The sequence below is a fragment of the Buteo buteo genome, chromosome 23 (assembly GCF_964188355.1).
Source record: "Buteo buteo chromosome 23, bButBut1.hap1.1, whole genome shotgun sequence".
In the NCBI taxonomy this organism is placed as follows: domain Eukaryota; kingdom Metazoa; phylum Chordata; class Aves; order Accipitriformes; family Accipitridae; genus Buteo; species Buteo buteo.
The window spans coordinates 4,163,033-4,302,776 of NC_134193.1; the positions used below are offsets into that span (position 1 = coordinate 4,163,033).

Consider the following 139,744-nt stretch of genomic DNA (forward strand, 5'->3'; position numbering starts at 1 on the left):
CACAGGGCCCTCCCACACTGGAGGAATCTGTTCCCCATTAAGTGACTCCAGCAGCGCTCGTTACTGCGGCTGGTGGGGAGAGCAGCCCTGCCAGCTCCAACCTCCCTAATTAGCACCACAAGTGAGGCCAAGCTGGGGAAGGCCAGTGCCTCCATCCCTCCTTGCCAAGGATGCAAATGGTTTGGAGCAGGGCCTCAGCCAGAGCCCCTGGAAAAGCTTCCGAGTGCCGGATGGGGCCCCGGTCCCATCCGTCCCAGGGTGGGCAGCGATGTGCATCCCCCCCCGCAGCCCCCCGCTCCGGGGCTCAGCCTGAGAGGCTGTGCCAGGGCAAAGGAAAAAAGCCCTGATCCACCACCTTGAGTCCTGCCTGCCGTGCATGGGGTGGAGGAAGGCTGCCCATATCATCCTCTTCCCCTCCATGCACTTGCACTGCACCAGGCTCCGACCGCCTTTAGCTCACCACTAAAAATAGGTTTCACGGCTGAGCGGCAGCGCCGGAGGGCAGACAGCCCAGATCCCAAACCAGCCTGTGTCGCCGTGACCAACTGACCCATTTGGCCTCGATTTTTAAGTATTTTTCCCTCCTCGTTCAACTTCAGCCCAGGCAGCAGCCTCGCCAGGACAGCTGAGCCCCCCGAGGGGCAGCAAGACTCCGGCAGCGTGCCGCGGTCCCTTACTTGCATGGCACGGCACGGCACGGCACGGCACGGCACGGATGGTGGTCCTGTGGCTGGGCTGGGAGGTGGCGGGTGGTGGCAGGAGCACCCAGGCCACCCAAATTCGGATGGCTGCCAGCTCACACAGCCTCATGCCAAGCCTGGGCAGCCGGTGCCCACCCCAGCCCTGCAGCCGGGAATTTGCGTCATTTATTTTCTCCTTTAGGGAAGTCGTGTCCCTGGGGCAGATGAAGCAGCTCGTTTTCCCGCTGCAGGGCAGAGCTCCGGGAGGAGCAGGGGACGGTGCTGCAACGGGGCCAGGGTTTGTCCCGTGGCTGCAGGAGCAGGGCAGGGAGCCGATGCCAGGCTGCGGCACACGGGGACCTCGACTTGTTCCCTGGAGCGAAGGACAGGGAGCCCTCTCGCGTTTTCGCTCCCAGCACAAGGACCACAGCAGGAGCACCCTGGGACTGTCACTGAACTGTTCCATGTCCCCAAGGCCAAAGGAGCCCGGCAGCCTCTGTGCCAGCCCTCCTGCCCCGCACCTGCAGCTGGGAGCAGGATGGGGTGGCAGGCGCAGGGACAGGGGACACGGCAGCCGTCCCCTGGGAATGCCCCGCTGAGCACATGACGGGGCAGCCGTCGGTCAGAAATGAAGACAGACCTTTATTTACAGTAACAAACAAAAGGGACAAAAAAAAATAAAATACCGTGACACTTCCCTCCCAGCCTCCCCAAGCCCTTCGACGGGGCGTTTTCCACCCTCACCCAGCCACGAGCCCTGTCCCCAGAGTGGTGGGATGGGGCCAACAACTGCTGGGGGTCATTTGGCACCAACCAAGCCACCCGGCCCCTCCATCCCCTGGGATGCACGGGGGTCGGTAACAGCTCGGTCCGGCTCCGGGCTCTCCCCAGCTGCCTTGGCCCCCGGCTGCAACCCCACTGCAGGGACCGGTGAAGGAAAAGCTTCTTCCCAGCCAGCCAAACAGGGAGGGGAGCAGGCTGTGTGTATTGCACTTGGCTGCCGATCTCAGCACCGAGGAGGGGTGGGGGCTGGCAGGATGAGTCCCACAGCAGGGCACCCTGCAGCCCGGCTAAAGGCTTCGGCATCTCCCGGTGCCCAGTGGGCTCCCGGCGGGGAGCAAGGCTCTGTACTGCACCCAGCCTTGGAGGTGTCCTTGTCGGGGAAGGATGCTCCGTGCCATCTCCGTGTAAACCAGAGCAAGGCACCCGGAGCACCCTCCTGGGGCAGCCCCGGGCGGTGGCAGCAGGACAGGCTGTCCCCAATGCCGGGACCCTGGGGTGGCACCCGTGGGCTCCGTGGGGTGCGGGGTGGGTGCTCCTGCTCTCGGCTCAGGTGGCAGGAGGCTCCCGCGATCCTCGGCGAACTGGCCCGGTGCGGGGAAGAGGTAGAGCGTGACGGGATGCCGGCCGTCCCCGGAGCCCCTACAGCTTCACCCTTCCCCAGGCAGGATCCGAGCCCGGCTCACCAGCTCCGAGGATGAGGTTTGCAATGGGGGAATATTGCTCTTCTCCTTCACCAGGCTCTGTCTTTTGGCATTTTACACCAGCTCAGGGAGCAGCTGGAGCCTCGGCCGCTGCTGGAGAGCCTGGGGGGGGACACCCACTCCTGGTCCCCCCCCAGCGAGTGCGGCCCCTCAGGAGGAGAAGCAGAGCCCGCAGCACTCCATGCAGATCTCCAGGCAGTCGGCGGACTCGCAGCAGGCGTCAATGATGCCGCAGTCCATGTCGCAGGGCAGGTCGCAGTCTGCGCACTCGCCCGAGTTGCAGCAGCAGCAGCAGATGCAGGAGTCCTCGGAGGTGCAGGAGCCGCAAGTGGCACAGTCCAGCACGATGTTGCAGAGGGTCAGGAACTCGCAGAAGAGGCAGGAGAGGATGCAGTGGACGCAGCAGTCTGCGGAGGAACGGCCAGAGAGTGGGCAGGGGGGACAGACCCGGCTGGGTGAGACAGCACCCGACGGATGGATGCTCAGCCCCCGTAAGGGTGGAAATCCTCCCTCGGGAATTAACAGAAGGGATGGGAAGAGGGGCTGGGAGCCAGGCGCTGCTCCAGGGGCCTCCCGCAACACTCCGGGACATGCCCAGACCCCAAGAGAGATCGGTTTTGGAGGACATGAGATGACCCCACTCAGCACCCGCCCTGCAGAAGGCTGCCAGGAAAAGAGCTTGGGGCACCCAGGTCCTGGGGTCCCGGTGGGCTTGAAGGATGCTACATGAGAGACCCCGAGGGATGCGGGGCCAGAGGAGAAAGGTGGCTGGGAAGGGACCCCTCCGGGGAGAGCCGGTACCTTCTTGCGCCTCAATAGGGATGTGGGAAGAGGCCGACTTGGAGCTGCCCTTGCTCTTCTTGCTGCTCTGGCTGTTGATGGAGTGGTGCGACTGCAGCTTTCGGTGAGGCTTCTGGGTGCTGGGGAGGGGGCGGAAGACCCCGTTCCCTGCCTCCCCGTTGGCACCGCCTGGATCCGGCCCCCGCCCAGCACCGTTCTGCAGCAGGTGGGTGCAGGGACTGGGGGGCTGTGGGGCTGCTCGCACCTGGGGCTGGCCTGGCGGGGGGGGAGAACAGTACGTTACCCACCCCGAGCCCTCCCTGCAGCGCTCTGCCAGGGGACAAACACGTGCCCGGTCCCTTGCCACCGCACGGGAACCTGGTCCCCAGATGGAGATGGGGTGGTCTCATGGCTGGGAAGCAGTGATGTTAACAGATGCCTGGTCTGAGAGGGTGGAGATGGAAAAGGAGATGTACGAGAGATGACTGGAGGGAAGGAGATAGAGGCTCCAGAGAGAGGACGGGATGAAAAAAAGCAAGAAATAAAGACTTGTCATGAAGGATGTGCTGCAACTGCCAAAACTCTGGGGTCTCCCGGGGTCCCAGCGCTGCCAGCACAGGCAGGAGGGATGAAACCACCGAGGCCGACCGGAGTGGGTGCAGGGGCACGGCGAGGCACGCTCGCCTCGTGCCGAGGGGGGGAGAGAAAAGCTTGTGGCTGCTTCCAGCTGAGAGCCACCGTCCCATAAGCCCAAGGCACGGCGCTGCCAGACGGAGCTCCTGGCTGTCCCCGTCACCTTCGGTGAAGCCAGAGATGATGAAGCACCACCGGAGAGCTGGACTGCTCATCTCCCCAGGACTGTGTGAATTGGCCACTTAATTAAAGGTCTCCCCAGCCTCTGGCTGAACTTCTCTGCAGGAGGAGGAAAATAACTATCTGCACCTCCCTCCAGCCCTCGCACGCTGCAGCCGTGAGAGAGGCCGGCGTCCCCGCGTCCCGCCGGGATGCTGCCGGAGCCAGCGGCACGGCTCAGCCCTTCGCTCCTGCCCGGCGCCGCGTCCCCACGCTGCCATCCTTCTGCGGTGGGGGAGAGGACTGGGAACCCAGCACAAGGGAGAGGGGTTCAAGCATCCATCCATCCCCCCCCGCCACAGCAACGCCAATCGAAGCCACAAATAAAGTCCCGCCTGATGGTGCTTTGGCCAAACTTTGATTTTCCTCTCCCGTGGCAGTAAACAAGGGATGATTCAGGCGAGAGGCTCGAGGGCAAAGGCACCTCCAGCTGCTGGGGAACAGGAGCTGCTTTCTGCGTGGGGTGGCCGTGGGGTACGGGGAGACCGACAGGGTGGAGGGGGCACAGACGGTCTCTGTCCTGCACCCGCCCTCACCGGCAAGAAAAAAAAATAGATGGAGGTTAAAAAAACACAAGTGCACGGACCCAGCGCCAGGCTCTGCCAGACTGAGCTGGGCTCAGACCGCGGAGGCAGTTTAACCGGGTGCTTGGGTGAAACGCTGCGTCTTTGACTTGTGCTGGGAAAGGAACTTAAAATAACTGGAGCTGAGCGGGAAGGACAGGCTGGAAGCAGGAGGGGTGGGAGAAGGGCAGAAAGGAGAAATGGAAAACAGGTCTTGGATAAAATGGGATGTGTGGCCCCCTCAGAAAAAAACCTCCTGGGGTGTTGGCTACCCATGCACCCTTCTCCATCGCCCTCGACCTGCCTGTGCCCCAGGGTAGGCACCGAGTCACACCGGGGTGCCCCAGAGCCGTGCTGGGCAGGGGCTGAGCCCGCAGGGACCCCCGCGGTGGCCCGGCCTGGCAGTGTCTGACGGCAGCAAATACTCTGCAGCTTTGAGCGCTGGGTTTCTCCGGGGGTTTGCAGCAGCATGCAACGCACTCGCTTTGGCATTCCCCATTTCGTTGCATTCCTCGGATTAAACCATTTGTAAATCAAAATCACGCTCCGGCTCCAGTGAGTGGCAGCGAAAGGCAGCCAGTAATTCCCCCCGCTAAGTTAGGAAAAATAGCTCCTATTTTTTAGGAGAGCCTTTAACTCACAGGAGCCTAAAGCTCTTCTAAAAGAGACATCTTCAACCCGAGGCTTAGGTGGAGCAGTGTATAACACTCCCTAATAACACGGGTGTCAGGGCAGGAGCCGGGGGGGACCAGCCCACCTGATGGCCCCCACGGCATCTGCCCACCAGCATCAGGGTGGGACACCAAGGCTTTGGGGGAAAGCGCCTGCCTTCAGCTCTTCAGTGACCAAAAACCGCCTGGACGTTCACTTTGGGTTTCACACCCGAGACGATACTCCCCGGCACAGCTGCGGTGCTGGCTCAGCTCAGGTTCCCCCATGGCAGCATCACCGGGGCTTAGCAGAGAGATGCCCAGACCGCAGCGGTCCTCGCCCTCCTGTGACCCCCCCCAGCCATCGGCTCTGCCAAAATTCATCTTCCCGAGCCGCTAACAGGGCTTGGACAAACCGGCACATTGTGGCCGCCCGAGCAGAGTCTGCTGCTCTCGCCTGAAACGCAACACCCAGAGCCCCAAACCCGCAATTCCCGCTTTGGTTGCTCCTAAACTGCCAGAAGACTGACTTATTTAAGAACCGTGGTGGGCTTCAACCAGCAGCGCTGACCCTCGAGGGAGCTGATACCGGCACCGCTGGCGAAGAACATGACCCAACACCCGACAGCCCCTTGCTGCCTGGTCCCTCCTGACCTTGCATGTGCCAGACTGGCACAAAAATGCCACCCTCACCCCCTTCACCTTCCCACGGGGGAGCTTAACTGTGCTCCCCAGGTACTGCCGAAGGGAGGAATTTGCCCCTCCCAAGCGGTGGTGACCCCCCCCCAGTAACAGCAGCGGCGGGACACACTGTGAGGAGTGGGCTGCAAAGCAAGGGATGCCGGAGGCGATGCTCCGTAGGGAGCTGAACCCCATTTCCCCGGGGCAGGAGAGGGGAAAGAGGGGGGGTTCCCTGCACCCAGCACCCAGGCAAGCCTGGATGCAGGCGGCCACGTTCCTCCCAGCCTCGGGGCCCGTGGGGTGGCCGTTCCCCGGGGGGGTGGGCTGGGGAGGGGGCTGCGCAGGGCTGCGCCATGCAGGGTGCAGCAGGCTGCAGCGTGACTCAGAGGTGCAGAATGTCTGTGGGCAGCCGGCCCAGCTCCCAGATGCTTTGCAAGGGCTTGAGCTCTGGTTGAGGAAACGTGCGCTCTCCTCGCTCCACGTACACCGTCAGGAGCGCCCGGATTTTGCCGTCCCTCCCCTTCCCACCCTGCCTGCCCGCTCTTCGAAGTTTGCAACCTCGTTCCCACCCTCCCTCTCCCCGTTGGGAAGCATTCATCCACTTTACACCCCTTGGAAGGGAAAGCTGCGCGCTCGCATCCAACAAAAGGGGAATGGCTGTGTGCGTAAGGGGCAGCCTGGGAGCAAAACCCTCGGATCCAGGCTGGGGGCCAGGGAAAGGATGGACGGCATGGCTCCAGGAGAGCCTGGCCCCCGGTCTCCCACATCTGCCAGCTCTGCTCTCCCGCCTTTGCAATGGGAAATGGAGCAAGGGCACCCCGGCCCCCCCGGTTCTGCTCCTACCCCACCCCGGTATTTCTCACGGCGGGGGGACCGGCCGGTCTGCAGCAGCAGAAATGGGGAGGTGCTGCTTGGCTTCACCACTGCCTCCAGCAAAACCAGATCCTCAGTGCAGACAGCCCGTCCCCTGCTCGTTCGGGCTTTGCACCAGCCTCACCCTTGCCCTGGATATGCCAAGGCAAGAGCTCTCTCAACGGGAGGCATCTCCCTTTGCTCCAGCAAACGGCTGTTGCGCTCCCCTCCCGTGGCTGTGATCACGGAGCCCGTTCTGCCAAGGGCTCTCCTCTCTCCCGCTGCGGCTTTGGACGATGCTCCATACAGCAGCCGGCTCCTTTCCCCAGGGGCCGGTCCCTCTTCCCATCCCAGCAGGACCCCAACACGACCGAGAGCTCCTCCAGCTGCCCACCCTCCTCCTCCTCCTCTGCCTCCGGCCGGTCCCAAGGACGAGGGCAGCGAGAGGCATTGCTGTGCTGCTGGATGCTGCCCTTCACTTTCCCCGGCTCCCGGTGACTCACGCTCAGTTAAAGCCTTTTGCTTTGATGTGGGGAAGAGCAGAGTGAGGAGGAGACGGCTTCCCACCACAGCTACCCGCCTTTTTAATGAGCCCTGTTACTGATTAGCTGGCAGCAGCCTGAAGCACGGGCACCTGGAAGTGTCCGGAGCTGCACGTGCTGCTGCGGAGGGAAACACTCACATGTCACAGCTTCGGGAGCGCCTGCGAGCTCGGCCCGGGAGCCCTTCGTCAGGACTTTTCGGGACTCGTCATCTTCCAGGGGTTTCTCCTTCTTCGGCGGCGCAGGGCCGGCAGCGGGGCGGGCGGGCGGCCGGGGCTCTGCCGATGGTGCCGCTGGCGTCTGCCTCGGCGAAGGGCGCGAGGTCTCGCCCGCTTCTGCAAAAAAAACGGCGCTGGAGCCGAGGACCCCGGGGTGCCCCGCGCTGCGGGCAGAGACCCGGGTCACTCAAACCCACAGCAACCCACAGGACATCCCCAGCCGCTGGAAACGGCACCAGTCGGTGCTTTGGAACTCCGATTTCTGGCATGAGCCAAATCCAGCTGCCCCTGTTGGTTTTGCAGCCCAGAGTACACAGTGCGGGGAAGAGCTGGAGCACCGTGAGGGATTTGGGGCTGCTCGGGGTGGGCATCGGGGCTGCATCGCTCTGCAGCCGCTCACCCCGCTGCAACACCAGCAGTTCAGCAGCACCCTCCTCCCAAAAACCCTCCCGAGGTCCCACATTCCTTCTCTAAAAAGCCAGGGCATCTGGTTACACTCAGTGGTTCAAGCTGGATTTTTCATCCCCCCTTCCCATGAAAGGGCCACTGTCTTCCCTGCAGGAGCCGGCTGCCACCTCCCCTCACGTTCCCGCTTGCTCTGGGACAGGAGCAGCCCCCGCAGGACCCCTTCGATGGGGCAAACAAAACCCCAAACAAGAGACGTGTTATTCCCCGTGGGGATAAACCCCAACGCCACACAGCCCCTTTCAGAAACCCAGCGAGGAGAAGGCAGAACCACCTCCCGCAGAGCCAGCACTGCGGGCTGGGGGCCGGCTGCCCCACCACGGCAGGGTGTCTGGGGGGGCTGTGGGGTGTTCGGGGGGGGCTGCATGGTGCTCAGTGCGATGCTACGCTTCCCCACCCACCGCGAGCCCACTCCTCGCCACCCCATCCCTCTCCCTGTCCTTCTCCCCAGCACTCAGAATAGCAACCGCTTGCACAACAGGGGCTGGACCGCACTTTATATAAAACTAAATTATAGCTTGGGCGAAGGGAGGGAGACCAAAGACCCATAATTTCCCTGCCTATAACAAGAGGTCCTACACGCAGGCAGGCAAGGGCGGGTGGGGGGAAGAGAGACCTCGGACACTTCATTATACTCAATATAACAAGAGGTCCTACAAGCAGGAGCCGGGGAGGAAGGCAGGCAGACCTCACACATATAATTATAGGGACTATAACAAGAGGCCCTACAAGGGAGGCGGACGGCCCCATCCGCACCCCAGGGTCAGCAGGAGACTGAACATGCTGCAGAGGGGCTGCAACCAGCCCGGAGCGATGCTCACGCAGCTCCCAGCTCCGCTGCACCCCCACATGCTCATCCGCCTGCCTCAGTTTCCCCACAGGACCATCCCCTCTGCCCTCCCCAGGGTGCTGATCCAGTACTGGAGCTCCTGCGACAGGGGCTTTGCTGGGAAGGAACACTCATCCCGATGCAGACCCCTGCCCGCAGCTCTTGCACGCAAGGTGATTTTGGGGCTCAACCAAGGGAAGTTCAGCAGCTCCAGCTGAATTTTGCGCAGCACCCTTGGCTCCAAATCCCAAGCGGAGCGGGAGTACACGAGTCCCAGAAAGGAGAAAACTCATTCCCATGTCCCTGGAAAGCCCAGGGCAAAACAGAGAAGAGGAGAGAGCAGGCTGACATCTACCTATAGGTGTTTGCACATAGGCGTGGCATATAGGTGAATAATAACCACATGTTGCTGCATCCACGTCCTGTCATGTCCCAACCTGGACTGGCCTGAGTCAGACTTGCAGCGTTTAGTCAGCTCCTGATCTGAAGCCTGTTAAAGCCAGACATGAAAACCCTGATGGTTGAGGAGCTCTGGATGAAGCCCTGAGTCAGAGCCGCCCGGTGCAGAGCACAGAGGGTGCAGCTCCTGCACGGTCCCTGGGAAGGGATCCAAGCCACCGGGCACCAGCATAGCCAGGCAGCTGCTCCAGTTTCTACTATAAGATGCCTGGAATATGCTCAGGGCTTAAAAATCAACAGCCGAGACTTTGGGGTTGCCCAGAGCAGCCCCAGCACCATCAGATCCCTTGCCCTGCTCTCACCCCCAAGGTCAGCAAGTGATTTACACTGGGAAAAAGAGCTGGAAAATCAGGTGCTGCAGCGGGAGAAGGGCTGGCAGCTGCTCTGTGCAGAGGGAGAGAGCTCCAGCCTCTGCCATGGCCGCCCTGCGCCGCTTCCATCACATCCCTCACCCCCTCCGTGCCCGTTCCCAAGGGGCTGAGGACAAGGACGGTCTGTTTAGACCCTGAGCTCCGTGAGAAAGCGACGATACTGGGCTGTACGGCTGGCGAGCGCGCTGGTCCGCCGACTATTGAGACAAGGCTCGTTTTTGCCATGTCCACTTCACACATATAATTACCCTGCACAACAAGAGGTCTCACACACAACCACAGCGATGCAGGGAGGAAGACGGCAATTAAATTAACTCCCGCTGGAACAAGCTGGCCAGAAGAGAGACAAAAATAGACAGGAAAGAAATTGGGGTAAGCTGGTCCTTCCCTGCCTTCTACAGCCTCGCTTCCCTATTGCTGCACGTCCATGGGGAGCGTACGGACAGCGCGGACCCCCAAGCGCACGGCATCCCCTGGGAGCGAGATGGAGAAGGGCTACGTCTGCCCTCGCGGTCGCAGCCTGACCCCGCGGCAGGGCTGGGGGCAGCCGGACACGTGTGGGCTCAGCGCAAACCCTGCAGGCTCCTGCCCCCCAGCTCCCTGCCTGCACTGCTGGTTCGCTGCGTCTGGGCGCTTCCCAGGCACCTTCCGACCCACCGGGAATGCACAGGAAAATGCACGAGCACTGGGCACGCGTGGGTGCGGCGGCTCTCCAATAAGCTTGGCAAAATGCTCCTCTGAACGCTCGCTTTGGGGCTCAAAGCCCCCCCCAAGAGAGAGGTTCCTGCTCCCCAAACCAGACTAAAGAGGGTGAGCGGGGAAAGAGGCATGGGGAGGAGCAGTTCCATCTCCCCCATCACTGGGGTCTAGCAGGGGGTCCCCCGGCAAGGCGATGCCCCCCCAGGGTCCCCTCTCCCTGCTGCCACCAGGGCAGGGACTGGCTTCTTCCCTCCCCTGCTATTACCCCGCTGCCACCAGAACAAGCCCAGGCTTGACCTAAATCTGACGGGTTTAAAACCAACCACCAGCCCGGGCAAAACGCAGATAAAGCCCGAAGGAGAGCCAGCCCTCGGGATGGGACATCCATCCCTTTCCCCACCTGCACCCCAATAGCAGCTGCACCCCCAGCCCCTTCCTGGCCAGGGCAAACGCTCATCAGGTGGTGGAGAAACAGCCTGGGACAAGAGTCCGGGTCTCTGCTCCCCCATTCTGCACCACCTTTTGTAAAACACAAGGGAGAAATGACGGTAACATGACACAGGGAGAGCAATTCACGTTTTGTTTATGGGAACAGAGATAATAAGGTATTTAAAAATAATAAGCCAGGCTTCAATAAATCACGGTGCTGCCGTAAGGTACAAAAGATTAGGAAAGCCGATACACGCGGAACTACTTTCTTTGCCTCCTGGTTGCCAAGCCTGGGCGATGCACACGGGGAGAATAGTCAGAAAACCTGACCCATTTACAAAGTCCAAATCCACCCGTCATAAAAGCCCCAGGACATCAGTGAGCTCCAAAGTCCACCAAGCATCACAGGAGTTGAGAAAAAAGGAGGGAGGAGAGGAAAGATGCAAAGAAGTGGAAAGGTTTCATTGGCTTTAATCGAGTATCTTGTAATACTCCTGCAAAGTCAAATGTACAAAACGTCCCTCCAGGAGCAGCGGCCGCTTTGCACGCCCAGAATCTGCAGGAGCTTCTGGGGCAACCCCCAGTTGTTCTGATTAGGGGAAAAAAGTATTTGTGCTTTGGGTGCGAGGCACGCTTAATTCCTGATGAGCTTGCAGGACTGAGCTAACCCATCCCCAAAAAGCTGGACAAACAAAAGGAAACAGCAGCGTGTCAGCAGCCGGTGAGAGCGCTCGGTTGTGCCGAGCCGGGACGGGGCAGCACAAACAAGAGCCACACCGCAGGCAGCACGGCCACAGCATCTCACGGCTCACCGGGACCTGTGGGTTTCCTGCTCTGCAGCCAGTTGTGGTGCCCAGACCCCCCAGCAGGGAAGGCACAGAGGATGTGGGAAGATGCAAAGCTGGAGCCAGGCTTTTGGGTCAAACCCACTCGGGTTGTCCCACGGCTCCTGCTCAGCTTTCCTGAGCTGTAGCTTAATGCAACAGATGATCTGCCTGGCTGCTTGGGATCTCTGATTTATCTGCCCCTCTTCTAACCAAGTGCCTTTGGCTGAAGAGGAAGAAATCTGGTGGCAGGAGATGGACGGACCCCTCACCAGCGTGGCATGGACCCATCACCGCTGCCCCACACGTGGCTGCGTGCCAGCGACGGGCAGCGCGGGAGAGAAAAATGCTTCCAACACGCTGCAGCTAAAGATGGGCTCGGGCCGGTGAGCTCAGAAGCAAATCCCACCTCTTTAGCAGGCAGCGTGTTTGCATTAGGTGGTGTCAACCTGTTGCAAAAGGGAGGGACAAGGGTCTCGACACGTCTGGATCCACATCTGAGCTCTTCTGGACTCGAAGAGCATCCAAATCTAACACCGTGGGTCGCGAGTCCTGCTGACGTGGAGATGCTCAGGAGAGTCTCCCGTTCCCCTTCTCTCTCCCTTTAATCCCTCAGGAATGGCTGGTCAGGGACGAGATAGTGTAGGACGGAGACAAAAACAGAGACAGTCTAGCGAGGCATTTGCCATTAACAACATGCTACCTTGCAGCAATATTTAGTTTGGGAGCTTTCTAATCTGTTTTATGCAGATAAAATGAGCGTGTAATCTCTCTTGGTTTTCCCGTACATGCTGCTTGGCCCAATCAGGTGCTTGTCTGACCTATTCAAGGGATATTTTAGAGCTTGATTAAGTGGTTTCAAGTGCAGAAGAGACAGCACTGAAGCAAATCCTTCCAATCCCATGAGCCAGGCTGGAGGAGAGGAAAGCAAATTTCTGGTTTGAAAGTTTGCTCAACTGGGAAAAATCCAAATGGCTTATTTACATTCAGTCTGAAATTAATGCACTAAAGCATTTTCAGATTCTATGATATTCAGGGAAAGGAAAAGCAGGGTGAGAGGGGAAGGAGGAGAAATGCCCAGAGCTCCTGAGCACACCCGGGACAGATCCAGCACAGCTTTGCTTCCCTCCCGGAAAGCGTTTGCCCCAGTGTCTCTCTGCTCACCTGGGCAATGCTTTGGATAAACAGTTCAGTCCTGGGACAATGAGGAATCCGGTCAAAAAAAAATTGGTTTCTATGAAAAGTTACTTCCTAAATGCAAAAAAGCAAAACAAAAGCAAAAAAACCCACAAAACCCCAAATAGCTTGCCAACCTGGGAGTTGTTATTATTTGTTATTTATAGCCATTGGGTGGGTAGGAAGAGAGGAATTTTGGGATGGCCAGACAAGCCAGGACCAGTGTCTATCCAGTCCATCTGTGTTTGGCGTTTGACCTCAGCTGAAAGCTCCTTTGGTGACAAAACCCCGACTCCAGGTTTGGGGCGCAGACCCCGTGCCAAGGTGCCCCTACAAATCCCATCACCCAAAGGTCCTTGTTGACCCAACCAGCTCCTGCAAAGGAGGCACAAACCAACCCTCATGGAAGAATTGCTCCTACCCAAGAGCAAGGACACCAGGGTGGTGAGGATAACCCTCGAGAAGGGGTTTCAGGGAAGATAAATAAAATCACTGCAAGAAGCATGCACCTCTGTCACTGCAGCAATGGTGAGGAACTATTCCTTACACACTAAGACTATATTTAACATATATATACTAAGGCAGCATTCGGGGCTACAGCTGCAGGTGTAAGGGAAGAAGCAATCTCCAAGCCTAAACTGGAGAAAAGGGACAACGCGACTTGCCCCAGGACACAAACCCGATCCAGCAGGACCAGGTTTCTCCCTCCAGCTGCCAGGCCAGCCCATCTCCCGGCGTCAGGCCTGGGCTCCACCTAAACCAAAGAGCAACATCTAACACCCCAAATGCACTGTGGGGCCAAGGAGTGGAGAAAAATGATGGGGAAAAACCCAAAGGGTCAAAGACCCCGCCTGGGGTTGAGTCAGCTTTCATTGACTCTGAGGAGCATCGTGCCGGTTCGGCGCTCCCCGGTGCAGGTTATCCCCCGGTACTGGCCAGAAGGATGTAAAACGCCCATGCCATGGGAGCTGGGCATGGAGGAAGGATGTAGGAAGAGATCCTGCCACATCCCGGGTGTCCTTAAGGACAAGCAATTATCCTTGAAGCCTGGAAAGCGGCTAATGTGATGCCTATCAGATCCAAGGAGATTCTGGGAATTACAGAGTAAGGAGCCACACCGCTGTGCTGGGGAAAATTATGGAGAGTCTAATTAAGGACCATGCCAGTACAGTAATTGTGTAACCTTACGGGGTCAAACCAGCACAGGTTCTGCCAGGGAAAATTTGTGTCTTTCTAACCTGCTAAGAGTCCTTAAAAAAAAGTTAATTGAAGAGCAGATAAATGTAAGCTGGTGGACATCATTATTAACAAGAATAATAATTTGCACTTATGCAGCACCTTTCATCCTGAGATCTACCCAGCATACAGTTCTAAACCAGTGCCCATCATGCATTACCTGATCTCCATGTATTTTACTTTAGCATAGCTGCAGCTCTAAGCTGCTGTGAAATGGAACCTTATCACTGCTCGGCCCGGCGGGGAAACCGAGGCACGCAAAAGGGATTTACCCAAAGCAACATCCTACGGCGATGCAGCCCAAAACTTTGCAGTCCTGGTGCTCAACTTCCCGCTGGCGTGCGCTCTCGCTAGGTTGGGTTTTCTTCTAAGCACAGACCCCAAAGCAGCTTCGGAGGAGCTACAGCGTGGCCGGGGCGAGGTGAAAACAAGCTCTTCTGCAAAGGTCAGGGCAGAGCTTGCGGGGCAGCAGCATGCCTGCTCGCTGAAGGAAGGCGGCGAGGCCGGCCAACGATGAAGCCATCCGGGTGGAGCGAGTAATCGCTGCCGGAGCCAGCCCGTCAACCCGCTCCCTCGTTATGCGAAGGCGCAGCCGCTGCGGGGAACGCGCCGCGCTGGCAGCTCAGTCCTGGCACCGAAAGCAGCCGAACCGGGTGAGCACCCTCCTGCCCCGGGCACGGGGGCCGCCCGCAGCGGGGGAAGGAGCCCCCGCGCACCCATGGGGAGCACCCCGAGAGAGGATGGGACTGGGGTGAAAACGCTTCCCGAAGCTACTGCTCGCTCCCTGATTCGCCCCGTCGCAGAGCCGGGGATGCACCGGTGGAAAGACAGCGGGAAAGCACCGGAGCGAGGGGGGAACCTTCCCCCCAAGTCAAACACGATGTCGAACGAGGCTGCCAAAGCCAGGGTGAAGATCAGAGATGGTCAAAAGTGTGCACGCATGCGGTTGCAGTGGGCAAAGCCTGAAAATTGGAATTTGGGGCAAAAAAAAAAAAAAATCCCAATTACCCCATCCCTGCTGCTGCGCGATAGCTCATTTCCAGCAGTACAACCCAACCGTGGGGGGGGGGGGTGTGGGAAGGGGCCACCCGCACCAGGAGGGACCGATGTGGCTCCATCCCACACCAAACCTCGCAGTTCCAGGCGGCTGCCGGTGCCCATCCCGCAAGAGGCTGTGCAGGGCATGGCCTGAGCAAGGCGGAGCTCTGGGAAAAATCAGAAAAACTACAGAAAACGCCCAGAGGACAGCTTGAGTTTCTGCAACTAATAGACTCGAGCAGGCGCTTTCCAAGGAAATTCAATAAGGAGCTGGAGCGGGACCGGGACGCTGGGGCGGCAAGCGGCACAGCCCCGAAGGGCCTGCTTTGTTTTCCTCAAAACCAGAAACATTTGAAAAAAGTCAGAAATCTGTCTTTTTTGTTGTTTTTTTTGAGTTTTGTTGTTGTTCAAAGACAAGGAAAAAAAAAAAGATGCATTTTCATGAGCAGACAAGAAACTTTGAAAGGAAACCAGAAATGAATCTTTTGGTGCAAAAAGTCTTTACATGGGGTAAAAAATAAAATTAATTCTGATTCTTTTAGGGCTTTTTTGGGGGGGGGCTCCTTTGCACTTACAGGATGTCTGCATGCAAATCTGCAACCAGTTGCATTTAAATCGGTGCTAAGACAACCAAAGACCCTTTTTTTTGACCTTGGAGGGGGGTTGCCTTTGTTTCTGCCCCCCCTCCCAGGGCAGGACAGAGTCCCAGTAATGGGTACATGAGTGATGGTGGCACCAACTCCTGCCCAGCCCCCCCTGCCCACAGCCCCACAGTGCTCAGGGCATCCGTGGGTGCTCAGGACCCCGAGTGGGGTGGCAGCACCCTCGTGCAGGCAGGCGAACCCCGGTATTTCGGGTGAGCGGGGCAGAGCCGCTCGGCGTATTGAAGGCTGCAGTGTTGGGGCTGCAGCTTTTCACCTCCTGTTACACCTCGGGCCAAACTCCTTGGGAACAGGCAGAAAGAATTAAAGGAAAAAAATTGTGTGTGTGTGTGTGTGTGTGTCTCATCCCTGCCTGGCTCCAAGCAAAGAGCCGCTGAGCTGCCGGAGCCTGCGGCCAAGCCGGGATGCAGACACGGAGGGGGGACATGGAGTTGGGGACGCAGCGGTGGTCCCATGCAGCAGATGTCCTGCTGGGAAGGGAAAGAAGGGAGGTGGGAATGAGCAGACTCAAACCCGAGGGAAAGGTTTGTCTTCTGGAGATGGATTTGCCTCCAGCATCTTTGCATGGGTTTGCTTCCCGTAAGGAAAGCCCCTCTCCTGCTGTCCCTGTTCCCCCTCCTCTTCCTCCCTGTGAAGGGAAGGAAGGACAAAAATAATCTCATCGGCCAAAGGGCTTTCTGGTTTTCTCCCATTTTCTGTTAATGCCTCAAAAAAAGAATTATACCCACGTACTCCACACAGGCAGACAACTGGCTCTTCTCTCTGAGGCTCCTCTGCAAACTACCTGTGGCTATTTCGAGCGTTTGGTTTGCAATGTGCCCGTCCCTCCCGGGAGGGAAGAGGCTGCGACGGCACCGGGCCCGTCTCCAGAGATGCCAAGGAACAAACTCCGGGAAACAGGCTTCGTCTCAGGCTGGGAAATCAGACCGAGCATGGCAATGCCAACCCGACCCTGCCCACGACGCACTAACTTGGGCCAAACCACTCTGGCACCTCAGTTGCCCCATTTACTTCACAGGCTCGGTGTTACCAAATTAACTGGTCTAATTTGCAAAGCATCGGAAAAGGGAGCCGAGCAAAAATTCCCAGGCTCCGTGGTGCGTGACAGAGCCCCTGGACGCTGCCCAAGCGATAATGGCTCTGCACCGAAACATCACGAGGCCAAACAAGCACGAAAGACAAACCGGACCCTGTCCATTCATTGCTCACCAAAAAAACCAAAAAGAAGTTATGTGAGCAAAGAATTCAAAGCGCAAGGCGTGCACCCAGAAAGCTGCTCTCTGAGAGAGGACAGGGATATTCTCTCGGCATGAAATTTGGCCCCTGGAGCCTGGGCAGATGGAAATTGAGGGTGTCCTGGAGACCCCCTTGACCCCCCTCCAGCTTTGCATGCTGTGAAAAGGGGGGGTCTAAAGGAGACAAATTTGGCCCCCCTCTGTTCGGGTCACCCACTCCAGGTCCACGTTCCCCTCCAGGAGGAGCTGGGGAAGAGGAGGGTGGGTTAGGGGCTAGTTTGGGATGAAGGTGACACCCCACTACCACGGGCCCACCAAATCGGGCACCCACGGATGCCCCCGGGGTCCCAGACGTTGCACACCTCGGCCGGGTCCCACCGCTCCGGCTCAGGACACCAGTCCAACCTGGAGACTGAACCATGCTCTACCTACACGCTGCTCCTGTGCGGCCAGCGGCTGGCAACGCGGAAAAGCTGCGAGGCCGTTTTTTCCGATGCATTTAACAGATTTCTAAACTACTTTTTAAAAAAAAACCCCACATTTGATCTCACAGCAGCTAGTGCACAGCGTTCCTCCTAACCCAGGCCGGTGGCAAGTTCCCGTGCAAAAGCTTTTTTGCACTAGGTCCGCGCGTTAACAGTTCACCGTTTCCCACCTGGAGAGGAAAGCAAATGGAAGGAAATCCAGAGAAATCAGCTCCGCGCAGCCCCTGCAGCTGCCTCGGCCCCGCGACACGGCTGCAGCACAAAGCAGCGAAAGAGTTTAGCTGGGAAGCGGAGCCTGCAGCATCCAGCTGGAAAAGCAGGGGGAAGAGAACAAGAGGATGTATTCTGCGAAATTTGGGCCCAGCTGTGCTCCGGGCCAAAGCCAACAAGGGGAGAGATCCAGCTGTGCTAAGCTCGGTTTCTGTGTATCCCCGTGCCGGGTGCTCCCGCGGCACAGCTCCTGCCTGCTCAGCCCGCTGCCCGGCAGCCGCTTTTGGAGCACGCGGGGAGCTGGTCCCGGGGTGAATTTGGCCCCTTTTGTGTCTGCCCTGATAGCGCACGCCACGGGGTGGTTCACCTCTTGCCATCAGCTTCCCGCTCCGGCATTTTTGCCTCTCGCATCGGGATTTTTAACGCGGTTTCCGCACGTGAACCGAACCTTGGTGGGGACCCACCACCCCGGGACACCAGCGTGGGTCCTCACGGGCCAGGCGGAGCCCGGACAACCGAGGGGCTCAGTTTTGTCCCAGGGAAAAAGTGAGGATTCCCCAAATTTTTCCATCCCCTTCTCCGTGGCCTGCTCCTACCCTAACTGCATCCCACCCGAGAACCCCAAAAAGTCACTGCGGGGTGGGGAAGGAACCCCCCCCAGCCTGAAGGGATTTGCCTCGGGGTATCGCTGTCCCTCGGGGGGGTTTTTAACCCTTTCAGCTCGCACCCTCCCGGCTGCCCTGCGCGCTTGCCCGAAGTTACCGAAACTGCTGCAAAGTTTTGTGCTGCCAACTCCCCCCCCCCCCCCCCCGGCACACGCACCCTGTCAGGGGCACGAACACACACACGGACACACAGACAGACACACGGACACACACTCGGGCCTTGCTGGACACGCACTCAGCCCCCCCACTCCCCCCCCCGAGCCCTGCACACCCCCAGCCACGCACCCCCCACGCCCTGCAACCCCCCCAGCCACGCACACACTCCACCATACACCCCCCCCCGACCCGTCCTTACACGCCCCCCCCCCCAGCCCCCCCCCACCCCCCCAAGCCGTCCTTACACCCCCCCCCACTACCCCCCCCCATACCCACGCACCGTCTCCAGCAAAGCACCCCCCGGCGGGGCACCGTAGACCCCCCCCCCCACCACCACCACCCCCCCCCCCGGTACCTGTCGGCGGGACCGGCTCGGCTCGGGGGGGCTCCGGGCGGCTCGGTCGGTGCTTGCTGGCCTGGGACATCGGAGAAGGGGCACGGCTGCTGCGGCAAGGGGGGGAAAGAGGGCTCACTGCGGGACCCCGGCCCCGCCGTTCACCTGGGGGCCCCGGGGGTCTCCGAGCCTCGGCTCAGCCCCCTGCCCGCCCTCTCCGCCCCCCCCGACCCCCGGCATCCCCCGGCCCCGCCGCCAGCCGAGCGCCGGCAGCGCCCACCGCCGCCTCCCAGCCCCGCCGCTCCGGCGACCTATAATGAGCCGGTCGGGGACGCGGGGTTGGGGTTGGGTTGGGTTTTTGGTTTTTTTTTTTTTTTTTTTAACCCAATTCCTTCCAAAAAAAAAAAAAAAAAAAAAGGCTGCGAGAACAAACAAACAACCACCCGCGTCCCGCCGCGCTCCGCGGAGCTGGAGGGGGAGGAAAAGTTTCTTTTGGGGGATGGAGCAGAGCCGGGGAGGGGAGAGGCGCAGGGCAGGCAGAGGTTGCTTGGCTCCCAGGGCCGGGCTCGAAATTAGGATTTCTCAGCTTTGCTGCGCTTTTCGGCTCAGCGTTGGGTTTCCCTCCTGAAAACTGGGGCGGGGGGAGCAGTGGGGATTAGTGGGGCTGGGAAACTCCCCCCACCCAGCCGTGCTCGGGACCCTCGGGTGGGTGCTCCAGCTTGTCCGCTCTGCGCCCAGGCGAGGAAGGAAAGAGGGTGCTTTTGTTCCTGACTCTGCTCGCACGTCATGGGGAAAGCCTCTGCCTCTCCCACCACTCCCTGCCTCAGTTTCCCCAACTGGTAAATGAGGTTCAGCTCCTTGGGGCGATGCCTGGAGGTGCTGGCGTCGGAGGTGGCAGCGTCGCTGCTGTCATCAGCCCCGAGAGCGATGGCGTGGAGCCGAGGTTTCAAGCGGTATCAGCACGTCCCAAGCGGGCCAACTCAGGGGTCGCTGCGTTTGCTCCGGCGCTGTGTCCCTGCGGGGTCCCCGTGAGGATTCATCCTCGTGCAGAGCATCATGTAGGACCCGGTGGGACATTTTCAAAGTTGTTTTTTTTATAACACCACCGTGTTTTCCTGCATTTAAAAAGCCCAGCATTGCAAAGCGTACAAAAAAGAGGCTGCAATCGCTCCGGAGCTCGGCTGGAGCCACGCTGCCGCCAGCGTGAGCCTGGAGCTGAACCAGCCGGCAGCATGGGGGGCTGCCCCCCCTGCCCTCCCCTGCAGCGTGGGGCTGGGGGGTCACCGTGAACTGGCACTTCCCTCGGCCACCGCTTCCCGGACATGCCGGGGATCTGGGTGACAGCTCACTTTTGCAATCCAGAGCTACGGCTCCGGGTTCCCAGAGCAGGGCTGAACCCATGGGATGGGCCCCGAGTGACTCCCCGTGTCCCGCTTCTTTCCTGCCTGGTGATGCCATAACTCTGCTGCCATCGGGGCCGTCTCCTACGCTGTGGTGCAGCATTTAGCGTGGCGAGAGAGACGTCACCGCTGCGGCCACATGTAAAGGAAACGGGTTGGGAGGGGGAAATGAGGCAGCCTGGGGCACGAAGCAGGACTGGAGGAACCCGACGTGCTCAGGATCCTTCTGAAAGCTCCAGCCTGATGCCAGGAAGATGGAGACGGTCGTGCAAGACCTCAAGAATCGGTCTCTTTTAAAGCCAACTTGTCACTACGGTTTGTGCCTTTTAAATAATCCTTCCAGGAGACACATTCCTGCCTGCACCATACAGCGGCCCTAAAATCCTGCTGCTGGAGCTGTGTCCCCCGGAGAGCCAGCCAGCACCGTCCTGCCCAACCTTGCCGTGCCGGGCGCTGCACATCACAGTCGCTGCTTGGCGGGTTGGGATAATAGGGACGCTGACACCGACAGAACCCTGAGTGCTCCCTGCCACGCACTGGTGGGTGTGTGGGGAGCAGCACAGGGTGCAGCGTGGGGTGCAGCACCGTGCACCCTCCGTCCCGGCCGCAGAGAGCCTTTCCCTGTGCATCGCTGTCACTGAGGGCGAAGCATCAATTGACACCACGACACCCCGTCCCTGGGGGGGGCCACCCCGGCGCAGGTCACCCCACCAGGAGCCAGCGGCTGGATCGTTTCCTTCACCTGACACCGCTGCGCTGGCAGCAGCCCCGGCAGGACCCAGCCAGCTTTCCACAAGGGTTCGTTAAAAGCAGCGTCCAAGCGCGGAGCCGGCCGTGGCGGTGACGGCGAGCGGGGCCGCGGGGTGTGCCGGCATCACCGGCCTCTGAGGCAGTGTCTGTGAGTCACACCGGGAACACGCCAGCCCCACGCGCTGCCGCCGCACATTCCTCCCTGTTTATTACCTGCTCAGACACCCGTGAGCCTGGCCCCACCGAGGCGGACGCACCCTCGCTCCTCCCGGGCAGCCCTGAGGGACGTGGTCCCACTGGGCAAAGGTGCTTCTTGCAAGAAGGACCCAACAGCCCTGGGATTGCCTTGAACCTGGGGAAGAAGAAGGGCGGCTGCCCCGGGTGGGTGATGCTCTGCCTTGGGGAGGACGGAGCCCGGGACGTGGGTACCACGAGCTCGGCTCAGGCCATGAGGCTGCGCAGCCGGGTGGGCATTAGCAGCACTTTGCCTCTGTGCTGACAGCTCGGCCTGATAACCCACAAAAGAAAAAGAATTAAAGAGTACTTGGGAAGCTGAGTCATAGCTTTGGTGGCCCAGGATCTCCCTGCCGTGCAGCCCTGGCTTTGGAGGGGGAAAGGAGCTCCCCAGGGCGGCTGCACGGGCACCCGGGCTGGCAGACACGCGGGCACGGCGGGAGCTGTGCCATGCAGCGAAGTGCTTTGCAGGGTTTTGGGGGCCGGAGAGCAGCAGGGCTTTACCGGCAGCAACACCAGGGCCGTGGTGCTGCCTGCCCCGTGGGCCATCCCGCTGAGTCTCCTGCGTCCTGAGTGGGGACATCCCCGGCCTCAGAGGCGCAGCATTGCTCCCCCTCCAAATGAAAGGGATTACACCGAAGCCAACGGCAGGATCCAACCTCGCAAAACAACTCTGCGCCCTCCTTTCTTTCACCACCCGTGTCCCTTTGCTGTAAGGCAAAATGCTGCCCATGTACCTGCTCCCGGTGCCCCGGGGCTCTGCCCTCTCCCTCCGAGACTGGGCAGGATTCATCCCATCTTGGCACAGCGTGAAGATGGCTGACAGCGGGGCTGCTTTCTGCTGCCTTAACTCCGAGCTTAGCCCTCCTCCGCCGTCCCCCCGCCACCTCCTCGCTGCCTCCCCCCATCGGGGTTTCTCTCCTGCCTCGTCCCACGTTCATTCAGAAGCGGGAGGCGAAATTTGGCAAGTGCAAACGAAGGGCAGCCAGGGCCCATCCTTCCCCGACTTCTCCTTAGCGTGTTGCATCGCAGGGACGGTTTGAGCACATCACCGGCAGCACCCGTCGCCCGCAGCATCTGGTGGGGCGAGCGGCTCAGCTGGCCCCGCTGCTGCTCGCCCATGAAGCACCCTAGAAAAAAAAAAACTGCCACTGCTTTGCATCGGTGTTGCCCGACAGCGATGAACCAGCCTTCAACGCTCTCCCTCGCTGCAGGGCTGCTGGTCCCTGGGCATGGTGGTCCCACGGGAGCTCCAGCCCCATCCCTGTACTGGAAAGCTCCAGGGATGGAGGTGAGCGGGAAGCGAGGTCTCTCGCAGGGGTTACAATTTGCTCAGCGATGCTGAGTACCCAACATGCTGACAAGAGCATTTTCCACAAAAACAAGGATTTTTTTCCCCCAAAGTGTTGTCCTATCTAAAGAAAACTCCCCCCCAGGCAGTTTTAGCAGGGTGCTGGGGTGGGCAGGATGGGGGCTGGGGGCACCCTGCAGTGTACAAGTACAGTCCTGCAGTGATTTCACCTGGATTAATCCTGCAATACACCCGGGACTGCTGCACCCCGAGGAACACTGTGGGAGCTGGCTGTATTTTGGAAAACAAGGCCATTTCTGTAGGTGTGTGACTGCACTGACCCACATTCACAAACCCTGGCATCAGCCACCGCTCCGAGCTCCTCTGCGGCCAAAGTAAATCCATCCGAGTCCTCCCAGCTCCCGGTTGCGTCTCAGGCTCCTCGGCGGGAGCAGGGTCTGTGCCCCATTGCCCCCGGTCTCCTGCTCCCCGTTTACCCCATAGCTCCCCATCATCCGGGCTGGGGGTGGCGCGGAAGAAGGGGGCAGAGATTTAAACCTCCCTGACCTTCCCGACTCTGGAGAGGATTTAGCACTAAAGCCTCGACTTTGCAGTTCAAAGAGGGTTTTGCAACATTCCCGGCATCTATCCCTCGGCGAACCCTTTGCAGTTTCGAAAGAAAAATAAATAAATAAGAGAAAATGTGTGCAATCCGAAAACAAAAAAAAACCACCACCCCAGCACCCAGCCACAGCGTGCGGTTAACCTGCCATGAATGGGACTGTAGATTTCGGCTGTGTCTCAGCACAGAGCCAGGCTGTGCAGACTGAGCCGTGTTTGCTTAGGGTCCAAGCCATAACCCCCTGATCTGTCTAGCATAATTACCAGTCGCTGGGCGCACACAAAATCTCTAAACAAAATAACCTTCTCAAACCCTTCTGTGCGAAGCGGGCGGGGAGGGGGGGAAGGAGAGGCGCTGCCTCGCTGGGTTCGCAGTGAATGACCCCACTGTTTCAGATTTTCTGCTAAAAGATTTTGATGAGTCACGAGCTATTTCTGTAAATAATAAAAAAAAAAAAAAAGGAAATGGACATTTAAAAAAAAAAAAATAAGAGGCCCCATGAACATTCATCTTTTGAAGATGGAAAAATTAAAGACTTCCCCCCTCCCCTCCGCACCACGCTCCGTCCCTGGGGGTGTGTGTGCAAGCGCTGTTATTGGGGGGGGAGGCAGCGGCACATAAAGCAGCCGCGGGAGCATCGTGCGATGAACGTTGGAGCAGCCCCACCGCTGCCACCCACCACAGCCACTCTCAGGGGGATAAATCGCTGGGGACCACGGCTTGGGGGGCTCGCTGGTCCCCCAGTGCTGGGGGGGGGTGGTGAGCGGGCTACGTCCCAGCTGGGCAAGGGACTGAGCATCACCGCGGTCTTTTGCAAAGAAGGAAACTGAGGCACGAAGAAGTGGATTGCTGAGGATTCGGGTGCACCCGGGGATGGGGAGGTGACCCTCAGCAGCAGCATCCCTGACCGGGGCTGGGGGCGGCAGCTCTCCCCGCTGCTGCGTGGGGGGGGTCACGCTGAGCACATTTGTGGGCAGGGGCAGCAAAGCAGATTTGGTTTCGGGGTGGAGATCAGGCGGCCAGATCCTGCCATGGGCAGCGATGCGGTGCGCTCACACTCGCCAAAAAGGTCCCCTTTGTCCTCCCTCCCCGTCCTGCGCTGGGGGGACCTGCAGGCCTGGGGTTGATGTTCCAGATTTCGGCACAGATGGGTACGAACCGAGGCTTTCGGAGAGGCTGGGGTGGCAAAAGTGGGGGCTTACACCCACCAGCGCCTGCTCCCCCATTCCTGGTCTTTTCCTTCCTGGCTACTAAAGCCACAGTTAGTCTTTCCACTGCTTTTTGAGACCCCCCCCCCATGGTGCAGAGGGCTCACAGCCCCGGGCTGCAGCACATCACAGCTTGTGCCCTGCTCCGGACACGATGCGACGCTGATATTAAATCGGCCACGGTCTTTCCGCAGGGAATACAGCGCTGTCTGAGTGGCAAGAGAAAAATAAATCGGTTACAGGCACTTAAAGTATATTCAAGGGCTGTTCTTAACAGGAATTCATCTACACTGGTCCAGCAGCCCCCAGGCAGAGGGTGGGCCAGGACCCCCAGGCGCTGCCCCTCCTGCAGCACCCTCCAGCCCCACGAACAAACCGGAGAAGCAGAATGGGTGCAGAAGGGAGTCTAAAGCAGGGAGCAAACCCGGTCGTGGCCCATTGCAGAGCTGAGGGCTCTGTGTGTGCCCTCTGCCCGCATGGCTTCAGGACCCCTTCTCAGCCCTGGTCCGAGGGGGGGGATACAGCCACATGGACCAGAGACCCCCCTGAGACACCAGCAGCTCGGCGAGGGGAACAGATCTCCGAGTAGGAACACTTTGGCCACATCCCTTCCTGGCCCCAGTTGCAATTCCTTAATGCTTATTTAAAAAAAAAACCCCAAACCCAAACCAACCAAAAGCACTCCCTCCTTTTGTTTGTTGTTTTTAACCATTTGAAAGCCGTGCCGGCTGTGTGCATCCGAGGCAGCGACTTGCCCCCGGCCGGGGGCTCTGCTCCCAGCAGCAAACCTCACGCTGTGCTTCAGGGGTGTGCGAAAATCCCATGGATTTGGGGCAAAGCATCAAACTAGCTGGTATCCTTGTGGGTGCGAGCTCTGGAGCACCCAGGAGGGAAGAGGAGGAAGGGAGTGGGTGCCCCCCGTCACTGTTTTCTGGGTGCGTGGAGTTGCTCCGCACCCAGGAGCTGAGGGAAGAGGGTGGCTGGTCCCAGTCTCTTCCCCCATCCACGTACTGGTTTAGCAATCAAACCAAAAAAGCTTTCATGTCCACAGAAAAAAAAAAAAAAAAAAAAAAGAAAGGAAAAAAGGTTTCTAGTTTAAAAGTTAAAAGCTCTTTCTCCAAGTGTTAAATCAATCAAAGCCACATGCTCCCCCAAGTGATCGACAGCCCGCGCCCAACCGCGAGCCCCCGCGCCCTCCCCGTGGGAGCTGGGGAGCCGCTGGAGGAACGGGGACACCGGTGTCTCCGCACGGCTCCTGCACCCATGGGTGCCGGCTCAGGTCCCCCGGGGCGGGCGGCGAGGGGCTGGCGGGGGCACGTTCAGCGCACCCCCAGGAAGCCACGGGCGAGCTGGCCGCGGTGCAAAGAGCCCTGGAAAAGGGCCACTGGAAAAAAGATTAAGCGAAGTTTGGCTGAGACGGAGCAGCGGAGGGAAAGGGGATATAACAGTCTATTAATATTGGCAGGGTCTAGACACAGATGGGAGCCAGCCATTTCGCTGGGCTGCGAACCGCGGGGCTGCGAGGCGGCTGGGGGCCGCGGTGGCGGCCGAAATCTGCTCCCTGCCCTCTCCCGTCCTCATCCCTGTCCCCTTTGCTGCTGCAGCTCTGGCCAAGACTCATAGCGAGGCTATTCAGGAAAAAAAATAATGCAATGGCCAGAAATCCCTGACGGCGAAGCCCCGATGGCCCGGGAAGTCGATTCCCCGAGGGGAGTGCCAAAACCTTGCTGTTTTGTTTTTAAAGGGCAGATATCAAGGCTGCAAAACCTGGCCCTGCTTTCGGAGCCTCGATGAGCACCAAGTGCTTCCGAATAAACCTCCAGTCCTCCAGCTGTGGGTGCCGGGAAGCCGCCTCCTCGTCGTCCCGGGGAGAACGGGGCTGCCACCGGGGCCGAGCCACGGGCTCGAGGGTGCCGGGTGCCGCGTGTCCGGCTGCCCGGGGGCTCTGCTGCTGGATTAAGAGGCCTCTGAAGAAGGCGGACATGGATGTGTTAAACATGCGGTGGAGGGGCTTCACTGCAGAACTAGTCTTAAAAAAAAAAAAGAAAAAAAAGAAGAAAAAAAAAAAGAAATAGGAGAAAAATTCCCTAAGAGCAGTGGCAAAAACTGTCTTACCTACTAATTATTAACTTAGTAATTGTGATTTTTCATTTGTACAGGCAGATGTCTTACTGCGGTAACTCCAGCAACTCACCTTCTCCCCAGCCTTTAGGAAAACCCTTCCCATCTCAGCAGGGTGGAGCAGGGGCTGTTTGGTGAGGAAGAGGAGGGACACTCCTGTCTGAGGTGCTGTTGCGCTTTTCCAGGGGCCACTGCTGCCTCACGCTATGCCATGCCGTGCCATCCCATCCCACCCCACTCTCCATCCCATCCCATCCCACCCCACTCCATCCCATCCCATCCCATCCCATCCCACTCCATCCCATCGCAGCTGCAGGAGTCCACCAGCACGAGCCGGGTGCTGCGGAGGGCTGGCAGGGCTCTGCCCTGTCATCGGCCCATCCAGGGAAATTCAGGCACTTCCCAGGTTTCTGGGATTCAGGGAGCAGTATGTCAGCACCTGGGGAGGTTGCGGATACTGGATGGGTGCTGCCGGGTCCCCTCTCCGTCCCTCTGCCCCCCTGGGGCTTGGAGGGGATTGAATTTGCAGAAAAAAACAAGCATCTCCTGGCTCCCCATCAACCAATGCAGCTGTATGGTGTTGGCTGGTGCTGACAACAAAACCCCCTGGGTTTGGCAGCTTATGACAACTGTACAGTTCCCAGCACCATGACTGTACGGCTCCCAGCACCACAACCATACGGGTCCCAGCACCGGCGGACGTGGGGGTCCCTGCTGCGGTGCCACCAGCAGCATCAGCAAACACCCCACGGGCAGGATGTGACCCCAAGGCTGACCAGCTCAGCAAACCCACCCAAAATGGGTATTTCAGCCAGTCCCCTGGGTTCAGCTGGTGGTGCTGGAAGGAGTGAGGTGTAGAATTAAGGACCTAAATTACCGGGACTGCTGTAGCCCCCCAGCTAGCCCAATACCGACAGAGCAGAGCAAGTCACTTCTCTCCTCTCTGACGCCCAGGCCGACCATCGCTCCCTCGCTGCTGAGAGCCTACAAGGATTAAAAAGGCAGATATTTTTTTTTTTATCAATAATCATAAGAAAGCAGCCACCACAGCAGCATGATAGGTAATTTATTTTATTGCATTTTATAATGCCATTGTCCATACAGATTACATGCAGCTAGATCTACTGTACAAGGGTTTACCGTCTGCCAAAGCAGACACACGGAAGTTCAGAGTACAAATACACAGCAATGCTATTTCCTTTATACAGCACGAGGGATGCGGCAGCGAAGGCGGCGGCGGGAGAGAAAGGGTCACTTTATACACATCCTCCCTCCCCTCCACCCTCCGGCCCCCTCGGACCTCGTCCCACCTCCCCAGCATCACCTTCCCACCCAGCGCCAAAGAGGATGGAAAAAAAATAAAGGGGAAAAAAAGGAAAAAGTTGTGGCAGGGCTGGCGCTTCCCCGGAGCAGCCAGGGGATGGGGATGCCCCCAACCCAGGCACCCACCTGGGGTCCCCCCAAGGCCATCGCGGGCAGCTCCGGAGAGCGGAGGGTCCCCGAGCCCCTGGCTCTGGCCTGTCCCTACCTTCCCCAACGCTTCCAGGACAAAAACCTAGATCCAGGGAGATCCTCTTGGGCTGGCCGGGTGTGTAAACAAAGCAAAGAAACCCTTTGGTTTAATGCAGGTTCAGCTGCTGCTTTCCCTTCGCCTCCACTGGCCTCCCCAGCAGCCCCCCAGTGCTATCAGCACCCCTTCCCTTCGAGCACCGGTTTCCGACCCCACTGGCTCTACCCATGCTAGCTATTCAGGGGAAAACAAAGAAATCATTGGGGGAAAAAAAAAGGAAAACATGGAAAACTGAGTAATTCCTTCAGTGAGAGATACCAGAAAAATGCCTTTACTTACAGAGAGGTGCCCACACCTTCCCCTCGCAGAACTGCCCCGGGGGGCCAAGAAACAGGAAATTAAAAAAAAAAAAAATCCAGAAGAAAACCAAAAAGAACAATTCATGTTGGTAGGTTTAAACCCAGCATATATATATCTCAATATATACAGACATACAATTCTGCCACACATTGCGTTTGGTCCTTTACCCTTCCTTCTCCCCCCCTCCCTGCCTCCGGCGTGTGTTTGAGGTAAGACATGCAGAATTTTGTAAAATTCAAACCAGCAAAAAATAAACCAGAGGGGTGGGCGCGGGCGAGGCTGGGAAGGGACACGGTACCTGGGTTCAGATGGGACCCTGCAGAGGCGGCCGGGCCGGGCGGGGGGTAAGAGAATGAATTAAATTTACCCCTGAGTATCAAACCGGGCACGTTTCCCGTGAAATCACCCACCGTGATTCCCATTTCAGCAACGGCCGGGGAAGAGGCATCACCTGGAGCCACAGGACGTTCCAAACCTGTGCACGTGTTTAAAGAAAAAAACTCCTTTATATTTATATATTTATTTTTATATATATAATATATATAGAGAGAGTGCTCTTCGGAGCCAGGATGGCGGCTAAAGACCTATAGGAATATATGGCGCGGAGGGGAAGGCGCCAGGTTGTCCTCGCGGGGTCTGGGGGTGATGGCGTATGGGAATTTTGGCTGGACCCGTGGGGATCTGGAGGCACGCAGCTCGCCCTGGCCCTGGGAGGCCTTTTGGGGATGTCTGTACCTCTGGAAAAGCTTAAAAAAAAATAATAAAAATCACACCCCAAGCAGGAACCGCAGTGGGTGCTGGAGGGCTCGCCAATGCCGGGCGGGCTTCGTGCCTGGACCGCCTTGGGTTTTGCTGAACCGTATGTGGAAACCAGGGGGTTGCAGAGCTGCTAAAAAAATTAAATTTGAAGAGCATGAGGAAGGCGAGGGGAAGGGACTCAGGAAGAGCAAATGAAGGGGAGCAGCTACTGAAACGGCAAGGGGGGGGGGTCTGAACCCACGCAGAGCTCACAGCCCCGTGGATGCGGGGAAGGACCTGCCCACAGAACACCCCCAGCCGTGGGTGGGAGCCGGCAGCACCCACCGCCCGCCGGTGCAACGGCTCGCAGCCCTCCCCGCACCCGTGCAAGCTCCCGAGCATCTGCGGTACCAACCGTGCCCGCATGCATCAGCCTGCAAAAACCTCGTTCCCAGTACGAGGCCAGGTCATTCCCTCCCCAGGGATGCTGGGGTGCTCCAGACACGCTGGAGCAGCACGAGGGGTGACACCGGGTGCTGGTGCTGCCCTAAGAGGCACAAATGCTGCTCGCTGGGGGGGATGCAAAGCAAAAACCCAAAAGCCCGATGGAGGCAGGCGATCCCCTGCCGAGGGTGAAGGGCGGCTGAGCAGCAGCGGAGGGGGGGGCCAAGGGGCTGCACCCCAACATCCATCGCATCCATCCCTCCCCGCTCCTCCGCACAAGCAAAGCAGCAATGCGCGACGCCGGCCTCCCTCCAGCAACACCCGCCCGCGGCAGCTGTAAACTTGTTTAAAACAATAACTTAAGAGACTGAAAAAACCAAAAAAATAAAATTTTTTTTTAAGAAAAAAAGAAAAGAAAGCAGGTGGGGAAAATATGCGGCGCCTCCGGCCTCGCAGCTCTTTTGGAGGGATGGGGCTGCACCCACACTGCAAGAGATGGGGGTTTGGTTCGTGTCCCCCCCCCTTCCCCAGCCTGGGCAGGGTCTTTGGTGTCCGGCAGAGCCCGGTGGGAGCCGGTGGCGGTGGGGACGAGCCGGGAGAGGCCGGAGGGCGAAGGGAAGCGGGTGGCCTGGCAAACCTCCTCGCCCTGGTATTTTTGGCAGCAGCGATGGAGCGAGCGAGGCTGCGGCGCGGGGAGAAACACGGGTCGAGTGGAGACACCTAGCGAAGGCCGGCACGGCACCGCACGGCCACCCACGCGTGGGGCTGGGGAGGGCGGGTTTTGCAGGATTTTCTGGGGTTTTAGGGAGGGGAAAGGGCCCCCTCTGCAACACCAGCCAGGGGGGATGCTGGTGACCCCCATTAATAGCCCCGCTGGGCTGTTGCCTTCCCCCCAGCCCGGGCGGCTGCTGCTTCCCGAGGGTCTCGGAATGGCCCGGACGGTGCTGGGGTGGCACAGGGGAACCAGGCTGGGGGGGTTCGGTCAGCCTCACCACTGGCTGCAGGGGGGACCCAGGGATCCCCCCCCCCGAGTCTCTGCAGCCACCTGGGTATCGAGGATGCACCAGGCAGAAAAAAGGATGATCCGAGGTATGTCCCGGGGACACGCCACAGGGCCAACAGCCCCTTGGGGATGTCACAGAGGTGACAAACAAGCACCCCCCTGCCCAGGATCCGCAGCCGTGTGTTGCATTTTTAACCCAAAATGCAGCTCCCGGGGTACCAGCGCCAGGAGCCCGGCATGGGGCCGGGGGCCGTGTGCTGGGGCACCGACGCAGCCCCCACCGCCAACGTCTCAACCCAGGGGACCAGGGACGGGGAGGGACGGAGCGGCGCTCGGGGTTGTTGCGGGAGAGCCCGGAGCTGGGCTCAAAAAATGAGAGCAGCTCCACATCCATCACAGCAAGACTCCCCAGACCCTGCTGCGTGCCAGGACGGCCAGTGCCAGCCCAGCCGTGCCGGGGAAGGTGCTGGTCCCCGAGGAAGGTGCTGGTCCCCGAGGCCAGCACGGGGCACCCGGCAAGCCATGGCTGCCTGCCGGGAGGAGCCTGGCACTGGGTACCCACATCACCACCACCGAAAGAAAGAGCAGGGAGAAGAGGGGTGTTTGGTTGTGTTGTTCTCGTTATTATTAATATTTCTTTTTTTTTTTTTTTTTTTTTTTTTGGCATTAATACCATCTGTTCACCTGAACTACGGACCTTCTGTCTCTAGAAATCTTTTGGTATCTTCCCATCTGGACGCACACGCACACAAAAGGATAATTAAAAGAAAAGATGAAAGCGGGAGCCCCAGCGGCAGCAGGCTCAGCTCGCTGGCCACGGCCAGGTTCAGCCACCACGGGGTTTCACCGGGGTCGGCTTTGCTACCAGCAGGATGGCCGAGCAGCGGCTCGCTGCCGGGCTCTGCCCACGCCAGCTCCTCCGCGGGTGCCCCCCAGGAGAAGGCTCGGCGGTGGTGGATGCTGCCTTCCCCGCGCCATTACCCGTCCTCGGAGACCCCGTCCCGGCTTCGGAGAAGGAACCGGGCGCGCAGGGGAGCGGGAGCCCTTTCCCTGAAGTCGAAGTCGGGCCAGTGGCCGTCCCTGCGTGGGCTGGGAGGGTGTCAGCCGACGTTGAGAAGGGAGCAGGGAGCCGTGTCCTCGCTGCCCGGCGCTGCTGGTGGTCATCGCTGCTGGGTGCCACCAGTCCCCCCACCAGCAGGGACTGGGGGCTCGGGGAGGGCGGCCAACCCGGGGCCGGCTGCTCTGCTCGCCGGGCAGTTTAGCAGCCCGCCGGAGGCGACGAGGCAAAGGGGACACAGTCCCACCGACGCGCCGGTCCTCGTCCTTCCCCAGCCGCCAGAGAACGGTGCGAGCCCGACATCCGAACCATGGCAGAGGACTCGCCCCCGTTTCTGCTGTTTCTTCCCCCGAAAGCTGGGCGGAGGCAGCACGTGGGCAAGGTCCACGGTCCCTCCTAGTGCAAAACCCACCGGGGGACGGAGAGACGACGGTGGGCTCCTGCCATCGCCTTCCCTCCCCGGGGCGGTCGTTGGCGGGGGCTCGAGCATCGCCGGACGGCAGAGCACCGCAGGGGAAGAGGGGACAGAGGTGCCTTCCCTGTGCCCACCGTGCACGGGGAAGGAAGGAGGGACCATTTCGGACAGAAACAACCTACCATCCTCGTTCACCAGTCACTAACCACGGGAGGAGGGGAGAAAAAGTCCAGCTCTTGGGTTTTTGCTTCTCGTGTCGCGGGACGTCCCCCGCGGCAGGGGTCGGTCAGTCACCGGGGCTGCAGCGCGGGGCAGTGGGGAGCGTGAGGGACGCGCCGTCGGCAACAGGTTGTTGCACCAAGGAAACCCTTTTGCTTTGTGGAAGTGCCTTTGAGAAACAGGTTAACGCCGAAGGTCACCTTGGGGAGGTGGGAGCCGTCGCTTGGTCTCCGGCCGGGAGGGTGGGAAGGGTTTGCCCCTCGGTGGGGAGGAGGAAGGGGTCCTTAGGACAAGTCTTCCACCGGCAGCTCCTCCTCCAGGTCCCTGTCGTCGGGAATCGTCACATTCTGGTTGGTGGTGGCCATCAGCGAGACGGGTCTGCTGTCGTCCTCCGCCTCAGCTGGTTCCTCCTTCACGTGCACTGGATGGCTGCAGGGAGGGAAGCCTTCAGCCTCGGGGAGCCGATCCCCCCCGACCGCAACCCCACGAAGCTCTCGGTCCAACCCTCGCGGTCTCACCGGTCCAACCCTCCCCGTCTCACCTAGGGGACAGGAGCCACGGGAGGCAACAAGCACCTCCCGGTGCCCGATGTGCCACCGTCCCTTAGCTCCAAACCCTCCAACAACCCAGTAACACCCACCGGCACCGTCCCTCTCCCCCTCGCCCGCGGCCGGGCTGACCTGTACTGCTGCGGGGACAGGCGCGGGCTGTTGCTGCCGTTGCTGTTGACCTGCTCCACGGTGCTGCTCACGTCGTCGTGGCCCACGTGCAGCATGCCGCTGGCGGAGCTGGTGTTGATCATGGTGGGGCTGTTCAGCAGCGGGAAGCTGCTCTCTGCCAGCGCAGCCTGCAACAGTAAGCGACGGCGGCTCGAGGCACGGAGGACGCGAGACCGGGAACCGTGCAGGCGGGGAAATGTGGCCGCGAGGGAAAACGGGACCACGGAGCGACGAAGGTTTAGTGCCCCCGCATCCCTGCCGGGGACGGGACTGGATCCTTACCTGGTAACTTGCATTAAGTGCTCCGTAACCGAGTCCTGAAATCATGTTTTTGACTAAAGTCGGACTCCTGCAGAAAGAGAGAAAGCAGGACGATGCACGGCTGAGCGCTCCCGGCCCGGGGATGGGGGGGTCTGGGAGCAGAGGTGGGCGCGAGCGCGGCTCCCAGGCTGCGTCCCGCGGGAGAGGAGGACCCACCCTGTCATCTTTGGTGGCCTTCGCTTTTGGTACTCGTGCTCGTCGACGGTCCAGACAGCTCCCTTGACGTTCTCCACGCGCACGAAGCACTTGTGCAGGCTCAGGTTGTGGCGGACGGCGTTCTGCGGGCAGAGCGGGCAGGAGAGCTCAGCGGCGCGGCCCTCGCCCCGCCACCCGGACCCCTCCTCTTCCTCCCGATCCTCCTCCTCGCCCAGCCCCTGTGGGTCCCCGTGGCTCTGGGCTGTCCCGGCCACACTTGGCTCGTCTACGGCCAAATGCTCTGCAAAGCCACCCGGGGATGCTGCAAATGCTCACTCACCCCATCAGCACTGAGAGGGTTTAGGAGTTGAGCCCCCAGGCCACTCGTGGGACACGACCCCCCTTTCGTGGACCTTGGCCGGGTGCCGAGGAAGATGGGGACAGCGTGGGACAAGGGACAAGTCACACCAGCAAGGAGCTGGGAGCAGAGCCACCCTCTCCGCTGCAGCTCGCTCGGCGACGCTCGGCAAAGCTGGCTAATCTTTTCCTTTCTTTTTCTTTCCCCCCACCCCCCCCCGTTTTGGTCCTTTCCCTCCCTTTCTTCTTTACATCGACCATCTTTACATTTCTAAATGTAAAATAAAGAGACACACACGTAGGCAGACAGCACAGCCCCGAGAGATACCAGCTCCCTTTTCCCCTTCCAACTCCCTGCCATTTGCTACTGCCCCTATTTCATTACCAATTTTAATTTGCCTCTAATTAAATCCTGTGTATTTTTCCGACTCACTTGCTAATCCATGAGGGAGGCAGGAGGCTGGAGTGGAATCTCTCCGAGCTATAATTACAAAGGGCCTAATCACGCCGGGGCTCTGCCTTTGAATAAATTTCCTTGCATTAAGGTTCTCAGATTCTCTGCCTTGCAAATGAGAATGACCCCAATTTCAGGAAGTTGGCCTCGGAGGGTTTTTTTTTTTATATTTTTTTTTTTTATTTCGAGTCCTGATTCGTGATGAGAGACTAATTCGTTACGCTAAAACATTAACAGCAATTTAAAAGGTCGAACGGGGGCTGTATAAACAAAGGAGCTGGCCAACACAACAAGGCAAAAGGAGACACAAGGACTGAACCCCCCCGCGCTGGAAAGTGTTAAGAGTTCCCAGAAACTCATCAAATTGCACTGTCCCCCCTTTTGCTTTTTAATTTAAGGACAAAACCAAACAAAGCTGGGCTCCTTCCCTCGTCCTCCATCCCTCCATCCATCCATCCATCCCTCCATCCATCCATCCATCCATCCTCTGGCAGCTGCCCCGTGCCCGCTGCCCACCCCGGTGTCCCCGGCTCTGCCATCGTTCCCGGCGCTGCCGCGATGGCCCTGGCGAGAGCCGGCTCACGCGGTGGTGGGCAGCGGGGACGGGCAGGGTCCTGCTCCTCTCGCTCTTTGGCAGAGCCAGCCCGAAGGGAAAACTTTTCCCAGGAGCTGGTAGCTGGGGAAGGAGGTTTGGGCACAGTCGGTGCTGTTTGATGTGATTTTTTTTGGGGGGGGAACTGGAAACCCCTGGGTCGCACCAGGAACCTGCGGGTGGGCAGCCAGCCCAGCTCCTCGGGCGTAGAGCTGGGTCCCTGGGTCCCAGCCCGGTACCATACCCAAAGGGATACGCTCCATTTGGGACATGCCCTGCCCCGGGGGCAGAAGCATCCCTCATCCTCGAAGCCCATCGCTGGCATCACCCAAAGAGGAGGGTCCGGCTGCACTCAGCACCGCGCAGACAGACATCCCGGGGAGCTGGAAATCCAAAAGGAACCCCAGGCATCGCTGGGCTCCTGGACCAGCAAGGGAGCAGGATGAGCCCCCGACCCCTGCTCTGTTCTCGCAGCATCTCCGCAAATATCCCACTCCCTGCCCGTGCCTGGGGGTCTCAAGTCCGGCCGGGGCTGGGTCCTGCCGCTGCCCTTGAACCCCCGTCCCCTGGCGAGCAAACACAGGACTTCCTCCCCTCGCCAGGGCCGGATCCTGCCCCGCATCCCCCTTCCTCTTTCCTGTGAGCGCAGGGGACTCCTCGTCCAAACAAAGCCCTGATTAAAGGCAAGAAGCGTGGCAAAGCCGAAACCTTTCCTACATGTGGAGATGCAGCCCCAGCCCAGCAGTGCCCACGTCCCCCCTTTCCCCCCACCCCGGTGACAGCCCCGCTGCTTTGAGGCACCGGCGGGTATGTGTTTGCAAAGGTAAAAGTGGAGATAAAATAAATCCTGGCACCGGGCAGGATGTGATTCAGCATCACCGGAGCCTGGGATACCCCCAGTGCTGGGTGTCGGGCAGGGTGCTGGTCCCAGGACATGGAGGAGGTGCCAGGCGAGACCCCCCCGCGATGTGGGAATCCTCCCACTTAGTGTCAGGGGTGGGTCCCCTGCCTCATCTTAATGTGGCTTTTGTATTTCGACAGAGTATTTGTTCAGTGCCAGACTTGGTTGCTCTGTTTGCTTCTCATCTTTGCCTTTTCTAATGATGTTTGCTTTATGCCCCCGGCCCCGCTCCCCATGCCGTGCTGGGGGGTCTCCCCGTGGGCCCCCACGCCGCACCGTGGCTCTGCCCTGCCGTGGGGATGGGGTACCCACCTTGGACCCTGGCACCCCTGCCCCATCCCGGGGGGGCAGCTATGGCAGGAGGTGAGGGAGAAGCCGCAGCAGAAATGGTGGTTTTCTGAAGAGCGGAAATACATTATTTTTTCCTGCGTATCCCCCCTCCTTCAAAAGAAGCCTGGCCTTGGACGCTGAAAGTTGTGAAGGGAATTATTTCCCCCCCAGCTCTTTTTAATCCCCTGCCATCCCTTTTGGTGGTGGAACAGGAAAAAATAAAGAGCAGCCAAAAGGGAACCAGAAGGGCTGGGGGATGCCCCTCTGAGACATCAACTCTGCCCTTGGGTAGCACGGGATACGGGGGAGCCAGAACGAAAAAAACCCAAAACATTTACTCCTTTCAGCTAGTAAGAGGGCAGGAATAAGGCATTTTCACCTGCCATTACCTCCTTCCACAGATGGGGAAACCGAGGCACGGAGCAGGTAAAGTGCTGCCCCGGACAGCCCCTGCTCTGCCCCACGGCGAGACACCATCCTGGGACCAGCGACGGCCACACCAGGCTCTCGGCCCCAAAGTTCCCCATCGCTTCCCACCCTCTCCCCAAACCCGAGGGTGTCCCCCCGGGCCCGGCCGGGGTGCAGCGGTGCAGCCAGCGCTGCTCCCCACGCCGTGCTTGCAGTGCTGCACGCGTGCCGTGAGGGGGACTCCAGACTGATGCAGCGTCACGGCCAGCACCAAAAACCAGCCCGGGGAACCTCTGACCGCTCCTGTCCTTCTCCTTCCCACTGCCATCCTCCCGCTCGGCGCGCGGGGATGCTTGGGAATGGTTGTGCCAAAGCCGAGGGCCACCCGTAGCGCTTTGGAGCCGAAACGCCCGTTATTCACCTCAAAGTTTGCTGCGGAGAAGCAAACCCCTGCTGCAGTCAGCTCTGATCTGCAGCAGCAACACACGGGGGCCCTGGGCTCCAGAATAACCAATTCCTCCTTAACCCTTTCAAAAATGCACTACCTTGCTTGCACCTCGCTTATTCTCATTTTTTTGTTGTTTTTTGTTAGCTTCCTTCTGCCACTTTACTTCTTGCTGCCCTGAGCAAGAGGAAGCTGTGTCTTGGTAAATACATGCAGTAAGAAACAATAAATAAATCTTCCCTGGTTGGGGCAATAACCGCTCCTTCTCACAACCACCCTGTTCCTCTGAGATGCGTTTTTCTCAGTTCTCGATTTCTAAATAACCAAGGGGGGAAGCAGCCTTGGCACCTGAGCGCTGCCCCAAAATTCACACCCATCAGCCCAGGCCAGCGACAAACGGCTCCTCGGTGCCAAAAACTTTCAATACCTGCCCAAACACCACCACGCACCGGGGGCGGCACAGGCACCCACTGGGGGTCTCGCAGCAGAGCCATGGGTGCTCCCACTCGCCGACGGTCTCCGCAGCCACCACCGCTCTCCCTCCATCCCCACGGACCGCAACCCGCATCCCCGGCCACCGTCGAGACCTGGCCGCCGCGTCTCGCAGCCCGGCCGCGGCACCTCGCGTTCACGGCGTGCCACCCGCCCCCGGGTTATCATTAACCTTATTTGCTATTTCGAGTGTCTTGCTCTTTTCTCTGCCCTTCTGCCAGCACCAAGGCTCCGCAGAAAGCCCCAGGTTCCTACACCGTGGCCCTTTGCCGTATCCTACTGCGTGGATGATGTGTCCCCAGAGACCGGGGATGCGTTTTGGGTGGAAAAACGTGGGATTTATCCACAAAACCATTTCCTGCACCATCTCAGAGCTGTGCAATGAACTGGTCATTTACCACAGATGCCCATATAAGTTGGAGCATCTCCCGCAGCAGGTGGGATGGGGTGAGGCCCGGGTGGGATGGGGTGAGCCCCGCGGCGCTGAGCGGGGCTGCTCTCACCTTCCAGGTGGCCGTGTTCCTTCGGAAGTAGGCAAACATCCGCGTGAACCAGTTATAGATTTCGTTCAACGTTAGCTGCCTGTCGGGGGTCTCCAGGATGGCCTGGGAAACCAGAGAGGGGACAAGAGCATCACTCGTGACGCCCCGGTGAGGTTCAACGTCCGTCCCGTGGCGAGGCACGAGAGGCAGAAATGGGGGTTCAGCAGGCACGGGAGCCCCCCCAGGACTGAGAAAGTGGGGGAGAGCGCGGCTTTGCCCGAGATGCCCGGCAAGCAGGTCTCAGGGTGCAGAGCTGAACCCCGCGGGCGCAGGGAGCCACTCACCTGCCGGATGAGCGAGGCGTACGTGAAGGGCGGCCGGACGTCTGCGTTTTTGTAAAACTCGTGATTCTGTGCAAGTTCTGGAGGGGGAACAAGAAACAGGGGGGCGGGGGGTGAAGGGACCCACTTTGGGACCCAGGGTCCGCACGACGGAGGGTGCTGAGCCCCACCCTGGAACTCACCTGAAGATATTGGGGTGCAGAACTTCTCCGAGTTTCTCCTGCGGATGGGCCCCACGTTGTGTAAAGTGGAAGAGCTGATGACGGAGGGGCCCTGCCGCAGGGGGGTGATGGGCGCCGTGGCGGAGGTGGGGGGATGAGGTAAGCCGTCGGGGAACGTGTCAGAAGTGCTCTTGGAGAGGGTGGCACTGGAGACCAGGTTCAGCTGCACGGACAGGCGGAAGGGAGGACGGCCGGTTGGGCACCGGTGTGGGGAAGGCAGGGACCGGGAGAGTCCCCGGCACACCGGCAGCTCGGCAGGGCTGAGCCGGCTCGTGCCGCAAAGTGGGCGGCGAAGGGCTTGCAGGGGGGGACACTTGCTGGGCTTGGCAGGGATGGGATGCAACCATGGGATGGGGATGCAACCATGGGATGGGGATGCAACCCATGGGGTGGGATGCAACCATGGGGTGGGATGCAACCATGGGATGGGATGCAACCAGGGGATGGGATGCAGCCATGGGATGGGATGCAACCCATGGGGTGGGATGCAACCCATGGGGTGGGATGCAACCATGGGATGGGATGCAACCATGGGATGGGATGCAACCCATGGGGTGGGATGCAACCATGGGATGGGATGCAACCCATGGGATGGGATGCAACCCATGGGATGGGATGCAACCATGGGACAGGGATGCAACCCATGGGATGGGATGCAACCATGGGATGGGAATGCAACTGTGGGAGAGGATGCACCCACAGAACGGGATGCAACCACAGGACGGGATGCATCCACTACACGTCCGAGCTGGTGGAGCAGCCCAACACGCCGACACAGGCTGCGTTTCACTCCCACCTGATGCCTTGCACCGGCACAAGGGACCAGGGTACGTGTGCCGGAGCGGAGTCAGGGCATGCCCATCCCGGGGAGCCTGTCCAGCTGGGCTGCGGTGCCCATGCGCGGGGCAGGGAGGGGATGGCAGCCAGCGGCAAGGGGAAAGGGGAGGAGAGGGGGCGGCCGCAGGGACGTACAAGGGCAGGAGGGGGACGCACGCTTACAGGTTGGCTGAAAGGCTTTGGCTCTGAAGGTCTCATGTGAAGATGGGCCATCATTGCTTGGAGACGCTCGCTCTCCTTTGCCAGCTGTGGGAGGCAAGAAGCAGAAGGGAGACGGTCAGGCAGTGCCGGCAGTCACCGTGGAGGTGCCCTGGGCCTGAAGGAGGTGCCCACCAAGCCCCCAGCCCTGGTTCTGGGCAGGGAGCATCCTCCAGCATCCCCGCAGGAGCCACCTCCTCCCCGATGCTGAGCCCTCCCAAGAGCCCCATCAGGGCTGTGGCTCTGCGGGGGGCTGCGGCACCCATCGTGGGGGGGCACGGGGGCCGCCGCTGCTCCGGCTCCGTGTGTGCAGTCAGATGAAAAAAATCTATGGTGAAATGGAGTCACTTCCCATGCCTTCAGGCTGCCATCCACCAGCACGGCTCCATCCTGGCCACACACCGCAGCCCTCGCTCTCCCTCCTGGGTGCTCTTGTCCCCGTGCCCCGGCGCCTGCCGTCCCCATCCCCTTCGCCCTCCTCCAGCCTCTGCTGTCTCCCGCTCACCAGCAGCTCCCTGTCCATCTACCCGTCCCTCCGTCCGTCCATCCATCCGCCCGGATGTGCAACATCGCTTTAATTGTGCACTCCCGCCTGTTTACTCCCCAGAGTGCGGAGAAGGGTGAAATATTCACTGTGGCACCAGGAGAGATTTTGAACCCGGCGGAGGCGATGGGATCTGACACCCGCTCTCTTCCCGTCACCTTCCCTTTCCACCACGACCCCTCAAGCTTGGGGCTCGGCCACATCCCCGCACGCTGCCGGCTCCCCGCTAGCCAAGCCCCCTCCCCGGGCAAGCGCCGGAGCTGGGAGTCGGGCGAGGAAGGAGTTAAAGGCAGGAGCCGGAGCAGAGTTTGCTGCAAGTTTGGAGCAGCTCGGATGCTTTTGCGCTGTCGTGGTGCTCATTAGAGCTGACAGGTCTCCCCTCGTGATGCAGACGCTCTCCACCAGCACAGCGGGAGCTCCGCGCTGAAAACTTTATAATTGGTAGCTCCGGTGGCAGGTTCTCCTCTCTGCACACGCAGCCCTTCAGCTTTTTTTCCCCCCTTCCTTTCCCTCCCCTCTTTAAGCCCCAGTAATTGCTTTCAACCTCTCGCTTTAGCGAGGGCTGGGGAGCAGGATGTGATCGCATGGCTTCGCCCAGGCGGCTTGGCAGCCTCTCCACCCGGGAAGGTTTTGCTGTGTCCCCCCCCCACCCCACAGCCCCCATTATAGTAACTCCAGGCAGAGGGTCTCCCAAGGCTGCCGCACAGCGTGGCCCGCTGCCCCCCGGGGCTGGCGTCCCCTGCCATGATACCCACGGCCGCGCGCAGCGATGGGCACAAACCGCTTTGAGCTCCTGCCAGCCCCTGGCCGAACAGCCGGGCACCCAGGCACCGTCACGCCACCGAGGTCTCGGTGAGCGACCCTCTGACAGAGACCCCTGCCCTGTCCCGCTTCCCTCCTCAACTGCTTTCAAGTCCCAAGATGAAAACCCTCCATTTCCTCCTATTTTTCCCCACTCCCTTCTCTATTAACCGAATTATGCACAACTCATCGGGGAGTCGGAGACACTGGGAAAGGCACTATTTCAAGAACTAGCTTTCCAAAAATAGCACCCTGAAGTTGGGCTCCAAAGACCATCCTCAGCCACTGAAATAAGTGGCCTGATTTCCAAAGAGCCCAGCAGCCCCGTGGCTCTCGCTGCGGCGGCACGGCTGGGCACGACGGCTGGGGCACAGCTCACGTCCCGCCTGTGGGCATGGACCCCACCAGGCAGCACATGCCTTCCAGGTCTGTGGCATCTCCTTGGACCCACAGGGACACTTTGGGCAGGAGGGATGGCTTGTCCCTTCCTCCAGCTCCATCATCATTGTGCAGGGATGCTGGTATCTGATGGGGAACCAGTTTGAGGGTTCCCCAGGTCTTGATCTCCACCAGGATGCGGCCCAGGGCCAGCACTCCCATTTGGGAAGGATGCTTAGAATGAGTCCCTGGGGTGGCTGGTTATCTCACTATGGTCCCCGACCTTGCTAACCCCCTCCTGCAGAGAGCAGCCAAGACACAGCACGCAGAGATGGAAAGGAGACGGCTTTTTAAACCCGTGTCCTTTGAGGCTGAGGCAGCACCCACCTGTATTTCCAGCTGCTGTACCACTTGCATCTGGACTCGACACTGGGCCGTGCTTCGGTCATCAAGTGCATGTTCTGTATTGAGGTGTCTGGGGAGGAGAACACCGGGGGTTATACCCAGACTTGCCCAAAATGTGGCCCCTCTGCTGGGGCCACACCTGGGATCAGCCCCAACCTGAAACCCCCTGTACCGCAGCAAAGCCTGGGGATGCCCTGGGCGCTGCTGCCCAAAGCGTGATGAGCAGAAGGGAAACTGAGGCATGAAGGAGGGCAAGCAAACTGGGCTGTGCCTCCTCCCTGACCCTGGGCTGGAGGGCAGCCGTGGACAACCAGCCCTGCCCATGGCAGCCCCGAGGTGTTCAGGAGCAGTCACTGGTTGATGGAAAGTCCTTGAGAAAGCTGCTGGCAGGAGGTGTCCAGGAGGACCTGAGGAGCAGGTTTCCAGGACAAAGGCGGCATTATGGAGGTTTAGTTACACCCTCTAAGGAAATCCCCGAGGCGGAAGGTGACATTTCCAGGATGCTCCTCATCTTACTGCTTTCGTGCCTTATGTTTATAAGGCACTTTATAAAGCACAAGGACCTTTGGTCCTTGCTGCCCTCCCTCCTTCTCGGGGAGGGGAAGGGCTCCTGGCAGAGGCAAGCAGCCAGTGATGGGGACATCACTTGCTGCAGAGCCACGGACATCCCGGCATCACCTTGTGGGGGTCCTCGCCCCTGGACCCAGCAAAGCGGCAGCCTGGGGACGCATCCAGCCGCGAAGACGCCGCGTGGCCGGGCCAGGTCTTTGCTGGGGTGGGTGCCAACCCGGGGGGGGTCCTCGCCAGAGGAGTGGGACAGGTCGGAGGGGAGACGCAGGGCAAACTGTACCAGGGCCACCCCCGAAACACCCCAAAAGGTGGCATCTGATGCTGGAAAACACACAGGTGTCCCAGGGCTGTGGGCCAATGCTCTCCAGGACCGAGACTGAGATACTTTGCTGAGACATCCCAGGAGAAGGTGCCTCAGGAGTATCCACCCTCGGCCCAGATGCAGAAGACGGCAGAATCTCACCCAGCTGTTTGCAAGAGACTTCCAGCCCCAACTTGTAAAAACAAGTTAGGTAACTGGGACCAGCTGCCAAGCCTGTATGTGAGCAAACCCCGCTGGTGTCTCAGCCCTGCTCTGCAGGGCTTCAGCTGGACCAAGCTGCCTGCTCCTCTCCCCTCATGGCAGAGTGAGGGCACAGCTGTTTCTCCAGGGAAAAAGCTGTCGAGAGCCTACGCTGCACTGAGTGGGAACGAAGAGGTCTCCCACTGACCCTCACAGGCTTTTATAAACCTCTGCTCAAAAGATGCACTGCCCCTTTCCACCCTAACGCTGAGGCTTTCTGAGCTACTCCATGGAGGTGAAGCTCAGAGGAGGCTCGAAGTTGGTGCCCGGACCCAAACCAAATCCATGCTACAGCTGGGCTCAGCCTTTGGGAGCTGGAAGTTTTCCATCTGTCTGTCCCACACCCCGACACTCGCTCACGTTGGCGGGGAGGAGACAGAAACACTTCACTAGTGCTGTTGGGGAGGCTGCCCCTCGGGAAGCTTGCTCCTGCAACACTGCGTGTGCTTGGGGGGGGTCAGGCAGATGCGACGCAGGGCATAGGGACCCTAAAGCCCCGGCCAGCGCAGCAAGGCTCTCCCAGCACCGTGACCCAGCGCCGGCTGTCCCTGGTCAACCCCAGCTCCAGTTTCCAAACCAGAGCTTGCTTATCTGCCCCATGCCATGAACACAAGCCCGGAGGGGTGGGAGGAGATGTCTTATCTTGTTCACCCCGAGTCACAGGCAGAGGAATGAGGATGCAGGAGCCTGACTCATTCACTCAGTGGCCACCAGGCAATGCTGTCCCAGCCTTCCCAGGCTGCCTTCGCACCTCCTCATCCTCCCGTGCAAGGCCTCTGCCCAGCTCCTTCCCTGGGAACGAGGAGGCCAGCGCGGTCTGCGGGATGCTCCCACTAGAGCCAGCCCCAAGTGCGTGGCAGCGGACAGGATCGGTTTGTAAAAACCCAAAATCTCGCTGATGGAGAGCGAAGTAAGCGCCGGTGCATCTCGGCTGCTGCGCCGAGCAGACAGCCGGAGAGGCGGGGGGGAAGGAGCAAGCAAACCCGTCAGTTCCTTCTGATGTCTTTGCTAAAAATCCCGGCTACAAAGAGATCTAATTGCAAATGAACTAATTAAGTAAACCTCTGACGAAGCGTGAAAACAATTTGTTTGACCCTGACGCTAGCAGAGGGCTCTTCGACAGCAGAGTTAATCAGTCAGCGCCGGAGCCCACAAGCGGTGTCAGCGGGCTGCCGCGCCGCCATCTGCTTCCTCCTCTCCTCTCGCCCCCCAGGAGGGGAGCTGCAAACTCCCCTCGCCTGCTGCCTGCGCCTGCCCGCTCCTGCCCGCTGCATTGGGTCTCTTCTTCTTTAGCAGTAATCCCTGGTGTGTTTTTTTTTCTTTTGCATCAGGCCCCCCTGGCTCTGGGCAGACAGACTTTGGGGTCTCTGGACCTATTTCCAGGGTCTCCCCCTCCGCCAGCCCCATGCTGTCCCAGCCTGAGAGCACGGGCTCTCCCCTTCTCTGGGAAAACCTGCCCCAAAAAGGGGAGCACTTACTTGACAAACTGTCCCAAGTCCTCACAGAGGGTTTCGCAGCCGGGCCACTTGCACTCTCCGTGGCCGTAGAGCGGGTGGGAGCCGGGGGTCTCTTCGTGGGAAGAGCTGCAGAAGAGGAAAAGGGACAGTCAGATGGGACAGCTGAGATGCTCCGGCGTTCCCGTGCACAGGGCCAGCCCTCGGGGACCCACGGGAGACCCCACAGCAATGGCCCCCTGTCCTCTGTGGGCACACGGGCACAGCGAACAGCGATAGGACTTATTGGGGCAGAAACCCCCCAACCCTCCCAACCCTGTTGCCAGCCCAGCGGGCGACACATCCTGGCCCCTTCCACCTCTCCGGGGGTAAAAACACAAAGTGCCAGAGCCCGACCCGGCTCTACCTGTCCCTTCTCGGCGTGTGCATGGTGCTCTGTCCATTGGGCAGAGGGTGATGGGAAATGGGAGGCGAGACCTTGGCGGCCGAAAACGAGGTAGAGTTGGAGGTGTTGGTGGTGAGGTCGAGACCTTCTTGCTTAATGCTGTCCTCGACGGGCTGGGTGGCCGTGACCTCCTTCCAGAGCTGCTGGAGGTCCGAGGGACACACAGCTACGGCGCGGGGAGAAAGCGCCCGCCGTCAGCGGCGAGAAGGAGCAGCACCCGCTGGCACCCACGCACCGGGCTGGTTCGGGACCCCACGGGCTCCCTCCCTGCCCGGCTGGCGCAGCTTGGCTCCCTGAAGCTCAGGCAGCCCGGCACGGACCGTGCATTGGGAAATCATCACCCGAAGCTGGGCACAGCCCTCTGTGCCAGCAGCTGGGGAGAAGAGGCTGCCTGACCCCATTGGGAAGCCCAAAACAAGCTGCCCGCAGCACCCGGGAACCCTGCAGAGCTGTCCCCGGAGGGAAGGAGACCCCAGCACCCTCCTGCAGGAGGAAGCCGGGGGCTCAATCCTGCAACACAACCCAGCTCAGACTCCCCCAAGCTGCTCCGGCTGTTAATGCAATCCGGCCCCAAACTTTAGATGGATGCATTAGGAAAAGCAATGCCCCAGCCCCCTCCCCGCAGCCTTCCCTCACCCGGAGCAGGGCGAAGGTGCAGCCGCAGGGTCCCCCAGCACCCTCCCCACCCCAGGCAGGGGTCCTTACCTTGGGGCAGGGTCTGCAGGGGCACGGTGCCCTGTCCCGGCGGGAGGCTCACCAGCCCCTGGCGCTGCAGGTTTAACAGGTGCTGCTGCTGGAGCTGCTGCATCTGCAGGAGCTGCTGCTGGAAGGCCAGCTGCTTGTTCCCTAACGGCTGCCGGGAGACAAAAGGGAGAAATCAAAGCACGTTATTTCCAGCCTCGCAGCAGAAGCCTCGCAAGGGAGGCAGGGGCTTGGCGGCGAGGGATGCCCGCGGCGGCGGGACCGTGGCCGTGCGTGCCTCCGTCCCGCTGCCGGGCCTGCTCGCCTTGCGGCTGAGCCGGACGGAGGCTTTGATCTATCGGAAGAGGAGGGGAAGAAAAGGAAAGGGGAAGGGAAAAATAAAGCACTGAAAAGAGAGGGAGCGAGCAGAGCCGGGGGCTTGCTCAGAGCGGAGACCCAGCTCTGCCTGCAACGTGGGCAAACCCGCAAACCCGAGCCGTGGGGTCCCACGCGGGGAGGCTCAGCCGCAGGGCGAGCTCCCGCAGGCACCGAGCATCGCCGAAGGAAAGGGGGCTCCCAGCACCCAAAAGGCATCCTGGATGCACAGCATCCTCCTTTAAGCAGGGAAACGGTCCCTATTGCCAAAAAATGACCGTTACGAGCCCCTTCTTGTCTACAGGGGAGCGGGTGCCCAGCGCCAGTACCGGTGCCCCCACCCCAGCCAGGAGCATCCCCCAGGTAGGCGACCCTCCCACCCATCCCCAGGAGCCGGCCGCGCTCTGACCGGCACGGCTGGCCCTAAACTAGTTAGGCAGGACAGGTCCCTGGGGAGGCACCAAGAAATCCATGAGAATTAACTGAAGGGGAGAGAATTCAATTAGGGATGGGGACAGGCAGCTGCTAATCTGAGCCGGCCACGAGAGGGGAGCTGCCCCAGGCCTGCCTGGCCTCATTAGCGGGGCAGGCGTCTCCGTAACCCCTTGAACCCCTCTGTTTGCGCAGACGTTATTTGCAGGTTGCGAGGAGCCGGGCTGGCAGGCAGCGCAAGCCGGCTGTGCCGCGTTGACCGGCCGAAGCAGCAGCCCAGCCTTTCCATGGCAGCTCCGTTATCCTGAGCAAGAAAAGTGTCGGGGTCCCTCTCGGCAGAGCGAGCCCCCGCCTCGGCGGAGCACATCGGTCAAGCCCGTGCTAAGGCGCTTCCCCCCGATCTTGCTGCGCTCGTGAGCGGGGGCACTTTGCAGCCCCATTGCTCGGCCGAAAAAGAAGTATTTTCACGTCCGTGTTCTTGCTGATGAGCGCAAAAGCTTTTTTTCGTATCTTCTGGCTGGGTCTGAGCATCGTGGGGATTCAGGCCCCGGTGCACCAGGGCTCCCGTGGACCTGGCACAGCCCCACCTCGCTCTCTCCGCGATCCCTGAGGCTGCATCTCGCTCTCTGCTCAACAAGGAACAGCAAACAGAATCTCCGTGGCAAATCCAGTACACGGCTTAGTTTGGAATCAGCACGTGTTGCTGTACCCGAAGCAGCATCCCCCGGGCCTCGCGGGATACAGGTGGTCCCTTGCAGATGCTGCCGATGCTGTGGTTTTGTGAAACGGAAGGCGAGGATGAGCTCCAGGCACTGCCCTGCAAAATCCCTGCAGTCTGCAATGTAAGGCATGACTGTGAGTCCTGTCTAGGGCACAGAGAGAGTTTAAATTCTGGTTTCATCAGTCTCAGAGGGATGGGCGGACTCCTCCCTGTCCTGTCCCATCCACCTCTTGGCCACAGTAGAATTGTCTCCTCAGAGTCAAGTCCAGATTCTCTTTGGCTTTGCCTCAGTCCTGCATCTCTGGCGCTTGAAGATAAAGGCACAAATCAAAGAAATTTCCACTCCGTGAAGAGAAATCCCTGTGCTCACCCTTGCTCCTGAGCAAGGTGCTGAGCCAGGAGGGCTTCAGGCCATGGGACTGGACGAGACCACGGCCCGTAGGACAACGATGGAGGAAAAAAAAAGCAGGACCAGGCTGTGTGCCCGAGGGTCTTAACAAAGGCAGCGCTGTCCCCCACGGCGTCCCCATCCCCTGCGAGGGAAAGCTCTGCCACCCCGTGGGATGGACACTCATGTCCTTGCCTTGGTTAGAAACGGCAGCTGGGATGGGATGGGATGGGATGGGATGGGATGGGATGGGATGGGATGGGCTTCTCCTCCTCTTCCCGGCTCCGCTGCCACCCTCCCCGGGGGGGCCCGGGGCAAGCCTGGGCTCCGCGCAAACACAGCCTCATTCACGGCACTTCCAGGCTGCGGAGCAGGAGGAAATTGGGAGCAGATGAAGTCATGAGGATCCCCGGGGCACATCGCCTGCGCCTCATATCCCGGCTGGGATCTTCCGACCTGGCCTCACCGGAGCTGGGGCTGGCAGAATCAGACCCCGCTGAGCCCCCGGGGGACCGGGTAGCCCTGACCCACGTGTGGTTCTGGCAGGGACGATGTTGTCCACGTTGAACCTGCACCTTCGCTTGCTTCAAATCCACATGCGCATCCTCCCAGCTTCACCAGACCACGAACGTGGGGACCGGCCTCAGGAATATGAGTCCTGGTGCCCGGCGGACGCGCAAACGCCCGGGCTAAGCCAAAACAAGGACCGCTTCTCTCTGGGGAAGCCAATTTGCCAGTCCCAAGAGAGCAACTGCTGCCCCGCAGAGCCAACAAACTGCCCGGGCTCAAAACCACTGAGCGCGACGGGTGAAGGGGTGCACCCACGTGCAGACCCACCCAACAGCACCCACCAGCCCGGGGGCTCCGAGTCAAGAGTTCGCCCTGGAGAAGATGGGGCGGCGAGAGCCTGACTTTCAGCCCCAGCCTTATCAAAAACCTCACTCCCCGGCCATGTCCCCATGAGCTTTGCTCCTCTCCTCTCCCTCTGCCAAGCCCCAGCTGGGCAAATGCCGGCTGAGTCCCTCCCAGAGGGGACCTCCCAGCACCCACTGGAGGAGCTTGCTCTATGTTAAGGCCGGATCCTGCTTTTGGCCCCCACACCCCCCCCGTCCCAATCCCACCTCCCATCCCAGCGCGGGGGCTCGGGGTCCGGAGCTTCGCCTGCGCTCAGCGTACATTAGACGCAGATGACTGGGTGCAGCTAGCGGGGTAAGAGCCGCCGTCACTTTGATTTATGAGCACATCAGGAGGAGTTTCGGCGTGACACGCGGGACTGACAGGAGCAGTTCATTAAGCTGACACTGAGGTTAGGCAGCCAGCAGCTCCCCCTTGCCACCCCCCTCCCCTGCCCTGCCAGACTCAGGAGAGGGACAAGCACCCCCCGCCCCGGCAGCTTTGGGGGCACACGGAGACCCACTGGTCTCGCCCCCAGGGGATATTGGGGTCTCTGCACCTGGATGCCGCTGGGCTTGGAGAGGCAAAGCGGCTGGAGAAAGAGCGGGACGGCAGACACCGGCTTCGCTGCCTCTTGCCACGAGGACGAGGGGCTGCCTGGAGCCGTCCCAGCCCTGCGCCGCAGCTCCTCGCCTCCCCTGCGCCCGGGATGCTGCCGGGGCTTCACCCTGACACCCTAATGCAGGAAAATGCTCTGGGCTGGGCTGGGCTGCAGCTCAGCCCCATCCCGGACCAGCTGCCTCGCTCGGCCCCTTCCTCGCGGCTCCTCGCAGACCGCGGACACCCCCCACATCCTCTGGGACAGGATGCTGCCGACAGGCGCTTCCGACACGTTTCCATCCTCCGCGGTCCCTCTTTTCCTGCTCTCCCCTTCCCCGCGCCCGCTGGGGGATCTCCAGCTGCGCCGCTCCTCCTGGGGAGATCTGAGCCGCTGCTCCGTGAGATGCTGCTACCTGCTCCCGGCACCTTCCCCGGCGCGGCACAAAGCCGTTCCCACCTGCTGATCCCCCTCCGTGCTCACAGGCGAGCCGCCGACTTACAATTACACCAAGGCGAGTCCTTGAAATCAAGCAGAGGGAAAGCAGAAGGCGCTCGGTTTACAAACCTTGCAGTGGGGCCGTAATTAAATACCACCGTGGATTTCCATGAAGGAACCGACGCTGGCCAAGAGCGGCTCTGCGGCGGCATCCCAGACACGCCAGCTATTCCCCGCGCCGTCGGGGGAAGCAACGGCATCACCGTTCCCAGCAGGCAAGCGCTGCTGCCGAACGCAGGCTTTATTAATAGCAGCTGCCCAAATTCATGGGGTGAAGCCGACTCCACAAAGCCTGGCTGGGGGGTTTGGGGAGGGGAAACACCACGACATCTACTTGCAGGGACACCCTCGCTGTTTTTCCTGGCCATGGGGTGGTGATGCTGCCAGGAGCTGGACACACATCCCTTTAGCAGCATCTAACGCCCCTTCCCCCCTGCCGGCCACTCAGACTTTCTTAGCGGATAAATTTCTCGTCTCCTCTGTACCATTTAATTAAAAGTTAACATGCGCTTTTTAAACCAGGAGCCTGCTAAGCAAGCCCTTTGTTAGAGCTTAATTATATCCCCGTTCGTTGCTGCAATATAACATCGCCACGGCCAAGAGGAAAGTCCTTGAGGAAGCTCAGATTTATGCCTCCCCTGTTCCTGGAGCATGAGCAGCTACTCCAGCTCCTGGAGATGGCTCCGATAAAGCCTGACCCCGCACACGCTGCGTAAATATGCCAACATCCCGCAATGAAAGCCTGGGTCAAAGTCTATTGAAGGCTCGAGTGGGTGCCGGCCCGACCTCGAGCTGCTCGAGCCGCTCTATTTCCCCAGCACCAGCATGTGTTTTGCTGTAGAGTCCCTGCTGCAGCCACCCCAATGCGCAGTCTGGGTTTAAATGCTTTCCTCCTCAAAGGAAAGCTGAATTTTGAAGTGCTGAGAATTGATAAGTGTAAATCAGGGGGTTGGATTTTAGGAGGGGTGATTGCAATGAACAGCCTCAGCACCCCGCTCCCCTGTTTGCTACTGATACTTGGCTGGGGTCAGGGACTGAGCAGCTCAGCTCCATGTCCCTCTGCACTGGGAGCCCAAGGAATGATGCCCGATAGAGAGGGCAGTGATGCCAGACATATATCAGCACCTGCAATGCAAAATATCCCCCCCACGGTACCATGTGCACTGATCTGGGAAGAGAGAGGGGCAAAAATATAGAAGAAAAAGGAAGGGAGCGGTGCTGTCTGCCCGCTGCCGGTCAGGGTCGATCCCCAGCCTCCGTGCGACCGACACATCCCCAAAACCGAGCATTGCTGATACAGCCACAACGCCTCAGAGCGCATTACTATGGGAAAGGACAGCAAAAACTGTTGTGTAAAGGGAGTTATACAAGATTGATGCAATCACACCAGCATAAAACACTTCTCCACCAGGCAACCACCTCCCCAGCAAAGGGCCCACCGCTGCCGACCTGGTCACAGCATCCTCTGCTTTGAGCGTCTCCCATGGGAAAAGCCCTTTGCTGGCATCGCTGCTATTTCACGCAGCGCTTACGTTTTGCAGAACCGCCTTTCCAGGCAGGAAAAGCCCTGGTTTGGGTTCCCACCTGACCAGCCCTGCCTGCCTACTTGCCAGGGTGCTGCCGCGCCAGCTCAATCAGGACTGGGCTGCCCGACACGAGCTGTGCCAAGACCCAGGCAGGGCCAGCACGTCGGGCAAGGGCTGAGCCGAGCCTCCTCTGCCCCCCGCACCGCAAGGAGGATTTGGGGAGCCCTCGCTCTGTGCCGGGGGGGCAGCGACCTGCCCCTCCTGCCGGGGAGGGTCCGGCAGCTCTGCCGGAGCTGCCAGCCCACACCCGCTGACTTCACCGCTCCCCACACCCAGCCCATAGTTTCTAGATGCGCCAACAAGGATGCGGCGCTGAGAACGATGCAGCTCGGGGCACGTGCCAGATCACAGATAGGGAGGAAGAGGAGGAACTCCCAGCGCCTGGACCGGCTGCCCCAGCACCCCCCGGGAGCAGGATGCCCCTGTATCCCATCCTCGCTGGCTCCCAGCCGGCTGCCCTGGGTGCTGGGATTCACGCACACCTTGTTTTGTGCTGGTCCCCCTTTTATTTGCTGCCAGATCTGATGGCCCAGAACCCATCTGCATGAGCTCACCTCTTTGGGTTGCTGCTTTCCGGCTTGCTGCTGTGTCAATAGCTGCAGGTGAAGCTGCTCCTGTTGCTTCTTGTAATATTCCTGCAACTGGGAGGGAGGGAGGGACGGGAGGGGAGAGAGCAGCCCGGATTAGCAGCAGGAACACCTTGTTCACATCTCCCTGCCCAGCACTACCCCATGCCCAGCACCGAGCTTTGCCACAGCCATGCCAGCTTCTGGCACCATGCCGTCAGGGCAGGCTCTTGGCTCCAGGTTAAGATGAAAAGCACCCACCGAAGGAGTCATGGCTGCAGAAAAAACCTTGGCCACACGCTCCTAAGGGCTCTGGATCCCTGCAGCAAGTAAAATCCCCAAACACCTCCAATGCCAAACCTGCCATTCGTTTTAATGCCAACGGGTCGCCCTGGCTTTCTGCCACCGGCTGCTCCGGGAGCCTCCGCCTTGCCTGGCCTCCGGGAGGAGGGTCACAACCCCCGGCTCTAATTCCTGTGCGTCCTGGGGATTTTGCAGCTGTGCTAGGGGGATTTGGGTTTGATGGGGGAATATGAAACACCAGGAGGTGGGTGAGCCCCTTGAGAGAAGCGGGCCTGGGCGCTCTGGCACATAACGCAGTGTTTCAACAGCAGAGAAACCCCTTTTTTGGCGTGGCGGGACCTCAAAACACCCCGGCAAGTGTTGCGAGAGCTGGGGGGCTCTTGGCTGGGAAGGGGCCAGCAGCAGCCACGGTCTGTCCGGTGCGACCCCGTGAGCGCTGGGGGCTCAGACGTGCATCCCCCTTCACGGGCACCACGGGAAAGCGCAGGCAACCCGGCTCCTCGCAGCACCCCAGTCAAAACAGAGGGTTTTGCTGGGCCAGTAAAAGAGAGAAAAACACCCCGGCCCCGCGATGAGCCACCGGAGAGGGTCCCAGTCTGCAGCAGGCAGCATCGGGACCTGCCAGCGTGGACGCCAGCTCTCGCCCTGGCCCCTAAATAAGCTGTTGGTGATGGATTTGCTGCGTGCAGGGGGGCCAGAGGCACGGGGAGGTCAGCGAGACCCGGCGGCCCCCTCCCACCCGGCCCGTACCCCCGTGCAGGGGCGACGGCGGCGGCTCAGGAATGCCCCTTTGGATGCCGGGAAGCCTTTATCAGCTCGAGGCTGACAGCGCTGACAGCAGCAACTTTGCTTTTTCTGTCGGCGAACAGGTTTGGAAAGCCTGGGTGTTTACCCGAAAGCCAATCAAAGCCAGGTCTCTGCAACATGGTCGAGCGCGGCTGCAGGAACATTGGGTCAGGGGTGAGAGGTGTGATGTTTGGTTTTCTTCTGGTGGAGAATGCGAGCTATTCCGGCCTGGGTTGTTTAATTTGCAGTCAAACGTGTTTCTTTATCCGGCTCCAAAGAGGCTTGGAGAAGGACCCACCCAGGGTAGTGTTTACCCTTTGTTCTTTCCCTGGGGCCAACCTTGAATCCTTATCAGCCTGTTTGGAGTAAACAGGTACTGGAGGCAGGAGGAAGGGTGTGGAGGATGCTTGTGGGATTTCTCCTTCTCTCCCTCCCGCCGGCGGGAGGTGTTTACCCAAGCAGACCTGTTTTGTTTCGGAGTTGAGGTTTGGGTTTTTTTTTTTTTTCTTCTCCTCCTTCTTCTTTCCCTCCCCGTTGGTTTTACATTTGACAGAGCACTCCAGAAAAGCTGAGCAGGGCCGTGAGAAGCAAACCCACACGCTCAGGTCTGGAGCTGGACCCGGGCACCTGCCCTAAAGCCCAGGCAGCGGCCATGGGGGCTCTGCTTGGGCTCCGCTGAGCCAAGAGCATCCACCCGGACTCCAGCTCTTCCCAAGAGCCGGACAGCCCCAAACCAGCCCTCACGTGGGAGCTTTCTGGGCTTTGAGACCCCGACTCAGGGCAGCAGCATCCAGCTTTGCCAGCATTGTTAGTACCTGCAGCTCTTTCCAGCCCTTGGCGCTGGACGTACTCAGAATCCCTAAGGAAATATGGGGGGAACGCAGGAGCCTGAGGAGGAAAGGACTCATCTGCCTGCCCCTAACAAGCTCCAGTATTCATGGACACCGGTGAGAAACCACTTGGCCAGATCCAGCCGATGCACAGCCAGCTCAGGACCAGGGTTACCTGTTGCAGCATTATCGCCTGCTGCTGCTGCAGGAGGGCCTGGAGCTGGGGCGGCGAGAGGATCTGCTGCATCTGCTGCGGCGTGATCATCTGCGGGGACATCATGGCCACGGACACCGGGACCTGTGGAAAGGAAGGACATGTCACCACTCCCGATTCCAACCTTGGAAAACCTTCCCCAAATGCCAACAGCCTGCGAGTGCCTCCCACCTCCCAGGCTCTCCTGGAGCAATCTCCGTGCCCCCCATCCCTGCGTCACCTTCGGGTGAAGCCCTCGGCCACCAGTCTGGCCTGGAGTGCCGAGACCACCGCTGGGGATGTGGCGATGGCAGGGAGATACCGTGGCACAGGGGTGAAGCTTCCTAAACCGTGAGCTCCCCCCACCCCGAGGGCAGGATGCTCTCTGCCCACAGGGTCGTCTTTAAATGTGACTTAGCTGGGGGAATTAGGCACTGAGAGGAGCCAGTGGCACAGGGGCAGCCAGCTCCAAACCACAGCTCCCTCCTCTCCTGCGAGCACGGGAAAGGTGCCGGGCACCGCTCCTTCCCTCCGGGTCCCGGAGGGTGCGGGGAGGAGGGAAACACCAAGGGAAGTGGGGAAGATACCGATCACCCAAATAACTTTGCAAAGCAGAGCACGGAGGAAGAGGTTACCAGGTTTTCCATAGACACATCAAAGCTTTACCTCCAGTTGACACCAGTAACTCACATAATTACCATGCCAAGTGGAGGGAGGGCTAAGAAAACCTGCCAACCCCTGCCTTTGGTTATCATAACACGGGTCTACACCCCCGCGGCAAAGAGCCGGGGAAGGTGTCGGTGACGGATCCCAGACCCGTCGGTCCTGCCCAGGTGGAGCAACGCTGCCTTCCCAACCACGGCCATCAAGAGCTGCCTTGTCGCAGCCCTCCGCTGATCCCACCAGCCCGAAGCCCTTCCCGAGGCTCTGGACAGGGTTATGGCTCTGTTGTAACTTAATAACCCTTCCTGGATGTTCCCTTTTCCTAGGAAAGCAGACGACCGCCGCTGGTCTGGAGCAGGGGAGCGGGTCAGGCTGCCTGGCAGCCTCAGGCTCTTTGAGGGGACCCCAGGAGGAGGCGACTCCTTGGCACGGGGGATGCGGCAGAGCCTGAGCCAGGCTCCCGATACAAGCCAAGGACCCAATTTTGATCCAAATTAGACGACTTTTCATCCCCTCACTCCAGGGTCTCGGGACCTGAGAGACCAAGGGACAGCGAAACAAAGCAACCGGCTTCAGAGCACGCGGCAAAGTCCCAACGAAAGCCCCGCTACCTGCCAGCCCCTCCGCCCCAGGACCCCCGGCAATGCCCAGACTCCCCAGTCTGGACCTGCTGCCCACCCTGGGCGCTGCCCCCCCCCGCTCCGACCACCCCGGTGGGACACGGAGCAGGACCGGGACCCCAGGGGCAGCCCCGTGCAGTCCCTCCCGTCTGCGGTGGGCATCCGGCCGGGCTGGAGCGTGCCGACCTTCAAGGGAGATTGCAAAGGCTTATCTGTTTACTCAGGCATTTTGCTGGGGGGGAGGCGTCGCAAGCGGGAGTTTCATTTGTCGCCGGCAATCCCCCCCCATCCCCGCAGCTGCCTTCGTGTCAAGAGTTATTGATTAATTGCTGCGTGTTCACACCCAAGGGCTGCTGCTGGGGTGCCTTCAACCGCACCGGCTCGGCTGGCAGCGGAGGGCTCCGGAGGCTGCACGAGTGCCCCCAGCAAAGAGCCGCAAAGCCCTGCGAGGGCTCCGGCGCCTGCCGGAGAGCCGGGAGAACCCCAAGCTCCCCCCCCCGGCACCAGCACCGGTGAAGAACTGCTGTTTCGGCGGTCAGGTGCTCCCAGACAGCTGTGCAAAGCCCTCGGCAAACATCTGGGAAGGAGGGATGCCGACGGGGATGGCAAGACGAGAGGGAGAGGGGTGCGCGCCCACTCGCTGGGAGCTAAGCATCCTGCTAATTTCCCTTTGCCAATTCATCAGCTGGCAACGTGCTCGGAATGAGAGCCCCTAATTAATTGCTCACCGCATCCCCCATCCGGGCGGCCTCCCCGCCCCCACCGCCGCCGTGCGGCCTCTCGTACACGTTTGCTGGCATTTTCAAATCGGAGGCATCCTAATTACCGGAGAGTTATAACACCTTCCATTTCTCGCCCAGCGGACTGACACCCTGTCAAGAGCAAAGAGAATTGCCAGAGGTTTTGACAACACTAATTGCCCCTATAATCTAAAAACACAAAGGAGAGGCGATTAGTCGAGAGGGCCCCAGCTCTCGATCCGACACGAGGTTTTCACAATGTTACAAGAAAACAAAAGCGACGCTTTTTAGAGTTTGATGGCTGCTAACAAAAGCAGAATTATATTTTCATACAACCTTTGTCTGCATTAAATGGTTTTTTTCTTCCGTGCTTGGATGTGGAGCTGACACGGGGAAATGGTGGCAGCTTCGCGAGGGGGCGAGGTGTGAACGGAGCGAACCGGTGCCGGTTCTTGCGAGGGGCATCCAGGCTTCGCCGCCTCCCCGAACCCTGGCGGATGCTGAAGCCGCACGAAGAATTTCCACCCCCCTGGCGTGGAAAACATCCCCCTCCCGACTAAGGTTTCCAGGGAGGGCAGGAACTTTCTTTAGGAAAAGGGGAAATTCCCATTTACAGTAAGTTTTGCTCCCGCCGTGGCCATTCATCACGCGCGCCGGTGCCGGGCAGGCTGCGGCGCTGCTGCCGGCGGCTGACTCGACCCCGGCACGGGGCAGCAAACCGCGGTGCCGCGGTTCTCGGCCCCGGGGCTCCGGTGACAGCCCCAGCTGCCTCTGTCAGGGATGGTGACAGCTGCTGCCTCAGCAAAACGAGACGGGGATGAAAACGTCCACCCCCGGCCCAACCGAGAGCCCGGCGGTGGCACTCGCCGGCACCTGATCCGCTAACGGGGAGGGGGACGGCACGGCGCGGCCCCCCCGGGACGCCGAGGAGCGGGGTTCAGCCCCTTCACCGGCAGCCACGGCACTCGGCCATCGCGCAAGCTTCCCCGCGGCGGGGGACGAGGCCGGCCTGGCGTCCCCGGAATAACAGGGAACGGGGGCTTTGGGCGACGGTCATCTCAAAAGCTCGGATCCAGGCGGTCACCAGCACAAGGGAGAGCCAAAGGGCGCCGAGCAGAGCGGCGCAGGCCGGGTACGAGGGGTTAGCTGCCCCCAGCTGCCCCCTCTCCATCCCGTCCACCCGGCGGCGAAGTCCCTTCCCGGGTGCCCAGAGCGGTCGGGGACCGTCCCCGCAACCCGGCAAATCCCTAGGGAAGCAGGTCCCAGCAGCCAGCCCCCGCGGCAGCGGCTGGTCCCCAGCCGACGCGTCACGAGCTGGCATCTGCCAGACACCAAGTCAGGAAGGGTTTGACTCACTCCTTGGCTGGCTGCCACTCCGCAAAACTGCTTACTAACAGCTCCGGCTGCCTCCCAGAAAGCCCCGGCGCTGCGGCTCCGACCGGCGAGCGGGATCTCGAGGGGGTGATTTTCCAGGCGGTCCCGGTTGTAATCCCTCCGTGCCAGAGGATGGGGCAGACGCGGATCATCAGGCAGCGGGTGGAAAACGAGACGGGTATTACAGGGGAAACTCGGCGCTCGGCGTAAGCGCAGAACGACTCTGCCAAAGCCGGCTGAGCGAAACAGGATTTGGCCGGGCGTAACTCAGCAGGATGGGGGAGCGATGCTTTTATTTAAATTTTTCTTAGATTTTTTTTTTTTTTTTTTTTTACGGGAAGCGAGTTGCAACTCCCAGCCACGAGGCAGAGCGGGGAAAGCCACGGCCCGACGGCCGGTCTTGGCTCTCAGCGCTGCGGGGCTGCCATCAGAGAGACGGCCGCCCTCCTGACCCCCAAGACAGCTGGCTTGGCACAGCACGGGAACCGGGACAGCCCCCATCAGCCCAGGGCGTGCGAGCAAGCCCGCGGTTTGCTCAGCCTCAAAGCATCCCTGCACCGACCTTCACCTCCCAGCCGCGCCGTCACCCATGCCGGGAGGTTGCCGCAGGAGCCGCCACGTCCCCGGGGAGCCGGGGGCAGCAGGTCACCGCTGCTACGGGAAGGAGCATCTCCGGGTTCACACCTAAAACCACATGTCCGAGCTCCCGTGCCAGGGCAGGCGCAGCCCAGAGCTCGTCCCCCACCCCGTCCCCGCTGACCGGGGGGGCTCTGGGGCCGCCGGGATGAGCAAACCTCTCCCTGTGGTGGGTGCGCGCCAGCTACCTGGGGTGTTCGATGCTTCCCGCAGAGCCCAAGGCGCTGCACATCATCGTCTCTGATCTAATCTCGAGTTTTAACTCCCAATTAGAAACAACAGCAAACATGTTTGCGCTGTTTTTCTTTTTTTTTTTTTTTTTTTTTAAAACACCCTTTTCAAATCCAAAACCAAGAGAAACAAATCAAGGAGGTCGGTGAGGGAGGCTGGGAGCCGGGAACATAAGGGGGGAAACAACCAGCAGCTTTGGGTCTGCTGTTTTTAGGGGCATGGGATGAGCAAATCCTCCCCCAGAGCACCCGCTTCTCACTGCTGCAGCTGGACGAGAGCAAACCTTTCGCTTTGAGTCCAGCCAAAGCGCACGCAGGCAAATCCACGTGTCCCCTCCTGCGCTCAGCATCCCCGGGCGAGCTCCGAGATTCAGCTGGCTCAGACCATCTGCAAGAACTTCAAACGCCCGGGGCCAGGCAGCGATGCCACTCACACCACTGTAACTCCAGCTATGGTTATATATGTCTTGATGGGTGGTACAGGGCCACCCAAACACCATGCCCAGCCTCCACGCCCCCCTCCGCTCCCACCACGCCGTGTCTGGACCTTACCAAGACGGGACAGGGACAACAGACCAAAACCTATCCAGGCTCAGAGCAGAAACCAAACCCAGAGCTGCAAGGGAGCTCCAGCTCCACGTGCCAGGCTGGGTTTTGGGGCTGTGAGGTTATTTTATGAATCCTTTGAAGAGCCTTAGCACCAAAGGATTAATTGCCTTGGGTGGGGGTGGCAGGAGGAGAGCAGCCGCCACCGTAGCTGCGTGGAGGACAACCGGCCTCTGATGTTCAGCTGCACGCAAAGAAAAGGAGGAATCAATCCCCTGCGTGTTCCACCCAACGTGCGTCCTCGTTAGCGACAGCGCGCCCCGCCAGGGAGGCACTAATCACGCATAATTGGGCTGCAAGTCACTAAAAGTTGAAAGGGAGCTGGTTGGGGGATGCTTGGCGGCGGTGGGCTGGCGAGCTTGCTGCCTGGCAGCCCCTTCCTCGGTACGGCCCTGCCGTGGTTTTTGGGGTGAGCTGCTGCCCCTCAGCATCCCCCGGGCAGGATCCCCGGGGGGGCCACGTCTCCTCCACGGGCACGGGGCGCTGGCACGGCTCACCACGGCGATGAAATCGGCGGGGATTGAAGCGACTCCTTTGCCACCCCGTTAATCCAAAACGGCGTCGGTGCCGTCGTGGCGGTGGGGACGGCGGAGCGGGATGGCGGTGGAGGCTCCGGGCTGGCAGAGCTGGGGGCTCTGGGAAGGAGGAGGGGGAATGGTGGAGGGCAGCGGGGATGGACGGCGGTGCTGCAAGTTCAAATGGAAAAATCTAGCGCCACGCAAGCCAAGACGGACGGGCTGCTGTATTTTTTCCTGGAGAGGGAACGCAGAAGGGCTGGTATTGATCTGTCTTCATTACCCATTTCACTCAAGTTTCAAATCAACAAAATACACTTTTCCGCTCCGCTGCCCTCCCCGCCACAGCAGACAAAAGAAAAGCAATTTCCCGCAGTTTGCTCCAAACTCCTCTCCCCTTCCCTCAGCGTCCTTCAGCCCCTCTCCTATTTCAGAAGCTTTTTAACCTCCGCAAGTTGCTCCCGCCAGAGGCTGGGGAGACCCCCGGCCCCCCAAAGAGGGCACCCCGTGATTCAGCAGTGCCTCCAAGACAGAAATGCCCCAGCACCAAAAATACACTGTGCTGCCTTTCTAAACACGCTCCAGCACCTCATACCTCGGACTTTACCAAATACTGGCACCATCTCCCCATGCTGTCAGGACCCCGGGGGGGATCCACCGCTCCCGACCAGCCTCGCGCCGGGGAGGAGAGCCCTGCAGACCATCTGCAGCAAGAGTCCTCAAATGCAACACTTAGTCGGCATCTGCCAAGTTTCTAATAGTTTTAAAGTTGCGAAGAAATAAAACCATTTAAAAATGTTTCAGGGTGGGGTTTTTTGGTTTTGTTTTTTTTTTTTTTTTTGGACGTAGCTGTAATTCAAGTGTCAGCTGTGAGGCTCTCCATGCACACCTCCAGGCATCTGGGGGGAGAGAGGGTTCATACTCCAAAAAAAACCAACCCCAAGATCCCTACTGAGCCCAGCAGCTCCTTGTTTGTTTTTAAGAGCACGCCATTGCCGACTGTCGTTAATATTCCCGCTGGCTTGGCGCCCCGTAAACGTCCCGTCCCCATCAGCAAGGTGGCAGGGAGCTGCTCGCTGCAAACTCAAGTGCACGGTGTCGGCGAGCACGGGGAATTTGCAGCGCTCCTGGGTGTTGGGTGCTGGGCGCGGGGGCTCCTGCTCGCTCTGTCGACGCTGGGACCCTCCTGCTTGCTTCGCCTGGGACTGGGGGCCGGGAGCTGTGGGGAGACCACTGAAACAGCTTCTCCCCCCCGAGCAAAATAACTCAAGCGATGTGGAAATCCAGCCCCCAACCACGGGGGCTAGCGGCGCAGCCGCACATCCACCGGCAAAGCCCGCGGGGGTCCGGGCCGGCACACCGAGGGCACCCCGGTTGCCCAAGGCTGCAACGAACCCCCCGGTCCTGCCGTGCTCCCCCCGTCCTCCCTAGCCAGGGGCTGCTGCAGCCTTTCTCCTCCTCCTCCAGCCGTCCTGGCCAGTCTCATCCACACCACTCTGCCGTTAGATAAACTTCCTTTCAAAGGAGTCTGCTTAATCCTCTATCTCCCCTTGGTCAGATCCCGCTCCAGCTGCCGGCAGGGCTGGTGGGGCCGGTGGGGGGGGGAGGAAGAGGCCGGTCGCTGCTGAGTTATGAGCTATTTCTGACTCACGTCTACAACTTTCACAAGTCCTTTTGCAACACAAAAAGGGAGGAGGGGAGAGGAAGGCAGATCCAGTTCACTCCGGCAAAGCCACCGGCCAGATGGGCAGGGAGGGGAGGCGAGAGAAAGCGGCAGAGAAGGGGGGAATGGGATGTTTAAGCGAGCGGAGAGCGAGCGAAGCGTGTGTGCATCGCGGCCGGGGGAAGCAGTGGAGGGAGGCAGGAGAAGAAGAAGTAGCAGGCAGGAGAGGTGCAGGCAAGAGAAGTGCAGGCAGGAGAAGTGCAGGCAGGAGAAGTGCAGGCAGGAGAAGTGCAGGCAGGGACAAGCACCCACAGAGGGGAGCGAGGTGCCGGTTACCGGAATCTGACTTCACCCTCGCTGCCTTTGTCCTTCGCAGACATTTTCCATGCAGTGACTGCATTTCCTTCCTGCAAGCGCCACTGGAAAAAGCCGCCTGTTTGTGCCGCAGAAGCCCTGACTAATTCCCGTTGCTCCTACCCGGCTGCTACTTCCCAACCTGGTGGGGCAGCCGGGGGGCTTCGGGCTTCCCCGGCCCCACGAGCCCACCCGGTACTGGCAGCACCGGGACGGCACTTGCTGTCGGCCGAGGTTCAGCCGTGCCCCGGCCGTGGGACTCGCCGAGCCGGGAGAGGAGCCGGCGATTGCCCGTCCCAGCCCCGGCTCTTGCCACGCTGCCGTGCTGGCTCAGCCTGGCATAGGCAGGACCTCCAGCTCCGAGAGCGCTTGTGCTAATTACTTTCCTTTGTTAATTAAACCCACGTGGCTCTAATAAGGTAACCTGCTGTTCTCCGATAAATTTAATTAGCCTGAAGGGAGAGCCCCTCTGCACAGCTATTTAAATTGTCACTTTCCATCGCTTGGGCTTTGCTTCTTTCTGCCTCCCCCTCTCTCCAGGTTCACATCCCTCTTCTGCCCCTTTCCTTCGGGGGAGGAGGGCAGCAGGGGTGCAAAGGGGAGGTCCCCCCCTCCCCTACGGGAGCAGGATGCCACCCAAGGGTGCTGCACTCACCCAAAGCCCCATTTTCCTGCCAGTACCACAAAACCCCCACCTAAGCTGGGCTTTTGTCCCATCCCAGCGGCTGTTCCACGCTGGAGGACCTGCCCCGGCTCCAGCCCCAAAGGACTGTCCCTTATCCAGTCCCTGCACCCAGCTCACAGCACCCGGCATCAATCCTGGGGTGCTTGAGGCAGAAAACTCAGCACTTCCCTATCCGAAACGCTGTCCCAAGGTACGGTGGCACATGATGGCCTTCTGTCCCCGGTCTTTGCCCCACCTGGAGCCATCCTTTGCCTTGCATCGCCCTTTCCCACCATGTCAGCACACAATGGAGACCACCACCCCCCTCCCCCCAAAAAAACCCCAACAAATTTCTGGAGGTTTCCAGGGTATTTAACTCTCTGGGGGGTTCCTGGTGTGCTCCAGCCACCCCAAGGACAGAGGCGACGTGTGTTTGCACGTGCGTTTTCCCACAGCATCAGTTTGCAGCCGAGCCCTTCCCGAAAAGGGGGTGATGGGGGCGACACACACACGTCCTCGGGGCTCACCTGCACCGCCGGCTGCTTGCCCTCATTGCTGCTGGGGGAGCTCAGCCCCGTGGCCTGCTGCAGCAGGAACTGGCGTGCCACCTGGAGAGCCTGCAAAAGAGACACAGCAGGGTGGGCAGGAGGAAGGATGCCCTCTTCCTCCTCCCTCCTCCGGGCAACGCTCCCCTTCCAGCTCCCCAGAGCAGCGCCCGGACGCGGGGCCGGCCGGACTGGTTCTCCGCGGGTTCGATCCGTGGGGTGCGAGGGATACACGAGGAGGGCAGCGCTCCCCCACGCTCCCTCCTGCCACACCAGTATGACCAGTACATCCCATTACAGACCACCGCTCTCCAACCCCCCTGGAGCCACAGAGGACCATGAGGACCTGGGGGTCCTCTTCCAAAAACCCCTACCCCATCTTCGGCAAGTCACCAGGTCCAGCATCTTCGTGCCTCCGGCAGGTTTTCACACGGGTTATCCCCAGCCTCGGCACCGGCGGCTCCTGGCCAGGCACAACCAGCACCCGACCGAAGGTCCGGCGGAGGGGCCGGCTCCCTGCTGATTTATTCCACCCTTGCATGGAGCCACCACTACATTTCTGCTGCAGCTGACATCCCTTGTGTCTAAAGCTACCGTGTATATTTAATTTTACATCTGATTGTCACGCTGGAGCACCAAAAAGTCCCAGATTCAGTCAGGCCAAGAGCAGGATTACACCCTAAATTAATAATCCAGGAATGCATCCGCACAGAGTTTATGGTGATGCAGGAGCTTAGCAACTCACCCAAGTGACCAGGATGAAACCTGCTTACTTTTATGGGTGTTTGCCTAGAAAGAGTTATGAGTTTCCTTAACTTGTTTGCAGGGATGAAGGTGGCTGGCTGGGAAGTCACACAACAGGCAAAAAAGGGAGAAACCAAAATAAATTGATAAAAAACACTTGTGGAAACACATGCAGGCACAAGCAACTGTGAGCGAGCCCTGCACAGCAGTGTCAGCAGCTGAAGAAAGCGGGTGAAATTAAGGAAAATCCTGCAAAGAGACAAGAAGGACAGAGGAGCAAGTGCGAGCCGGCAGAAGAGCCGGCCGGTCACCGGCGAGCGTGGCTGAGGGCGAGCGCCGGTGTGTGTGCGAGCCGAGAAAAGGAGCTTCATTCAGGAGCTGGGAGCCAGAAGAGGGAATAAAGCCCTAACGAAAACAACCCTGCGGTACCCGGCTGCTGCTCCAAGACCTGCTTCCTCCTACACTCCTTATTTTTGCTTTTAAATAATTTTTTTTTTTTTTTGGGGGGGGTACATTTCTCAACAACCAAGTCATTGTAGCCCTGCCTGCAGGACAGGTTTGCATTAGGGCCCGGCGTGGGGTCAGAGCCCGGCTCGGCGGTGCCGCCAGCAGCACACGGGTTCCCCCGGCTGTCATCACCCCGGCTGTAAATCACTGCCCCGGCTTCCAGGAGGCAGCCGCATGCCCCGAGAAAGGGCCGCTTGTTAATTCTCTGCATTTCCAGCTATAAAGAAGAAAGCCCCCAGCCCGTGCGCTGCCTCTCCATCCCTCCCTGCCAAATCCGCTTGCAAACCGGAGAGGCATCGCCCACAGCGCGGATGCACCTTAATACATCGCTCTGGTCCACTCGCTATTTATTTAACCTCTGCGAACTAAGGAGCACCCATAGCACCCTTAAACAGTTGCTCAATGGAGCATCCGTGAAGACTCATTACCTGCGTTTTAATCAAAAGGTCCCATTTCGTGCTCCTCTCCGCAGGGGTTGCTCAGGAAGAGCGTAGGGGACAGATTTAGAGCAAAGGATGTCCGAGCTCTGCCACCACTGTTTTTTCTGTGAATAAAAGCCTTCCGACCCGCTCCTTGCACATGGACAGGCGTTAGAAGTGCATTTGCAAAATGAGAGGTAATTTTAAAGTTGCTGCTGAAGCCAGAGGCTTTGTGCAGAGGGTTTAGCAGACAGAGCCTTGCCTATTTTATTCACAAAAATATCATTTCCCAGCAAGGGACCCAAACCCAACAGCTGTGCCCCAGACGCAGCACAGGACACCCTCTGCCCTGCCCGGCTGTGTTTGTCACCATGCACGTGCCCCGAAAAAGTCAAAAGCCCAGGAGTTTCAAAAGCCTCTGGGATCCTAATGTCACCCTCCCACGACGAATTGCCAGGGCTGCACCCCTGGGTGCCCCCAGGAGCAGGCAGAGCCCGCTGCGCCCAGCGCGGGTGCACCCAGAGCTGCCCCAAGCCCACCGCCTCCTCCCGAGCATCCCTGGCCGGCTGCTGGGGCTGCTGAAAAACTGCATGACCACTGACTTGCAAACTCAATTTATCCAAACGATTAAAAAATAAAATCCATGAGGACAAACATGGCAATTCGCTGCTGGGAACCACTGATGGTATGAACCCGTGGTCCAAGTCCCAGAGCCGACGCAGCCCCAGCGTAAGGCACGCTCCTCTGCGGGCATGTTATTTCCCTGTTATTAACAGTAATAGATGTGCATCGGTAATGTGAACACAAAAACCATGTGACAGTTATGACAGCTCAAGGTCTGATATTTTAATTACTTTTTGAAATGAAAACAGTAATTCCAGTTAAAAGCCAAGGGTGGAGGAATTCAATCGACGGCTGCTCAGCACCAGCGTGCAGCAGGTCCAAGGCACCCACCCGAGGATGGGTGCCGGACCACTGGCTGCATCCCGCGTGTGCACACCAGCTGCCCAAGCTTCATCTATTTTTCCACGTGTCCATTTGACAGAGGTTTGCATGGATTTGGTTTCTCCATCTGCACCACGTGAGATTCCTCCGGTGTTCGTAAGGACCATCTCACGGAAGTGATCCGGTAAGGCAGGTCCCTGCCCCAGCCCAACAAAAATCAGTGCAGCAGGTATGGAAAATACAGCAAAGAGGGGAAAAAACTGAAGAGACATAATGCCAGCACCCAGGCAAAGCGCTAGGCAGGATTTCTCCCGCAATGTCTCTTTCTAAACCCAAAAACCGGCTGGCCCGCGGGTGCCACCGAGTCCCCAGTGCCCGGCTGGCTCAGCCCGCGGCTGGCCGCCCACCCCGTGCCGCCTCTCAGGGGGGAATTTAATTCACTCCCTGCTGGCTCTCTCACTTTGTTGTGCTCTGAAGCACGAAATTACAAGATTTACAGGAAAAAAAATGACATGGCCTTACAATTGCACACAGGGGCCTCCCCGCCAGCGCCCCGGAGCTGCCCCCTCCCTCCCTCCCTCCCCACCACCCAGCAGCGATTTCCACTTAAGCCTAAATTCAGCTCAGCCTGCAAACGAAGGATGCTCTGGCTGGCAGCGCCCAGAGTCTGCAAACCTGTTGCGTGGCTGCCCAAGGCAGGCAGAGTCCCAAGAATTGAATTTCGGGATGCAGAGCCCCGCGTTATCTGCGTTTGTTACCCCCACCCCATAGGGCAGGAGGAGCAGCCCAGGTGCTGGGGGGATAAAACCTTTCTGTAGGGATGAAGGTGTCACCCACAACCGCTCCTTAGGGCTGAGGAGACGTGAAAGCAGAAGGAAAAAAGTCTCCCCATAGGAATGGATGGGCTTTCACCTTCTGGCTCTGTGAACCGGAAAAAAAAAAAAGATTTTAAAAAAAAAAAAGTATCCTGCTGCATAGTGTTATTCAAGAGTCATTAGCATGTTACCCGTAATTAGGAACGAATGGGTTGTGTCAAATTCATCATGCTCCTGGATGGCTCCCTTTGATCAGCAAATTATCCCATAAAAAAAGTTTGTAATGTCTCAGACGCTTACATCAAGAGCTGATGCAGTTTGGCTTTGCCCTCCCCAAGAGCAGCAGCAGCAACACGTTTCAGGGCTGAGGAAGAGGATGGTGACACAGACTTTGCTGGGGGTGGCCCACAACTACCCCAGACTGCGCGGGGGCACCTGACACAGCAGGGTTTTGCAGGGAGAAATGAGAGATGCTGGAAGGTGTGTGCTGGGACAGGGAGGGGCTCAATATATAAACCAAGCCTGGGATTAATCCCAGGCACGGCGAAGGCTCTGCCCAGGCAGCACAACCCGTGCCAGGGCCAGCTCCGAGCTGCTCCCGCGGCACCAGAGGTTTCCCTGCCACGGAAGGGGGCTCTCGGGGTACCCAGCCCAGGGGGATGCTCGCCTCTCCCCGGAGACACCGAATCCCTCCTGGAAAAAAACGAGACTGGATCCTCCCCCTGACTTCAGATACAAGCATCTCATCCTCCAGCGGGGAAGCAGCCCGTTACCCCGGCTTCCACTCAACATAATTATCATTAATTCTTCCCCCAAAGGCTTGTGCTCCGGCCAGTGGGACTCCACACCTCCACCCTGTATGTGATGGAGGCATCCCAGGACGGCAGGAGGGCCAGCTTTTTGCCTGCCTTCCCACAGCAAATGCCACGAACTGCCCTTTCTCCCACGGGGAACACCAGGTCCCGTCTGGCCCCAGCGACGGAGGAGCCCGGGGAGAGGAGACAGCAGCTCCCACCCCATTTAGGGTGGCTGACTCGCACTTCAGCCCCTCATCCCTGCCTGGCTGCCTTTTTTTCCTCAAAATCTGCCCAAGCGGAGCCTCTCCGAGGCCTCCCGCTGCCTGGTCAAATTAGGAAGAAATAGGTCAAGAGGTTCAAAAAAAGTTTGCTGAGGATGGAGACATCCATGGGTCTCTCTAAAAGCACAAGCCCCAGCCTCCCAAAAAATCAAATGGAAAATCTTGCCCAGGGTATTTTTAAAACTACCTTATTCTACCAGGTATTTCATTTTACGAGGGTGTACTTTTTAATTATGCTCAGCGGTGCCCGGATGCTCCAGTTGCCGGAGCCAAAAGCAGCGCGCCGGCTGCCTGCCGCGCAGGGGGGAGCGGGTTCACCCGGCCCGCGATGGGAACCGCTGCCCAAAAATAGCCGAGGGATTTTCCACCTGGATGGGATCAAAGCTTTGCATGGGGTTTTAACCTCCAATGAGTGAAAAGCCACCCTAAAAATGATATTAAACCAAGAATTTTGCCAGGAGGGAGGCAGAAAGAGGATCTATAAAGAGAGCCTGTATCTTCCCTTTTCCCTCCGTTCCTTTTGGAGGGTAGGAGGAGGTTGGGAAGGGATGAAAAAATGTTAAAAAAAAATTTTTTTTACACTAACCTCATAAAAATGACATCGTCACATTCCAGAATTAGAGCTATTAAAACAACACACACACACGGATATTTTTAGATGGATATTAACGGTAAATGATGCCATATTGAGAAGCACTTCCACCCAGCCCAGCCCTGGTCTTGCTTAACCAGAACCAAATGGCTCCAAGAGATCAAAATTAACAAAAATGACACAATTCTTCACAGGAGGAAAAAAAAAAAAACCAACAACGTCCTTTTTACAACCGGCTCCGTGCCTCTCTCTCTGCCCCAGCTGTTCTCCCTTTTGCTGCACATGCTAATGCTTCTGGACTTTATTCCTCCACTCTTGACTCTTCAATCCTCGCAGGCGAGGGGTTAAACCCATTTCCACTAATGAAGAACACCAGGAACAAGCTCCTGACAATCCCACCCCATGAAAAAAAAACAAACCAAAAAAAAACCCTCCTGCATTTGTACTCAGTAAAATATGAAATATAAATCAAGGACCCTAATAGAGAGATGAGTTTCACTTAAGTGCTCCGGTCTCATTTTTATCTTAAATACCCTAATAATAGAGGATTACACAATATATTTGAGATGTGATCACATGTTTTATGGAACAGTATCTTTCCTATGGCAGAGAAGTGCCTCTCCTCCCCCATCCACACCCTTCTTTAACTACCAAAAAAGTCCAATTTGCTGCTTGTTTTTAAAAAGTCTTGTTTTTGTTTAATAACTTAACATTTCTTTGACATGTGTCTGCAATACCCTGCAATTTTATTTTTTTTTCATAATAAAAAAACCACCGAACAATGCCTGAGCGCCTGGATTTTCCAGATGGCTCCTTTTCCATGGGATTGCAAGTTGGAAAGAGCTACCGTGCAGCCGCCGGGCTCGGGGACTTTCCCCACGATTCCCCCGGGACATCCCTGCTCCGAGCACCTCCAGGCTTTCACCTCCCACCCCCTGAACCCCAAAAGCTGCAACGACCCCTGAGACCCAGCCCCTCTGCACCCCACAGCTTTCAACCCCAGCTCTGGGATAAGACTTGGAGAGCCGGGAATTTTTTCGCAGGAATTCAACTGGGAGAAACCCAAAGCATCGGAGAGCAGTGCCCGTTCGGCACGCAGCCCTGCACCCCGATACCCCAGCCGGAGCATCCTTCATCCTTCTCCCACCGCAGGGATGCGACACCCCCATCGCCCCACCGTTCCCGCTTCCTGCCCAGCCTTCCGAGGATTACCGGGAAGGGGGTGGGAAGCCCTGGCGTGGCGGGGGGCGCGAGGGGCCAGCCCCCGCATTAAAAACTCATTAATGCGCAAAGGCGGCGGGGCCCTTTGGAGCCCGGTTCGAGGATGTCAGCGCGTTGGAGGTCTCGCCACGTTCCCACAGCAACGGCGGTGGGAGACCCCGGCCGGCGGGCAGCCCTCCCATGCCCCCGGCCGACCTCTCCCCTCCGCCAACCCCGGCACAATGCGGGCGCGCGCTATTCAAGCTTTTCAGCCGAATCCCGCCATTGAAATCCAAGGATTTAACCTGAACGCCAGCCCCTGGGCTGGGGGGAAGAGGGAGGGAGGGAGGGGAGGGGGATGCCCTTTTTCCCCCCATCCCATCCCACTGGGCTCCCCGCTCTCCCTCCAGACTCTCCGGACCGCAGGATGCTCTGAAGTCGCATGGATCGGGGCGGAGAGCCGGACCAGGCGCAGCCGAGGACGGTGACGGAAAGCTGTGCTCCGCGGTGGAGCAGAGCCAGCGCCGCGGCCGGCAGCCCCTGTCCTGGCAAAACCGGGCTGGTACAGCCGGACATCCGTGTCCTCTTGCTCCAGGGACTCCCCAGAGGCCACAAAACAGCTTCAGGGGTTCCCTGAGCACCCTACAATATATACAGCCCCCCTCAAACTCCCACCCAGGACACTCACCTCCAGGCAGCATCCTCTAGAGAGGAGTTTTAACCTGAGAAGTCCCTGCAAACCAACCCCAGGGCTGTCTGGGTTCACCCTTTCAAAAGGGTGAAAGCAGAGAGACTGCGGACACCAAAGAAGGTCAAAACCAGCTCGTTTCACCAAAAGGTGCAAAACCAGCCGAAAACGAGGGCAGAGCACGTGCCCCCGGGGAGCTGCGTCGCCCAAGCAAACCCCTACGGACATGGAGTTTTAAGTCACCGGTGGCCCTTCAAGCTCAGGTTGGGTGGTTGAGCGGTGGGTTTCCACCCCTCCAGGCTTCCTAACATTTCCTGGGGATTTCATAGAGTTAAATAAGGATAAAGATTGAGTGTCAGCATTTCAGGAGCTGCGGCGGAGCCAGGACGGAGGAGCTGTCAGACGGGAATAGCCCAGTGGTCCGAGAGCCTGCCTGCGACAAGGGGCGAATGCTGGATGCTCCCGAGGATGGTGTAAAGCCTTCATAAAGCACCTAATTGTGCAAAACTCTATATATGGGGACATTTATTCCTGACCCCAGCTGGTGCTCAGCCTGTTTCCTGAAGCATGAAGATTGATAGTCCTCGGGATGTTTTTTTTTTTTTTCCTCCCCCCAAGGTGCTGTCACTGCAGATGTCATTTGTTTTTGGAAGTTTACCAAACCCTCTGCCTTAATAATTCCACGTGCCAGCAAGTTTCCCAGGGTAATTACACCGGGAATCCGAAAGAAGAAATGCAAAAGGGTGAAATTAAACATCGGCCGTGCTTTGGGCAGGGCAGGATTTACCAGGTGAGCTCAGGGAGCAGCATCCACGGGGATGAGCCAACAGCAGCAGCGCTCTGCATCGCGAAAGCCCCTTTTTTTCCTTATTTTCCGGAGGAGATAACCCCGTTTTACAACCACGCTGCCCACCCTCCGATTTGCACAGTTTTGGCCGTGCGGGAACAAGCATCTCCTATTCACCCCTGGCTCCGGCTGCCGCTCAGTGAAATTCGGGGCCGCCCTCGGCGTGGGGAGGGGAGCGAGCGGCAGCTCCTTCGGCAGGGGTGACTCGCAGCAGCATTACACGCATGATTACCCTTCAGATCAGGGGAACAGGGGCTTAACTGCGTGAGAAACGGCTGTTATTCAGGTAATGGATTTACAGCACTCACTACTAAAGTATCAGACACAGCAATTTTTTACAGCTTTCACGCTGGAATTTATGGCTCAGGGAGGCGATCTCCATACGAGGCAGGGATCATTGCCTTATTTAGTATCCGAGGAGGAAAATTTATGTTTTTGCCAAAGTTTGTTTTGAAAGGTAACCTGCAGGCACGCACACACGTCCCCCCTCCCCACAGCCGCCCGGGCGTGCGTGTTGCGAGGGGCGATGTGTGCCACGCCGCTCCCGGGCACGGGCCCCCCCGAGGCGCACACGCGTGTGCTCAAGGACAAAACTGTTGCGTGCACGTGTCACGCTCACACGTGTTTTAGGCCGCGTGCGTGACGTTAATCTTTCAGCTGAAGGCACCAGGAGCCCCAGAGAACGGGAGACCACCTCCGGTCACCCACCTGGGTGACCAAATACCGACTAAGAGAAAACTTGCTCCTTATTTTACAGCCAACAGGTCTTCGCTCTCACAGCCCTCCTCCTTTTCCTGCACCGATGGGGTACAGGCAGGACCCCCCCCCCCCAAAACACAGCCATCTCTGGGGCAGCAGGCACCAGCCCACGAGCCGCGCGGACGGACGGGCTCCATCTCCTGTGGGATGTGCACCCCAAAGGACACGCGCCTGCTTTTTGGGGCAGCGCTCGCACCCCAACTTCAACAGCGATGACCAAGCCTAGCGCAACCCACGTCCTCGGCCAGCCCCGGAGACGAGGGGAGGGTAAATTTGGGTATCGCCCCCAAACCAAATCCTCCAAGGACCCGGTTCCACGTTGCCTGGCGTAAGGCAGGAGGAAGCGGGGCGTCCCTCCTACCTGCTGCTGCTGGAAGTGCAGGAGCTCCACGGGGCTCATCTCGCCGTTGGTCTCGCCGCTCGCGGCTCCTTCGCGCCCGCCGCCCCCTCCGCCGCCGCCGCCTGCGCCGCCCCCGCCGCCATCGGGCTGGTTGCTGAGGCTGCTGACCCCGTTTTGGCCGGAGGGAGTGGACCGTATCGTCTCCGAGGCAGATTCAACCATCATGACTTGCTAGCAGGACCTGAAGGGGAGGAGGAGAGAGCAGAGGCTGAGAAAAAAAAAAAAAAAAAAAAGTCTGAAATCCCCGGTTGGCATCCCCATCTCCGCCTGCCCCGCGCCCCGTCCTCGCCCCGCGCCGGCTGCGATCCCCGCGAGGTCTGGCGGTGAGACGCAGGGATGGGATGTCAAACGCCGGCCAGTTTTAGCTGCGTTCCATTTACTCCAAAAAATAAACGTGCAGCAGCGTGAGCTGCCACGAACAGGCTGCCGGCCCTGTACAGCACCGGGGCAAAGCAAGTGCGACCTGCGTCCCTTAGGAAAACACGACGTTTCCAGCTTTCTCCCAGTCTGATGCAAGACACAAAACCCCAGGACCTGGGCGTTTTTCACAGAATCCCCAAATATTTCATTTTCAGACGCTGGAGACAGCAAAGCTGAAGTTTCAGCGAGGCTGCACACCAAGCATGTGGAGCCTGCACCACATATTTCACCGTGAAAATCTCAACAAAGTTGACACTTTTCCACAAAGCGCTTCACCTCCCAGCGAACCAGCACTTCCCAGCAGGAAAAACCACCCGGCAGAAAGTCTGCCGCCAGGTCGAGGAAGCCCAAAGGTACCGCGGAGCTGGGACGCAGCAGAACGAGAGCACGGTGGCACCCCAGAAAACATCACCCAGAAAATCCTCCCTTTCTCACGGATGCCTCCATGCACCCCCCCGTCCTGCTGTACCCCTCGGATGCCCTCGAAGGACCAAGCTGGGCTCTTTGCCCTTCAAGGCAGAACGCAGGGACCACAACGCCCGCCGCATTTTCAGCCCCGCGCGAGCCCCCGGCAGCCGCGGTTTGAAGCTCTTGCACTTCATTTCATGCAATTACAGGCTTGCCTCTCGCAAGGCAACAGCGCAACGCTTTGCCTCTGTGGATGGGTTTTATTCCCGTAAACTCGCCCTCCCCATCACCCCGTTACACCCGGGGCACAAGGGCAGAACTGCCCCCACCTCGCCGCTCCTCCGCGGGCCCCGGCTGCGGGGCTCGTGTTAGCCAAGGGTGCCCGTGGGCGCTGCGGCAAACCCGGGAGCAGAGTTGTGGGGTGCCAGCAGCCTCAACGAGTTGAGGGAAACCATCCGGCACCGGGAGAATCACCGGCTGGAAAAGCTGCTTCCACCCCAACGCGTGGCCGGCTGCACGAGAGCTAGGTGCTACGTGCACCCCTTATCCCCCCCTGGTCTTAAATGCTATTTAAATTAAGGCAGGTGGGCTGGGGGGACACGACTTGCGAGGGGTTACAGGGCTTGGCTTCAGAGCGATGAGCCGAAGAGTCTTTGCTCAACGGGGTTTGATTAGTGGGCAGGTTGTTGGCTGTGAACCTGAGGGTCCCCTTTTCTGGGAGAAACTCCTGGATGCGGGTTGGCACTGGAGGAAACCCAACCACGGTGTCCAGCACCAAACCAACTCAACCACGGCATCCAGCATCAAACCAACCCAACCACGGCGTCCAGCATCAAACCAACCCAACCCCGGCGTCCAGCACCAAACCAACACAACCCCGGCGTCCAGCACCAAACCAACACAACCCCGGCGTCCAGCATCAAACCAACACAACCACGGCGTCCAGCACCAAACCAACACAACCCCGGCGTCCAGCACCAAACCAACACAACCACGGCGTCCAGCACCAAACCAACCCAACCACGGCGTCCAGCATCAAACCAACCCAACCACGGCGTCCAGCACCAAACCAACCCAACCACGGCGTCCAGCATCAAACCAACCCAACCACGGCGTCCAGCACCAAACCAACACAACCACGGCGTCCAGCATCAAACCAACACAACCCCGGCGTCCAGCATCAAACCAACACAACCCCGGCGTCCAGCATCAAACCAACCCAACCACGGCGTCCAGCACCAAACCAACACAACCCCGGCGTCCAGCACCAAACCAACACAACCCCGGCGTCCAGCATCAAACCAACCCAACCACGGCGTCCAGCACCAAACCAACACAACCACGGTGTCCAGCATCAAACCAACACAACCACGGCATCCAGCATCAAACCCTGCCGCTCCAGCCAGCAACCGCCGAGCCCCCTGGGGCCGCATCCAGCCCTGATGCATGCACAGAGCAATAGGGGGCACGAGAAGCCCCACCAGAGCCAAGGGTCTCTCCCTCCTTCCCAACACACGCTCTGCTCCGTGGAAAAGCAGAGGAAACAGTTTTATGTCATTCAATCCAGCTCCTTCCCCATCGGCGGGTGCCGGAGCGGGTTTGGTGTTTGCCCACTGGCACTCGCAGCCCGTTGGCGAGTTTGAAACAGGAAGGGAATAAAGAAAGAGGGACAGGGAAAAGAAATACTGTTTCTCCCTTTTTCTTCTCTATTTTTCCCCCATCTTCCCCCCGCCCCCCCAAAAGACAGAAAGACAAACCGCGAACAACATAATTGCTGAAATGTGGCGTGTAATAATAGCTATTCAGAAGCTGATCATTCATATTAAACAGGGTGAAGCAAGCTTCTCATTTGCATGTTTGAGATTATATGCATTTCAAAAGTCATTTCCGCAGGGTATATGACTGACATTAATTCCCATGTGGAGCTGCCGGCTCCCTCCCGCCATCCTGGCGCTACCAAACCCGCGCAGGGTGACACACCGGTGGCTGCGGGAGAGTTCAAGGTTAACGGGATTACTGGGCTTTGATTTTGTTTGAAGTGCAGGAGCCGGGGTGCTGGGGTGAGAGCGTGGCACGGTCGGAGCAGCTTCCCGGGAAAGGATGGGATGCTCGCCTACGGCCACTGTGTTAGGAGCTAAAAAGCTGGAAGAAAGAAAACACCTTTTGCCTCGAAAACTACATTTGCTCCTCCCCCCACACCCAACATCAAACAAGAGCCTACAGAAATATTAAATTATTGCTGTTCCTTTTCTCATTTTCCTTCTGAAATCTGCCGCCTGCTCCGCGTTTCGACCAGGCGAGCGGCCCCACAGGGAAAGCCAGGCTCTGCCTGTGTCCGGCAGTCACAAGGCATCACCACGGCCAGAAACTCAGCAGGATTCAAAAAGGGATTTGACTTTTATACGGAGAACAAGAATATCCAGAGTTACAACAGGAAGTATTAAAAAAGGAAAAAAAAAAAAAAAAGTTTTTGGAAAGGATATAAAACTTTCCTGGCTTCGGGGCTTAAATTGAAGCTTAACTATTGGGAATTAGGAGGAAATCTCTTCTGGTGGAAGAGCTGTAACCATGGTCTTGCTCTGTCATCCCTGGCCCCTGCCAGAGGCGGGATGCTGGAGCAGATGAACCGGCGCTGGGGTCCAGCCGGGTGATTCCCGCAGCCCGGGACACCAGGCCAGTTGCGTTCCCTCTCCAAGTCTAGTAAAACTCGACTTCCCGTTCGCAAACCCTACTGGGATGCTGGTGTGTCTGGGTTCCCAACACTGCAAGGGAAGTAATAAAAGAAAGTAATAATAATAATGAAAATATTTCCATTCATATAAAAGTTTTACAAAACCTTAAAGAAAAAAAAAAATGAAGCCAGTGTCTGCAACATTATAAAGTCGATTTAAATTAGGAACGAGCGCTTTTCCAGCCAGGACTGATCCGGGATGACTGAAGCCGCGTTGGGAAAAGCAAAACCTGGCTGCGCGACTGGCTGCGAGTGCTGAAGCACACGTGCATCTCCGCACACAGACGGGAGGGCTCTGAAGCATCCCAGCTCCCGCTTTTCATCTATTTTAGTTCAAACGCATCCAATATTTTAGGGATTCTCCATACACTGGTATCCAGAGGGTCTAATCAGGATCAGACCTTCCCCCAGGCATAAAGGCAGCGACCCTGTCCAGACAGTCATCGCAGAAGATACAACACCCAGATAAAGTAGAAAAAGATGGTTTTACTTAAAAGGGGAGGGGAGGAGACCCCTCTAATGGTGATGAGCAACAGAAGCTGCGCAAATGGATTGCTAATTACCATTTCAGACTCAAAATCACTTCACTGAATAAGCACTCTGCCTTTTTTTTCCCCCTTTTACTTAAAGGGGCACCTTTTGCAGGACAAAGAAAAAGGAAACAGAGAATTACAAATGGAGTAAAGAATCCCCCTGCCTTTAGCAGTACCATATGGCAATGAGACTATATTAATTACCGTTGCTTTTTAATTAACAATTGCTTCATCTGAGCAGTAACATTTCCTTGACATCCCCTGACTTGCCGCTAACCTGGAAAGTGCACGTGCCATGCCAAGTCATCAATTCATTTTTATTGACAGCCCCCCCAAACAGGCACAATACCGGCGTTTTCCAATTAACACCTCCACACTCTCCAATTAGCGCAATTAACAGACTGATGGATGCTCAGAGCTTCCCTGCGAGAGAAGGTGCAGATCAGCCGGCCCGGCTGTCGGACACGGCTCCCGCCGCGTGCACGTGTGCCCGACACGCGTGTGCCGTACTGCGCAGCCCGGCATCGCCGCGGAGCCTTTCCGAGCCCCGGCAGAAAGGGGAGGATGAACGCGGAGGCGAGCGAGACGGCGGACTCAAAGCAAAGATTTGCACCAAAGGACACGGGGTCTTTAGGAGCAAGAATAGGAGATGAAGCATTTGCAGAGCGGATTTCTTCCCAAAAGCTCCCGATGAATTTTGGGGCATCCAGACCCACCCAAAACGATGCCGCTTCTCCTCCCGATTCAGCTCCACGGACATGAAAATTTAATAGAGCTTCTCAGCCCCTGGGACCCGCAGATGAAACAGGTACAGCCAAGACCACGAGCTCCTAAGCAATTGCCTGAACGCCTATTTTAGTCGCTTCTCCTATTTTTAAATATCCTCAATACCGTGGTCCTCAGGGGCTCCGTAACTTTGGGCTGTCCTTCGCGGGCTAGTGGCAGGACCGGGGCCACGTAGGGACCCAGCGTCACGGGCACCCCCTCCCCGCTGCCAGCGGGTCCCTGTCCTCGAGCCCCCGTCCCCATCCCCACGCCGGCGGCAGCGGATGCCCCTTAGCCTTGGTTTCCCCAGATGCAAACCCAAAGAGCATCCCCAGCTCAAAACCACCACCCGGGAGGGATGAGGATGAACAGTGGGAACCACTGGTGGGAAAACGCTCCCCAAAACATCTCCATGAGCTGAGCAAGTCTCTGGTGCCGAACCGCGTTTTCCAAGGGACAGCACGGGTGACACCACGCATTTACGAGCGGCCCGCTACCGTGACGCTCCGGAGGCTTTTTCTGCCCTTCCCACCACATCCTGACCCCAAAGCGGTTTTCCAGACCCTTCCTCCCAGCTCCAGCCTCGCCAGGACCTGGAGGGGAGCAGGGGGCTGCCCCGTGGCACGGCGAGAGCTCTCCCTCCAGCAGCAGGAGCCAGCCGTGCCGGCAGCCTCTTCCAGATGATGGAGGAGCACGGAACCGAGCAAATCCCCCAGAGCCGGCAGAAGTTTTGCAGGATGCTCCTCTGCACGGCTGGGAGGAGACGAGGACTCGGGGAGGCTCGATCCCAGGCACCGGATCTGCTCCGAGCTACGGAAAGTTGAGCAACCTGCTCGTCCGGATCCGGCAGCGCCGAGGCTTTAGGAAGTGGCTCGCTAATCTTAAAAGGCTTTGGCTTGAAGAGAAGCAGCAGCCGGGATTGCTCGGAGAGTGGCTTTTTACCCTTTAATTAACACATAAACACATGGAAATGTGGAAAGGGGATTAAAATAAAAGTCTGGGGGAGCTGAAACGAATCTAGAGCATTACTGTAAATTAGAAGAGATTTAAGGAAGCAAGGACTGGCTAAGCCTGGGCACCGCTTTAATGGGATCTCACCTCTGGGCACTTTCATCTCCCACTTTCATCTTGCTCCCAGCAACTTCTTTGGGAAGAACCAACCTCCAGGTGCTCGCCCTCGCCGGCAGGCAGACCTTTCCCCCCTCCAGCTCTCCTCGCCTGCCCGCCACGATGCCATCACCGCCCTGGCCACGCTCACGGGCAGCGGCGAGCGCCGGGCAGCGGCGAGCGTTTGCTGCTCCACAGAAATCAAGCAAGAACGACCACAGAGAGGTTTTTCTCCCCCAAAAGTTGGTTCATCTCACTCGAAGAGCCGGGAGCGCACCTGGAAGCGCGAGCGGCACCGACGGGCGAAGCCCCTGGGACCGTGCCGTGCCGGTCAGCGGGACACGGGCACTATTCCTGCTTGGGTCCTGGCGAGCCCACCCGCCTTCTCCGAAACATGCCTCCCTCGGAGCACCCTTTGCTCTCCGGAGCTCGCACCCACGCAGCAACGAGGACGCTCCGACCGCAGCCAACCCCACGGGAGATCCTCCGCTGGGTGCCCATCCCAGCGAGCCATCCCGCACCGGGATGCGGAGCATCCCTGGAGATGCCGATGGCTGGTTGGCACGTCTTCCATTCCCTGCCAAGCTTCGAGGAAAATAAAATCCCTTCCGACGCGGATGCGGGCTGGCCGGACACGGGCCGGGCCGGTGCCGGATGGCTGGCGAGGCCAGTGCCGGGCACGTGCCGGGCACCCGGGCTGCTGCTCCATCCTGTGCTTCCCTCGTTGCGCTCTTGAAAAGATTAAAAAAAAAAAAAAAAAAAAAAAAAAAAAAAAGAGCCCCACTCCATCTCATTAAGAAAGTAAACACAAGAGCCGTCTAAGTGTCTAATTAAGCTTCTAATTAGTCCCTGCTTGTTACTAATGCAAATTAGATTACGCCGCTTAACTACAGCATGTCCACAACACCCTTGTTAATTGCGGCCTTTTGAAATTAAATTACTCCCTAATTAGCATATCAAAGCCATTGATTCGGAGCCAGGAAAGATGAGGGCAGGAGGAAGCCGAACGCCAAGTTTTGTTAATCAGGGACGTCTAATTAAATAGTGACGTGGTGCACGGGGGCTCCCACCTCGCTGCTCGGGAGCCGCATGTGTGGGCCCAGGGGGACCCCAAGTGGGGCAGCACCCTTGGTGGGGGCCAGCTGGGCGGGTGCTGGTGGTCTGCACCCAGCACGGTTCATCGCTGCCGCACCGGAGCATCCCCACAGGTCGGGGTGCAGGTGCGGTACTCGCATCCCGATGGATGCTCGCTGCAGCCAGCGAGGCTGGGGGGGCAAAACCCGAGCTCCGGGAAGCCCCCGCGGAGCTCCGGCTGCCATCGCCGTGCCAGGATCCGGCCCTGGGAGTAGGGAGGGAGGTTAAAGCAGACTCCAATTTCTCATCCCCCTAAAAAACTTGCTTTCCTTCTGCCTGACGTGTTCTAAATGGGAATTCAAAGGAAAAACATCCCGAAGCGCAGACACAGCCCTGCAGCCCCCTGCGCCCGTGGGGGCAGGGTCTCCGCTCCCCCCCAGAGCATCCCCAAAATCCTTGACAACCCACACGGGACCAGAAGAGGCACCCAAGCGAGGACAGGCAAGGCTGGAAACGGGCAACGGCATCTCTCACCTCTAGGACCCCAAATCCAGCGTGGCACCAAAACCCCTCGCCGCGACGGGACAGCACACGGCACGGGGTGGGATGCCCAAGCTGGCGGCCCTGGCACCGAATCCCCCCTCGCCCAGGGCACCAGACCCACGGAGAAAACACTCCCACATCCCATCTCCCATCCCAGCACCCCACGGGCATCCACAAGTGCGCGGCACAGATCCGTTCTTCGGAGAAAATAAACCCACCTCCCCAGCCCCGAGCGGGGACGCCCTCGGCACTCACTCCATTTAGAGCCGATCTCCCCCAAAACCTCCAGCCCCAAATTCACCACGGGACATAAATAACGGAGGCACCAGGGAAGAGTCTGGATCTAAAAGTAACCAGGTAGATTCACTCCAAGGAGAGTAAAAATGAAACGAACACCTAATTTTTAAGTTATCTGAATAACTTCCTGAATGACCCAGTTCTTTAAATTTTATAACTTTTCCTCTCTCTCTCCTTTTTTTTTTTGTTTAAAGAGGTGGGAAGGGAAAAAAATAAAGGGACGAAGATTGGAAAAGTTTAATAGAGGGAGAAAAAGTCTATTAAAAAAAAAACCACGCAGGCAGCCTGTCTCAGGGGAAGAGTTGAAGTATTAAAGAAAGGAAAATCGCTTCTCCGGCTGCCGAGACAGAGGAGGAGAATAGAGTGGCTTTAAGAGAAGGAGCTGTGCACTTTTAATTGAAAAGAGGGAGATTCAAATGCAATATCCAATATCCCCCATTAAAGAAAGGAAGAAAGACGGACCCTGGCCGCTTTGCTACGCCGAGAAATTGCTAAAGCCCCAACTTTCTTTCTCTCCCCCTGCCTCGGAAGTTATAGGAAAGAGGGATGAGAGAAAGGGGAAAAAAAGGGTCTTTCATACAAGAGGAACTCAAGGGAATGGGGGAGGAGGGTGGGAAAAGAGACCAAGTTTTATTCATTTATTTTATTTTATGAGATGAGTAAAAATAATATATAAAAAAAAAAAGGCAGAGTTTTATAATGTCACAGTGTTTGGAAGCAGCAGCAGAAGGGAGAAGAGAGGGGGGAAAGCAACTAAGAACAGAAGGGCCAGCTCCAACCACCCGCCGTACAAGCCTCTCTCCCAACGAGATTCAATTAATTGATAACAAGAGGCATCAAATTAATTTTTCAAGGATGTTAGATTTTGATGAAGGAAAAAATCTCTCTGATTTTAATCGGGGCGGCGTTTAAAAGGCATAAATGAATATCCCTTTCTAATCATCTGAGGCGCTGAGGAAGCACCAAGCGGTTAACGTGAAAATTCAAATCGTTTAATTAGGGGGGGCCGAGGGGAGGTGGCCGTGGTGGGGGAAGGGGACTTGGGTTTTTCTTTTTAAAGAGCTTTATGAAGAAATTATTTTTAAAATTATTTCTTTCAAGCATCTTTGCTCTCCCCCCCGCCCCGAAACGCACACGCACTTGTAAAAACATCTCAGAGGTTTTTCTTTTGAATAGAGACCATTCCCATCACAATCCAATTAACAAAAATGATAATGAATAGGGTGGGGAAAAAAATTCATAGGGAACAAAAAAAAATACTCCAAACTCCCAGGAAAAAAAAAACCCACCAGGAGGAAGAACGTGTGATTTCCCAACACGTACAGCTCGCTGTCAAGAGCCGCTCTGCACTTCCACATGGGACGGGGTTTTTAAGATACGGGGGATTTTCAGCACAAACACCCCCTCCCTCAAAATCCTATTAAAATAATTAAAAGCACCTCCCATCGCTGGCGCGGCATGGGATGCATCTGCAGCCAAAGCAGAACCCGAGTCCAAAGGCAGCGGCTGCAGGGACCGGCACGGCAGCGTGGACCGTGGTGCACGCCGGCACGCGCGCTCACGTGGACGCACACGCTCGTGCACGTGTGCACGCTCACGGCCCGCGGCCGTCGCACCCGCAGCCCCGGCGAGGCTCTCCGGCATCGCTCCACCGCCCAGCGCCAGCAGCCGGGTCCAGCCCCGCCAGCGGCCGGGACACGGCCGGCATCGCACCAACGTTTTGCGAAGGCTCCTCCGGCATCTCCTTGTAAATCCCGACTCGCGTTTAAACCTCTGCCCACGTGCCCAGCGCCCGCGATTATTTTTTTTACCCCATCGGCAACGCAGGCAACCCGTGGCGCGCATCTCACCCGGCCTTTCCACTCCAGCATCCCACCGGCATCCCACGAGCAAGCGGAGCCCCAAGCCCACCCGGGACACGCGCAACACGCCTTGCACGCGCAACACGCCCCGCACACGCAAAATCACCTCCAGCCCTTTTTGCACGCGGACAGCCCGACCGCCGTCCCGCGCTCGCGGGCGTCCCCGTCGAGGCACCTGCCTACCGCAGGCTGGGGTACCTGAGGAAGAGGAGGGCTCTTCCTCTTGGATAGAGCCGTAAAGGGCATCGCGAGGAAGAGGAGGGCCACGGGGAAGCGATAGAGAAAGGTGCCTGCTGCCCCGCGGCACCAGCACCCGGCAGCCCTGGGAACGGTAAAGGCAGCGCCGGGGCGGAGGAAGGCTCCCAGCAAGGGTGTGTGTAAGGAGGAAGCTCTTAAATAAAAAATCAAAATCACGCTGCAGGAGCTCCCCCCGCCCCATCCCTTCGAGGGAGGCTGCAAAGGGTGAGGGCAGAGCCGGGGAGGAAGAAAATGACCTGGAGCAGGTGAGGGACAAACCGGACCATGACGAGGAGCGATGGCAGGGCCATCGGCGTGAGGGACCCGGCGCTGGGGCGCAAGCTCCCGTGTCAGACCCCGAGCGAAATTTTTCAGCCGAGTTTGCGTGAAGTCAGACTGGAGGTTGCTAAAACGCTCTTCTGGCCTTCAAATAATCCAGAGGGGAGGAATAAAAAGTCACGGTGCCTACTGAACAGGAGGGAGGAACTCAGATGCCGCAAGTTTTCCCAGACTCCGTCATGTTTGTGCAAAAATTCATCCAGAAAACGCTCTATTTAATGCACTCCCTGCTGCACATTGATGCTTTCCACTGCAAATCCCATTTCTATGCAGGAAGAGGCCTGGTTTCCATCCAGAAATTATGCTGCTCACGAGGAGGGAGAAGAAAAAAGGCGGTGGGGGGGAGAACTATCCTTGGGCATTTTCAAACTCCTGGTCTGAAGTCCATTTTTTTGCATCCAAATCAGAGGCAAGCATGACCCGAGGCCGGCTCCATCTCGCAGCCACCGCCAGAGCCTGTCTCGGCACTTTCAAACAACCTTCCTGATTTTATTTCTGCACAGCTCGGCTCCATCTCGCACGGATTCAACATCTCCTGGTTTCCCCGGGCACCCGGCACCCCCGCAGCAGCCTCGGCACCCGCACGGAGCAAACCGCAGCCCCGAAGACAAACACGGCTCCCGACAGCCCTGACATCTCTGCTTAGAGCAGCGACTGGAATAACCCGAGCGATTTTCTCCAGCGCTTTCTTAAAAGCTGGGAAGCGGCATGCTCAGCAAAGAGGCTGGGCTGTCCTGGGGTCTTGCACTGGGAATGGTGACGGGTGGCCACATCACCCGCAGAGGGGATCGCGAAGGTGTATTTAACATTTTGGGTGCTTGAGAAGAGAGCAAGGCTCGGCAGAGAGGCACGGAGCATCCCTCCAGCCGGGGGAAGTGTTACCCCATGCCAAAGCCAAAAGATTGCCAGGGTCCCCCGTGCTCCTTCTCCCTGTGACCTGGATGAGCCACATTCAGCCGCCACGTCCTCTTCCCGGGGAGAGCATCCCCCTCCAGCACCCTTCGCCAGGGAGTCCAGGAGGGTGACGGTTCACCCAGCGCACCCACAGCTGCGGATGCAGCAAGAGCTTTTCCCCTCCGTTCCCGGCGGGATGGCAACGCACCTCCGCGGTTTCAGCATCCCTCTGGACCGCTGCCAGGCCGGCAACACGGGAACGTGATCTGGTCCCACAGCATCACTTCGGTGTCACCCGCGGCATTCCCAGGTCATGCCGATCCATCCAGGCTCCCGAGCCCTGTGCATCCCCAGAGCTCAGCCCTTACCAGACGGCACACCGGGACACAGCATCTTCCCAGATCCGGGCAGCACATCCCCACTTTTTGGATAGGGACAGAGCCATGGAAGGACGAAGTGAATCGAGGTGATCCGTACCTCCCGAATCCCTGCTCATCCCTGGCAGTAGGCATTGCTTCCTCCTGAGAACAGCGAGATCCCCAGACAAGCCCAGCTTCAGGGGGCAATGACACCCAAGAGCAGCACGCGGGTGGCTGCTGATGCTCTGGGCCACAAGCAGCCGTGCTGCAGTAGCCAAGGAAGCCACCGGCACCTTCCCGCTGACATGGGACAGACAGCACCATGCAAATCTGGGGAATTATTACCATTAAGGTGGTGTTAAGATACATCCTCATTGCAAAGCACGCTTGAAAAACTGTGTGTTTTTTCCTCCCTCCACCCCTCTTAAAAATAATCGTCGTTCTTCAAAATATTAGTTTATGATTCACCAGTTGCAAGCTGTAACGCCCCGCACCTCGCCCAGGCCAGCGGCTCCCGGCTGCCAAGTCCCAGGGACCCTCCGAGCACCCGCGGGTGCCGGGGCAGAAAGGGGCTCGAGGTACCCAGTGCCTGGCCGGCTCCCGACGTGCCCCCCTGCCCGGGGAGGACTCACTGGTGGGAACCTCAGCAAGGCACCCCAGCAGCAGCAACCTGCTTTCTTTAGCGGGGAAGAACCCAGAAACCCCCAGCCCACGGCACGGCGGAGCTGCGGGCTCTCGCGTTGGGGTCTCAGGTGAGGGTGCCCACGTGGGAAGCTTTGGCACGAGCCCCACCGCAGCTGCGCCACGGCTCCGGACTCCCCGCCGGCACCATTCCTCCGCAATCAGGTCACATCATCTTTCCGCATCTCCCGCTGAGACAGGGCCACAGACAACCCTCTCCCCGCTGTCCCCAAAGCGCATCTCCCCAGGCGGGAAGCGAGCGCTCCGTGATCACCGGCTGTAGGACACGGAGCCACCGGCTCCGTCACCGGCCACCCCAGGCGGGACACTAACCCAGGGGATGTCCCCCTTCCTCCCCGGACCAAAAATCATCCCATCGTGGTGAGGGAAGGCAACGACACCAGGATATAGCATCGGGCAAGACACGAAGTGGATAAAGTCCAGGTCACCGACTCCCCCAGGGACCCGACCCAGCTCCCTGTCTGGTCCACGAGCCCCCGGTACCTGCCCACGCCGGCAGCCCCGGCCCCGCGCCCCCAGCCAGCCCCAACGCAGACCACGGCTCCTGCCCGCTGCCAGGAATTTTAAAACACCAATTATTGTTTTAAACCTCCGGCTAAAACCAGCGACTCGCCGCTTGTTCCCAGCCCCAGGGCGATTCCCAGAGCATTTGTATCTGCAACAGCGAGGACCAGCGGAGATCTCCGCTGCGGTCGGCAAGGACCAATCCTGCAGTGAAAGGAGATGCACGTCCCCTCTGAGGGCAGAGGACAGGGGTCTGTCCCTCCGTCCCTCTCCCAGGCAGACGGGCACAGCCGCCGTCTCCTCCCGCAGCAGCCCAAACCTACAGCTGGAAATTCAGCGGCACCGACGCTCCCCGCTGCGGCATCCACTGCTCCGGGATGGCAGGGACACAACTGACCAGATGGCACCGACCCTCCCCAAAGCCAGCATCAATCCCCAAACGAGCCCCCTCGCCTCTTCCACTTCATCTCATTGCATTTCCAAATGGACTGGCCTTTTCATCAGAGAGTATTTTAAAACCACCAGCTCTATAACCCAGGGGGAAATCGCTCCAGCACTGCTTTTGCCCAGTCGCGAGACCAGCGATGCCAGTATCGGCACTGGTGCAATACGTGCGTGGTGCGGGAACAAGGTGGCATTTGATCTGCAGATGGGGCTGCTCCGACAGCCCCGAAGTTTGACCCAGATTCAGAGCCGTGGCTCCACTTCCCAGGGAAAATGACATTTGTTCAAGGCTCGAGCCCGCCGGCATCAAGGGAAAGACTTCAAGGGATTTTGAAACAGGCCCTAAAAGTACACTCTGCCACGCTAGGTATAAATAAAAACCTGGTTTAAAAGGGGAAGCATGACTAACCCAAATAGAGCTGTGGTGAGCAGGGAACGACCCCGATCTGCCGGCCGCATTCGGTGAGCCCCGAGCATCCTTCAGGGCAGGCAGAGACACATTAAGAGAAGACGGGCTGGTCCCTGCAGCACCGAACGTCGCTGCCAGGGCGAGCAGAGGAGCCAGGGAAACTCAGACCCAAATTTCAGCACAAATCTTCTGCCTATCGCTACGGCTAAAGAGGGATGAAACGAACCTCGTGTCGTGCCACAGGAGCGGAGCTCGGCCAGAAATCCCTTACCGGGGTTTCTCCAGCACTCTCTGCACCTCCACCCCTCACTGGGATGGATTTTAGGACATTTTCCTTTACTTGTTTCTCTTGAAAGCACATTGACTGGGCATCTCCCCTTTCCAACACGCACAACAAACCCCAGATTTGGGGAGATTTTCCCCAAGACTGCATAGATGCCTCCGCAGGCTGGACAAGCTCCCGAGGGGCACTCGGGGGCTGGCACTCACTCGCCCACCCTGCACACAGCAGCGATGCCCTGATGCCCCCATGTCCCTGCCCCAGCCAGAAACCCTGCACAGAGGGACCAGAAAGTGAAAAAAGCACATCAAGGCCTCCCTGCACCCAGTGCGTGTCAGGAACCTTTTCTGTCACCGCTTGCGATTCCCCCCAACCCTCCCGAGCAATCCCGCGGGACTCCATCAGCCGGGTGCAATGTGGAAAAACACAGCAAGAACCCCCCGCTGATGTAACGCAGGATCTGCCGGAGTTTTGCAGACACTCGAGAAGCCAGTGCTCGATCTTGATCACCCCCCAGGAGGTGACCGAACCCAGCTCCGAGGACAGAGGGGACCCTGCGCCCCAAGCCCCGGCACCCCCCCACGCAGGCAGCTTCGGAGCCTTTCCCAGGGCACTTTGCTCCGCGTGCTTTCGGTGCTTTCACCCCCATCCATCGGGGTCTGCTGCGGAAACCAGTACAGCTCTGACCCCACTCAGGTTTGCAGGGGTGCAGGATCCGGCCCCGTGCACCCCAGCCTGCCCGTTCTTCTCCTTCGCCTGCTTCTCACCTCGCACCTGCACGCAGGAGGAACGGCTCCGCTGTCGAACACAAGCAGCCCCCGACAAACCCAGCACCCCCAGTGCCACGGCGGGTCGGAGGGAGCACGGCACGAGTGCCCCGGACTGCGGGTGCCAAGAGGCTGAGACAAATTGGGAGCGATGGGACCCACAGCAGCACCCTCCTCCTCCTTCCCCCAGCCCCAGATTTATCCGCACAGTGGGGGACAAGCGCCCCTCTTCTTTTCCAAATGAGAAATCACGTCGATTTTGAGGTTTTAATTTATGAACGGCGAACATTCGTGCCAGGCGGAGCGGTCGCAGCCTGGCTCCCCAAACCCCACTCCTGGCAGAGCCGAAGCCGAGCGTGGGGCACGGCAGCGCGAGAAGGACATGGGGAGGGGGAGACCCTCCCCTGCCCATAAACCAAACCACATCCCACAGGGACCCCGCTGCAGAAATGCAGAATAAAAATGCCACCGCTCTGGTTGGGAAGGGACTTCACTGCAGGGCAAGCAGGTTGGGAGTAAAAGGGGAAAGCGTAAATACTTTGGAAACAACCCCAGAGAAGGGCAAAGCTGGAGGTGGCGTTTTACCCCCACCCGAATCCATCTCAGCAAAATAAGGTTTTTTTCGCAGCTAGGCCCGGCACAACACGTTTTCAAAATCCACATTTCCTGCCACAAAAGTTATGGGACACTTTCCCCCCCACCCCGCTTTTATTTTCTCTCCTTCTTCTGTTTTTTAATAAGCCCAATGACACCACATTTGTATTCCAGATCCAAGTTACCCTGCGCTCCAGGGAATTTCCCTCCCACTGTCAGGTCTAGCTGCATCCAGGAGGGATCGGCCGGGTGGGCTTTATACTCTGGAGGAAGGACCCAGCCTGCTGGGTGACGGCCACCCGCTGGGAAAACCTTCTTGGTGGCAAAAAAGCATCTCACTGCCTCCTCCTGCCCCTCCTGGTTGGAAGCCGGGACAGGGATGCGGGGCCACAGGATGCTCAGCAGAGCTGGCCCCTTGCTGGATGCATGGAGCTTCCCTGGGAGAAGGGGGGAGATACCCAAGAAAAAAAAAAAAATCAAAAAAAAATCACAGGTTGTTAAGGGGCATTTTGGTTTTGTTCAAGGGATGGCGATCCCGCGCTGCTTCCACACTGTGCTTAGGAATGGCGAGTTTTGGGGTGCGCTTCTCCAGCCAGAGAAGCTCAAAAGCCAGCGCAGCCCTCGCAAAAGGGCTCCCGGTGCCGCGCAGCTCCGTGGCAAGGCGGCTGCCAGGACACAGCCCAAGAAGTGTCCCCCAGAAGGGACCCGGCACCGTATGGGAAGCCCCAGGCCGCGGGAGAGGGTTTCTCCCTCCCCAGTACAAGGTCTCTGCCCACCACTCCTGCCCAAAGCCTGGTCCAGTTCAGCCAAAAACTCCCGACGCTCAACAAGAAACTTCATCTCTGTCAGTTATGCCTCGCCTGAAGTTGTCCCCGCAGCCCAGGGTGGCTCCTCCGACACCCTCGTGACCACCCCGAGCCCCAAACAGCCCAAACAGGGCCTTTTGCACCTCTCCCCCTGCCCCGGGAGGCAGCCAGACGTCCCCTGCCATCCCGGCCAGGCGTTTCCATCCCCCGGGAGCTGCGGACGAAGCCATCGGGCAAGCCGGGAGCCGAGGCACCCCCGAAGCTCGACGTCCCAGTGGGGTCTGGGGACAGTCCCGCAGCCGGGAGCATCCTCCCAGTAGCCCCCAGAACGGTGCGGCCAAAGGAAAATCACCCACGGCAGAGACCCCACGCCGCCGCGGCCAACCCCACCGACGTGCCGTGATCCCGGCACGTGACGGGTGACACCCAACCGAGCCGTGAGCCCAGCGCGAGCTCCGGCACACGAGCGAGCCACCCCCGGGCCAAAAAACACCGGCAGAAAGTCACTGGGCAAACCCGTTCCCATTAACGGGCCGCGAGGGACAACTTGCAGGCAGGGAACCAAAGCCGAGGGACCACCATCCTTCGCTCACGAGCACAAGTTCTGGCCTTATATTTTGCATTAAGCGACCTACCTCGAGCCTTCCTCCGCTGTCCCTCTTTCCTAAGGTTGAAAATGTCTTTTACCAAGCCCACGACAGCTTCTCCTAACTCGTCCCCTTCCAGATCTCGCTACAGGCGAACAAATAAAGAACAATCCCCGGCTCGCAGATCCACAATCAGCAGGCAAAAAGAAAATCACTCACCTAAAATCTACAGTTTGTGGAATAAACCAAGACTCGGAGGAAGCAAGTGAACGGCCAGAGGGTCTGGGCTCAGGGCTTTGATGGCTCCTGGCCCCCGAGGTGGCTCGGCAGCGCGATGCTCAGCTAGCCCTGCCCAAGCGCTCGCTGCCCCGGACGGCACCGCTGGTGTTTTATGCCTTTATCAGCCACGGCACAGTTAAATCCCACTAGATAAACCCAGCTCCGCCAGAGACCTGGCAAAGGTGTGTTGAAATAAGTTGTTTCAACACCGCCCGCTCCAGGCGAGCGGCTCATCCCGGCCGATGCCGGTCGTGGCCCCGTGTTTAAACGGGAGCATCGGTGCCTGAGCAAAACCCGCTGCGGGGCCGGCATCTCCCCGAGCCTCGGGAGCTGCCGAACAGCCCGCACTACGCACACAGAGCACGTACCCATCACATGGGGGTCTTCCTTCTCCTCCCTGGGGGGCTGTAGCTCCCTGCCAGCCCCACAGCCCAGCCGGGACCAGTCCGGCATTTCCCAGCCCCATCCGCGGTTTCCCGGCTGGCTGGTGCCAGCTCCCCACTGAAGCCGGTCACGTGGAGGTGGTTTGCCATGAGGCAGAATGAACAGCTTCCAAATCACCTCCAAATCGGGGCCCTCCACGGGATTTTTTTCCTCCTCTAGTACCTTAAAAAGGAATTTATTTTTTTTTTCGCACCTTTCCTTGGCTTTGAAAGTCATCTTCCCCCAAAAAGTTTTATTAGCGCACCTTTGACTCCCGATAAACACACCCAGGAGCCCCCAGCAGAGTTGGGACCAGGTGAATTTTCCTCCCACAGCCACCCTCCACTCCTTATTCTGCTAAAAAAGCAGCACATTTTTGCTGCTCATCTAGACCCGGTGACAGCGGCGCAGGAGAAGGCTTTCCACCAGAACGCACCGCAAAACACTTTTTGCCAACTTGCCAGGGCACAAGAACCAGGCGGCAAGTGTCGCCTGGGGCCAGCGAACGCCAACACCAGCTCGCTTTACTCGAGCTAACTGCTCTGCAGAGCAGATTGCAAATACAGGCTTTTTTTTTTTTTCCCTTTAAAAAAAAAAAAAAAAAAAGAAAAAAAAAAAGAGAGAGAGGATCCCGACTCCCCGTGCCAAGTGCTTCGCGCACGCAGGGCTCGTCTGCCTGGGTATCCAGGTACCGTTACAGCCAGCCCCGTGCCCACGTCTGTGCTGCCGGCACAAGGCATCGTAATCCCTTAATGACTTCCCTCCAGCTCCATCCCCAGATCTAATCTCTCCTCCAGCAGGATCTTTATAAAATAAAACGTGGCGGGCGGACGGGTTGCATTTTCCTCCGCAGCATCGCGCTGCCGACCTCCGAAGGGAGCAGCTCTCCTTCTCTGCTGCTTCTGCCTCTTAATTCTTCCCTTTCCCCGATGCCGTTCCACTTGCAAACACGTTTTTGTCACGGGCAGTCTCGTTACCAGCAACATGTTTTATCATAGAGACTTGCCTATGTGATTGCCAAAAGGGGTTTAAATTAGGAAAAGTTCGGAAAAAAACAACTCTCGAGCAGCGTCTTCGCTGTGTTTTATACAACAAACACTTGCAGCGGCGGGGGGGGGGGGGGAAATTAGGAAGTTTTTCAAGCTGTGCCCAGCCCCATCTTGATCTACAAGTTATATTTGACTTTAAAAGGTGCAGCACAGCGAGCAGGGGGAGGGGGAAGGTTTTGCAAGATGATAAAATGGGTGCGAGTCCTTCCCCACGCCGCTCTCCCATCAGTTGGCAGAGGAGCGAGCTTCACCGGCCAAAGCCCCGCGGCTGCTCGGAGGGGCGAGCAGGGCCAGCCCCGCGGGGTCGAAAGCCGGACGGCAACTCACTGCAAAACTGATGTCACGGCCCCTGGGTTTCATTTCAAGCGAGCAGCTACCCCTGCGTCTCTCTCAGGCGCGCCGGGGGTCCCCAGAAGCGGCGCACGGAGGATTTTTACATCTTCCGAGGCAAACACATGGGTTTCCAAGCTCCGAGTGCATTTGCAGTTTTATTTCCCACCTTTTTCCTCCCCTCTCCCGCTAGCACAGAGCTCGTCCCTCCGTGGGGAGGATGCCCACAGCGCATCCCTCCCAGGGCAGGACGGACCCCCCCCCCCCAAGCCGGGTTTGCGAGGTGCCCCCCCACCCCACGTAACCCCCACGGCCGCGCCGGAGGAGCTGGAAATCAAAGAGGACGGGACAGGAAATTTCAAGTTTCCCCTTCCAGAAGTGGCAGGTGACACCGAGGCGACGGCAGGGTCATTTCGGGAGCCCCGGTGCAGGGCAGAGGATAAACCCGGGACGGCCCCCGCTGAGGAGGTGGGACCCCCCCACACACACCCGGGGAGACGCCGGGGTGCGAACAACGGGGAACATCCCCACGAGACCTCCACAAACCACCTGCCAGCCACAACCCGCGGGCTCTCCCGTGCTTCAAAACCACCGCGGGGAAGGGGGACGAAGGCGGAAAACCACCCCGGCTCTCCCTTCCATAAATAAGAGAATTCCCCTAAATACTTCGGGCCACCAAACCCCACTCCGCAGTGGGAAAAGCGACGCAAGGAGCCATAAACGTGTATTACTTTTAAAGGAGCAAAAGAAAAGCCGGGGAGCTCTGGGCTCTCCCGCCTTTCTCCGGTTGGAAGAATGAGCCCCGTCCCTGGCTGGGGGCACGGCTCGCCCCCCACTTTGCTTCTACAAAAGCAAACCCAGCACCGCACCTCTCCTCCTCCGGCCTCGCTCCCCCCTTCCACCCTCCTCACAGGACCAACAAGAAAAGAGGAAAGGGGGGGAGGAAAAAAAAAAAAAAATAAAAGAAGAGAAAAACCTGAAAGCCAGAGCCTTGCCACCCCCCTTTCCCCCAGCCCCACAGCAAGACACAAACATCAGCAGACTCAAAGCATCCCCCTCTCCAGCGGCAGAAAAGAAAAGCTCCCGGGCTCTCCGGGCAGCAACTTCACAACTGAGTGCACTCGCATTCCTGCCGGGTTATTAGGAGAGAAAGGGCGAGGGCCCGGAGTAGATATTTTAGTGTCACTTGATTTTATACATTGCACAGATTTATTTTTTTTTTTATTTCTTTTTCAACGCGCCCTGCTCTTCCCTTTCCAAAAGGAGACGTAAAACCTACAGTCACCCGTCTTTCAGGGAAGCAACTGGGGCTGGACACAGCATTTACAGATATTTTTTATATTTTTTTTTTTCGGGTCTGAGTATCAGCCCCCTCCCCGCCTCCCCCCAGCAGCAACTTTAATCCATTTTATTTCATTTCGCTCTGTTTGCTCAGCCTTCTGCCCCCCCCTCCCCAGCACGCCGAGTCCCAACCCTCCCCTCGCCCCGGCGTTCTCCATCGCCTCCTCCTTCCCCAAACCGGCGAGCGGGGGGCACCCATCGCTCCCCCCGGCCCCGCTGGGCGACGCATCCCCGGGGTGCGCAGGTTAAGGAGCTGGGGGGATTCTCCAAGGCCGATCCCGTTCTCCCGCACTTTTTCCCTCCCAACCGAGTCCAACTTCGCGCGACGGGGCCGGTTTCTCGCAGCGGTTTGGCTTTTATCACGGGAGCGATGCTCGGAGCGGCGGCATCTCCATCCCCACGCCAAACACCCCAGCAGAAGGAGCTTGGGATGGGGTGGTGGTGGGGGAACCCCACAACAAAAAAAAAAACAACCCTCAAGAACTAGTAAATTAAAATGAAAAAAAAGAAAACCAAACAGGTAGCATCTCAAAACAAGGGCTCCTGACCACTACTGGAAGCGGAGGGAGCGGGAGGGCTCGGGAAAGCTCTTCCCCGCCTCGCCCCCAGCCCCGGCACCACAAAGGGCAGAAGAAAAGGCAGGAGCCGGAGCCACGGAGGGCTTCACAGCCCTGACAAAAGCTCCCCAGCTTGGCACTGGAAATTTTGTCCCTTCTCCCCCATGTATACCCCCCTTCCCAGTTTGATTTAAGCAACCTGGAAGGGGGGGGGGGGGGGGGAGAGAGACAAAAAACAAAACAAAAAAAAAAAAGGAAAGAAAAAGGGGGGCAATGGGTAATTTTTCCAAATCTGATTATTTTCTCTGTCCACCCACCCCTGGGGGCTTGTTGGATTTTTTTTTTTGATGGACTTTAAGGTGGAGTGGAAATTTAAAAAAATAAACAATAATAAACTAAGAGTTAGATTTCACAAGAGCCCGAGACTTCGCTACATTTAATTGAGAATACGGGGAGGCATGAAAGGGAACACGTCCATGCAAACACACAAGGACCAGGGTCACACCGCCTGTACAAGACACATGTTGGGTTGATTTAACATCAAATGCCTGTTCTCCAGCATAACACATTTCTCGTGTAAATTTTTAACACACAAGAAGAAATTTGTAAAAGTAAATCCTACCTCTGGTTTGGGTTAAAAACAACCCAAGCTTTTAATACAGAAACTAATAACATTTTTATTGTATGCCCCACAGCTTTACAATGCTTGCGGAAAAGTGAGGTCTTAATCCGATGCTAACTTGGTTCTGAGTGTGGTAAAAGGCAAATCTCTGGGTATCGCGGTCTCCCAGCAAGACCGATGGGGATGGAAGAACTGCCTGAAGCCGACGAGCGATCCCGGGGAGGAATTCAGACACAAATTCCTCTAGGACTATATTAAGAAGAGCAAAAGAAAAAAAAAAAAATCCCAGCGCAAGTTTTCAAAGCGGGCAGTTCCCGACCACTACTCCGAGCAAAGTGGAGTTTGCAGATGCCTGTGAATTATTCCTGGTTCCCCCCCCCCCCATTTTTCATTTGTATTAAAAAGTGCACAGGAGGGGAGAGAGGGAAAGAGACAGCCCTTTGCTTATTTTTTTTTTTTAAAAGGGGAAAGAAAAAAAGAAAAAGAATCACTCCCAAATGGAAAAAGAAAAACCAATTACACTCCACTTGTTCTCTCCTATACACACCTTCAAAACGCGCCTGCCAACTCAAAACAGATTTCCTACCACCAAAAGAAATATTCAGAGCAATCTGCTGCTAACACAGCACTTTCTGAAGTGCCTTTCTTTTTTAGCGGGAGAGAGGGGGAGAGGGGAGAAGAGACAGAGGCGCGTTTGTTTATCACGCGGACGAGGAAGAGGGATCAGGGAAGAATAGAAATATCTGAACTTTGCCAGTGCCGGGGCTGGGAGAGCATCTCGCAACGAAGGCGGACACCAGGGTGGGAACGGGATGAAAGAGGCTGATCCGGGGCTCCCAGCGACCCGCCGCCAGCTTCGTTAAACAATATTTGCCCGGGAATTTCTGAACTCCCAGAAGACAACAGCTCCGTAATAAAAACTCTTTCCAAACACATTATTATTGCTGATATTATTAGTAGCCGCTGCCGGCAGGGTCCCAGCCAGCCCGCCGAGACCTCCCGCAGGCAGCGGGCATCGCGTCGAGGTTATAAAGACCCCCCCCAAACCCTTGGAAAAAAAAAAAACCACCCCAACCTCGCTCCCCTTTCGAACAAAGACACACCAAAGCCTCTCAAACTTTGCAACCGGGTGAAACGCAGGCACGGGCGAAAACGCGGGGCAGGGCTTCGCTTCGCAGCCGCCTGCCGTAACCACCGCCTTTCCCCCCCTCCTCCGGAATCCAAACCTGCGGGAATTTCTCGGGAATATTCTCCAGCTCCATCCGAAGCCGTGCATTTGTCCTCCTCTCCCCTCACCTTGCAGTTTGGGTTATTATTTTAGAGACCGCGAAGGATTTCCCAGGGCGCTTGCTGGAGCGACGGCCGGTCTGGCTGCAGGTTGACGGGGACGGCGGCGGTTGCTTCTCCCACCAATTTCAAAACTTGGGGCTGACTTACTTATCGATCTCAAAGGAGGCGATCGCACCCGCTGGGCCGCTCCTCGGCACGGAGCGGCGGGGCTGAGTTAAAATGCAACGGTGGGGAGGGGAAGGAGGGGAAAAAAAAAAAAAAAAAAAACAAAAACCAAAAAAAAACCCCAACCACCCACCCAAGCCCCCCCTAAGAAGCCGGAATTAAAACAAAACTGCAGGAGAGAAAAGAAAGACGGGGGGGGGGGGGGGGGGAATGGGAAGCACCAACAAAGGCAGCCCAGGGGCGGCCGGCAGGGCAGGGACTGGTGTGTGTGTCCCCCCCCTCCGGCTAAAACCCGCCCGGTGCGAAGCCCCCCCCCCCCGTCCTGGGGGTGCGGGACCCCGAGGCGGAGGCAGGTCCGGATCCGGCCCCGGCAGCGGGGCTCTCCCGGCGGCAGCGCAAGTTTCCCGGTGCCCGACGCCCTCCCCCGGGGGGGGGGGGGGTTGCCGTGTCCCCCCCACTTCCCTCCTCCACCGGCCAGCGAAACGCCTCGCGTGGGTGGATGGGAGGGAGGGGGGGGGGGGGAAGCGGCGGAGACCCCCGCACCGAGCCGGGGACACAGCGAGGACCCCCCCGCACCGGGACACCCCCCCGGACCCCTCTCCCACCCCCCCCCCCGGCTCACCGAGCCCCCGGCCCCGCTCCCTTTGTCCGGGCGCCGCAACAAACTTCCGAGCGCGCCGCGGCCGAGCGTGCGGGGGGGGACACACACGACACAGGGACCCGCCGCGCTCCCGAGTGGTAGTGGGGGGGGGGATACACCACGACCCCCCCACCCGCCCCACACCTGCCGGTGCTTGGGGGCGGAGGGGGGCATCCCGAAATCCCCCCCCTCCACCCGCAGCAGCTGGGGCGGGGGCACCGCGCACCCCCCGTGGGGAGGAGGGGGGGGGGGGGGGGACGGGACTCCCGTGGCGGGGACACGCACGGACCCTCCCGCCCGGTCCCGCTCCGCTCTCACCCACCTGGTCCCGCCGAACAGCCGGGGGGTTCCGCGACGGGCATGCGGCCGCGCCGCCTCTCACCCGGGTCCCGTTTCCCCCCCCCCTCCCCACTCCTCCTCCTCCTCCTCCTCCTCCTCCCCCTCTCCGCACCTTCCCCAAACTTCGACGGGGCGGCCGCGGCGGGGCTGCGAGCTTAGGAACGGCACGGCATGGCGAGTAAGCGGTGGAGGGTTGGGGGGGGGGGGGGGGGTGGTGGTGAGACGGGGAAAGAAACGGGACGGGCTCCCCGGGCACCGGCGCCGCCGCCGCCCCTGACGCCCCGCTGCGGCTGCTGGGCGGCGCCGGGCCGTGCGGAGCGCGGGCAGCCCCGGGGCCGGGCCGGGGCCGTGCGCGCCGCGCTCAGGTCCGGCTCGGCGCGGCGGCGGCGGCGGCAGCGCGGGCGCGGCGGCGCGGGGCGGGCGCCGGCCGCCCTACCATAGTTCCTCTAAAGCAGGTGCAGCCGCTTTCCCCGCCCGTGTGTGTGTCCCCCCCCTCTTCCTCCTCTCCTCCTCCTCTGCACCCCCCCTGCCCGCCCCCCCTCTTTTTTTTTTTTTTTTTTTGGGGGGGGGGGCTATCCCCACCCCCTGCACCCTCACCCCTGGGCGATGTGCCCCGGTCTCTTCCCCTTTGCGTTTTGCTCATTAACGGCCGCGCTAATTGGTTTTTTTTCCTGCTGCGTTTGGTCGTGTTCTCCCCCCGGGCGCAGCGATGCCCTGGGGCTGGGTGGGTGGGGGGAGTTTGCGGGAGGGAAACTGAGGCACGGGGGAGCGGGCGGCTGCGGAGCGCTGGGGGACGCGCGCCCAGCCGCCCCCTCCTCTCCACCCACAAGGTGCGCGGGGCAGAGCCGGGACGGAGTCGCTGACCCCATTTTACAGATGGGAACGGCAAGGCGCTGAGCTGGTGACCCCAGCGGCGCCCAGCCCGGCTCTGTTACACCCCGACACCCCCATCCCGCCGGCAGGGAGGGGGTCCGCAGAGCCCGCATCAGGGTGCCGGACCCAAACCACCACCTGGACGCTGAACCCAACCATCTCCTGGATGGAGGCCCCAAACCTCCACGAGGATGCTGGACCCAAACCAGTACCTGGGTGCTGAACCCAAACCAGTACCCGGGTGCTGGGACCCCCTCTGAGCAGGATGGGGAGACGCAGCCGGCTGCGGAGGAGGGCTCGGCGCCCCGGCCTCGCCGCTGAGGCTGGCTCGGAGCAGCAGTTCGGGAGGTGACGTTCCCATCTGCTGCAGGGATCTGCACAGGTTAGGGATGGATGGTCCAAATCTCACGTGGAAGGAGTGAAATAAAGTTTTGCGCAAAGTGTCGAAGCCAGTATGTTTCAATAGCACCAAAGTGTGACTGCTCTACGTTCTCCCTTTTTTTACCTCAAAAGTAGCTTTTTTGAAATTTCTGTTTTATGGACAGATAAAATAGTTTTAAAAGGTGAAATTGGAATGGAAAGTATTTCAACCCACTTGGATTTTTTTTCCCTAGAATTTAATTTTTTACAGGAAAACTTTTTTTTAAAAAATAATCTATTCTTGAATGAAAAGTCTGTCCCTGGGCATTCCTGTGCGATGGAAAAGCTGGTTCCCCTCAGCTACAAGCTCTGGTGACCCCAGCAAAGATCCCAGCAAACCCATCGCTTTTGCTCCCCCCCAAAAATCATCCCTCGAGGGGAGGACAGGGCCGGCCGCGAGCACTGCGTGACCGGCTCCTAGGCTGCGCCTAGCCTTAAACCCAGGTCTTAACCCGAGCCTTTCGGAGGCCTGGGATTTTCCGGAGGGCTCGGCTTGTTTTCAGGCAGCTCTGGGGCTCCCATCGGATGAGCGTTTGCTGCACACCCACTTCTGCAGAATCGGGTCCCGGTGGCAGGAGCCTGACTTTCTTGGAAGAGGCCCCCCAGGACCCGTTTCTCGGAAGCACGCCGCACCGGCCCCATGCTGCTGCGGGCAGGGGAAGGCTCCGCTTCCTGCCAATGCGCTTTCCTTCGAGGAGGGACAGCTTTCCCCTCTTTTTCAGCTGAAAAAAAACCAGATGAAAAAAACTCTAGCCAGCCCTCTCCGTGCTCCCTGGCTTCGGCGACGTTTTCTCCATCGCTGGAAGGGGATTTCCTGCAAGGGTCGCACCCGGTGCAGGCAGCCCCCGGGCTGGGCAGGAGCCCGCTGCGGGAAGGCGACCGGGTGACCCCTCGGATCTGCGGCCGAGGTGGCCGAGCGGGGCTGGCTCCGCATCCCGCAGCATCGCCCGTGGGAGCTCCCGCGGGGACCGGCCGAGCCGGCAGGCCTGTCGCCTCCCGGGACCCCACAGCCACTGTTGTGAAGGCAATTTTTTCTTTTATTCGCTCAAAAGGGCTATTTTAAAGAAGGCGTTAGAAAGGGGCTCAATGCTTTTGCTCAGTCCTTTCTGTGCTCAGGATTTGGGGATACGGACACCCCAACCCATTCTCAGGGCTGGGTACCACACGGGAAGTGGAGCGGCTCCGATTCCCCCCAGCTCAGACCAGATCCCTCCCGGCACATCGCAAACCCACGAAGCGTTGGTAGCTCCGAGACCGGTGCGATGGGTTTGCTCCCCACAAGCAGAGGGGCAGCCCCGCCGAGATTCGCTGCCCTCCCCTGTCCCACCATCATTCCCGAGGTAGCCTTGACCCGCAGCAGCCGAACAGAGGCACCGCAAGTCGCTGCCTGCCCCTGGCTCGGCTGAGACAATTCTCTTCAGGCATTTTTGTGGGTTCAAGGAGTTTTATTTCCCTCCCAGATACATAAAAGCTGTTTTCCCATTTGCCTCCCCAAATTTATACCCTAATAGCCAGCATTCTGACTTTATGAGTTATTCACCCAAATATCAGCCTATGAAAAACAGAATGTATTTTTTTAATCCCAAACCGGCACTTTTCTGAGTGAAAAATAGCCTTGAGTGATGAGCCTCATCAAACCTGCGCTTGCCCTCTTTTCTCAACATAAGAATAGCCCCTTTGAAGACATCAAATAGCATCTGAGCGGGAAGGATTTGCACAAAAAGACATGGGCAGCCTTCCACCAAGGGGAGTTTGTGAATTGAGCGTGGCCCAGAGATCCCTCTTTGTTCATCTGTGTCAGCCAGGAAAAAAAAGAGGAGTGAGCAGGAATCTGGGTGAGGAGACATGGCTTGACCGGGCTTCGGTCAGGGTTTTTTACGGCACCTTGCTCGGTGGGGTTTGGTGTCCGAGGGATCACCTCGCTCCTGCCACAGCTGGAAAGCCGATGGCCACAGGGACATCAGGGATGCTGCAGGGGAGGCCAGGAGATTCCCAGGAGGGCGACAGCAAGAGACACCACGGATGCTCGTGCTACAGCGCTAGACTCCCAACAGAGAGAGGGAGAAGAGGAAAAAGAGGAAAAAACTTCCTTTATTCTGCAACAGGCAAAGCTTCAGGCAGGTATCACCTCCAAAAGGGTGTAACAGAGGCAGCAGGATTTATAGCTCTTGGTTTAAACATTTTGCATAATGCCTAGTTATAAAGCACTGAGACACGTGGCTGGAGGACCAGGAGTTAGTGTGGGGTAAGTGGCGGGTCCCAAACGTTGTGTCCTTCGTCTCTCCTAGGAAAATGACATGGAAAAAATCCAGCTCTTCCAAGCTCATCCTCACTCTCATGCCTCTGGGATCCACCCCCAAACTCTTATCTGTGGGAAATTGTTTTTCCTCGCAAGGTTTTTTTTTTCTCCTCCAGAAAGTGTCTGCTTTTCTAACCAGAATATTGAAAATCTTTAAAAAGTGAAAATTTTCAACCAAAGGTTTTTGATCCCATGCTTGCCTGGAATGGAAATATTCTCAGTTTGCCGTAAGGTTGACAGAAAGCTGAAATCTTCCATGGAAAAGGTCAAATTGGGTTTGTCCTAAATCCCACTCAAGGCAAAGCAGCTCCGAACCAGGCAGCATCCTCATCCTTCCAGGAAAGTCCTCTCCAAGCCAAATCCAAAGCCTGTTTGCCACAGGTTATGGATTGGCCATTTCTGGCAGTTGGGCAGTGGAGAACATCTCGGTTGTTTTCTATTTTTTCTTCTATGGGAAGAGTAACTTCAAAAAGAAAACCTGACTTTTCTGAAGATGCTCGTTTGAAAAATCTGTATTTGATGATGTGAACAAGTCCCCTGAACTCCTCTGCTTCCTGCCTTGTCTCGGATTCTCTCTCTCCTTCTTTCAAGGCAAAACAAAGAAAAAAACATATGGAAAGAAGAGAAAGAAGACAATTGGGAATGGGAAAATAGGGAGAAGAAGGGAAGAAAGTTATTTTTTCCCTTCCAGAGTAGTGTTTTGGGGAGGGAGCTGTGCTTTGACACAGCTAAGCCCCAAATTCCCACCCCTTTCAAGGTGGAAATTTCAACAGATGAGCAGAAAAGCTGTTTTTCCACCCAAAATACACCAGCCGTTTTCATGCAGATCTTGCAGCACCCTGTGAAGTTGCGGTGCCCAACAGTGCCGGGAGCCCAGCTCTCCACTCGCTCCCTCGCCTCCCCCGGGGTCCGGGGCTGAACCACCCCGGGCTTCATCCCGGCAGCGTTTGCACCCCGGTGCCCTCCCGGGCATCACCGCGGGATGCACTGACCAGCGGGCGAGCGGAGAAGGGTGCAGGATCGGTCCTCGCCAGGGCAAACCCACGGCTCTGGGCGTTGCATCTGCAGCCAGCACAGGGCTGGCGAAGCCCGGGGGTCCCAAGAAGACCCCCCAGAGCCCCCAAGGGAGGACACCCCGTGGTCGCACGCCCCGCTCAGCCCACGCTCGCAGGCCGCCAAGCGCCCGGAGGAATGCGGCTTTGCCCGGACGTGCTGGCGGGGCCGCGGCCGACGCCGAGCTCTTGGACCCCGCTCGCCTCTTGCGTAAGGCAAAGAAATGATGCACCGAGTTACTGTAAGTGATGAGAGGCTCCTGGCTCCCTTTTAAAGCGACAGGCTGCTGTCTTCCCGGGGGTCTGGCATCGCTCCCCCCTGCCCCGGCCGGCGTGACCCCGCTGCCCTCGGCCAGAAAACCCCGCGGCGTTTCCCCAGGCCAGCAGCCCCCCGGGGAGGGGGGATCCAGACACCCGCGGGGTCTGGCGGCCCCGCTTCGGAGCTGCGCACGGAAGGGGGAACGTGGGGGGAAACGTTGCGGGGGCTGCAGCGTCGCAGGCGCAGCCTCGGAGCCCAGGCGCGGGGCTTTGCAGCCCCTCTGGCTCGCAGCTGTGCCGTGCCTCAGTTTCCCCTACTTGCACAGACAGAGGAGAGTCAGACAGACCAGGCTCGGCTGGGCTTTAGCGAGCTGAAGCTCACGGTTAAAAGAGAGACGGCGGAGAGGCAAAAATGCCGGTGCCTGGGTGTGCTGCTCCCACACACGGAGAAAAGGATGTGGCGTGGGGGGTCTCCAGACAGTGACCAATTTTCCTCCGTGCCTGCAAAGCCTCAGCGCAGGAGAGGAAGGAGCCTGCGAGCGGAGGGGCCGCAGATCGCCCCGCTGCAGGGCACCGTGGCATCCCCGACGGAGCCGAACCCCCCGCTCAGCAGCCTGCGCGCCGTGCGGTGCCACCAGCGCGCCAAGACACAGGGACGCAGGACACCCGGCTTCTCTCTCCCCGCTGGCATGTGCCGTGGTTTGGTGGTGGTTTGGTTTTTTTCCTTTCCCCTCTTCTCTTTTTTTTTTTTTTCATTTATCTGCTTTTCAAATAACGTTACTCATCCAGAGCAGGACGTCTGCATTCACCACTCACCGTGTTTGTCTGCATTGTTTCCTTCGGGGAGATGCTTACCCGCACGTGGTGACTACTTGTCTGAGTCGTCACGGTGCCGAGCGGCAGGGATTACTCATGGTGTAAGGTTTGAGAAAGGAGGGGGGAGGCCAGATTCAGCGCTTTGTCTGCAGTTGTTCATTTCTCACTCTTTGATATATTTTTTTTCCCTCCTCTCTTTCTTCTTCTGCCAATGCTCTCCATCCTGGCTCTCTGAGCTCCCTCCTCCTTGCTCTTCCACCGGGGCCAGAGCATCTGGCCGAATCCCTGCAGGATGTAAAACGGCCTTCGCTGCGCTGCCCCACGGGTGCAAAGGGGCCCCCTGTCCCCTCACACACGGCCGGGAGAACCAGTCCCTCCTTTTGGGACCCCCCTCTTCCCCCTCTGCCCGCCGCCACCGGCTCTGCCCGCTCCGCAGTTGCCCATTTCCACTCGTTCTTGGCCCAACTTTCCCCCCGGCTCTGCCACGACATCCCCACGTGGCACCCGGCCACGGCGGCACAAACCGCTCTGCCCAAGCCGGACCAGAGCCGATGCCGGCATCCCCCTGTTTGCTTCCACCAAAGAAGACCCAAACCTGATGTATAAAACCTTAGCCATTATTAGGCATAATAGCGTGATAAAGGAGGGGGGAAGAAATAGCACCCAGAACGCCCTCGAGCCTCGCTCCAACCCCGGGGGCTCGGCCGGGCTCCCCAAAGGGCGCCTGCCAAGGGCTGATGTGTGAATTACCATGTTTGCAATGCCGGGGCACAACCCGCTGTTTTAAGTGCGTGCTTGGGAAGACTCAACAGAAAAGCATTTGGGACACGGTCCTTCCCTTTCTCCATGCAAACCCGCGGCAGATCAATGAATATTTTAACAAAGAAATATTTCATTAAAAGAGTTGATTGCTTAATGAACTGTCCCTGTGAGCCATCAAAATGCAATGGTTTTTTTTTTTCCTCCCTTTAACGAAGGCGAAGATTCATATCACGAAGAACTGGCTTATCAAATTACCGTAATAGCCTGTGTAGACCAAGCCCATGGAGCAGCGCGGGGAGGCCGGGGGCTGCCTCGCACCAGAGACGCGACTCCACATACTCCACGGGTGTGTTTAGACGATACCAAACAATACGGGACCGGACCAGGGTCCCTGGGTGCTGCTGCAATATGATCCATAAATAACAGTGGTAGGGATAGTGTGAGGCAGGTCTGTTTTCCTTTGGGCTGCCAATATTTGAAGGGAAGGAAAACGATCCATCTTTTTTTTTCCCATCCCAAGAACATCGTGATAAAGGGACAGCATCTTGTTCGTTAAAAGCCAGTTCTGATGTCTGAATCCACAAATTCAGCACAGCTTTGCCGGATTTGCACCGAGGCTCCAGTCTCATTTACCTGGCTCTCATCTTGGGTGATTAAAACAGAAAGGCATCCAAAAATGTAATCAGCTCTCTTATCGACGCTGTTTGCTTGTTTGTGTGCCCTGATGTAAACAGCTGAGTGCTTCCCATTGCTTCCCTGGGGCTGCCGGGCAGGACATCAGCTCATCTTCCTCGCTTCTTTTTGAAGTTTCCATTGCATTGTCTTTTGAAAGTTTATTAATTAAAATATTCCTCTTCATCTGAGGTTTCATAATGGCTCTGCTTAGGGCGAGACCTGCCAGGGCCACTCCGATGCTCGCCGGGCTCCTGGGCCGGGCACGGCTGGCGGGAGCAGAGTCATTAGCGGGTGGGAAATGAACAATAACTTGACAAGAAACGACCAATTTTCCATCAATTGGAGCGAAGCCTCTTTTTGTCTTTTTGTAAAATTAAGTTTTGCTGACTGGTGATTACTTTGGTCTGATGACAATTCATTAAAATTTACACGGGGACGATGCTAACGGCGCAGCCAGGAGGAGGAGGAGGAGAGGGAAAGGTGGCAAAGCAGCCAGGGCAATGCACTTGGAGAGAAACATGGGTTTGGAGGAAGACTCTGGAGGTCAGGATCTGGCCTGTTTAATGCTGCAGCAGCGGGACAGGACATGGGAGAAGAGGGAAGCAGCCTCCAAAAGCGGGGCAGCAGGAAGCCATCCCCGCTCGCTCTCCGGCAGGAGCACAAAAGCGCTTTGTTTGGGGCCGGAGTTGGGCTTCTCACACCGCTTCCCCCACCGAGGGCTCCTCCGCCGCCTCGCTCCGGTTTAACAACACTGCAGCATCCCCGGGGGCCAACGCCAGCTCGGGATCCCGACTGGGGCCACAGAGCAGCTCTCGGGGACAAGAGGGACACGTGCCACGAGCCCTCGCGCAGCTCGCGTCTGTGCTCTCTGTGCCTTCGTGCCGGCTGCCCGGCCCCTGCAGAGGTGCCGCGGATGGGGACGGGACGGGACGGGACGGCAGCAGGGCTTTGAATTCGGCACACGCGGGAGCAGGGATGGGCAGCGGCAGGAGTGAGCTGGGCCTGCAAGACCAGGCGGGGAAGTCACCACCAGCACCTTGAGCAACCGCCCAAACCAGATGCAATCGAGACCAAACTTTTGTTGAAGAGTGAGGGGAAAACACGTACCGAGTTTTGCATTTGCAGATACGTATCTGTGTGTGCGTGTGTGTGTGCGTGCACAGGCACAGGAGCCTTTAAAAGTCAAGTCAAACAATGGAGCAGAGCTGCCTCTGTTGCAGGATCAGGCCTCCTTGTCCCCCAGCTCATTCCCAAAACCAAAGACAGAAGTTTCTCCGGCTGCTGCTCCATTCACACACACCTGGTGATCGGATGCATCTGTGCTTGAGAAAGCATTGGGGGGTCCTAATCCTACAGAAGCCCCCCTCAACCATCCTTGGCGCTTTGGAAAACTTCCCTGGGTGAGCCTAACCCCAAACTTTCACTTTTATTTACTTATTTGTAAATGTTTCCCAGTGATTCCAAATCTGGCACTCATGCGCACGGGGTTTCTGCAGAAAGGAGCTGCCTCTGCGATCCCTTCCCAGGGAAATGGGCAGGGATTAGATCATCAGATGGCGATTGTGAAAGCTAAGTGAGTATTTACTGTAAGAGGGCTTTGATTCAGCAAGGCGGGTGTTTAAGTGCTAAGTCAATGGGATGGGAGTATGTGCTTCTGTGCTGGGCTGAATCAGAGGCGCAGCCGAGCCCTCCCTGCCCGCACCCCTGAGCTCCCAGGTCTCTCGGGACACACACCCAAATCCCCATCCTGCAGGAGAGCAGCAATGGCCAGGTATGAAGGATGCAAAGATTTAGTAGGAAAAAAAGTCAGGGTCTCACCAGGTTCTTTTCTTTTTCTTCCCCAAACTCACTGCAAGTTCAGAAGGGGTGAAATCTGGAGTTGGTTCAAGCTGGTTTTTTTAACAGTACCCAACTGGGCATAATGGGTAAATACAGGGAAGATTTGCTCCATGCATTTTTTTGTCACTCTATTCGTAACTTTATTTGGGAGGGGATTTCCACCAAAAGCTGTAAAAACTGGGGTTTCCCACTGAAAAGCTTTTCATGTTCTTTCATGACCTTTGTTCAACAATGACCTAATTTCACTCAAACTCTGGCACAGACTATTCCTGAGGTGGGAGGAGAAGTGGCATTCAAAACTGGGTCAGTTTTCATTAAAAATGCTTCCGTTTACTAATAGTTTTTCATTTGTTGGAAGGACTCGGATCCACTCAAAACGCCACTCGGCGCAGAGGGGACGGCTGCCGTTCTCGACTTGAGAAATGGGTTAATCTTCATGGGAAATCACTCGTCACCGCCGTTGATGCTCAAGGACTTTCTGGCTCTTAGCTAAGACCCTTCCCCCTCACCGAGATGCTCAGGTGGACTCGGTGCTACGCAGCGTCCGCAGTGACTGCACCTTCCCGAGGGTCCTGCGCTGGGTGCTGGGTGCAAGGACTGGGGAGGCACAGGGGCTGCTCGAGGCTGGGCCGTGGTGGTCGTGCCCACGTCGTGGCGTGTAACTCGCCCTTTGGGTTCGTGAGCACGACCCGCGTGGTGGCCAGGGCAGCTCGAGTTCAGCCGTGCCTCAGGAAAGATGCAGGATGGAAACATGAAAGCAACCGGGAGGCTGAAACATCCCATGCTCTGACCTAATTCAGAACCTAATCCAAAGCCTGCCCTAATCAGGGGGATCTGAATCTTAAAGTCTGATCCCCCCCCCCCCAGTAAAGCAAATGGGAAAATGCAGCGGGATTCGGGAGACGGGGGCCAGCTGCCATGCATCTGCAGAGGCCCCTCGTTGGGGCTCCCGGGGATGGACCAGGGCTCGGGGTGTGGGAAGGAACCGCGGCCTCGGGTCTGGTCCCCGGAGAGGCGAGAGCCGCAAGACTTCACTTTCTGGAGTCATTCAAGATGGGACGGGAGGGAAGATGCGTTCAGAGAGCAGCAGAGCCCACGGACCCTGCGATTAAACCCTGTGAGAGCTGCGGGGTGGGCGAAAGCTAAAAAAAACCAGCTGAAAACCAAGCGAGGTGGAGAAGGAAGGAAAGCAAAGCACCCAGCTCTCAGCCGTGTTCCTGCGGCCCGCTTTTCAAATGTGCAAATTATGCAGCCATTTCACGGGACACTTAGGAGTCAATTTGCAACGCGGCTCAGGGGGGAAATTGGGCACATAATTCCCCTGAACAATAACCGGGAGCAGCCCGCTTAATTTAACTCCGAGCCTGTACCTAGTTAGCGCTTGGCCGAAGGGAGGATGCTACGGGTGCCGGGGCCACGTGTCCGCATCCCGCCGGACCCCCGGTGCTGGCGGCGAGGCCACGAGGACCGAGGGGCAGCGGGGCGAGCCAGGGACTGGCCTCCTTTGCGAGGCAGAGCGGCTGGCGTGTCGCACGCCGGCTCGCACACGCGCCGCGCACCATCGGGCTCCGGCAGCCCGGAGCACAGTGGCAGCAGGCTGTTCTCATTACAGCCCAATGAGGCTGTTTACTCACCCAGCTGGAGACAGTTAGAGAGTGATAAATAATGAAAGAGAAAACATGATTTTCCCCTCTGTGGTTTCTATTTGTGTAACCATATGTCACAGCTCAATACAGCAGCATTTTTTTCTGCTTTATTCAGGAAAGAGTTGATTTTTTCCATAGAGCGGCTATTTTTTTCCCAACTTTTCTTTTTTTTTTTCTGGTGCAGTGACAAAAGTGTTTCTGTTTGTTTTCCTGTGAAACTCGCTCGTATTCGGTCTCCTTAAAGTCTGGCTTGTCCCAGTAACTGCAAAGGTTTGATAGGACGATTCTCAGCTTCTTTTCAAATACCTGTCACGGGGCTGTGGGGAGAAGAAACAGCTGAAAACAGACTGGTGAAGGAACACCACCCTGAGCGAGGTCTGCGAGAAGAGCGGAGCCTGCCTCTCTCTCAGGCTGCAGCAACTTTATACCAGAGGATAAAACACATCAGAGTTTTCCCTGGCAAGGGACGGGAGGGTTAGATGAGCGATAACTATGACATTTTTGCGAGCAAGGCTCTCCGAGTGCTTTCCAAGAGTAATAGAGCATCGCTCCTGCCGTTTTGCAAGTAGGGAAACTGAGGCACGGTGCTGCAGAGGTTTCATCCAGGCAATGAACCTGCAGCGGCAGAGCCCAGCACCCCATGCCCCCCCAGGCATCTGCGCTGACCTGTCCTGGAGCGGCAGAAACAAAAGTTTTAACTGGGGGAGAAGGGGCTGATGGGGGGAAGGAGGCAGCCGGGCAGGCGAAGGAGAAGATCTCAGACGAGCATGGCTCTTTCCCCAAGGAAAAGCACTTGCAGCATTGCATTGCGCAGCCCGGGTTGGCATCGGGGAGAGCTCGGCGTGCGTACCCAGCCCTGCCCGCCCGCCGTGCGTGCCCTGGGGAGGGCAGGTCCCTGCAAGGCCCCTCTCCCTTCCCGCCAGGTACCGTACATCTTCCTCCTGCAATTATCCCCCCCCAGCTTCCCCCAGCGCCGCATCTCAGCTGCCGGTGTCTCTTCTCCTGCCATGCCCCCGGAGCCTGCAGTCTATTGTTCGGAGGTCTTGGCACGTTCTGCCGATGAGTTTCCCCTCGGAACGCTCTCGGCCAGGGGTGTGCGATGTGTTTTTTTGCCCTAGCAAGTTCTCCGGCTTCATAACATCCTCTTCCCGCAAGATACATCGTTTGGGGAGAGCAATTATCTGAGTGACCTCATCCATGTCTGCGGCATGAGGTCACCAACGTTCGGGGAGGTGCACACCTAGCCTGGTCCAAATGGGGTGTGCCGGGGAGCTCAGCTCATCCCGATCCGGCATTTGGGCTCGCTCCAGAGCCCGATCCCATCACCGAGGAAACTGGCAATTAATTGTGGTATAATTCCCAGAGGCCAAATCAGGTACCCGAGCGTAGATGCGGCAGTGGTTGGATGGATGTACGAGCCGGAGTGGCACTGATTACCAACATCCCTGCCCGATGCGCTGCCATGGGCTTTGGGGGAGCTGCGCTGGGGCTGAATGTGCCCCTTTGTCCTGATATAGCACCGAGTATCGTATCTCCCTCGCACAGACCTCCTGAAACGAGACCCACTGACCCACTGCTCCACCTGCCTTCGACGGGGTCCAGGTCCCGTTACTTAGTGTGTAATCACGGTGTGTACATGATGTTAGCTGCGATACCTAATCTCTACAACCAGAATCCCAAAGCCTTTGCTGTGTTTGAATTACCTCAATTAAATTTAGCAAACACACCTCCTCATATGGCTGATCACTTTTTAAAACGTATGAAAACCATTTCTCCGGAGGTTTTGTGTGTAATAATCCCAGCGTGCCTGAAAGGGAGAAGATCATCCTCTGCTCCCCCAGCCCTGCACACACACGTACGGGCGTGCACACACGTTACGCAGGCATTTGCACAGCACTTTGCTTCGCGGGTTCCTACCCCTGCTCCAGTGATACATAGCAGTGACTGGTTTGGAGTGAGACTGGCATTTCACTGGCTGCATCCTCCAGGTCTCAGAGGTGAGGTCCCACCAGCGAGACCGTTGTCAAAAATGTGCTTGAATTCACCCAAATGCTGAAAAGCCAGCTGTTACCCAGACTGGAGCCACCGCGTCCCAGCAAAAACACCCCAGCTCCAAGTCTGAACCATATGCTGAGTGTCTGAACACTTGCAGCGCTGATGGAGTTGTCCTTTTTTAAAGCAATTTAACTGAGTAAAATCAGTATCTTCTTGCTTCAGGTCATGGCGAGCTCTCATTGCAGGGCTTGAGCTGGAGATTGGGCAAAGATGGACCCTGCTGGTTCCCCTGACCCCCTTCCTGCCCCAGCAATTTTTACAGCCTTCCACAAGCAGCCCAAACCCACTCCTCAGGCCTCCAGGTCCTGCTCCTCTCCCCCCGCAAGCATCAAAAAATAAGGGCTGGGAATTTGTTGCAGGTTAATTGGGGTTATTTCATATTAAAGCCCCTTTGCCTCTGTAAACCAAACCTTTGCTGCACAGCATCGGTGGTTTCGACGTGCCTTATTACACCTCTCTCGGTGCAGAGGGGGTTTGCGCTCTGCAAAGGAGATGTGGATGCTTCTCCCATCAGCTCCTGCAGCCCCAGGTGACTGTCCTGGCCACCGTGGGACATGCCACCTCTTTACGTGTGTCACCTCCTGCTGTGGGTCACATCAGCCAGGAGGTGATGAACCCCAAATCCTCTCGCCTCGTGTCGACCACCGGTGCAGATGCCATTCTGGAGACCACCTAGATGGCATCTGGAGGGAGTCTGCAGTCTCTGGAGAAGATGCCCAGCAGCTGGGAATGATATTTAACACAATTGCATGGGAATATCAAACCAGCTCCCTCCGGGTAATGTTTCTACCCGCAGATCTTGTGCCTCCAGGCTTCCAGCCCCCACCTCCGTAGCTATGCCGGACGGCGGCCGTGCCAGGAAGCGTAAAGGCTCTCCATGGCTTTTTCCACTCCTGGCTGTGCAAACACCAGGCCCCTGCTCCTGCTGGCTGTGTTCGCCTCCGCACCCCCCTCCGCCTCCCCGCTGCCCGTGCTTCTGCCGCCTGGCCCGGCACCGCCTGGGTTAATGGGAGGCGGTTGGATGGAAAAGGCCCTTTTTTATTGTAACAGCAGATACGGAGAAGAAAAAGCGCTAGAATCATTTATCTGGCTCACAGTTTCACTAATGCCCTCGGCTTTAGGCCAACGTGAGATATTATGAGGTAAATCGGCCAAGTCATGCTATACAAACATTTCAAAAAAGAAAGATATTTTCAGGCGCTTGCAGGAATCCAGCCCTCCCCCTGCCCCGCGTCGGGTTACTGCAGGATTCGGCCGGGTTTGTAGCCCACTTTACGTTCATCTGTGGGTGCTCATAAAGCAGGAGAACTTAAGCCAAAAGACAGTGCTTGAATTTGGCATGGGACTTGCTCGGCGGTGCAACCACTGTGGCACCGGCCGGGCACCTCGCAGAGCATCGCCGGGGCACCGCAGCGGCCAGCCGCAGCCCGCACGCTTGCCCCGTGTGCCCAAACCATCCGGGATGCTCTGCCCTTGCCCACCTCCCTGCCTGCCGGGAGCTGGGGAGAAAGGAAAAGCAAAGGGCAGGGCTGGAGCGGGGCAGCAAGGGGAATTTCCCAGGGGAGAAAATGCCTTTATGGTCCCAGATAGACAGTTCTTTCCTCGTAACATCCCAGGACTTGCCGTGCGGTGCAGCGGTGCACAAAGATGAACCTCTCCAGCCACACCACGCTGCTGGGCTGCTCCAAAGAGCACGGTGGGCAAAGGCAGCCCCTCCGCCGCCTCTGTTCGGTCGCAAGGGACCGACCCTCACACTGGTCCGTCCTGCCCCGAGTGTGCAGAAGACCTCAGAGCCTCCTGCATTGGCAACCCTGAAAGCAAAAATATTCTTGTCTGCATAGTGGGCACAGTTAGCTTTTTAGGTTAATAATGGATTTTAACTTCATGGGAACTATGTGTGTTCAACAATATATACATATTTTTTATTGCTTACAACATTTAAATGGATGGGTTCTTTGTTATTTATTAAAGGGCCATTGAAAATGTCTTTCCATTCTTGTTTCTGTGTCTTGAGCAGTTCATTAAAATGCCCACCTTTCCTGTCATAAAACCCACGTACGCAGGCTAATAAAATCCAAACATGTACTATTAAAGTCCCCACATACAGAATAAAAAAAACCACCCACGGCCCATATTGCAAGTGCCCACATAAAACACAGTAAAAGCTTTATGCCGCTGCACTGACACCCGCTCAGATGCGTGCAGCAACGGCAATTAAAGTATGGAGAGAGGGTGCCAGTGCCTGGGGCTGTCCCAGCTGCCCCAGGTGGGACTGGGAGGGGACAGACCCTCCCCATAGGCATCGGCAGTGGGGCAGACCCTACCCGTGACCCTACAACTGAGCTCTGCCTTTTTTCCAGCTTGAAGGTCCTAAAGACATGGCTCCTTTCCTTACTGTGATACCCAACGGGGCGGAATTTGGGGGGCTTACAATATCAGGAGTACCAGGGGCTCCCAGTCTAGGTCCTACTCCACCGCTTCCCCACTGGGAGCTGATGGGGAGCAGGGAAGGGGCCGCAGAGCTCGAGGGTGGGTGTGAGAAATCGTCATCCCTCCCAAAGCCAAGGGGAATGTCTGCTGGGGAGTTTGCAGTTCAGCTTGGCTAGTTTTTATTGAGGAAACTTGCCTGAACGGGGAGCCTGTGACACACAGTTGTGGAACAGTCTTGGTTTTCCACCCGCCCGGAGGCAGAGGTGCTGGGATCCAGGATTTGGTGCCACCTGAGCTCCAGAGGTGGAGAGGCAGAAATCCCCAAACCCTGCAGCCATCCGGGCGCCGTGCTGTTGCTGCAACTGGACGTAGCCGAGCAAGATTTCAGTCTACAGATTTTTCCCATTCCTTTGCCCATCTCAGAGGGTCAAAGCAAGATGGGCTCAGCCCAGGGCTCTGCACCATCACCAGGAGTGTCTGCTCCCAGTGTCATACAAATAGGGGAGAGCTCGTGGCACCCACCCCTCTGAAAGCAGGGCTGGGAGACCCACCCTGGAGAAACCCCTTTGCTCTCCTGTAGTTTATCCTGACCCCAGCCAGACCGTGGGCTTGCTCACGCCAAGGCCGGCTGCATGGGTGGGCAAGGGGAAGGACAGACAGGCTGCTTCAGAGCCACTCTCCTGCAGCAGCCCCCGGCCCGGTGATGTGTCTATCACCGAGCATTTACAGCCTCCGATCGATGGCGGGTTGGGCAAAATACTCCAGCGCATCATTATTGTAACGACCTGACAGTAAAATCGGTATACGCTGTCCTGGGGTGACCGTTTCATCTCCCCCACCGGGCACCGCTGCCAGCACTAGCAAGAGGCAGCAGCACCCTTTCCCTGCTCATCCCTCGCTTTTTGCCAACCCCCGTGAGACGGCCAGAGCCCGCAGCCACCGCACGCCGGCCCCGAGCCCCGGCTGCCACGCTGGAGCATCCGCCGACACGGTATCGCAACCCCCGTCCCCCCTCTGCCTGCGTCCTCCCCCGGGGAGCCCCAGTGCTTTGCTGGAGGGCACAGAGTGAATCATCCAGTAACACAGAAATCTCAGAGTCCTCTTTAGATGTCCCAGGAGGAGGCAGATCTGAGGGAAGGCAGCGGAGAAGATGCCTGCAGCAATGTCAGTGCTAGAACAGCCGGGCTGACAGGATTCAGAGTGGGGATTAAGGTTGGGATCAGGGATGCGGGGAAAATGAAAAAAGACTCTGGCTTTCAGGCGCGACTCCGCTGTGTTTGTCTTCTTGTTTGCTCGGGAGGAGGACGGGCTCCTGGCTTTAAAAGGCCTCCGATCGCCTTCCCGAAGAGGCCAGGGTTCACCTCGGCGCTGCATCGAGAGATGTTTGCAAGGGGGGTGAGGATGCAGCGGGCCTGCTCTGCTGGCCCTGGTGGAGCTGGACCAGTGGCAGCAGGAAGAGACTGGGCAGACCGCACGCTGTCCTGTGGGAAGATGCATTAAGCAGCACCGAGCAGCCGTGGGTGCCTGAGGAATATCTGCCTTTTCACAGGGGTTTCTGAAAGTTCGCTCTTTCACTTTCCGACCAAACTTTTCCCACTTCCATCCTCCGCAGGGCTTCTCGGCCGGGACATCTCTGCCTTCCTCCCAGGCAGGGGCAGCAGGCACAGCCGGGCGGTGACAACATTCTTACCAGCTGCAAATGCCTTTGCTCTAAGGTGGCATTTTATTGTGCATGGGAAAGCGGACCAGCTGCCTCTCCCCATGCTCCAGCCCCTGCTAAAAGCAGGACTACGGGTCATGGGAACCTCAAGGAAAGCAAGAAAGGAGGAGGAAAAGCCAGGGCAATTGTGCAGCTTGTTTAGGTGCAGGAAATTGGGATCCACTGTAGGCAGGGAGCACCCCACTCCCCACGGCCGCTGCCTGTCCCCTGCTCGCTTTCCACCACGTCACCAAGAAGAGACCCAGCCACTTGTCACCTAGCATCACAACTTTGCTCTGCTTCCCCTAGCATTTCCCCAGGGTCAGCCATGCCTTTGCACCCTGGCAAGCAGAGCTGGAGGTCCACCTTTCCAAAGGCTGCTCTGGGGTCCTGCTCCCCCAGTTGCAGCTCTGCCGAAGGGCGCGGAGCAGCCCCCAAAGGGCAGGCGCTGCTGCATTTCCCCTGGGCGAGCTGGGGAAGAGAAGAGACAGCGAAAGCTTGATGCTGGGGAAAGCAAAACCTACCTAAAATTGCATTTCCAAGAAGAAAAAGTCCCACCCGCTTCTCACCCAGGCGGAGCAGGCTGAGGATCCCTGGGCAGGCTCAGGGCTGCTCTCTCAGCCCCCCATCTCCGCCAGCCCTCCCCGGAGCTGAGCGATCCCAGGCGCTGGAGCAGGGTCCCCCCGCGTGCCCCCAGCCCGCTCCTCCGCTCTTATCTCTGGGGGAGGGCAGGGGCTGCAGGGTCCCTCCGTGCCACGCAGCCAGAGGAGGTGGCGGGCCCCAAACACTCTCCAGAGCACCGGCGGGGGCTGCTTTAATCCACAGGCTCTGCAACCATCCACCGTCCAGGCAATATTTCCAGTCAAAGCAAATCTGGACTCTCTTCCCTTCAGCCTATTTCTCTCCCTCTTCTTGCCTTTTTTCCCCTTCTCTCTTATCTCCACATACACCATTAACTTTCCCCCCAGTGCTGCCCACCCTTCTCCCTCCCCTCCTTGGGGCTCCTTCGCATGCTTTTTTCATGGTTTACGCCCACCGCCCCGCTCGCACCCCTTGCTCACACAGTGACTCAAGGACACAGAGCCCCACGCAGCTCCGGAGCTGCTCATGAGACACTCGTACGGTTTATATACTCAAACATCCTTCTCTGCTTTGCCACTCCAACTCTCTCACTTCGAAGCTCCCTCTTTCTCCCTGTCGAGATACAAAAGACACCAAGTTTTTCCTTCACATCCCTCTTTCCCCTTCTCCCCTCCTCTTGATTCGCAGTATCCAACCCTCGGTTTTCAAGGGGGTTTTTTTCCTTCTTTCCTACCCCTCTCCCCTTTTTTTTTTATTTAAGTTTTTCTTTTAACTTTCAAGGTCAACACGGACAGACAATGCCACCAGTGCCTGTTTGATATGTGAGCGCTATTGGCGTCCATTGCCACGGTTTCCGTGGTAACACAGTAACCATTAATTTTCAATTAAAGTAGACAAAAAGCCCGATGACAGCTCCAGGTCTGCTGAAGATGTCAAGAATCCGTATTAATATACAGCAAGAGAGCATAATTGTGTGTCCATCTTCCCGAGCAACGAAAATGGAGGGATAATTACCAGCTAGAAAGCCACTCTGTAATTTTGTTCTTACTGTCACCACAACCCTACATATTAGCATAAATTAAAAGCAGGGTTTATTGTTACCAAAGTGCATTGATATTTCCAGCCTATTTTCTTCCTTTTAACTGTTTGTTGTTGATGAGTGACTCCTGGACACATGGTGGGCTCACCCACAGGAGCAATCGAGATGCCAGAAAGTAATGGATGAAGCCTTGCGATGCCACCCAGGTGGAAGGAAGGGAAGAAGAGCACGATGATGCTTGGAGGTAGGCAGAGAAATCCTAGATCGGTCTGCAGCTCTCTTCCATCCTCCGGATCCAGGATGAACTCCTGTCCCCAGCGTGGTCCACCCCAGCTCAACTCCTCCACCGGAGACATGGTGGGGGGCTCTGCCATGTGTCCCCATCGCCAACTCCTCGGGCTTCGCCTTAGAGCTGGAAGGGGTGTAAGTCCCTGACTGCTGCGCTCTTGGTGACAGGCGCTGAATTCATGAATTTAAGTGAATGGAAAAAAGCGGGTTCCTTGTATCATATCCAGAGAAAGCTGTCCTTCAAAAGGAAATTTAGTGTAATTACCCTTAAGGGAGCGATCCTCACTCAGTCAGTCACAACACTGACCTGCTGCTAGGATCTGACAGGGAAATTACAGGCTGTGTACTCAACAAAAGGGGCTTCCTTCCTTCTTAGAGGAAAGATGAAATGCTGAGGTTTGAAAAGAAAAGTATTGGCTTCTGGGTTTTAAATCAGTATCTCACACAGGGCTTTCCTTTGCACAGAAATTAGAAGGGGGTGGAGGAGAACCAAGCCCGGGAGGGGAATGGGTGTTTTACGGGCTGGAAAAAGAACCGCGAAGCTCCAAATTCCCACCGAGCGAAGAAAGTGGTTTCTCAGGATTTGCTTTCGTGATACGCCGCGAGGCGAGGGGCACGGCAAAGAGCAGACGTGAGACAGCCTTGCAAAGAGGTCTGCTGCAAGCCAGGCTGGCACATCTCCATCCTTCCGCAGGAGCCGTGTCGTTGCGCAGAAGCCAAGCCAAGCCCTGTGCCTCCCCAGCTGCCGTTGCCCCAGTATCTAACCCAGTGGCTCTTCACACAGAGCCCCAAGGCCAGGGGGGGTCACAAGCTCCCCCTCAGATGCCGTCACTACTCCAAGTGGGGCATGCTTAACCGGGGATGGGCTTGGAGAAACCTCTGTGGTTCCCTCTCGTACATAAGGAGGGACTAAATCCCTCTCTGATCCATTGGTTTGCATCTACGTGAACTCAGATGGTGAATTCCCAGAGGGCTGGAAAAGACAATCATAACATCTATGATTAAGGGGGGGGGATTAGTCAGAATAAATTGATACTCGGAAAAATACACAAATAGATTATTAAGCAATCAATTTGTAAGGAGCTAAAATATAATGGCGAGGAGATGGGTTTGTCTAGAATACTGCAACAAGGCAATTTCTTTCTGCGCTGAGGCAGCTGGCCCAGCCGAAACGGGGAGAGCAGCAGACGCGGCACAGGCTGACGGCAGGAAGACTTTGGTGCAGCCTCCCCGATATTCTCATAAGCAAATAAAGGTAACATGGTCTCAAGATGAAATCATCATCCTGCAGAGGCGCAGCTGGGTGGGAAACCACACTAGGAGTTATCAGCAGCTTGCTATCGAACCGAAAGGACTTTTTCAGGGCTGGGGCAGGAGGGATTGTCCCAGGCCTGGTTAATATTTTTGGTGGTACGTTAGGCTGCATGCAGAGACTACATGTGCAATGTCTGCGAGAGCACCCTGGAGAGGGGCTGCCATTTGGGGGGACAAGATTGGCATTCAAAACCATCTCGATAAAAGGAATGAATGACCTAATGAGCTGCAGTCAGGCCAAAGGGACAGGGAATGAGAAGCAAAAAGCTGAACTATAACTTTTTTGCGAAAGGCTGGCGAGCCAATGGTGCAACGAAGAGTGAGATTTATATTTGATCGCAAGCTCGGTAGGAACCAACAAATTACCTAGTGTAGACAGAGCGAGAGAGCCTGCAGCAAGGTGCACGGGGGTGCTGCGGGGCTTTGCTCCACGTAGGGCTCGGCCGGGTACCCAGCCCGCACTGCCAGCCGCCTGCCAGGAGGGAGATCGGCAAACTGGTGGGAGTTCAAAGACGACCAGAGAAGAAATGATAAGAGGTTTGGAAAACATGACCCATGAGGAGAGATTGGAGGAGCTACGTCTGTTTAGTCTAGCCCAGAGAAGGCTAAGGAGGGCAGATGATAACGGCCTTACAGTATAAAAGGTTGCTGCCGTGAGCACGGGGATCAACTGCTCTCCATATTCCCAGCACAGGAGGAGCAGAAAGGGGCTTTGCTTCCAGTTTTAGGATAGAGAAAATTTTGCACGAAGGTTCTGCACTATGTGACCAAGGGAAGTCACAATCTTCTTCATAACGAGACTTAAGAGATTGGAGAGAGGTGTCGATGCCACCTGCGAGAGAGACCTGACCCTCTGAGCATCCTCTCCCAGGCAGCACTGCCCTGGCTTGCAGGGAAGCGCAGGCTCCAGACTCCGGCAGAGCAGTGTCAGGCACTCACCCCAAACTTGTCTTGAATGTTAATGTTTGTGGTAGGACTAAAATGAGGATTTCCATAACAAACTTCAAGGTGCTTCAATAGCCAGGTGATCTGAACAGGCACTTCAGCAAGTAATGAGGGTAAACACAAAAGAAATTGCTGGGTTTGGCCAAATTGAAACATTTCAAAAGTAGGTCAGCTTTAGCAACTTTTTCAGAGTAGAAATAAGGAAACAAGAGCAGGCTGAGAGCATCCCATTTGCGCAGTTCAGAAATGGGGGGGCAGTTTTGAATGGATTTGTTTGGAGAACATTTAGTGCCTCTAACACTTAAAATATGACAACAGTTTTAAAAGCTCAAAACAGGATCATCTGATTTTCTATAAACAAAACCCTCAGTCATTTGAAGGTTTTGTTTTTCGTCCAAACTCCAGTTCATGCTACTTAAAAAAAGTTTCTTTTCTATCTGTGGACAGAATTTTCTTTTTAAATTGTGGGATTTGCACTGATTATTAATCTGTATGGTGCCTCCTGTGACATGCACATGAACCTCATCCATCATATGAGGAGTTATGAACCACAGTGCCAACATACTGCCCCGGAGAGCATAAATACCACCGCTGGGAGAGAGACTCCATCCTTCTGGGGAAACACAACATTAAGACTGAGCCCCTTTTATCCGCGTGCCCCTGGGCTGCCTGTGGTGGAAGCTGCAAGCATTGGCTGGATTTCAAAACACTCTGGGCCAAATCAGCCAGTGTAAATTGGTGCTACTCCACCAGCACCACTGTTAAGATGCTGATTTAAACCAGCTGAGCTCTTAGCTTTTAATTTCCACCTGACAAAGTCAGCTGTTTGTAGCATTTTCCCTTCACGTCCCATGTCCAGCAGATGTGTAGGACACTGATCCTGACCCCAGGATCTGTCCTAGAAGTGGCAGAAGGAGCATTGAGTGCATCTGGAAGATTTGCATGTGCTATTGGGATCCCTCAGGACAAGGGAAGATGCTATAAGCGTTATTCACGTGCCCAGCTCAGCTGATGGATATTGCATACCCTCCCAGTCCAGGAAAGAGGCCAAATTCTGCTTCTCGTTACACAAGGGTAAATCTAGAGCAAGTCCCTTCTGACTGCACCTCCTTCCCAGAGACAGGTGGCTAAGCATCCACGATTTGTTTAGTTTAGGGGGAAAAAGCCATCCAGATGATTTACAGGGGCAGGTCTGAAAGGGAAGGTGACAGAACCGGCTTGTCGCCAGGAAAGTCTCTGCTCCCCTCTTTGCTAGAGTGCTCTCCCAGCCAGGCAGGTGAGGGCAGACTGACCCCCCTAACCCTCTCCCTTGCAGGCGTGCAGGAGGGACCCCGGCGCAGGACCCCGCAGGTGCTGAGCTACGGTGCTCAGGTGCGTACGTGGCTAGGACGTGACGGCAGGCGAAGCTGGCTCTCGGACCTAAACAGGGCCAGCCACGATTGAAAGCAAGAAGTGAGGAAGCCACCTCCCCGGCGTGGTATGCCTGCTCCTCTGGAGCGGTGCAAGAGCCCCCTGTCCCCTCAATTCTCCCGGGATGGTCCCATCTCTGGGCTCACTGTGGTGCGGACATGTCAGCGTGCTGCTAACCACCTCCAGCTCTACTGCCCGACAGCCAGCGTCACTTGAAATACAACACACCTTTATTCAACTCGCCTTTTGCTAAGTTGCCGAAAGGCCATTTCCAGCTGCAGCTAAAGGCACGGTGCGGGGCTCAGGCGACGACTTTGAGCTCCCGCGTCAGCCCCAGGCTGTTGCATGGCCGAGGGCAATCTAGGCTGAGCTTCGTCCATCTGCTTCCCAGGGTTGTGCATCCTTCCTTCCTCCCCTTCCCTCCGTGGGGCTTATTTTGCTTGCAAGCTGTCCAAGGCGGGGAATCCCTCACCAGACATTTATCTACCCGGTGCCTGGCACGGCGATCTCAGCCAGGACCTCTGCACGCCTCTGCACAGCAGAGAAACGCTGACGCTCGCTCGAAGCCCCCGCACACCCTCGCACACCCGCCTGGCTTCGTCCCCAGCTGCAGCCCGGGGTCCTGCGTGACACCCAGCCCGGACCCATGCCAGACCCTCCAGCTCTGGAAACACCCCAGTTCATGCAGCCGTAGCTAGCAAAGGGTCAAAAAGATCCTAGCCCTCCTTTCCCCCCCCCTTGATATAAATACCAGCCTACCAGTCGACACAGAGTACATACATCTTAAACAAACACTTGGCCGGGCTGTTTATCTCCACAGCCTTTAAACAAACTCTTTCAAAGGTTTCTGCTGATATGAGAGATTTACTGAAAACCATTCGCCCTTCTTAAAAGCCTCTCAGTTTATGCTGCTATGGGTGAAACGAATAGTGTTTTAGCCTGGAGTTTTCTGTCTTCTGACCGCATGTTTATCCTAGGGGCCACTGCTGGCTTTGATACGAGAGCAGCACGGACACAAATCTTTACGAGGGAAAATATAAAATAAACCCAGAAACTCCTTATGTGCGTGCGTGTGTGTGTGGCACGGGTGGAGGGGACCAGGCAGGGAGGAGTGAATGAAAAGTTTCGTCCTTGTCAGTGTCATGCTCAGCATCTCCGGTCTGTGGCTCCAGCATCCCGTGTTGCTATCCCATGGCGTACATTATTCCCATGAAATTTTTCATCCCGGCAATCGGTGTGGGGCTCCCTGAGATTATAAATTTCTAGCAGCTCTCAGCAGCGCCCGTGACAGACAGCTGAGCACCTCCACGGGGCACGCCGCCGTCACGCCGATCGGTTCGCAGAGCAGGTTTCATTAAACCACTGGCAAAAACCGAGAGACATCAGAGTTACTGCCAGAGCAGCGAGGACGTCTGTACAGCCTGAGGCACTTTATATTGTCTCGGTGCGTTTTCAGCCCCATTTCACAGGTGGGGAACCTGAGGCAGAGGGAAATGATGTGCTCAAGGACACTTGGGAAGTAAATGGGAGGAATTGGACCTAAGTTTAAATACTAGATGGTCCTGCTTTGAGTAAGGTTGATCTGCTACTTCTGACTCCAACATGAGAAGAAATGGGAGAAGGCAGATTGAAAGTGCTTTTGGAGGAGCTGAACAATTTAGTAGGAAGAGCATTTGCCCACAGTGCTTAGAAATCACACCTTGATTTTAACTGGGCCCTTTTGCATCTCACCCATGGCTTTGCAGTGACTGCGCCAGCTTTCAGCCAAATCCAGAGGTTGTCACACAAGTTGGGAGGGTTTGTCAAGCTGGTCTGCAATAGGCAGAGCTGAAGCCTCCTGAGACCTGGCAGTGTCAGCCAGAGATCACCCCACGGATGGTTTCATGCCTGGGAGCCCCTGGTCCTCCTGCCCCCTCTGCAAACGGCAGAACAGCCCACGCCATGCAGGGAGAAGAGCAGGACGTGTGGGCACAGGGCTGTCTCCCAGGGTCCTGCCAGCGGGAAGGGCTGGGGACGTTGGAGCAGGAAGGCTGGATGCAGCGGGATGCGCTCAGAGACGCCTGGGGAAGGGGGGAAGCAGACCTGGCAGCCTGTGTGCTGGCTCCCGGCACCACCGCTGGGGCAGCTGGCAGGAGAAGGGACATTTTCTGTCCTCACTTGTACCCCTGTGTATCCAGGATAGCTGCTTCAGTGAGGCTTTTTCTACTGACTTTGATGGGTTTTTTGCTGAAGCCCAGGCTAATTTCACCAAAGCCATCGGTTTGCCTGGCACCCACAGCAGTGTAATTAGGAGATTCTGGCATGGCTGTAATTACCGCTCGTTGGATGTAGCGCAGGAGAGATGCAGCGAGGCATCATCCAGGCTCCTGCCGTGACCCCAGGTATAGGGGGGACTTTGGCCAGCTGGCTTGGGTGTCCTGGGTCACTGTCCATGTGCCAGCAGCTATGGCACAGGGACTGCTCCAAGGGGGTTTGCACAAGGTGCCTCTGCCCCACGGCGGTGCCACCTGGCTGGGTGCATTGCGCCTATGTGACCTGTCTCGGCAGCCCTGCCACAATGCCGCTGTATGCTGGGCAAACTCTGAATAAAGATGGCCCCTGTCCCAAAGACCCTGCAGTCTACTGACAAGGTAAAACATTCTTTCTCCTTTTTTTCAAGCACTTTATGTCATTTTCTCCAGTGTTTTCCAAGGAGATGACCCAGCCTTCGATTTGCTTCTGCTGCAACGTGCCATGCAGAGGAGGAATCTGTTCCCTTGTTTCCAGCAGCCCCGGGCTTTGCAGCATTACGTGTCATTTCTTATTTACCGTCCTCCCTCGCTTATGACACACTCAGGTAGAGACCTGTTTGTTGTCAGTATGACACCCACATTGGTAAACAAGACGAGTTTACCCAGCCATCAATCAGGGAGTTATCGATAGCAGGCACTGCTTTCCAACGGCAAGAACAACCTCAGGGTGGGTGAGAGCTCGGAGCCAGCATAGGCAATGCTCTGTCATCCAATATCCTTGGGGTCTCTGCCACACAGCCAGAGGACAAGGGTCTGCTCTTGCACCACAGAAAATCAGCAACCTACGATGCAGGCCCTGCAGGGAGAAGGTTGCAATCAGGTCTAGGCTCCTAAAGGTTTTATTTTCTTTTATTGCTATAGGAATATTTTTTTCTCCTCTGGCTCTCTAGCTCCCTGGATCTCCCAGTGTTTTAGCAAGCCGGAGTGAACAAAGCCACACGACAGGTTTCAGAGTAAACACTGGCTACCACGAGACTCCTGATAAAATTGCAAAAGCTCTGGCCACCCAGCCACACTTGGAGATATGGCCTCACTACCCCAGCAGGCCTGGAAAGCAGAAGGCAAATAAAGAAAACCCCAACAAATTTATCAGGGGCAGCCACTAAAGCATCGTGGCATGGGTTTTCAGCCTGTTTCGGAATAAGCTGGAGGCCTCACATGGGATTTGTGAATGCTGGCATTGATGGTACTGCTCTTCCATCCCTTTTCCGGCCCCTCACCTCAAGGTAGGAGAAGCTCAGATGCTTCTGGGTCTCCTATGAGCCCAAGGTCCAAGGCTGTGGGGAGGGAGGAGGATGAAGAAGACAGTTCCCAGATGTGTCCCTGCACCACTATGCACATAGAGACATGGAGACAGGGTGATTTGGGCTTCTCTGGGGATAAAAGGCGGTTTCGTATGCTCTGCATTTAGGAGAAACCCGGCAAAAGAGCAAAGGTCAGGAGAGAAATGCTGGTATTTATTTATACAGGAGAGCTTTGCGAACAACATGTATTTGGGAGCCTTTCGAAACAACATAACTCGCCCTACAGAGCTGCTAAACCAGTTTGGTGGCGACACTCCTGCACATACACGGGCAGAGGTGCGGGCAGCACGAGGGACACCCGGGAGAGCATGCGGAAGGGCAGCTGGAAAAGCAGCCATCCACCCGAGTACAGTAACTCACCTCAAATCCTGAGGGGCTCAGGCAGCCGGCCGTTCTCTGGGATCCCCCCAGTCTTGTTTCTAGCACAGGGGGGAGCCCCGTTTCTGGGTGCTGTTTAACCTGGGCTGAGCAAAGGCCAAGCAACGTGGCCTGACGCTGGGGTGAGGGGCAGGATAAGCTTAGCTCTAGGTGGAAACCAAGGGAAAAAAGCAAAAAGCTGCTTTCCCAGAGGGCAAACCTTGGAACATTGCCCCCAGGCTTTTCAGACCCTGGATTTATGGCATTTACTTTAATGGGGCAGGTAGGTGTTTATCCATGGGAATCCACGAGCCTGGGGTGCTCGGAATCTCTGCACCAAACCCTGACGGCGCCCCAAATCAGTAGCCACTTTTGAAAACTCGTGGCTGTAATGTGGAGCAGCCTTTGTGCAGTCGGCCTGGGTCTGAGAGCAGAGCCCAGAACAGGTCCAGGTGGCAGCAGGGGCCCCCAGCCCGTAACAACTACCTCCCTTCAAATGGAAACTTTCCCCTATTTTATCGCCGTTTTACAGAGCGCGCAGATGAATACAGCAAAGCACAGCTGGGCAAAGGGAGGGACATAAGCAGGAGCCAGGCAAGATGCTGCTAGCTCCGTTGTGCTGATGTTTCTGGTAGCTTGGAGGAAAGTCGTTCATTATAAAAAGGGCTTTCTCTTGAAGCCTCTCACTGCTGCATTGGTCCTGCAGGAGGATGGGACGTGCACCTGTCCTGACGGGTTCGCCTGGCAGCATTTTGGTGAGCAGGTTTCACTGGGGTGGCTGGACCATGCCGGCACGGTGGCTGCCTCGGTGCCGCCCAGGCATTGACTCCTGGGCCAGCCCCGCTCTGTTTGCTGTTTGTCCTGGCTCCTGGGATGGCAAAACCACGCTGGTGGGGGCTCGGGCTCTTTCTGGGCACTGCGTGAACAAACGCAAGCCGGTAATGGCAGCACGGTCAGTGGCCTTTCCTGAGCTGTGTCTATAAAAGCTCAGATTTGCCCTCCCCATCCCTTTTTTGGGGGATCCTGCCTGCCGAATGAATGACCAACACCCCGACATCTCAGCCACAGGCAGCGCTTTGGCGGAAAAAAATAAATGCAGGCAAAAACTTTGGCCAAAACATGGTGAGGCTGACTTGGAAGCGCTCCCGCAGCGCCACTTGGGATCAGTAGCTCATTTTTTTGCACGCCCCTGCCCTCCCCTTCAGGCTGCACGCCCCGATGGGCAGCTCAACCCCAAACACATCCCAGCCCCTATCGCACCCTCATCCGCGGCTCACGGCTGGCTATCAGGATAGCAGCAAGGTGGCCACGATGGTCCCCGCGCGGGGCAGCCGCGGCACGAGCGCGACAGAGCCCCGCTGCCGGCGAAATGTGGGTAGCACAGACGGGCCCTTGAGCATAAACCGAAGAGAAGACTTTTTGTTCACATGTGTTGGCTCAGCTCAAATAACTCATCGGGGACCCGAGCTGCAGGCTGGAAAGGGAAGAAACTCTCTCCAGATGAAAGGATGTCAGAAAATTGTATTTAGTCAACTGCGTGTGTGTGTTAGAAAGGGGCGGAGGGAGGAAGGGGCCGCGGAGGCTGTTACTGTGACTGACTTTCTGACTTCTTAACTTGTCAGCATATCCTAAAGTTAAAAATGCACATGCACACAGGACTGCAGCCAAAGAGGCTGTCTAGCCGCAAATCCAGATGTGGGGGCCACTGCGCAGCCAGCCAGCCCCGCTCTCCCTGAAACGACTTTCAGACTAAACAATTGTGACTTGGCTGTGAGAGGCAGCGCAATTCCAGATGCTGCTTTCCTTTCACGTTGTTTTAATTAGGCTGGCAGGCGCAAGGGCTCTTTCAGTGAGAGGAAAGCTTCCCCACGGGACCGCAATGTTTTGGCAAAGCTCCCACGCTGCTACCTTAAGAGAGAGCGAGAGGGAAGGAGAGGGAGAGGAGGGCAGGCAAGGAGGTGGTGGTGGGGAGAAAAATTGAGAGCGACTTTCCAAGGTGTTTACTGCCGTGAACGGCTGCCGCTTTGCATTTTTATCTGCTGAAATTCTCACCTTTTTTGGGGGGAGGGGGAGGGGGTGTTCAGTTTCTTTAACGTCACCCTGGAAAAAACAAAATGCACAGGACATGGGGCCATGCTGGGGAATGGGGACTTGTCCCATTGCGGCCTGGGGCGTACCCAGTGGCACGGGCAGTCGGTGCCGCAGTAACGCTGGGATAGCCCAGCTATCCTGGGAAGGGAGTACCCAGGCTCTGTGCCTCAAGCAGGGGCAGCATCCGAGAGCCACAGTGGGTTTCCATGCTGGCCATCCTCACGGCACTGTCATAGGGATGCTTCCCCGTCCCTTCCCAGATGTTTACAGTCACCACAGCCCTGTCACTGGTGAGTGGGAGCCAGCGGGTTCGTCCTTCCCCTTGCACTGGCAGAGTGGGAAGCGATAAGGGCTGTTAAAGTCACTGCAAATCTAGTCCTAAGTAATGTAGGTGCTGACATCCAGACCGTGCTCCAAGGGGGAAAACCCCGTGTCTGGGTGGTGAACACCCTTGTTTTGTCCTGCCCTAAATCCCCCAGTGGCAACCGCACACTGGCTGGTATAAATGGGTTAAATCAACCCATTTCGATACCTCTCCTTACCATCCATGCTGCTCCCCCGGTTAGCCCCCTTCGCCCGCAGCACACCCAAGGGAGAGGGCTCTGCCCTCGCAGGGTTAAACCAGTGTGGTCCTTCCTCCATGGGGTGAGACCCCAAATGCTCTTTTAACTGCCTTGAAGTGGTGTGCCGGCCTCGCAGCCCGCTGCCAGCGGGTGAGTCAATAGCACAATTTTAGCCTGGGCCGGGCTCCTCTCCCGAAGCCAGGCTGAGCCAAGGGAGGCACAGCCGCTGTCGAGATGTGATTTTAAGGTGGACTCTGGAAAAAAACTTGGGAGCCCCATGGGGAGCACCGAAGGCGAGAGGGGAGCGTGGAGCTGGAGTGCCATCCCCACTGGAGAAGCCGCGGTGGTGGGGTAAAGCAGCTGCCGGGAGCACTCGGCCACTTGCAAAACACACAGAGCAGCGGAGATGCAAAAATACGGCTTTGCTATTTTTGCAAGGGGATGCTAAAATCCTGGGGAACGCTGCCCGGCCATGGGGAAGGGGTTGGCAACCTCGTCCCCTTCGGTGGTGCCACCGGGACGGCTGCCCCATGGCTGTGCAGCTCTGCGGGCACTGCCTTCGCCACCTTCCCCCGGCTTGTTTTGCTTAAAATTGGGAGGTCTGAATTCCTGCTGGATGCTGTCGTTTGAGATTCAGGAAAGGCTGGTCAACGGCCTTCTCTGTCCAGCGCTTCCAGGAGCGACAGGTACTTCCGATTCATGAAATGCAAGGCAAAAAAAAGTGCTTTTGGGGTCGGGGGGCTCTCACAATGCAAACAGAGCGAGGAACTGAAACTGCTGTCCCAAACCCAGCCTGGCTTCTGGGCCAAGTGCACTGGGAATGTTAAAAAATAATCAGGAAGGTTTTCTAGACAGGAAAAAAAAAAAAGTCCCAAACACATCCTTAGCCTGCGCCCTTACAAGTCCCTTAACTCTTTTTTCCCCTCCTAAATGGGGAGGGAAATAGTGTGTTTTTTTGCTTTGGTTTGTTTGGGGGGGTTGTTTGTTTTGTTTGTTTTAAAACTTTGGCCTCATTAATTTCCAAAAAAAATTTCCCCCCAATAAAAGGAAAACATGGAAAGAAAAACAAACTATTAGAAAAGAGAGGAGGGAGGAAATGTTATTTAAAAGGTTACCAGACCACATCATTTTCCAATGATATTATATACTCCCTGCAGTATCCAAAATATATATGGGCCTTAGGCCAAGAATGTAAAAAAAAAAAGAAGAAGAAGAAGAAGAAAAAAAAAGAAAAAAAAACACCCAGAGTAGACACAACATCTGGACAGAGGCTGAACAAAACCTCCATTTATCACACTTAATCCTGCAATGAAGCAGTCAACAGTTTACTTCTGTTTTGCTAATTTAGCTTCTTTCATGCTTCCGAGGTGGAAAAGCCAAAGTAAAAGCTTTGAATTAAGTGTCACTTTGTGAAGCTACTTCTCCTTTTTCTCTTCTTTTTTCATAAAACTTTCTTCTCCATTCTTTTTTTAATCCTGTTCTTTTATTAATTCCACCTTCCCTGCCCCCTCCTGCCTTTTTTTTTTTTTTTTTTTCCTAGGATCGGCTAGAAAATCTGGTGGCACAGCCTGTATGGACAAACCCACTGAATCCTACCCCCATTTCTACCCAGACACACACAAACCCCATGCAGGTCGGTGCCAGCCTGCCCAGAACAGGTCCAGCACTGGTGGGATTCACAGCTCTTAAGTTCCTCCGAAAATCAGGGTACTGGTTTAGCTGCCCAAACCCAGATGTGTGCTCCCAGGGCCAGGCCCTCAGGTTCGAAAAGTTTGAGCCATGCAGTTTTTGTGGCCCAAGAGGTGTCTGTGTATAAACGCGCTCTCAGCTAGAAACTGTCTTGGAGGGGGTTTCACTGGAAAATTGGTTTTCTCCCATGCCAATATGGGTGGCAAGGGCTTCTGTGTGTGAAATGTGCCTTTTTCCCCAGGAATCATTCAACTTTTCATTGAAAACCAAACCATACTGGGGCAATGGCCCCTGCTTCCCTTCCAAAAAAGCAGTGGCCATCCTGGGAAATTCAGAGACTGGGGTCCAGGCGCATCCCCCCACTCTCCTCCCACTGCCACGTTTCAAGGTAGCTCTGAGACTTGATTTGTCTTCTCCCCTGAAAAAAAGCTCACGTTTTCAGTAGAGAAAAACCCCATTTCCTGACCTACTGCGGTGCAAATATGAGTACGTACATATGTCTGCCTGCTATCTTCCACACCCACAGCTCCTACAATTAATTACAGAGGCAGGTTTTGCTGTCCTCAGAGAAGAGACTCTTCCTTTTGACTAGCTATAAAGTACCCGACACCCTGTTTGGGGGTTGGTGATGATAACAACAACCACAGCATTAACCACAGCACATCTCCATCCCCCCAGGAGTTGCGGACTCCAGAGGATTCTCATTCAGCTGCTTAAATACAGATTTGTGAGCCTAAATTCAGGCTCTTGAGTTGGAAAAATTTTGGCCACTGAAGCTGTATTGCCTAAAGGATGCGTGGTTTGGGGCTCCCGGGGGCAAGGCTGGTTTGTCTTATCCTAATGTTTAAAGTTAAGGAGCAAAACCCAGTTTCTGTTGGAAATTCAGCTGTTATCACCTCTGGGACAGCATTATGCAGTGTGCAGCTGAGCCAGTGCTGGGCACAGCCTTTGCTGGAGAGGAGGGCAAAACACCCCTGTCTATCCAGCTGGGCCAAGGTATTTGCACATATTTAGTAAACACAGTTATTTGTCTGCTCTTGTAGCTTCTTCAGATTATTTTTGTTGTGTCAAGAGCAAAAGATACAACAAATATCCATCCTCAGAGGCTTAATTAATATTTGTTAAGACCAAAATAGCCTACATCTCACGAACTGCAGGGTGTCCTGCCTGTTTCAAGCTGAACATGCAAAGCTTAATGCAGCGTGGGGAATTAGGTTTATTTTGGGGCCTGTCTGGTTCTCTGCTATTGTTATATGTATGGTATTGCCATCGTTTCCCTTGACTTGATGTGGTTTCATGTGTGTGTCAAAGGCTGGCTTGTCTCTACAGACACTACTTATTACTGTTTTATAAACTGGAAGAATAATGAACTAACTAACTGAGTGCTTTAAGATCTGCAAAGAAAAAACCTTGTGCGGTGCGAAATGCAAAAATATTAATAGCTTATCCAGAGCAGCTTGCTGGTCCTGAATGCTGGTATTCAGAAGTGACACATGCTGCATACCTTGTCTAACAGACACATCAATACAAGATTAGATAAGGAACAGCACATTCAGACTCTCTAGAGCAAAAAAAAAAATGTACCTAGCTTTGAAAAACAGGAGTGGAAAATTGCCGGCATGCAGGATATTGTTACGGCCTCCATCCCTGCTTCAATGGACTAATTTTATGAAAACATGCATCAGTCTGAAACTAAGCAACAAGTCACCCTTCCACATCTGACTTAATAAGAACCATGGGATCTCCCATGCCCTTTTGGGGCAGATGTGCTATATGCAGAGTCAGTGTCTGCAGATATTTAGTACTTAATACATAATAGTGTGGGGCCCATAATATTAATATGATTAATTTTCTCTGTCTGTAGGAGGGCAAAGTAATATAACTTAAGTTAACCTTTTTGAAATGGGAGTTACAAGTGATAACGGCCAGGCCTTTTCTTTTTGGAGGTGTCAATCTCTGTTCATAGGGTGGCAAGCTGCGGGCTCCCTCCACATGTGGAGTTTAGTCCTCACTTCTTATTTCTGGACCCAAACGGGAGGTCAATCAGCCTGTGCCGGTCAGTGTGGCTTGGCTTCCCTTGGTGCATGGTGTGGTCATGCCACCAACATGTCACCCCCTCCACGCAACCTCCCAGGCTCCTGCCTCTTTCAGAGCACAGCTACGTCCAGCTGCTTTGGGTACAAAGGGTAAAAAACTGCCCAGAGGCCTTTGGGCTCCTGGAACAGCCCTCTTAAAACCCACAAAACAATATTAAAGTGTAACAGAACAAGCCCTGATTTGTTGCTTTCTGGACCTGCCTGTTAGCTCGAAGAACAGGCGTTTCCCATTTTGCTCCATCCTAGCAAACTTCTGCATGGCTTTGAGCTATTTCCCTGCAGGGATTTTTCCCATTTCTTTCCAGAAGCTTGTCTTAGATGATGGAAACAAGACAGCCATACTGCTGTGCAAAAGTTGTTCCCTTATGTATCCTGCCCAGTTCTGCCACTTGTAGAAGTTGAAGGAGATTTTGATATAATTTAGCTAACGTATTTTAGCATCCTGCCGCCAGCTTAGCAGTTGTCAATTCAATACATCCTAGCCAGCTGCTGATAATAAATAACCACATTATCTTTTCCTCCTCGCAAAGGCAAGGTCTGGCGGCTTGCACGCGTTTGCCGCCCAGGGCACGGCCGGACCAGAGACCCCCCAGCCCCGACCCGCGGAGGCCACGGCTGCGCCCGCGTTCCCCGAGGCCACGCCGTCTCCCCGGCGTGACGTAACCGCCGCTGCATTCCCACGGCTCTCCAGTGCACAGACAGACTATTTCAACCCTAGCATGTCGCTCCGGGGTCATCCGTTCATGTTTACTGTAGGGGAAGGAGGCCGCTGCAAACATTCCTCCTTGGTGCCTCACCCGGGCGGGAGCTCTCCCACCGCGTCGGGCAGCCCGGGCGCCCTGGGAAAGGCTGCCGGACGCGGTGCCCAGCTCTGCCTGCCTCGCGCAGGTGCAGCCGGCGGGGAAAGGGCCCCGGAGGGCCTTTCAGAGGCCCTTTTGTTGCAATGAGGTTGGTGGGGTTCAGGATCAGACCCGTGAGCCTTCGGATGAAGGGCCTGACTGTGCCGGCCCCTTCCTACGATGGAGTGGGCTGCACTTCCCCAGAGGCACAGCCGTGCCAGGAGCTCGGCATCGATCCTTTTGCATCCTCACGCGGGGTCCACTGCAACATCAGCACTAGGCGGGGGGTTATGGCCCCCAGCTCCCTCCCCAAATCAGTGGGCAAATCCCCTCCTGGGGGCTTTCTCCCCCGCCGGCACCTCCTGCCCCAGCGCGGCTAATAAATGATAGTCCAGCAAGCGCTGTGAGCTGCGGCACTGCTGCCCGGCCGTCGGCGTCCCTTCCCCAGGGTGGCGAAGGCCCCCCTGAAGCTTTCCAGCAGGGAAACCCCCACACATCTGGCAGGAGCCGCTGTCCATCCCCGCTGCCCCCCCCACCTCGACGCGACGCGGAGGAGCTGCCGAGGGAGGACGGGAGAGCAAACATCCCGACTGTGCCAGCAAAGCCGCCTGCTTGTTCTCCAGCCGCTGCACAAAGAGCCCGCTCGGACCCACCTCTGCTAGTCCCTGGCTGAGCGGGGTTTTGGTAGGAGGGGCTGTGCTCATTGGGAGCTTTGGGGAGTGGATTTGGCCCTACCTGGGAGAAGACCTCAGTTCCTGAACCAGGCTGGGAGCGTTGCTCCTTGGGCTGGTGCAAAAGGGATGCTCAGCTGACATTTGGTAACCCCCTGACATGGAGAACAAATAACCGAGTCCCCAAATCCACCCATTCCCCTCCATGCACAAAAAGCATCGGTGCTCCAGCAACAGGGTCTGTCAAATTACAGTAAAAATAAGCCCTCTGCTCAGCTGGGAAGCTCCTCTCTCCTGCGCTGGGAGGGGAATTGCTTCCCCTCCTGCTCAGCCAGGACTCCTGGTGGGAGAGGGACCTCCGGAGCTGCCCGGCTGCTGTCTGACCTGCGTGGCTGGTATTTACAGAGGCAGCGCGGGGCTGCTGGGGCGAACGTTGTGCAAACAGGCTCCGGGAGGATCCCCTGCCTTGGAGAGCCTACGGACTAATTGGAACAAAGGAAACCTTCGCAGAGGGGGAAAGGGGACAAAAAGCCGCCAAGTGCTTTTCCCAAGGCCACCTGTGGCAGGGATGGAGCTGGGGGGACACTCCGAGACCGAGTCGCGGGCTCTTCACGGTGGGCTTGGGGCCACCTTCCCCTCCAGGCAGCCCGGCGACGCGGCGGGGAGTTAGCAGCCCTTGGCTGAGTGAGGTCTGGCGAGATGCTCTGTGAGCAGAAGGCACGCGTAGGGAGGGAAACGGGGAGCGAGTTTCTCCATGTGCCTGTTTTTTCCCGGATCCCCCCTTCCCTCCGCTGTGCTGTGCCGCGCTGTGCAGACACACTGCTCCCTCCTTTCTGGCCTCCCTTATAAAACATCTCAGCTGGGGGAGACGCCACTAAGCCCAGCCGCCAGCCCCGTGGCCTCATCCAGGAAAGTCCCCCCCCGAAGAGCCCGAGCAAGGCATAGCCCAGCTCCTCCGCTACCTTACACATCCCCACGTATGCCAAGAAACCCCAGTTTTGCTGTTCTCTGCTAAGAAAAGTAAGAAGAGAGCCTCTGGCTCAGATAGTTTTCTTGCATCAAACGCTTTGGCTCAAAGGGACAACTTGCAGCCAGACAAACTCCTCCACTGGCAAACGTCAGCTGAGCATCCCCGGAGGAACACCTCCTTTACCCCAGCTGCGAATCTGGCCCAAGCCACCCGCTTTACCTCCACGTCTGCTGATGCTTTAAAGCAGCCTCTTTAAGGTTGTTGTCTCATGCAGTTTTCTTTTTTTGTATTTAATATTAATAGTAATGACTGTGGCAGTAAGATAATAAGCTTCAGTCAGATTAGAAGGGGGTCGGCTCTTATCTGTGACTGCTGAAGACGCATGTCTTTCACCTGCTCCTTTAATATCCCCCATCTTTCATTCCTACCGCCGAGCCCCCTCCCACTGTCCTAGAACAAAAGGGGTATTATTGTCCGGGGTCTTTTCAGGCTGGAGCCAGGAAGACCTCCTCCTCCCCCAGCCGCTCCCCGAATGTGCAGCAGTTTGAAATGAGCCTTTTTCCTTCCCCGGCAGGAGATTAGCTCGGTTTGACAAGGCGGTGAACTTTAGGCAGGGTGAAATAGGGTCTCCTTGGGGAGTGGAGGCAGTTCAGCCCTGACTAATTCTGACAAAGAGAGGCACCAAAAAAAAAAAAAAAATCCCTGCAAAAAAAAAAAATTAAAATAAGAAAAACAACCAAGCTGGAGAGGAGGCAGGGAGGGGGAAGCTCTAGGGGAAGGAGGGAGCGTGGAGGCTGCAGGGAGGAAGGAGGGATGGGAGGCCAGAGGGCACGTTCCCGAGCGGGGCTGGGCTGGAGCTCTGGGGTTTTCTTCCTTGGGTCTGGCCTTGGAGGAGGGAATCGCCTCCTTGTGACTCCCTGGTCAGCCCCAACACGGTACGGTGCAAACCACCGCCAGGATTCATTGGGGCTCCTACTGCTCTGGATTCACTTTCTCCTGAAATCCCCTTTCTTTATATTTTTAAAAGTTCTTTTGAAACCCTTTTAAATTAAAACACTGTGGAAGCGGTACCCAAGACTCGCAGCTTTCTTTTAAAAAGCAAAATGAAGTGTTAAGCTGCTGTGGCCAAGGTAGACAGTTTAAACAAAAAAATCCCCAAACCCCACAAAGTGAAAATCAGGATTTGAATGGAAGGAAACCAAAGTGATTTCATTTAAAAATGCTGTTTGTGCGTCAGAGGCCTGAGTTTGTGCAGAGACTTGTGATCGTGACGTGCCCAGGGTGGAGAGGGTGTGGATGGAGCCGGGGAGTGACGTAGGTAAGGGATTAAAGGAGAGAGATTGGCAGAGGAAAAAGCAAGCCTTTTCATACTGCGGTATCTAGTCCAGGGGTGTCTTCCATCAAAAAAGGCTTTAAAGTGATGCAGAAAAGGGTCACGAGAAATGAAAGAGAGGAACATAACCTGCAGGGTTTGAAAGGTGTGGGGGCTGGCAGAAGACTGAGGCACTGTGTATCTCAAGTGCTCAGAGCAGAGAAAAGGGAAGCTTTTTCTGTGGCCTTGCACTAGCACAGCAACGGTGGCCTGTGCAGGTGATGCCTCACATAGTGGTTCATGTAATATGGATGGAGAATCAACTTGGAAATATCCTGGAGTGTTTTCCTGGGTCAGGGGGCATGGGGAAGGCACCATGTTCATCCTCAGCTGAGAAACTTTTCTATTTAATCAGGCTTTTAAGTTGCAAATGTTTGCAGATGAAAAGTTCTGTGTCAGTCTTCTCCACCCTGCATATAGATACACACAAATATTACACATATAAGTACACTAATGCACACATGTGCATGTACATCTATGCTAAGTAGGAAAAGCAGCCATATGACACAAGGTCTTGGCACTCTGAAATCCTCCATCGAAGAGGAAAAGAGGAGGAAGAGGCTGTGCAGCCAAGCCTGTGCACAGCAGAGGTCTGACCCAGCAGCAGAGACCACGACAGACCTCAGGTTCTGGGTTAACTCATCTCTCAAAATGCCTTTTGAGCCCCCCATGGAAAAGGGACTCTCACGCCAACTTGTCCCCGAACACACCAGTGAACTGTCACTCGGGATGTTCCTATCAGAGCTCTGAGTATGGATTCAGGACCTAGACAGCAAACCAAGGCTGCTGTCATCAATTCTTGCCAACGTCCTGGCTCATTTGTGCACAAAGGTGTGTTTTCCTTAGACAGCACCAGCACTTCTCCCAGCCTGGTGCTGGCTCCCTTTGCTACCACCCACCTCCAGACTCAGCACGCCTGTCCCGTTGCCGCAGGCTGTAGGTCAAGGTAACAACCTGCAGCAATGCATCCCTGCAGGCATCACCCCTCTGCCCTTCCCTTTGCTCCCGGCGTCCTAGCCCCTGTCCTGCAGGACATGCCGCATTGTGCAGGACATTTCCTGCCACTGGCTCGGCAAACCCCTGAAATCTCCCCGTCCTGCCAGGAGATTCCTCCCTAATACTCATTAAGCCGCTTGCAAATCCCTGGCTGAACATGGCTGCACAAGTTTAATAAAGCAAAAGACAGATGCCATCAATCATGTGGGCCCGCCACACATCTGGGGGAAATCCAGGGCCATTACTCTCCTTTCTTCTCCCACCTTGTGTCCCAACAGTCAATATCCCAGGAGTTACACAGGACAGGTCTGCTCCCCTCCTGGGCTTACTGCGCCTTCTCCATCCCTCGGGGTCCTTTCCCTGCCCCTGCTCCCCATCACCTGAGGCCCAAAGCTTGCACAAGTGCTAAAGGAGCTTTACGCTTTACATAAGCTGTTTTCCTTTGGGCAGTGGGATTTCCATCTTGCAGTCAAATTTTTTGCTCTTTGAAATGACCAGGAAGGTCCTCACAAAGGGCCAAGCGCAGAGGAAGGATCTCACAACCCCGTTTTGGTCGTGCAAAGCAAGACAGGAGCCAGGGGGAAGAGAGTGGGGAAAAGGCACAGGAGGCAGGGGAGGAGAGCAGAGGCTGGCGCTTTATCCTTGCACCTTTGCATTGCACGCTCTCTTTCATTTTCAGCGTTGCCTCCTGCTTGGAAGCAGCGGGAGCAGGGAGGAAGATGATCCCTTCAGCAGGGCTCAACACGTAGATTTTTGGTTTGAATTCAGATGATGGCACCTATGCTCCCCATCTGGAACAAATCCACACCTTTATTCAACTGCTTCCATCAGGTGGGAGACAACATTTATTGAGCAGATGTTCACTTTGGAGGAGTCAGGACCTCGCTGGTGTGTCTGAGCAATGCACAGCCCGAGCATGCACTTCATTTAGGAAACGCGGCTTTCTTTTAGCACGGCAATCCTCTGCTCTGCCTCAGACTCAGACTCACTAAGAAGAGCTCCTATTTATTTGTTTTACAAGTTCCTGCCTTTCTAAAATCTTTATTTAACAACACACTTTGCAGCTAACCTACACATCACGGTGCAATGGAGCTCACCCACACGTTAGTACTCCAACAGACTGGTTTCTTTTTGCATTTACAGCCCTGATAGTAAGGTGAGAGGCAGGTGAGAAAAGCATAGTCGATGGGGTCGATTGACTGACAGATCTGCCCCACTTTGGTTTTGGGCAATCAGAGATAACTTGTCATCTGAAGGTGACAAGGGTGCACGCCCTGCAGATGTTGCAGTGTTGGTGTGTGCACGTGTGTGGATGTGGTTTCTGTAGGAGGCTCTGTCTCAGTGGTGGGAGATTAGTGAAGAGCCAGTGGTCATTTGATTTTGGATAGGTACTCTCAGCTGTGCTTATTTCTCTAGATCTCTGGGTTGAGCTGGTGTCAGCAGGAGGACACGGCCTCCTCAAGGTCTTTCCTATTTTCAAGTGTGGGTGGAAGCACAGCTTGGGCAAGGAAAAGCTGCCTGGGATGGGGAATAGTGGGGCAAAGGGGCATGTAAAGATCCTCATTAGCCTAAAATCAGGCCAAGCCACAAGTTCAGACAGACACAACTTCCATAGAGCCTCGAGGCCACATCAAGGATGGCAATTAGCACTATAGGACAACGGGCATGTCCTGCTTCTGCCTCAAACCTGCTTGAAAGCAAGGATTATACCTCTCCTCTCGCCGTATCCCTGGGCTGCGACGGGAAATTCCTGTCTATTTGCTTGGTGTTGAGACCACAGGGAAGCCAGGAAAATAGCCTAGCAGGAACCACTGCTTAACTAAAGCTATCTGTTAAATAAAGTGGTCTTTAAAGGTTTAGTGAGGCTCTTCCCCCATCAAGTCTCCAGGGCTCACGCTGTCAGCCGTCCCCTGGGTGCCAGCGGCATTGCCTTGACTGGCAGCTTCGAGTGATAGACAAATAGATCTGGCAGGCAGGACGGCGCTTTGGCTCCCACACAAAGTTCTGCCAACCGCCAAACACGCTTCTCATTTCTGTTTTGTAAAAGCCTCGATATGTATTTATTAAAAAAAAAAAACAAAACACAACAGAGAGATGGAAGGATTTGATGATCTGATCTTTTTATGCATGCCCGTGCTTATGAACAAGGATCTGTTATTGACTAATACAGCGTCGTGGGACTGGAATAATGCATGGGGTTTACTTCATCTTTGTCTCCATCAGCCACAGAGGGATCTAAACATGTTAGAGCTGAACAGTTTAGTGCATCTAACTGGGATGTCAGGGCTCCTGGGTCCCTCTCTCAGCTTGTGGAGGGTGAATTCATGTGTGGTTACAGGGCATGCAAAAGCCAAGCTCTTCCCTCAGCCCCGTGAATGGCTCAGGGTGGGATCTGGGACAAGTCACCCCAACTCGTGCAGTGCTGTTTCCCCAGCAGTCAATGGGGAGGATGGTACCTGTTTCCCAACAGGTTGCCGTTGAAGTGGAAAGTGTTACCTAAGGGTGTTGAGATGAGCAAAGATCGGCTTCATGGCATCCTTCAGCTCAGCACAGCGACTTAAGATATTTAGATGTGCCTGGGGCTTGTCCTCTCTTGTCCTCCTCACGGTGACCCCTTCCTCCCCGCAGGCTTCCACCTCACCCCTTAGGCTCAGACCACACCGTCAAACCGAGTACAAGAGGACACAGCAAAGAAAAGACCCAGATGGCCCATGTCATCCCCGGTGCTGCTCTCCGCCGGCGCAGGGAGGGAAGCGTCTGGGCCGGAGCCCGTAAAGGGCCAGGCTGATTTCAGCAGGAGCCGCGCAGTCCGGTCGGGCTCTGGCGTGGGACGCCTGCCAAGTCGCACATGTGGGATAGATTAGCCACAGTGGCTTAGAGGGGCTTCTCTCACTGCCACTCACCTATCCGCCCGTGTGGCAGAGGGGATGGCAGAAAGGTTTTCACAGCTGGAATAAATTGCAGGGAGGAGGAGGAGGAGGGGTTTGGGAGAGACAAAAAACAACATTGAACTCAAGATGGAAGAAAGACAGTATTAGCGGAGGTAATGGAGAAAATATGTGTGTGTGTGAGAGAGAGGGTATTTTATTTACAGTCTGTTTGTTTGGTGTTGCCCACACACGGTGAAAGCTGGGCAGTGGCTGGACTCCAGAATCCCAGCAGGCGCTTTGGCTTGGAGAGGTAAGGAGAAGAAGAAAGAGGGAAAAAGAAGGGAAGAGGGAAATACAGAAAGAAGGAGAAAGAGATGGGATTAGGAAAGGAAACAATCAAGTGGCACTTGTTTGGACAGTGCAGGCATTTAGTGGATGGGGTGATGGAAGATCACTGGGACTGCCTTTGCCTCTGCTTGTGATGGAGATGGCTGGACAGGGAGATTTCTGGATGTTTGCTTGCCCCCTCTGGCAAACCGTTGCAGCTGGTGAGGCCTTCCTCAAGGAATTTCAGTGCAAAAAAGCACTCTCCAACCCTTCAGAGCTGAGCCAGCCATGGCTCCTGTGCACAGGGTGCCTCACCTGCATTGCCACCTGGCCTGCAAGCAGAGGTCCAGGAAGCCCTACCCCAAGCCTAGTGCCCTGCTTAACACCAGGGTGTCCTGCAGCACCATGAGCACTGCCTCAGTCATGCAGAGCCAATATCCTGGCTATCAGACCTTGGGTTAGGGGCAGCCAGAGCTAAGCACCAACAAGAAAAGCAGCTGAAAGCTTTGCCCTCCCCAGGACATCCCTGGATCCAGCCATGGCTTCTCCCAACACAGAGGAAATTGCTCCTTCCCAAGCCCTCTCTATCTGCTCCCCGTTGATGGTGGCACAGGCTTTAAATTGCTGGTCATTAGTCGGCTTTATCCAGCTGTCCCCTCCGAACCCATCACACTTTAGATGCGAATAGCCACCCCAGGACTGCATCTCCCACCAGGACCCTCGATGTTTGCCTTGGGACAAGGGGAGGGCAGAGGAGGAGGGGAAGGCGCATTTGGTGACAGTGGCATTGCTACCCAAGGAACCCTGGCAGCCTTCGCTGACCGCTCTGTGCATCCCTGGGGAGGGATAAGACAACCCAGAACTCCCCAGTGAAAGGTTTTATTCTTCACCCTCTCCCCCCGCCCCATGTCATGAAATATTGGAATTAATATAATAACACACCTTAATAATATTATCCCTTGTCGAGTCCATAAAAGTCCCCTCTTGCATTACGGCATTTGAGAGACTATTAAGTTTTAAGGCCACGAGACCTCCGTGAAGGAGAGAAGTCATTTCCATTTTTTCTCTCTCTTTTGAGGGCGCTGGGGTTTATGGGGCAGTCAGCAACGGGGATTGACGAGACTTCTGCACGGCAGCATGTGGGCCGCCACGCTCACTGGGGAGGGCTGGGCCCAGGGCAGCAGTGATGGGGGTCCTGGCATGTTCTCAGGGATGGGGCTTGCAATAATGTGGGCTTGGGGCAGCTGATGCATTTTTTTTTGCTCTTGGTTCTTCCCAAATCCTAGGCTTTCTTGCAGAGACAGGTGTTCAGGGGAAAATTAGACAATCGCTTTGACATACAACAGTGTGAGGATGTGGGATGAAACAGGCAATGGGCTTGAGATCCTCTTGTGCATTTGTATCCCTCTACATGTCTGAGCATGCAAATATCCCAGCTGAGCACACAGGAACCGGACAAATGAAGCACCCTTTGCTCCAGAGCAGACCTGTTTGTTATTTATTCTGTATCTCTCTAGCAGTATGGACAGAAAAGTGGTAAATATTTTCACTTCTGTCCCATAGGAAAATAGCCCACCTGTCTGCCTGCGCTGGTTCTGATCCCATGTGAGAGCAGAAATAATGCCCTGGTCACCTGAACAGTCCTGCACGGGCTGGGCAAAGTGATCTTGTCCTCAGGAAGGCTTGGTGCACACGTAAAGATAGCAGAGACAGGCAGAGCTGGGAGATTGCTTGTTTTTTTCCAAAACTCAGTCCAGAAGTGAGCACAACTCAGTCCAGAAGTGATCTGAGCATTCATTCCCCAAAATCCAAAGCTCTAAGGATTTTGGATATGGTCAGGTCACTGCTGCTGGCTAGGATTTGGGGCTGTTTGGCTCGAATCGCTTATGGCTCAGCAATGAGACACAGAGCTAAGCAAGAGAGAGGCCTGGTTCATGGGGCCATTTGCAAGCAGGTACTTTGGCATGTGCACGGCCTCGCTGTTTATGCAGCCCAGAATTGCATTTGGCTTAGATTTAACAAAGCACTTTGTCTCAAGTGCTTCGCTAAGCAGGGATGGACTTCACCCCGCCCTCCAAGTTAAGCAGGTGCTTATGCACTTTGCTGAATTGGAGGCACAGAAACCACAGTGGCTGCAGAGCAAACACAGGCACCCACTGGTGAGTTTTCCTGAAGGCAGGATGGTGTCCTCCAGCCAGCCCCAGGACACGAGCTGCCGTCCGGGCAGGCTGGCGGCATCCGCCGGCTCCCACCGCGGTAAGCAGGAGCGTGGCTGTGCTTGTTGTGGTGTGCAACGGCAGGAGAGGGGAACGAAACGCGGCTCTGCGGTGTGGTGGAAGTGAACGCTCCCCCTCTGGGGCAGATCTTGCAAAAATGCAGAGAGGGTAGAAAATTCAGCATTTTGCATCAAAATGAGTGCAGTGACTGCAGCCAGCGCAGCCTGGGGTCCTTTCTGCTGAGAGCAAGCGGGCAAATTACGGGAAGGGGTGTTGTGCACTCTCCCTTCCCTTTCATTTCTGCTCACCCTCATTTGAGAGTAAAACAAACACCAACAGGATTAAAATGCAAAGACCTGATCCTGTTCTTGCAGAGAGCAGTGCAGATGCTGTCGGCGACAGTGGTGGTAACACAACGCTGGCTTGTGCTAACTGGGGTTGCGCTGGTTCAGCAAGAGGCACTCAGACCATGTGTGCCAGGAGAGACAGGGGTTTGCAGAGCTTACGGTTAATAATGTGCTAGCGTTTGGGGGTTTCCTTCACAATTTTTATGTGCTGTAAGAATTTCAGGGATTCTCCCCAAAGAGAAGGAAGGGTTTGCAGCCCAAACCTGATGGCGCGGTGGGAAGACAGGAGGACCTTCACTGAAAGGCAAAGCAGATAAAAAAGGCAAAGTGAGAAGCGCACATCAGTAATGACGGTCCCTCAGTGAGCAAAAGCAAGAGGAAAACCAAAGTGAATGATGAAAGGAAAGGAGAATGTAAAAATTTCTTCCCTTTTAGCAGGAGTATCATACTGATTTTAAGCAGCTGGTTAGATTCAGAGAACTATTTACTCCAGATTTCTGCCTCTGCTGAAGGCAGCAGAGTTGTTTGTGATTTACCCCCAAGTTAATGAGCTCTGATTTGCAGTATTTAACCTGCCGTTTCCTGGGTTGCTCCCGCAGCCTGCGCCATGCAGTGTGTTCTGTATCGGCACTGGGATCTTGGAGTTTCAGTTCTCTCACTTCTGTTTGCTGTGTTGCCAGAGAAGGGGCTCATGAGAAATGTGTATTTTTTTCCTAAAGCATAATTTCACAAAGATACGGTGTTACAGAAAAACCTCCACCTTCACTAAAAAACAAATAAAACATCTTTCTGATTGCCAAGAAGAGTTTGAAAACGTGACCACTGCAGGCTCAAAAAACCAGAAGGCCAATTAAAAAACACCCCTTTCACATTTATTATTATGTAAAATCTCATGCTCTTTAGGGCAATCTCATGATTATGAAGGGGTCAGGGGAACTGATTTATGATTAGAGAGCTCTTGGCATTGGCAATATTGTATATGTTTTAATTTTGAACCTTAATAATCCATCCAATATGCAGCACTTGATCATGACACTCATTTCTCACATATAATTTTCCAAGACTCTACACATCCACCTTCACCTCCTCTCTAACATATACACCCGCCTGCACAGCACCAAGTAGCTGTTAAACCTGTTCCCTGCGCCAAAGTCAAATGCAATCCAACTTTTCCTTTTCGAATCAACCCTCCCCAAAAAGCCCAGCAGGACGCAGTGCCGATGCCATGCCGCACAGCCCAGGTGTGGCAGCGAGCAGTACTTCACTCCCCTTTCACAGACCAAAAAGACCTGCTTTCTGCAGCAGCGCTAAAGCAGCCGGTCCTCTCACCAAGTGGACATTTCTATGTAGATGAAGGGAAAACCAGGCATTTCTCTGGATTTTTTTTGCGAATCCTTCTCCTGAAAGCTAAATAGAAATCCTGACCTTTTTTATAAAATCTTATATTTGTAAAGACGTGTTGCTTTTGCTCATTGGTGTTGATCTCAAGGTGCCTCATGCCTTGCGCAGAAGCATCAAATACCAGTTACTGCCCAGACAGCATCTTGGGCCACGGTGCCCCGACATGAATCAAATTACGACCTGTGTCCACTGGGGTGAAAGAAGGGGAAATCAGGGCTGGTGGATTAATACTGGGCTGATGGATTAACACCAAGCTGAGGAAGAGACCCCAATGCCCTGGAAACCTTGATCGGTGAGGACACATGAGGCTGATGGTATATAGCTGGACAGAGGTGGCTTGAGTTCTGTCCTGCTCTGATTTAATAGGATTCCCTTTCAAACAAACCCAAGCTGCGACTTCCCTGCCCAGGATGCTCTCCTTACCTCCGTGGCCATCTCCCCTCTCCTTCTC

General features: G+C 56.9%; 3 protein-coding genes across 7 annotated transcripts; 1 reads left to right on the forward strand and 2 right to left on the reverse strand.

Moving 5' to 3' along the window:
- Nucleotides 1-1,034: 1,034 nt before the first annotated feature.
- MDFI (MyoD family inhibitor) lies at nucleotides 1,035-18,956 on the reverse strand. The gene is made up of 4 exons (XM_075054852.1): nucleotides 18,597-18,956; nucleotides 7,225-7,419; nucleotides 2,966-3,220; nucleotides 1,035-2,571 (listed from the first exon to the last, which is right to left on the reverse strand). The coding sequence occupies exons 1-4, from the start codon at nucleotides 18,664-18,666 to the stop codon at nucleotides 2,315-2,317; spliced, it is 777 nt and encodes a 258-aa protein (XP_074910953.1). The 5' UTR covers nucleotides 18,667-18,956; the 3' UTR covers nucleotides 1,035-2,314.
- A 10,969-nt stretch (nucleotides 18,957-29,925) lies between these two features.
- LOC142044006 (uncharacterized) lies at nucleotides 29,926-31,933 on the forward strand. Its single transcript, XM_075055951.1, has one exon. The coding sequence runs from the start codon at nucleotides 30,458-30,460 to the stop codon at nucleotides 31,931-31,933; it is 1,476 nt and encodes a 491-aa protein (XP_074912052.1). The 5' UTR covers nucleotides 29,926-30,457.
- Nucleotides 31,571-95,014, reverse strand: FOXP4 (forkhead box P4). 5 transcript variants are annotated; one of them, XM_075055003.1, is made up of 17 exons: nucleotides 94,604-95,014; nucleotides 70,756-70,975; nucleotides 61,783-61,872; nucleotides 53,173-53,295; nucleotides 51,067-51,153; nucleotides 45,045-45,192; nucleotides 44,301-44,505; nucleotides 43,919-44,023; nucleotides 41,291-41,378; nucleotides 39,145-39,228; nucleotides 38,107-38,308; nucleotides 37,928-38,004; nucleotides 37,605-37,706; nucleotides 33,144-33,265; nucleotides 32,949-33,015; nucleotides 32,628-32,794; nucleotides 31,571-32,376 (listed from the first exon to the last, which is right to left on the reverse strand). In XM_075055003.1, exons 2-17 carry the CDS (start codon nucleotides 70,957-70,959, stop codon nucleotides 32,232-32,234), a joined length of 2,016 nt encoding a protein of 671 aa, XP_074911104.1. In that variant the 5' UTR covers nucleotides 70,960-70,975; nucleotides 94,604-95,014; the 3' UTR covers nucleotides 31,571-32,231. The 5 variants fall into 5 exon arrangements, with proteins under 5 accessions (XP_074911104.1, XP_074911105.1, XP_074911106.1 ...); XM_075055004.1 differs by lacking the exon at nucleotides 94,604-95,014 and adding an exon at nucleotides 94,475-94,544; XM_075055005.1 differs by lacking the exon at nucleotides 94,604-95,014 and adding an exon at nucleotides 93,354-93,372.
- Nucleotides 95,015-139,744: the final 44,730 nt, after the last annotated feature.

Excerpts from the sequence above, each read along its gene's own strand:
- MDFI (XM_075054852.1), bottom strand. The coding sequence starts at position 18,666 with ATGTCCCAGGCCAGCAAGCACCGACCGAGCCGCCCGGAGCCCCCCCGA. Across the intron at positions 7,420-18,596 it reads CGAGCCGGTCCCGCCGACAG|AAGCGGGCGAGACCTCGCGC; the intron begins GTACCGGGGGGG and ends TTTTTTTTGCAG. Across the intron at positions 2,572-2,965 it reads CCCTATTGAGGCGCAAGAAG|ACTGCTGCGTCCACTGCATC; the intron begins GTACCGGCTCTC and ends GTTCCTCCGCAG.
- LOC142044006 (XM_075055951.1), top strand. The coding sequence starts at position 30,458 with ATGCAGCTCCCGGGGTACCAGCGCCAGGAGCCCGGCATGGGGCCGGGG.
- FOXP4 (XM_075055003.1), bottom strand. The coding sequence starts at position 70,959 with ATGATGGTTGAATCTGCCTCGGAGACGATACGGTCCACTCCCTCCGGC. Across the intron at positions 53,296-61,782 it reads GCAAGCAGCCGGCGGTGCAG|GTCCCGGTGTCCGTGGCCAT; the intron begins GTGAGCCCCGAG and ends TCCTTTCCACAG. Across the intron at positions 44,506-45,044 it reads CCTGCAGACCCTGCCCCAAG|CTGTGTGTCCCTCGGACCTC; the intron begins GTAAGGACCCCT and ends CCCGCGCCGTAG.